Source organism: Saccoglossus kowalevskii, chromosome 22 (assembly GCF_978046115.1).
Source record: "Saccoglossus kowalevskii chromosome 22, keSacKowa6.1, whole genome shotgun sequence".
NCBI classification, from domain to species: Eukaryota; Metazoa; Hemichordata; class Enteropneusta; family Harrimaniidae; genus Saccoglossus; species Saccoglossus kowalevskii.
This window is the reverse complement of record NC_140662.1, coordinates 23,095,694-23,232,817: the sequence shown is the minus strand read 5'-3', so window position 1 is coordinate 23,232,817 and position 137,124 is coordinate 23,095,694. Positions and strand designations below refer to the sequence as shown.

Here is a 137,124-nt window from a genome sequence, read left to right as displayed (position 1 = left end):
TTACTGTCAGTGCATTATTGTTGAATTACTTCCAGAGTACTTTTTAAGATTAGAATGCATTACTGTCAGTGCATTATTGTTGAATTACATCCAGAGTACTTTTAAAGATTAGAATGCATTACTGTCAGTGCATTATTGTTGAATTACTTCCAGAGTACTTTTAAAGATTAGAGAGCATTATTGTCAGTGAACTTTTAAAGATTATAAAGCATTACTGTCAGTGCATTATTGTTGAATTACTTCCAGAGTACTTTTAAAGATTAGAATGCATTATTGTCAGTGAACTTTTAAAGATTAGAATGCATTACTGTCAGTGCATTATTGTTGAATGACTTCCAGAGTACTTTTAAAGATTAGAATGCATTACTGTCAGTGTATTATTGTTGAATTACTTCCAGAGTACTTTTTAAGATTAGAATGCATTACTGTCAGTGCATTATTGTTGAATTACATCCAGAGTACTTTTAAAGATTAGAATGCAATACTGTCAGTGCATTATTGTTGAATTACTTCCAGAGTACTTTTAAAGATTAGAGAGCATTACCGTCAGTGCATTATTGTTGAATTGCTTCCAGAGTACTTTTAAAGATTAGAATGCATTACTGTCAGTGCATTATTGTTGAATTAATTTCAGAGTACTTTTAAAGATTAGAGTGCATTACTGTCAGTGCATTATTGTTGAATTATTTCCAGAGTACTTTTAAAGATTAGAATGCATTACTGTCAGTGCATTAGCGTTAAATTAATTTCAGAGTACTTTTAAAGATTAGAATGCATTACTGTCAGTGCATTATTGTTGAATTACACCCAGAGTACTTTTAAAGATTAGAATGCATTACTGTCAGTGCATTATTGTTGAATTACTTCCAGAGTACTTTTTAAGATTAGAATGCATTACTGTCAGTGCATTATTGTTGAATTACGTCCAGAGTACTTTTAAAGATTAGAATGCATTACTGTCAGTGCATTATTGTTGAATTACTTCCAGAGTACTTTTAAAGATTAGAGAGCATTATTGTCAGTGAACTTTTAAAGATTATAAAGCATTACTGTCAGTGCATTATTGTTGAATTACTTCCAGAGTACTTTTAAAGATTAGAATGCATTACTGTCAGTGCATTATTGTTGAATGACTTCCAGAGTACTTTTAAAGATTAGAATGCATTACTGTCAGTGTATTATTGTTGAATTACTTCCAGAGTACTTTTTAAGATTAGAATGCATTACTGTCAGTGCATTATTGTTGAATTACATCCAGAGTACTTTTAAAGATTAGAATGCAATACTGTCAGTGCATTATTGTTGAATTACTTCCAGAGTACTTTTAAAGATTAGAGAGCATTACCGTCAGTGCATTATTGTTGAATTGCTTCCAGAGTACTTTTAAAGATTAGAATGCATTACTGTCAGTGCATTATTGTTGAATTAATTTCAGAGTACTTTTAAAGATTAGAGTGCATTACTGTCAGTGCATTATTGTTGAATTATTTTCAGAGTACTTGTAAAGATTAGAGTGCATTACTGTCAGTGCATTATTGTTGAATTATTTCCAGAGTACTTTTAAAGATTAGAATGCATTACTGTCAGTGCATTAGTGTTAAATTAATTTCAGAGTACTTTTTAAAGATTAGAATGCATTACTGTCAGTGCATTATTGTTGAATTACTTCCAGAGTACTTTTTAAGATTAGAATGCATTACTGTCAGTGCATTATTGTTGAATTACTTCCATAGTACTTTTAAAGATTAGAGTGCATTACCGTCAGTGCATTATTGTTGAATTGCTTCCAGAGTACTTTTAAAGATTAGAGTGCATTACCGTCAGTGCATTATTGTTGAATTACTTCCAGAGTACTTTTAAAGATTAGAGTGCATTACCGTCAATGCATTATTGTTGAATTGCTTCCAGAGTACTTTTAAAGATTAGAATGCATTACTGTCAGTGCATTATTGTTGAATTAATTTCAGAGTACTTTTAAAGATTAGAGTGCATTACTGTCAGTGCATTATTGTTGAATTATTTCCAGAGTACTTTTAAAGATTAGAATGCATTACTGTCAGTGCATTAGTGTTAAATTAATTTCAGAGTACTTTTAAAGATTAGAATGCATTACTGTCAGTGCATTATTGTTGAATTACTTCCAGAGTACTTTTTAAGATTAGAATGCATTACTGTCAGTGCATTATTGTTGAATTACATCCAGAGTACTTTTAAAGATTAGAATGCATTACTGTCAGTGCATTATTGTTGAATTACTTCCAGAGTACTTTTAAAGATTAGAGAGCATTATTGTCAGTGAACTTTTAAAGATTATAAAGCATTACTGTCAGTGCATTATTGTTGAATTACTTCCAGAGTACTTTTAAAGATTAGAATGCATTATTGTCAGTGAACTTTTAAAGATTAGAATGCATTACTGTCAGTGCATTATTGTTGAATGACTTCCAGAGTACTTTTAAAGATTAGAATGCATTACTGTCAGTGTATTATTGTTGAATTACTTCCAGAGTACTTTTTAAGATTAGAATGCATTACTGTCAGTGCATTATTGTTGAATTACATCCAGAGTACTTTTAAAGATTAGAATGCAATACTGTCAGTGCATTATTGTTGAATTACTTCCAGAGTACTTTTAAAGATTAGAGAGCATTACCGTCAGTGCATTATTGTTGAATTGCTTCCAGAGTACTTTTAAAGATTAGAATGCATTACTGTCAGTGCATTATTGTTGAATTAATTTCAGAGTACTTTTAAAGATTAGAGTGCATTACTGTCAGTGCATTATTGTTGAATTATTTCCAGAGTACTTTTAAAGATTAGAATGCATTACTGTCAGTGCATTAGCGTTAAATTAATTTCAGAGTACTTTTAAAGATTAGAATGCATTACTGTCAGTGCATTATTGTTGAATTACATCCAGAGTACTTTTAAAGATTAGAATGCATTACTGTCAGTGCATTATTGTTGAATTACTTCCAGAGTACTTTTTAAGATTAGAATGCATTACTGTCAGTGCATTATTGTTGAATTACGTCCAGAGTACTTTTAAAGATTAGAATGCATTACTGTCAGTGCATTATTGTTGAATTACTTCCAGAGTACTTTTAAAGATTAGAGAGCATTATTGTCAGTGAACTTTTAAAGATTATAAAGCATTACTGTCAGTGCATTATTGTTGAATTACTTCCAGAGTACTTTTAAAGATTAGAATGCATTACTATCAGTGCATTATTGTTGAATGACTTCCAGAGTACTTTTAAAGATTAGAATGCATTACTGTCAGTGTATTATTGTTGAATTACTTCCAGAGTACTTTTTAAGATTAGAATGCATTACTGTCAGTGCATTATTGTTGAATTACATCCAGAGTACTTTTAAAGATTAGAATGCAATACTGTCAGTGCATTATTGTTGAATTACTTCCAGAGTACTTTTAAAGATTAGAGAGCATTACCGTCAGTGCATTATTGTTGAATTGCTTCCAGAGTACTTTTAAAGATTAGAATGCATTACTGTCAGTGCATTATTGTTGAATTAATTTCAGAGTACTTTTAAAGATTAGAGTGCATTACTGTCAGTGCATTATTGTTGAATTATTTTCAGAGTACTTTTAAAGATTAGAGTGCATTACTGTCAGTGCATTATTGTTGAATTATTTCCAGAGTACTTTTAAAGATTAGAATGCATTACTGTCAGTGCATTAGTGTTAAATTAATTTCAGAGTACTTTTTAAAGATTAGAATGCATTACTGTCAGTGCATTATTGTTGAATTACTTCCAGAGTACTTTTTAAGATTAGAATGCATTACTGTCAGTGCATTATTGTTGAATTACATCCAGAGTACTTTTAAAGATTAGAATGCATTACTGTCAGTGCATTATTGTTGAATTACTTCCAGAGTACTTTTTAAGATTAGAATGCATTACTGTCAGTGCATTATTGTTGAATTACATCCAGAGTACTTTTAAAGATTAGAATGCATTACTGTCAGTGCATTATTGTTGAATTACTTCCAGAGTACTTTTAAAGATTAGAGAGCATTATTGTCAGTGAACTTTTAAAGATTATAAAGCATTACTGTCAGTGCATTATTGTTGAATTACTTCCAGAGTACTTTTAAAGATTAGAATGCATTATTGTCAGTGAACTTTTAAAGATTAGAATGCATTACTATCAGTGCATTATTGTTGAATGACTTCCAGAGTACTTTTAAAGATTAGAATGCATTACTGTCAGTGTATTATTGTTGAATTACTTCCAGAGTACTTTTTAAGATTAGAATGCATTACTGTCAGTGCATTATTGTTGAATTACATCCAGAGTACTTTTAAAGATTAGAATGCAATACTGTCAGTGCATTATTGTTGAATTATTTCCAGAGTACTTTTAAAGATTAGAATGCATTACTGTCAGTGCATTAGCGTTAAATTAATTTCAGAGTACTTTTAAAGATTAGAATGCATTACTGTCAGTGCATTATTGTTGAATTACACCCAGAGTACTTTTAAAGATTAGAATGCATTACTGTCAGTGCATTATTGTTGAATTACTTCCAGAGTACTTTTTAAGATTAGAATGCATTACTGTCAGTGCATTATTGTTGAATTACGTCCAGAGTACTTTTAAAGATTAGAATGCATTACTGTCAGTGCATTATTGTTGAATTACTTCCAGAGTACTTTTAAAGATTAGAGAGCATTATTGTCAGTGAACTTTTAAAGATTATAAAGCATTACTGTCAGTGCATTATTGTTGAATTACTTCCAGAGTACTTTTAAAGATTAGAATGCATTACTGTCAGTGCATTATTGTTGAATGACTTCCAGAGTACTTTTAAAGATTAGAATGCATTACTGTCAGTGTATTATTGTTGAATTACTTCCAGAGTACTTTTTAAGATTAGAATGCATTACTGTCAGTGCATTATTGTTGAATTACATCCAGAGTACTTTTAAAGATTAGAATGCAATACTGTCAGTGCATTATTGTTGAATTACTTCCAGAGTACTTTTAAAGATTAGAGAGCATTACCGTCAGTGCATTATTGTTGAATTGCTTCCAGAGTACTTTTAAAGATTAGAATGCATTACTGTCAGTGCATTATTGTTGAATTAATTTCAGAGTACTTTTAAAGATTAGAGTGCATTACTGTCAGTGCATTATTGTTGAATTATTTTCAGAGTACTTGTAAAGATTAGAGTGCATTACTGTCAGTGCATTATTGTTGAATTATTTCCAGAGTACTTTTAAAGATTAGAATGCATTACTGTCAGTGCATTAGTGTTAAATTAATTTCAGAGTACTTTTTAAAGATTAGAATGCATTACTGTCAGTGCATTATTGTTGAATTACTTCCAGAGTACTTTTTAAGATTAGAATGCATTACTGTCAGTGCATTATTGTTGAATTACTTCCATAGTACTTTTAAAGATTAGAGTGCATTACCGTCAGTGCATTATTGTTGAATTGCTTCCAGAGTACTTTTAAAGATTAGAGTGCATTACCGTCAGTGCATTATTGTTGAATTACTTCCAGAGTACTTTTAAAGATTAGAGTGCATTACCGTCAATGCATTATTGTTGAATTGCTTCCAGAGTACTTTTAAAGATTAGAATGCATTACTGTCAGTGCATTATTGTTGAATTAATTTCAGAGTACTTTTAAAGATTAGAGTGCATTACTGTCAGTGCATTATTGTTGAATTATTTCCAGAGTACTTTTAAAGATTAGAATGCATTACTGTCAGTGCATTAGTGTTAAATTAATTTCAGAGTACTTTTAAAGATTAGAATGCATTACTGTCAGTGCATTATTGTTGAATTACTTCCAGAGTACTTTTTAAGATTAGAATGCATTACTGTCAGTGCATTATTGTTGAATTACATCCAGAGTACTTTTAAAGATTAGAATGCATTACTGTCAGTGCATTATTGTTGAATTACTTCCAGAGTACTTTTAAAGATTAGAGAGCATTATTGTCAGTGAACTTTTAAAGATTATAAAGCATTACTGTCAGTGCATTATTGTTGAATTACTTCCAGAGTACTTTTAAAGATTAGAATGCATTATTGTCAGTGAACTTTTAAAGATTAGAATGCATTACTGTCAGTGCATTATTGTTGAATGACTTCCAGAGTACTTTTAAAGATTAGAATGCATTACTGTCAGTGTATTATTGTTGAATTACTTCCAGAGTACTTTTTAAGATTAGAATGCATTACTGTCAGTGCATTATTGTTGAATTACATCCAGAGTACTTTTAAAGATTAGAATGCAATACTGTCAGTGCATTATTGTTGAATTACTTCCAGAGTACTTTTAAAGATTAGAGAGCATTACCGTCAGTGCATTATTGTTGAATTGCTTCCAGAGTACTTTTAAAGATTAGAATGCATTACTGTCAGTGCATTATTGTTGAATTAATTTCAGAGTACTTTTAAAGATTAGAGTGCATTACTGTCAGTGCATTATTGTTGAATTATTTCCAGAGTACTTTTAAAGATTAGAATGCATTACTGTCAGTGCATTAGCGTTAAATTAATTTCAGAGTACTTTTAAAGATTAGAATGCATTACTGTCAGTGCATTATTGTTGAATTACATCCAGAGTACTTTTAAAGATTAGAATGCATTACTGTCAGTGCATTATTGTTGAATTACTTCCAGAGTACTTTTTAAGATTAGAATGCATTACTGTCAGTGCATTATTGTTGAATTACGTCCAGAGTACTTTTAAAGATTAGAATGCATTACTGTCAGTGCATTATTGTTGAATTACTTCCAGAGTACTTTTAAAGATTAGAGAGCATTATTGTCAGTGAACTTTTAAAGATTATAAAGCATTACTGTCAGTGCATTATTGTTGAATTACTTCCAGAGTACTTTTAAAGATTAGAATGCATTACTATCAGTGCATTATTGTTGAATGACTTCCAGAGTACTTTTAAAGATTAGAATGCATTACTGTCAGTGTATTATTGTTGAATTACTTCCAGAGTACTTTTTAAGATTAGAATGCATTACTGTCAGTGCATTATTGTTGAATTACATCCAGAGTACTTTTAAAGATTAGAATGCAATACTGTCAGTGCATTATTGTTGAATTACTTCCAGAGTACTTTTAAAGATTAGAGAGCATTACCGTCAGTGCATTATTGTTGAATTGCTTCCAGAGTACTTTTAAAGATTAGAATGCATTACTGTCAGTGCATTATTGTTGAATTAATTTCAGAGTACTTTTAAAGATTAGAGTGCATTACTGTCAGTGCATTATTGTTGAATTATTTTCAGAGTACTTTTAAAGATTAGAGTGCATTACTGTCAGTGCATTATTGTTGAATTATTTCCAGAGTACTTTTAAAGATTAGAATGCATTACTGTCAGTGCATTAGTGTTAAATTAATTTCAGAGTACTTTTTAAAGATTAGAATGCATTACTGTCAGTGCATTATTGTTGAATTACTTCCAGAGTACTTTTTAAGATTAGAATGCATTACTGTCAGTGCATTATTGTTGAATTACATCCAGAGTACTTTTAAAGATTAGAATGCATTACTGTCAGTGCATTATTGTTGAATTACTTCCAGAGTACTTTTTAAGATTAGAATGCATTACTGTCAGTGCATTATTGTTGAATTACATCCAGAGTACTTTTAAAGATTAGAATGCATTACTGTCAGTGCATTATTGTTGAATTACTTCCAGAGTACTTTTAAAGATTAGAGAGCATTATTGTCAGTGAACTTTTAAAGATTATAAAGCATTACTGTCAGTGCATTATTGTTGAATTACTTCCAGAGTACTTTTAAAGATTAGAATGCATTATTGTCAGTGAACTTTTAAAGATTAGAATGCATTACTATCAGTGCATTATTGTTGAATGACTTCCAGAGTACTTTTAAAGATTAGAATGCATTACTGTCAGTGTATTATTGTTGAATTACTTCCAGAGTACTTTTTAAGATTAGAATGCATTACTGTCAGTGCATTATTGTTGAATTACATCCAGAGTACTTTTAAAGATTAGAATGCAATACTGTCAGTGCATTATTGTTGAATTACTTCCAGAGTACTTTTAAAGATTAGAGAGCATTACCGTCAGTGCATTATTGTTGAATTATTTTCAGAGTACTTGTAAAGATTAGAGTGCATTACTGTCAGTGCATTATTGTTGAATTATTTCCAGAGTACTTTTAAAGATTAGAATGCATTACTGTCAGTGCATTAGTGTTAAATTAATTTCAGAGTACTTTTTAAAGATTAGAATGCATTACTGTCAGTGCATTATTGTTGAATTACTTCCAGAGTACTTTTTAAGATTAGAATGCATTACTGTCAGTGCATTATTGTTGAATTACTTCCATAGTACTTTTAAAGATTAGAGTGCATTACCGTCAGTGCATTATTGTTGAATTGCTTCCAGAGTACTTTTAAAGATTAGAGTGCATTACCGTCAGTGCATTATTGTTGAATTACTTCCAGAGTACTTTTAAAGATTAGAGTGCATTACCGTCAATGCATTATTGTTGAATTGCTTCCAGAGTACTTTTAAAGATTAGAATGCATTACTGTCAGTGCATTATTGTTGAATTAATTTCAGAGTACTTTTAAAGATTAGAGTGCATTACTGTCAGTGCATTATTGTTGAATTATTTCCAGAGTACTTTTAAAGATTAGAATGCATTACTGTCAGTGCATTAGCGTTAAATTAATTTCAGAGTACTTTTAAAGATTAGAATGCATTACTGTCAGTGCATTATTGTTGAATTACACCCAGAGTACTTTTAAAGATTAGAATGCATTACTGTCAGTGCATTATTGTTGAATTACTTCCAGAGTACTTTTTAAGATTAGAATGCATTACTGTCAGTGCATTATTGTTGAATTACGTCCAGAGTACTTTTAAAGATTAGAATGCATTACTGTCAGTGCATTATTGTTGAATTACTTCCAGAGTACTTTTAAAGATTAGAGAGCATTATTGTCAGTGAACTTTTAAAGATTATAAAGCATTACTGTCAGTGCATTATTGTTGAATTACTTCCAGAGTACTTTTAAAGATTAGAATGCATTACTGTCAGTGCATTATTGTTGAATGACTTCCAGAGTACTTTTAAAGATTAGAATGCATTACTGTCAGTGTATTATTGTTGAATTACTTCCAGAGTACTTTTTAAGATTAGAATGCATTACTGTCAGTGCATTATTGTTGAATTACATCCAGAGTACTTTTAAAGATTAGAATGCAATACTGTCAGTGCATTATTGTTGAATTACTTCCAGAGTACTTTTAAAGATTAGAGAGCATTACCGTCAGTGCATTATTGTTGAATTGCTTCCAGAGTACTTTTAAAGATTAGAATGCATTACTGTCAGTGCATTATTGTTGAATTAATTTCAGAGTACTTTTAAAGATTAGAGTGCATTACTGTCAGTGCATTATTGTTGAATTATTTTCAGAGTACTTGTAAAGATTAGAGTGCATTACTGTCAGTGCATTATTGTTGAATTATTTCCAGAGTACTTTTAAAGATTAGAATGCATTACTGTCAGTGCATTAGTGTTAAATTAATTTCAGAGTACTTTTTAAAGATTAGAATGCATTACTGTCAGTGCATTATTGTTGAATTACTTCCAGAGTACTTTTTAAGATTAGAATGCATTACTGTCAGTGCATTATTGTTGAATTACTTCCATAGTACTTTTAAAGATTAGAGTGCATTACCGTCAGTGCATTATTGTTGAATTGCTTCCAGAGTACTTTTAAAGATTAGAGTGCATTACCGTCAGTGCATTATTGTTGAATTACTTCCAGAGTACTTTTAAAGATTAGAGTGCATTACCGTCAATGCATTATTGTTGAATTGCTTCCAGAGTACTTTTAAAGATTAGAATGCATTACTGTCAGTGCATTATTGTTGAATTAATTTCAGAGTACTTTTAAAGATTAGAGTGCATTACTGTCAGTGCATTATTGTTGAATTATTTCCAGAGTACTTTTAAAGATTAGAATGCATTACTGTCAGTGCATTAGTGTTAAATTAATTTCAGAGTACTTTTAAAGATTAGAATGCATTACTGTCAGTGCATTATTGTTGAATTACTTCCAGAGTACTTTTTAAGATTAGAATGCATTACTGTCAGTGCATTATTGTTGAATTACATCCAGAGTACTTTTAAAGATTAGAATGCATTACTGTCAGTGCATTATTGTTGAATTACTTCCAGAGTACTTTTAAAGATTAGAGAGCATTATTGTCAGTGAACTTTTAAAGATTATAAAGCATTACTGTCAGTGCATTATTGTTGAATTACTTCCAGAGTACTTTTAAAGATTAGAATGCATTATTGTCAGTGAACTTTTAAAGATTAGAATGCATTACTGTCAGTGCATTATTGTTGAATGACTTCCAGAGTACTTTTAAAGATTAGAATGCATTACTGTCAGTGTATTATTGTTGAATTACTTCCAGAGTACTTTTTAAGATTAGAATGCATTACTGTCAGTGCATTATTGTTGAATTACATCCAGAGTACTTTTAAAGATTAGAATGCAATACTGTCAGTGCATTATTGTTGAATTACTTCCAGAGTACTTTTAAAGATTAGAGAGCATTACCGTCAGTGCATTATTGTTGAATTGCTTCCAGAGTACTTTTAAAGATTAGAATGCATTACTGTCAGTGCATTATTGTTGAATTAATTTCAGAGTACTTTTAAAGATTAGAGTGCATTACTGTCAGTGCATTATTGTTGAATTATTTCCAGAGTACTTTTAAAGATTAGAATGCATTACTGTCAGTGCATTAGCGTTAAATTAATTTCAGAGTACTTTTAAAGATTAGAATGCATTACTGTCAGTGCATTATTGTTGAATTACATCCAGAGTACTTTTAAAGATTAGAATGCATTACTGTCAGTGCATTATTGTTGAATTACTTCCAGAGTACTTTTTAAGATTAGAATGCATTACTGTCAGTGCATTATTGTTGAATTACGTCCAGAGTACTTTTAAAGATTAGAATGCATTACTGTCAGTGCATTATTGTTGAATTACTTCCAGAGTACTTTTAAAGATTAGAGAGCATTATTGTCAGTGAACTTTTAAAGATTATAAAGCATTACTGTCAGTGCATTATTGTTGAATTACTTCCAGAGTACTTTTAAAGATTAGTATGCATTACTATCAGTGCATTATTGTTGAATGACTTCCAGAGTACTTTTAAAGATTAGAATGCATTACTGTCAGTGTATTATTGTTGAATTACTTCCAGAGTACTTTTTAAGATTAGAATGCATTACTGTCAGTGCATTATTGTTGAATTACATCCAGAGTACTTTTAAAGATTAGAATGCAATACTGTCAGTGCATTATTGTTGAATTACTTCCAGAGTACTTTTAAAGATTAGAGAGCATTACCGTCAGTGCATTATTGTTGAATTGCTTCCAGAGTACTTTTAAAGATTAGAATGCATTACTGTCAGTGCATTATTGTTGAATTACTTCCAGAGTACTTTTTAAGATTAGAATGCATTACTGTCAGTGCATTATTGTTGAATTACTTCCATAGTACTTTTAAAGATTAGAGTGCATTACCGTCAGTGCATTATTGTTGAATTGCTTCCAGAGTACTTTTAAAGATTAGAGTGCATTACCGTCAGTGCATTATTGTTGAATTACTTCCAGAGTACTTTTAAAGATTAGAGTGCATTACCGTCAATGCATTATTGTTGAATTGCTTCCAGAGTACTTTTAAAGATTAGAATGCATTACTGTCAGTGCATTATTGTTGAATTAATTTCAGAGTACTTTTAAAGATTAGAGTGCATTACTGTCAGTGCATTATTGTTGAATTATTTCCAGAGTACTTTTAAAGATTAGAATGCATTACTGTCAGTGCATTAGCGTTAAATTAATTTCAGAGTACTTTTAAAGATTAGAATGCATTACTGTCAGTGCATTATTGTTGAATTACACCCAGAGTACTTTTAAAGATTAGAATGCATTACTGTCAGTGCATTATTGTTGAATTACTTCCAGAGTACTTTTTAAGATTAGAATGCATTACTGTCAGTGCATTATTGTTGAATTACGTCCAGAGTACTTTTAAAGATTAGAATGCATTACTGTCAGTGCATTATTGTTGAATTACTTCCAGAGTACTTTTAAAGATTAGAGAGCATTATTGTCAGTGAACTTTTAAAGATTATAAAGCATTACTGTCAGTGCATTATTGTTGAATTACTTCCAGAGTACTTTTAAAGATTAGAATGCATTACTGTCAGTGCATTATTGTTGAATGACTTCCAGAGTACTTTTAAAGATTAGAATGCATTACTGTCAGTGTATTATTGTTGAATTACTTCCAGAGTACTTTTTAAGATTAGAATGCATTACTGTCAGTGCATTATTGTTGAATTACATCCAGAGTACTTTTAAAGATTAGAATGCAATACTGTCAGTGCATTATTGTTGAATTACTTCCAGAGTACTTTTAAAGATTAGAGAGCATTACCGTCAGTGCATTATTGTTGAATTGCTTCCAGAGTACTTTTAAAGATTAGAATGCATTACTGTCAGTGCATTATTGTTGAATTAATTTCAGAGTACTTTTAAAGATTAGAGTGCATTACTGTCAGTGCATTATTGTTGAATTATTTTCAGAGTACTTGTAAAGATTAGAGTGCATTACTGTCAGTGCATTATTGTTGAATTATTTCCAGAGTACTTTTAAAGATTAGAATGCATTACTGTCAGTGCATTAGTGTTAAATTAATTTCAGAGTACTTTTTAAAGATTAGAATGCATTACTGTCAGTGCATTATTGTTGAATTACTTCCAGAGTACTTTTTAAGATTAGAATGCATTACTGTCAGTGCATTATTGTTGAATTACTTCCATAGTACTTTTAAAGATTAGAGTGCATTACCGTCAGTGCATTATTGTTGAATTGCTTCCAGAGTACTTTTAAAGATTAGAGTGCATTACCGTCAGTGCATTATTGTTGAATTACTTCCAGAGTACTTTTAAAGATTAGAGTGCATTACCGTCAATGCATTATTGTTGAATTGCTTCCAGAGTACTTTTAAAGATTAGAATGCATTACTGTCAGTGCATTATTGTTGAATTAATTTCAGAGTACTTTTAAAGATTAGAGTGCATTACTGTCAGTGCATTATTGTTGAATTATTTCCAGAGTACTTTTAAAGATTAGAATGCATTACTGTCAGTGCATTAGTGTTAAATTAATTTCAGAGTACTTTTAAAGATTAGAATGCATTACTGTCAGTGCATTATTGTTGAATTACACCCAGAGTACTTTTAAAGATTAGAATGCATTACTGTCAGTGCATTATTGTTGAATTACTTCCAGAGTACTTTTTAAGATTAGAATGCATTACTGTCAGTGCATTATTGTTGAATTACGTCCAGAGTACTTTTAAAGATTAGAATGCATTACTGTCAGTGCATTATTGTTGAATTACTTCCAGAGTACTTTTAAAGATTAGAGAGCATTATTGTCAGTGAACTTTTAAAGATTATAAAGCATTACTGTCAGTGCATTATTGTTGAATTACTTCCAGAGTACTTTTAAAGATTAGAATGCATTACTGTCAGTGCATTATTGTTGAATGACTTCCAGAGTACTTTTAAAGATTAGAATGCATTACTGTCAGTGTATTATTGTTGAATTACTTCCAGAGTACTTTTTAAGATTAGAATGCATTACTGTCAGTGCATTATTGTTGAATTACATCCAGAGTACTTTTAAAGATTAGAATGCAATACTGTCAGTGCATTATTGTTGAATTACTTCCAGAGTACTTTTAAAGATTAGAGAGCATTACCGTCAGTGCATTATTGTTGAATTGCTTCCAGAGTACTTTTAAAGATTAGAATGCATTACTGTCAGTGCATTATTGTTGAATTAATTTCAGAGTACTTTTAAAGATTAGAGTGCATTACTGTCAGTGCATTATTGTTGAATTATTTTCAGAGTACTTGTAAAGATTAGAGTGCATTACTGTCAGTGCATTATTGTTGAATTATTTCCAGAGTACTTTTAAAGATTAGAATGCATTACTGTCAGTGCATTAGTGTTAAATTAATTTCAGAGTACTTTTTAAAGATTAGAATGCATTACTGTCAGTGCATTATTGTTGAATTACTTCCAGAGTACTTTTTAAGATTAGAATGCATTACTGTCAGTGCATTATTGTTGAATTACTTCCATAGTACTTTTAAAGATTAGAGTGCATTACCGTCAGTGCATTATTGTTGAATTGCTTCCAGAGTACTTTTAAAGATTAGAGTGCATTACCGTCAGTGCATTATTGTTGAATTACTTCCAGAGTACTTTTAAAGATTAGAGTGCATTACCGTCAATGCATTATTGTTGAATTGCTTCCAGAGTACTTTTAAAGATTAGAATGCATTACTGTCAGTGCATTATTGTTGAATTAATTTCAGAGTACTTTTAAAGATTAGAGTGCATTACTGTCAGTGCATTATTGTTGAATTATTTCCAGAGTACTTTTAAAGATTAGAATGCATTACTGTCAGTGCATTAGTGTTAAATTAATTTCAGAGTACTTTTAAAGATTAGAATGCATTACTGTCAGTGCATTATTGTTGAATTACTTCCAGAGTACTTTTTAAGATTAGAATGCATTACTGTCAGTGCATTATTGTTGAATTACATCCAGAGTACTTTTAAAGATTAGAATGCATTACTGTCAGTGCATTATTGTTGAATTACTTCCAGAGTACTTTTAAAGATTAGAGAGCATTATTGTCAGTGAACTTTTAAAGATTATAAAGCATTACTGTCAGTGCATTATTGTTGAATTACTTCCAGAGTACTTTTAAAGATTAGAATGCATTATTGTCAGTGAACTTTTAAAGATTAGAATGCATTACTGTCAGTGCATTATTGTTGAATGACTTCCAGAGTACTTTTAAAGATTAGAATGCATTACTGTCAGTGTATTATTGTTGAATTACTTCCAGAGTACTTTTTAAGATTAGAATGCATTACTGTCAGTGCATTATTGTTGAATTACATCCAGAGTACTTTTAAAGATTAGAATGCAATACTGTCAGTGCATTATTGTTGAATTACTTCCAGAGTACTTTTAAAGATTAGAGAGCATTACCGTCAGTGCATTATTGTTGAATTGCTTCCAGAGTACTTTTAAAGATTAGAATGCATTACTGTCAGTGCATTATTGTTGAATTAATTTCAGAGTACTTTTAAAGATTAGAGTGCATTACTGTCAGTGCATTATTGTTGAATTATTTCCAGAGTACTTTTAAAGATTAGAATGCATTACTGTCAGTGCATTAGCGTTAAATTAATTTCAGAGTACTTTTAAAGATTAGAATGCATTACTGTCAGTGCATTATTGTTGAATTACATCCAGAGTACTTTTAAAGATTAGAATGCATTACTGTCAGTGCATTATTGTTGAATTACTTCCAGAGTACTTTTTAAGATTAGAATGCATTACTGTCAGTGCATTATTGTTGAATTACGTCCAGAGTACTTTTAAAGATTAGAATGCATTACTGTCAGTGCATTATTGTTGAATTACTTCCAGAGTACTTTTAAAGATTAGAGAGCATTATTGTCAGTGAACTTTTAAAGATTATAAAGCATTACTGTCAGTGCATTATTGTTGAATTACTTCCAGAGTACTTTTAAAGATTAGTATGCATTACTATCAGTGCATTATTGTTGAATGACTTCCAGAGTACTTTTAAAGATTAGAATGCATTACTGTCAGTGTATTATTGTTGAATTACTTCCAGAGTACTTTTTAAGATTAGAATGCATTACTGTCAGTGCATTATTGTTGAATTACATCCAGAGTACTTTTAAAGATTAGAATGCAATACTGTCAGTGCATTATTGTTGAATTACTTCCAGAGTACTTTTAAAGATTAGAGAGCATTACCGTCAGTGCATTATTGTTGAATTGCTTCCAGAGTACTTTTAAAGATTAGAATGCATTACTGTCAGTGCATTATTGTTGAATTAATTTCAGAGTACTTTTAAAGATTAGAGTGCATTACTGTCAGTGCATTATTGTTGAATTATTTTCAGAGTACTTTTAAAGATTAGAGTGCATTACTGTCAGTGCATTATTGTTGAATTAATTTCAGAGTACTTTTTAAAGATTAGAATGCATTACTGTCAGTGCATTAGTGTTAAATTAATTTCAGAGTACTTTTTAAAGATTAGAATGCATTACTGTCAGTGCATTATTGTTGAATTACTTCCAGAGTACTTTTTAAGATTAGAATGCATTACTGTCAGTGCATTATTGTTGAATTACATCCAGAGTACTTTTAAAGATTAGAATGCATTACTGTCAGTGCATTATTGTTGAATTACTTCCAGAGTACTTTTAAAGATTAGAGAGCATTATTGTCAGTGAACTTTTAAAGATTATAAAGCATTACTGTCAGTGCATTATTGTTGAATTACTTCCAGAGTACTTTTAAAGATTAGAATGCATTACTGTCAGTGCATTATTGTTGAATGACTTCCAGAGTACTTTTAAAGATTAGAATGCATTACTGTCAGTGTATTATTGTTGAATTACTTCCAGAGTACTTTTTAAGATTAGAATGCATTACTGTCAGTGCATTATTGTTGAATTACATCCAGAGTACTTTTAAAGATTAGAATGCAATACTGTCAGTGCATTATTGTTGAATTACTTCCAGAGTACTTTTAAAGATTAGAGAGCATTACCGTCAGTGCATTATTGTTGAATTGCTTCCAGAGTACTTTTAAAGATTAGAATGCATTACTGTCAGTGCATTATTGTTGAATTAATTTCAGAGTACTTTTAAAGATTAGAGTGCATTACTGTCAGTGCATTATTGTTGAATTATTTTCAGAGTACTTGTAAAGATTAGAGTGCATTACTGTCAGTGCATTATTGTTGAATTATTTCCAGAGTACTTTTAAAGATTAGAATGCATTACTGTCAGTGCATTAGTGTTAAATTAATTTCAGAGTACTTTTTAAAGATTAGAATGCATTACTGTCAGTGCATTATTGTTGAATTACTTCCAGAGTACTTTTTAAGATTAGAATGCATTACTGTCAGTGCATTATTGTTGAATTACTTCCATAGGACTTTTAAAGATTAGAGTGCATTACCGTCAGTGCATTATTGTTGAATTGCTTCCAGAGTACTTTTAAAGATTAGAGTGCATTACCGTCAGTGCATTATTGTTGAATTACTTCCAGAGTACTTTTAAAGATTAGAGTGCATTACCGTCAATGCATTATTGTTGAATTGCTTCCAGAGTACTTTTAAAGATTAGAATGCATTACTGTCAGTGCATTATTGTTGAATTAATTTCAGAGTACTTTTAAAGATTAGAGTGCATTACTGTCAGTGCATTATTGTTGAATTATTTCCAGAGTACTTTTAAAGATTAGAATGCATTACTGTCAGTGCATTAGTGTTAAATTAATTTCAGAGTACTTTTAAAGATTAGAATGCATTACTGTCAGTGCATTATTGTTGAATTACTTCCAGAGTACTTTTTAAGATTAGAATGCATTACTGTCAGTGCATTATTGTTGAATTACATCCAGAGTACTTTTAAAGATTAGAATGCATTACTGTCAGTGCATTATTGTTGAATTACTTCCAGAGTACTTTTAAAGATTAGAGAGCATTATTGTCAGTGAACTTTTAAAGATTATAAAGCATTACTGTCAGTGCATTATTGTTGAATTACTTCCAGAGTACTTTTAAAGATTAGAATGCATTATTGTCAGTGAACTTTTAAAGATTAGAATGCATTACTGTCAGTGCATTATTGTTGAATGACTTCCAGAGTACTTTTAAAGATTAGAATGCATTACTGTCAGTGTATTATTGTTGAATTACTTCCAGAGTACTTTTTAAGATTAGAATGCATTACTGTCAGTGCATTATTGTTGAATTACATCCAGAGTACTTTTAAAGATTAGAATGCAATACTGTCAGTGCATTATTGTTGAATTACTTCCAGAGTACTTTTAAAGATTAGAGAGCATTACCGTCAGTGCATTATTGTTGAATTGCTTCCAGAGTACTTTTAAAGATTAGAATGCATTACTGTCAGTGCATTATTGTTGAATTAATTTCAGAGTACTTTTAAAGATTAGAGTGCATTACTGTCAGTGCATTATTGTTGAATTATTTCCAGAGTACTTTTAAAGATTAGAATGCATTACTGTCAGTGCATTAGCGTTAAATTAATTTCAGAGTACTTTTAAAGATTAGAATGCATTACTGTCAGTGCATTATTGTTGAATTACATCCAGAGTACTTTTAAAGATTAGAATGCATTACTGTCAGTGCATTATTGTTGAATTACTTCCAGAGTACTTTTTAAGATTAGAATGCATTACTGTCAGTGCATTATTGTTGAATTACGTCCAGAGTACTTTTAAAGATTAGAATGCATTACTGTCAGTGCATTATTGTTGAATTACTTCCAGAGTACTTTTAAAGATTAGAGAGCATTATTGTCAGTGAACTTTTAAAGATTATAAAGCATTACTGTCAGTGCATTATTGTTGAATTACTTCCAGAGTACTTTTAAAGATTAGAATGCATTACTATCAGTGCATTATTGTTGAATGACTTCCAGAGTACTTTTAAAGATTAGAATGCATTACTGTCAGTGTATTATTGTTGAATTACTTCCAGAGTACTTTTTAAGATTAGAATGCATTACTGTCAGTGCATTATTGTTGAATTACATCCAGAGTACTTTTAAAGATTAGAATGCAATACTGTCAGTGCATTATTGTTGAATTACTTCCAGAGTACTTTTAAAGATTAGAGAGCATTACCGTCAGTGCATTATTGTTGAATTGCTTCCAGAGTACTTTTAAAGATTAGAATGCATTACTGTCAGTGCATTATTGTTGAATTAATTTCAGAGTACTTTTAAAGATTAGAGTGCATTACTGTCAGTGCATTATTGTTGAATTATTTTCAGAGTACTTTTAAAGATTAGAGTGCATTACTGTCAGTGCATTATTGTTGAATTATTTCCAGAGTACTTTTAAAGATTAGAATGCATTACTGTCAGTGCATTAGTGTTAAATTAATTTCAGAGTACTTTTTAAAGATTAGAATGCATTACTGTCAGTGCATTATTGTTGAATTACTTCCAGAGTACTTTTTAAGATTAGAATGCATTACTGTCAGTGCATTATTGTTGAATTACATCCAGAGTACTTTTAAAGATTAGAATGCATTACTGTCAGTGCATTATTGTTGAATTACTTCCAGAGTACTTTTTAAGATTAGAATGCATTACTGTCAGTGCATTATTGTTGAATTACATCCAGAGTACTTTTAAAGATTAGAATGCATTACTGTCAGTGCATTATTGTTGAATTACTTCCAGAGTACTTTTAAAGATTAGAGAGCATTATTGTCAGTGAACTTTTAAAGATTATAAAGCATTACTGTCAGTGCATTATTGTTGAATTACTTCCAGAGTACTTTTAAAGATTAGAATGCATTATTGTCAGTGAACTTTTAAAGATTAGAATGCATTACTATCAGTGCATTATTGTTGAATGACTTCCAGAGTACTTTTAAAGATTAGAATGCATTACTGTCAGTGTATTATTGTTGAATTACTTCCAGAGTACTTTTTAAGATTAGAATGCATTACTGTCAGTGCATTATTGTTGAATTACATCCAGAGTACTTTTAAAGATTAGAATGCAATACTGTCAGTGCATTATTGTTGAATTACTTCCAGAGTACTTTTAAAGATTAGAGAGCATTACCGTCAGTGCATTATTGTTGAATTATTTTCAGAGTACTTGTAAAGATTAGAGTGCATTACTGTCAGTGCATTATTGTTGAATTATTTCCAGAGTACTTTTAAAGATTAGAATGCATTACTGTCAGTGCATTAGTGTTAAATTAATTTCAGAGTACTTTTTAAAGATTAGAATGCATTACTGTCAGTGCATTATTGTTGAATTACTTCCAGAGTACTTTTTAAGATTAGAATGCATTACTGTCAGTGCATTATTGTTGAATTACTTCCATAGTACTTTTAAAGATTAGAGTGCATTACCGTCAGTGCATTATTGTTGAATTGCTTCCAGAGTACTTTTAAAGATTAGAGTGCATTACCGTCAGTGCATTATTGTTGAATTACTTCCAGAGTACTTTTAAAGATTAGAGTGCATTACCGTCAATGCATTATTGTTGAATTGCTTCCAGAGTACTTTTAAAGATTAGAATGCATTACTGTCAGTGCATTATTGTTGAATTAATTTCAGAGTACTTTTAAAGATTAGAGTGCATTACTGTCAGTGCATTATTGTTGAATTATTTCCAGAGTACTTTTAAAGATTAGAATGCATTACTGTCAGTGCATTAGTGTTAAATTAATTTCAGAGTACTTTTAAAGATTAGAATGCATTACTGTCAGTGCATTATTGTTGAATTACTTCCAGAGTACTTTTTAAGATTAGAATGCATTACTGTCAGTGCATTATTGTTGAATTACATCCAGAGTACTTTTAAAGATTAGAATGCATTACTGTCAGTGCATTATTGTTGAATTACTTCCAGAGTACTTTTAAAGATTAGAGAGCATTATTGTCAGTGAACTTTTAAAGATTATAAAGCATTACTGTCAGTGCATTATTGTTGAATTACTTCCAGAGTACTTTTAAAGATTAGAATGCATTATTGTCAGTGAACTTTTAAAGATTAGAATGCATTACTGTCAGTGCATTATTGTTGAATGACTTCCAGAGTACTTTTAAAGATTAGAATGCATTACTGTCAGTGTATTATTGTTGAATTACTTCCAGAGTACTTTTTAAGATTAGAATGCATTACTGTCAGTGCATTATTGTTGAATTACATCCAGAGTACTTTTAAAGATTAGAATGCAATACTGTCAGTGCATTATTGTTGAATTACTTCCAGAGTACTTTTAAAGATTAGAGAGCATTACCGTCAGTGCATTATTGTTGAATTGCTTCCAGAGTACTTTTAAAGATTAGAATGCATTACTGTCAGTGCATTTTTGTTGAATTAATTTCAGAGTACTTTTAAAGATTAGAGTGCATTACTGTCAGTGCATTATTGTTGAATTATTTCCAGAGTACTTTTAAAGATTAGAATGCATTACTGTCAGTGCATTAGCGTTAAATTAATTTCAGAGTACTTTTAAAGATTAGAATGCATTACTGTCAGTGCATTATTGTTGAATTACATCCAGAGTACTTTTAAAGATTAGAATGCATTACTGTCAGTGCATTATTGTTGAATTACTTCCAGAGTACTTTTTAAGATTAGAATGCATTACTGTCAGTGCATTATTGTTGAATTACGTCCAGAGTACTTTTAAAGATTAGAATGCATTACTGTCAGTGCATTATTGTTGAATTACTTCCAGAGTACTTTTAAAGATTAGAGAGCATTATTGTCAGTGAACTTTTAAAGATTATAAAGCATTACTGTCAGTGCATTATTGTTGAATTACTTCCAGAGTACTTTTAAAGATTAGAATGCATTACTATCAGTGCATTATTGTTGAATGACTTCCAGAGTACTTTTAAAGATTAGAATGCATTACTGTCAGTGTATTATTGTTGAATTACTTCCAGAGTACTTTTTAAGATTAGAATGCATTACTGTCAGTGCATTATTGTTGAATTACATCCAGAGTACTTTTAAAGATTAGAATGCAATACTGTCAGTGCATTATTGTTGAATTACTTCCAGAGTACTTTTAAAGATTAGAGAGCATTACCGTCAGTGCATTATTGTTGAATTGCTTCCAGAGTACTTTTAAAGATTAGAATGCATTACTGTCAGTGCATTATTGTTGAATTAATTTCAGAGTACTTTTAAAGATTAGAGTGCATTACTGTCAGTGCATTATTGTTGAATTATTTTCAGAGTACTTTTAAAGATTAGAGTGCATTACTGTCAGTGCATTATTGTTGAATTATTTCCAGAGTACTTTTAAAGATTAGAATGCATTACTGTCAGTGCATTAGTGTTAAATTAATTTCAGAGTACTTTTTAAAGATTAGAATGCATTACTGTCAGTGCATTATTGTTGAATTACTTCCAGAGTACTTTTTAAGATTAGAATGCATTACTGTCAGTGCATTATTGTTGAATTACATCCAGAGTACTTTTAAAGATTAGAATGCATTACTGTCAGTGCATTATTGTTGAATTACTTCCAGAGTACTTTTTAAGATTAGAATGCATTACTGTCAGTGCATTATTGTTGAATTACATCCAGAGTACTTTTAAAGATTAGAATGCATTACTGTCAGTGCATTATTGTTGAATTACTTCCAGAGTACTTTTAAAGATTAGAGAGCATTATTGTCAGTGAACTTTTAAAGATTATAAAGCATTACTGTCAGTGCATTATTGTTGAATTACTTCCAGAGTACTTTTAAAGATTAGAATGCATTATTGTCAGTGAACTTTTAAAGATTAGAATGCATTACTATCAGTGCATTATTGTTGAATGACTTCCAGAGTACTTTTAAAGATTAGAATGCATTACTGTCAGTGTATTATTGTTGAATTACTTCCAGAGTACTTTTTAAGATTAGAATGCATTACTGTCAGTGCATTATTGTTGAATTACATCCAGAGTACTTTTAAAGATTAGAATGCAATACTGTCAGTGCATTATTGTTGAATTACTTCCAGAGTACTTTTAAAGATTAGAGAGCATTACCGTCAGTGCATTATTGTTGAATTGCTTCCAGAGTACTTTTAAAGATTAGAATGCATTACTGTCAGTGCATTATTGTTGAATTAATTTCAGAGTACTTTTAAAGATTAGAGTGCATTACTGTCAGTGCATTATTGTTGAATTATTTCCAGAGTACTTTTAAAGATTAGAATGCATTACTGTCAGTGCATTAGCGTTAAATTAATTTCAGAGTACTTTTAAAGATTAGAATGCATTACTGTCAGTGCATTATTGTTGAATTACATCCAGAGTACTTTTAAAGATTAGAATGCATTACTGTCAGTGCATTATTGTTGAATTACTTCCAGAGTACTTTTTAAGATTAGAATGCATTACTGTCAGTGCATTATTGTTGAATTACATCCAGAGTACTTTTAAAGATTAGAATGCATTACTGTCAGTGCATTATTGTTGAATTACTTCCAGAGTACTTTTAAAGATTAGAGAGCATTATTGTCAGTGAACTTTTAAAGATTATAAAGCATTACTGTCAGTGCATTATTGTTGAATTACTTCCAGAGTACTTTTAAAGATTAGAATGCATTACTGTCAGTGCATTATTGTTGAATGACTTCCAGAGTACTTTTAAAGATTAGAATGCATTACTGTCAGTGTATTATTGTTGAATTACTTCCAGAGTACTTTTTAAGATTAGAATGCATTACTGTCAGTGCATTATTGTTGAATTACATCCAGAGTACTTTTAAAGATTAGAATGCAATACTGTCAGTGCATTATTGTTGAATTACTTCCAGAGTACTTTTAAAGATTAGAGAGCATTACCGTCAGTGCATTATTGTTGAATTGCTTCCAGAGTACTTTTAAAGATTAGAATGCATTACTGTCAGTGCATTATTGTTGAATTAATTTCAGAGTACTTTTAAAGATTAGAGTGCATTACTGTCAGTGCATTATTGTTGAATTATTTTCAGAGTACTTTTAAAGATTAGAATGCATTACTGTCAGTGCATTAGTGTTAAATTAATTTCAGAGTACTTTTAAAGATTAGAATGCATTACTGTCAGTGCATTATTGTTGAATTACTTCCAGAGTACTTTTTAAGATTAGAATGCATTACTGTCAGTGCATTATTGTTGAATTACATCCAGAGTACTTTTAAAGATTAGAATGCATTACTGTCAGTGCATTATTGTTGAATTACTTCCAGAGTACTTTTAAAGATTAGAGAGCATTATTGTCAGTGAACTTTTAAAGATTATAAAGCATTACTGTCAGTGCATTATTGTTGAATTACTTCCAGAGTACTTTTAAAGATTAGAATGCATTACTGTCAGTGCATTATTGTTGAATGACTTCCAGAGTACTTTTAAAGATTAGAATGCATTACTGTCAGTGTATTATTGTTGAATTACTTCCAGAGTACTTTTTAAGATTAGAATGCATTACTGTCAGTGCATTATTGTTGAATTACATCCATAGTACTTTTAAAGATTAGAATGCAATACTGTCAGTGCATTATTGTTGAATTACTTCCAGAGTACTTTTAAAGATTAGAGAGCATTACTGTCAGTGAACTTTTAAAGATTAGAATGCATTACTGTCAGTGCATTAGTGTTAAATTAATTTCAGAGTACTTTTAAAGATTAGAATGCATTACTGTCAGTGCATTATTGTTGAATTACTTCCAGAGTACTTTTTAAGATTAGAATGCATTACTGTCAGTGCATTATTGTTGAATTACATCTAGAGTACTTTTAAAGATTAGAATGCATTACTGTCAGTGCATTATTGTTGAATTACTTCCAGAGTACTTTTAAAGATTAGAGAGCATTACTGTCAGTGAACTTTTAAAGATTATAAAGCATTACTGTCAGTGCATTATTGTTGAATTACTTCCAGAGTACTTTTAAAGATTAGAGAGCATTACTGTCAGTGAACTTTTTAAGATAAGAATGCATTACTGTCAGTGCATTATTGTTGAATTACATCCAGAGTACTTTTAAAGATTAGAATGCAATACTGTCAGTGCATTATTGTTGAATTACTTCCAGAGTACTTTTAAAGATTAGAGAGCATTACCGTCAGTGCATTATTGTTGAATTGCTTCCAGAGTACTTTTAAAGAATGCATTACTGTCAGTGCATTATTGTTGAATTAATTTCAGAGTACTTTTAAAGATTAGAGTGCATTACTGTCAGTGCATTATTGTTGAATTATTTCCAGAGTACTTTTAAAGATTAGAATGCATTACTGTCAGTGCATTAGTGTTAAATTAATTTCAGAGTACTTTTAAAGATTAGAATGCATTACTGTCAGTGCATTATTGTTGAATTACATCCAGAGTACTTTTAAAGATTAGAATGCATTACTGTCAGTGCATTATTGTTGAATTACTTCCAGAGTACTTTTTAAGATTAGAATGCATTACTGTCCGTGCATTATTGTTGAATTACATCCAGAGTACTTTTAAAGATTAGAATGCATTACTGTCAGTGCATTATTGTTGAATTACTTCCAGAGTACTTTTAAAGATTAGAGAGCATTATTGTCAGTGAACTTTTAAAGATTATAAAGCATTACTGTCAGTGCATTATTGTTGAATTACTTCCAGAGTACTTTTAAAGATTAGAATGCATTACTGTCAGTGCATTATTGTTGAATGACTTCCAGAGTACTTTTAAAGATTAGAATGCATTACTGTCAGTGTATTATTGTTGAATTACTTCCAGAGTACTTTTTAAGATTAGAATGCATTACTGTCAGTGCATTATTGTTGAATTACATCTAGAGTACTTTTAAAGATTAGAATGCATTACTGTCAGTGCATTATTGTTGAATTACTTCCAGAGTACTTTTAAAGATTAGAGAGCATTACTGTCAGTGAACTTTTAAAGATTATAAAGCATTACTGTCAGTGCATTATTGTTGAATTACTTCCAGAGTACTTTTAAAGATTAGAGAGCATTACTGTCAGTGAACTTTTTAAGATTAGAATGCATTACTGTCAGTGCATTATTGTTGAATTACATCCAGAGTACTTTTAAAGATTAGAATGCAATACTGTCAGTGCATTATTGTTGAATTACTTCCAGAGTACTTTTAAAGATTAGAGAGCATTACCGTCAGTGCATTATTGTTGAATTGCTTCCAGAGTACTTTTAAAGATTAGAATGCATTACTGTCAGTGCATTATTGTTGAATTAATTTCAGAGTACTTTTAAAGATTAGAGTGCATTACTGTCAGTGCATTATTGTTGAATTATTTCCAGAGTACTTTTAAAGATTAGAATGCATTACTGTCAGTGCATTAGTGTTAAATTAATTTCAGAGTACTTTTAAAGATTAGAATGCATTACTGTCAGTGCATTATTGTTGAATTACATCCAGAGTACTTTTAAAGATTAGAATGCATTACTGTCAGTGCATTATTGTTGAATTACTTCCAGAGTACTTTTTAAGATTAGAATGCATTACTGTCTGTGCATTATTGTTGAATTACATCCAGAGTACTTTTAAAGATTAGAATGCATTACTGTCAGTGAACTTTTTAAGATTAGAATGCATTACTGTCAGTGCATTATTGTTGAATTACATCCAGAGTACTTTTAAAGATTAGAATGCAATACTGTCAGTGCATTATTGTTGAATTACTTCCAGAGTACTTTTAAAGATTAGAGAGCATTACCGTCAGTGCATTATTGTTGAATTGCTTCCAGAGTACTTTTAAAGATTAGAATGCATTACTGTCAGTGCATTATTGTTGAATTAATTTCAGAGTACTTTTAAAGATTAGAGAGCATTACCGTCAGTGCATTATTGTTGAATTGCTTCCAGAGTACTTTTAAAGATTAGAATGCATTACTGTCAGTGCATTATTGTTGAATTAATTTCAGAGTACTTTTAAAGATTAGAGTGCATTACTGTCAGTGCATTATTGTTGAATTATTTTCAGAGTACTTTTAAAGATTAGAATGTATTACTGTCAGTGCATTAGTGTTGAATTACTTCCAGAGTACTTTTTAAGATTAGAATGCATTACTGTCAGTGCATTATTGTTGAATTACATCCAGAGTACTTTTAAAGATTAGAATGCATTACTGTCAGTGCATTATTGTTGAATTACTTCCAGAGTACTTTTAAAGATTAGAGAGCATTATTGTCAGTGAACTTTTAAAGATTATAAAGCATTACTGTCAGTGCATTATTGTTGAATTACTTCCAGAGTACTTTTAAACATTAGAATGCATTACTGTCAGTGCATTATTGTTGAATGACTTCCAGAGTACTTTTAAAGATTAGAATGCATTACTGTCAGTGTATTATTGTTGAATTACTTCCAGAGTACTTTTTAAGATTAGAATGCATTACTGTCAGTGCATTATTGTTGAATTACATCCATAGTACTTTTAAAGATTAGAATGCAATACTGTCAGTGCATTATTGTTGAATTACTTCCAGAGTACTTTTAAAGATTAGAGAGCATTACTGTCAGTGAACTTTTAAAGATTAGAATGCATTACTGTCAGTGCATTAGTGTTAAATTAATTTCAGAGTACTTTTAAAGATTAGAATGCATTACTGTCAGTGCATTATTGTTGAATTACTTCCAGAGTACTTTTTAAGATTAGAATGCATTACTGTCAGTGCATTATTGTTGAATTACATCCAGAGTACTTTTAAAGATTAGAATGCATTACTGTCAGTGCATTATTGTTGAATTACTTCCAGAGTACTTTTAAAGATTAGAGAGCATTACTGTCAGTGAACTTTTAAAGATTATAAAGCATTACTGTCAGTGCATTATTGTTGAATTACTTCCAGAGTACTTTCAAAGATTAGAATGAATTACTGTCAGTGCATTATTGTTGAATGACTTCCAGAGTACTTTTAAAGATTAGAATGCATTACTGTCAGTGTATTATTGTTGAATTACTTCCAGAGTACTTTTTAAGATTAGAATGCATTACTGTCAGTGCATTATTGTTGAATTACATCCAGAGTACTTTTAAAGATTAGAATGCAATACTTTCAGTGCATTATTGTTGAATTACTTCCAGAGTACTTTTAAAGATTAGAGAGCATTACTGTCAGTGAACTTTTAAAGATTATAATGCATTACTGTCGGTGCATTATTGTTGAATTACTTCCAGAATACTTTTAAAGATTAGAATGCATTACCGTCAGTGCATTATTGTTGAATTACTTCCAGAGTACTTTTAAAGATTAGAGTGCATTACCGTCAGTGCATTATTGTTGAATTACTTCCAGAGTACTTTTTAAGATTAGAATGCATTACTGTCAGTGCATTATTGTTGAATTACTTCCAGAGTACTTTTAAAGATTAGAATGCATTACTTTCAGTGCATTATTGTTGAATTACTTCCAGAGTACTTTTAAAGATTAGAGTGCATTACCGTCAGTGCATTATTGTTGAATTACTTCCAGAGTACTTTTTAAGATTAGAATGCATTACTGTCAGTGCATTATTGTTGAATTACATCCAGAGTACTTTTAAAGATTAGAATGCATTACTGTCAGTGCATTATTGTTGAATTTCTTCCAGAGTACTTTTAAAGATTAGAATGCATTACTGTCAGTGCATTATTGTTGAATGACTTCCAGAGTACTTTTAAAGATTAGAATGCATTACTGTCAGTGTATTATTGTTGAATTACTTCCAGAGTACTTTTTAAGATTAGAATGCATTACTGTCAGTGCATTATTGTTGAATTACATCCATAGTACTTTTAAAGATTAGAATGCAATACTGTCAGTGCATTATTGTTGAATTACTTCCAGAGTACTTTTAAAGATTAGAGAGCATTACTGTCAGTGAACTTTTAAAGATTAGAATGCATTACTGTCAGTGCATTAGTGTTAAATTAATTTCAGAGTACTTTTAAAGATTAGAATGCATTACTGTCAGTGCATTATTGTTGAATTACTTCCAGAGTACTTTTTAAGATTAGAATGCATTACTGTCAGTGCATTATTGTTGAATTACATCCAGAGTACTTTTAAAGATTAGAATGCATTACTGTCAGTGCATTATTGTTGAATTACTTCCAGAGTACTTTTAAAGATTAGAGAGCATTACTGTCAGTGAACTTTTAAAGATTATAAAGCATTACTGTCAGTGCATTATTGTTGAATTACTTCCAGAGTACTTTCAAAGATTAGAATGAATTACTGTCAGTGCATTATTGTTGAATGACTTCCAGAGTACTTTTAAAGATTAGAATGCATTACTGTCAGTGTATTATTGTTGAATTACTTCCAGAGTACTTTTTAAGATTAGAATGCATTACTGTCAGTGCATTATTGTTGAATTACATCCAGAGTACTTTTAAAGATTAGAATGCAATACTGTCAGTGCATTATTGTTGAATTACTTCCAGAGTACTTTTAAAGATTAGAGAGCATTACTGTCAGTGAACTTTTAAAGATTATAATGCATTACTGTCGGTGCATTATTGTTGAATTACTTCCAGAATACTTTTAAAGATTAGAATGCATTACCGTCAGTGCATTATTGTTGAATTACTTCCAGAGTACTTTTAAAGATTAGAGTGCATTACCGTCAGTGCATTATTGTTGAATTACTTCCAGAGTACTTTTTAAGATTAGAATGCATTACTGTCAGTGCATTATTGTTGAATTACTTCCAGAGTACTTTTAAAGATTAGAATGCATTACTTTCAGTGCATTATTGTTGAATTACTTCCAGAGTACTTTTAAAGATTAGAGTGCATTACCGTCAGTGCATTATTGTTGAATTACTTCCAGAGTACTTTTTAAGATTAGAATGCATTACTGTCAGTGCATTATTGTTGAATTACATCCAGAGTACTTTTAAAGATTAGAATGCATTACTGTCAGTGCATTATTGTTGAATTACTTCCAGAGTACTTTTAAAGATTAGAATGCATTACTTTCAGTGCATTATTGTTGAATTACTTCCAGAGTACTTTTAAAGATTAGAGTGCATTACCGTCAGTGCATTATTGTTGAATTACTTCCAGAGTACTTTTTAAGATTAGAATGCATTACTGTCAGTGCATTATTGTTGAATTACATCCAGAGTACTTTTAAAGATTAGAATGCATTACTGTCAGTGCATTATTGTTGAATTACTTCCAGAGTACTTGTAAAGATTAGAGTGCATTACTGTCAGTGTATCACAAAAAAAACGTATGTTGCCCTCATATTCGGAAAATTGGTGATTTGGGTCGGTCGGTCGGATTTTTTTAAAAACTTATTTTAAATGTAATAGTTGATCCAGCTTTTGCTGTCATGCACACAACAAACGTGTTCGCCATGTTCGCTACCGCTGTACACATGTACGTACACACGATGACAAACCCGGAAGTGAGAATACTGACAGCGCTAAAACAACGTGCAAAAGCCGTCGTTTTGTTTGTGATGTAAGCGGATGAGAGTTTTAAGAAAAAAAGTCACGTTTTGTAAATTGAATAAAATTTTGTGTATTTTATGTATAAAAAATTATAATCACTACAACAAACGTATTGTTTTTGATTCAGAATAATATTTTTATTTATTTAAGAAAAACTTGGCGCGGCGATATTTTTATTATTGTGCACCAACTATCCGTCGAATCGCAAATATCAAAATGGCTGAAATGCAAAAGACGTGTTTGCTCTTCAGACTTCATAGTATTAGGAACATGTCAGAGAAATACAGATCAACCGGAGGCTCAAAGTCGCCATTTATCCCCCGGGGACCCTGGGGATCAAACAACGGCCCGGGATCGTTAATTTTCAGAGGAAACATTTTTTACTGCTTAAAATGGTGAGTTATTAATATTTGGGCCTATTAAAAAAACGAAAAAAAAAACACAAAAAAAAAAAAAAAAAAATGGCGTCCCGATATTTTATATTTTTCGGTCGGTCGCTGAGGGCATCAAAACAATTTGGTTTTGGCCTTATAGTTGTTGTTTCACTGTTGAGAATACTGTTATTAGGTATTGTTAGTGCATTACTATTAGTGCATTATTTTTAGAAATTATTGGTCAGAAATTGCTGTAAATTGTAATTACATCATTGTTAACATTGTTTGATTTACTAATTACTCACACTTTAATTACAATTGATAGTAATGTCATATCATAGTGTAATAGTTTATCGATACGTACCATTTATTTATCGAGGTATAACACTTAATGTTGATGATTGTAACTTAAAGGGCGGTAGTCGTCACGCCGCGCATGTGCGACATTTGTGTTGATAAACATTGATTTTCCCACAATCCAATGCGCTCTTCTAATGGAATCACAAGTATGAGATTTGACCTGGGCGCGACTTGAACTAATTACCGCCGGTGACTCCTTCGATACATTCCAATCACCTAAAATACCTAATTGAAGCTTGGCAACGTCTCAGTTAGTACTCGTTGATCTGCGCAACAGCCAAAGTCGCCATCTTTGTTTATATGAGACCCATATATCTCGCGCATGCGTGGCGCGACGACTACCGCGCTTTAAATGATTAGTTATGTAATATATGTCCTGCTGTATTTGTAACATACTCTTGTGTCTGTGTGTTTGTTGCTATTACTTGTACTGCGTAGGTAAACCACATCTGATTATTTATTACAATTTTTGTTTTTGTGTGACTATTTCGTGTCCCGCCGCATTAACTACCAAGATACGATATAAAGAAACAATAATGCCCACACATTTAACCATAACAGCAGTAATAACGGAACGAATATAACAATACAAAATATGGAAATTTAAAAACAAATAGATAGAATGAATATGATGACTAAATATAGCTATATTTAATATACTCGATAGATATCCATCTGTCTATTTCGCAAATGCTATACTAATATTTATCAAACAGATGTTTCATTCACTGGGTGGGACAGAAAAATCAATATAATAAACTTTTCATATTTCAATAAAATTGACAAATCTACAATGTCACGACATAGTGAATATTGGAATATCATTTTTGTGTGTGAACTAGACGGTATTTCTTTATATATATCTTGCATAACGACCACGATGTGTTGAAATATGCGTGGACAGATTACGATTGATCGAATATATCGTTCTACTATAAATTATATGTTACGCTATGCTTTTATTAAAACACAGCGCCCCCTAATTAGATTAGTTAGAGTAAACTGATCTAATTAACTTTGAATTGTTGGAAATTTGACAAACTTCTAAAACTTCCATATGTTCAGCGCGACTGGCGACAAAACGTCGGGCTGCACAAGAACCACAGTTAATGTTGTAGTACAGAATATGAGCGGTGACTGTAGAATACGAAAGATGTCAGAGCATTATTAAGACTTACCCGGTGCTGCAAACCAATGTTTGAATCAACTATGACAGCCCACTTCGTATGTACGTCGTTATATATTATAGGTCAAATAAAATCAATTTTGTGTTTCCCTACATACCCGATTCGCGGTAGGGGTGTCAAAGAGTGTATTTTATGCAAATGAGATAAACATCAGTTATTTATTATGCAAATTAGCTATGGACATTCCACCAATGTTGATTTTTTTTAATTTCACGTACATCTTTCCATGTAGTGAATGACTGGTACTTAGTTGTATTAATGGAATCTAGTATTTTTTAAAACCGTTACACGAAACACAAAATTTGTATAATTTGGCTATACTGAAGGAAAAAGTAGCGGGCGCTATGCATTTTTGATAATACATATTAACATGTTAGATTGTGCGTAGATAAAGTGAAATGTGATTTATCGTTTTTTAAACTCGAAAAAAAAACAGTCAAACGGAATGAAAAATAAAATCTAAAAAAGATACTAGTTTGAAGAATATTGATTGCTCTTTCAAAACCAGTCTTGTGAATGGTTCTTGACAAATTCTGAACAGGCCACGCCTCCAAATGTTCCGTGCTTTCTGTGTAACCGTTAATTGTTCGTAAATAGAGTCGATTTTTTTAGTTTTCTTGATTTATTCTAGTGATATCGGTAAAATAAAAGTAAGTCTTTGGCGAAATTTGAAAGAGCAACTAAAATTGTGCAAGCTAGTATTTTTTGGCGTGTTTAAAAAATATGGGCTCACTGGAGCCTTCATTCCTTGTCTATTTCGGGCCAAGTCTGCCGTTCTGGTGCTTATACCAGGATTTAGTTACAGCTTTATGTTCCAAGTAATCGCACGAAATTACCATTACAATATGAAAGAAAAGACTGGCACTCCTATGTTAACAAAGAGCAAGTGTACGTCCTGGGATTTCGTTAACATAGATTTTAAAGTCACTGATGTAGACAATGGGTAACTTGACATAAAGACAAGGTAGTTAGTAGTGCTGAACTAGAGAGTGAAATTGTAATTACTGATCTGTGATCTTTGGGGTGTATGGTGGGGGCGTTGCTGCATAGAATGTTGGGGTTATAGTGTATATAGTGGGTAGGGGTGGGTGTCATATCATTTGTTTATTTCAATTTCTCATGAAGTCACATACAATTTCGCTTTCAAGTTTTCAGGTATAACGTGTGGATCTAATTTTCACTTAGCTGTGCCAAGTCTCAAAATAGAGTATAGGGGAAAGGTCATTTCATTGGAATTTATTTTATGTTTTCAGTTAAAGTGCTGCATTCCACAGTACTAGAAGGGGTGTTCCAGGGTCAACTTGGGTATCAAAATTACAAATGTCACATATACAAATAATTAATGAAGAAACTAAGAGTTTTAAATGTAATATTTTATTTGCAAGTAGAAAATAAAGATTTTTTATAGTAATGATTAACACCAACAATTACTGACAACATATGGAATAAATATGACTTCAAACTGAAAGTAAGATTGAGTAAATCTTCTTATGTTAATCCAAGTGAGATACTGCACACAGTATAGTATGAAATATATTTTTTGAAAGAGGAAATGATAATTTTTTTTATAAAAGTAGGAAGACAATACCACTTAAAAGGATAACCAAGCAGATGCTAGCTGGCCGAGGGAAAGTCACACTGGGGCGTGCAGTTCGGCGATTTGATGCCGTATACTCACAATATAGTATTAGTATTACGTTTCCCGTGAGTTAGTTGCCTATAGAATTTTAATTCTAATGCCATGCGGCTAGTTGCCCTTCTCTCGTATATTCATCAGTGACAATATTGTCTGAATTGAAGCACTGGAACAGTTTAAACACGATACATACGTAAACACACTCACCATATGAAGCGTAGAAATGCGTTATCAATACGTCATAGTAAGTAAAATACATATACTGGAAACCTGACACCTGGTGTGGTTTCAAACTAATATTTAATAACAATATCTGCGTATTGTTCTGTTGAAAAGACAATCAATATAATACACCTGTTTACATTTTCACTGAAACTGAAATGCCGACCTACCCAAATCTAGGAATATGACTGGCGTGACCATGGCTAGCCAGCATTATGTCTAAATGTTTATTTGTGTAAGTATACACAATTTTTTGCAAATAATATAGAAACTTGGTCTAAAAAATAAACTTATTAATGACTGAAAGGTCTTTCATTAAATAAATAAATAAATAAATAAATCAATAAATTATTAAATAATTAATTAATTAATTAATGACATATACAGTTCATAGACATTACTGAGACCATGGGGAAGTACTAAAACGGAGCTTGGAGGGCGCCCTTTGTCTTTTTCACTCATTGCAGGCGATATTTGGGATTTTAATATGGCGTTAGCCATCTTATTAAACCTTGGCATAGCCATCAATTTGCCAAAATCGGCAATGCACTCCCCGTAAATTAATCACTTATTGCCACGCCCCCAAACATTTGTTTTCACTCACAAATCTGGGCAAACATTTCGAACGATTTACGTCATCACCATCTTACATTTTCGAGGGGATTGAATTTTGGCAGCAAAAGGAGATGCATGTGAATTATGTTTCAGTTCTAGTTTTAGTTTTAAGTTGAGCTGAGTCGGTGGTTGTTTATATATTTCATTTGGCAAGTTACGTTTTTGCTGAAATTTAAATGCTTGTTGAGTTCCTGCTCAAGTTTAAGTTGAGCTGCATGTTTGCCCATTTTTTGCTAATTTTAGCAGTTTGTTCCATTCTTGTTTTTCAAGTTTATTTTTTTCCATATTTTCTTCTCGCCGCTCACTCTGTTTCTTTTTCACATATCAGCGTATATTGACAAGGCACCCAACCCTCCAACTTCTCTCCACTTAAACAATTTGTTGCCTCTCAATTTGGAGGTCACGGTGAGTCAATATGGCTGCCTTCAAGATATGATGGATTTTCTTGTCATTTTCGTATTACAATTTTTCACTATTATAGTGGTGAGACATTTTATATTGTTGTATTGTAAACTTTGAACATTGATATATGTCTACAACTCATGTTGTTATAGTTATAGTAACGTTAACAAATTTCAGCAACGGTGGCAATGCTTTAATGGGAAAAGTCATTTCTCCCCTATTCTGTTGAAGAAGATCAGGAAGACTTCCCTTCGCAGCATGAGTCATAAATATATTTGTCAGAAAGAGAGCTTGTTTTTTCTTATTCTCACCATTATTTGAGGTACGTTCCCATCATCCTTAGCAAAATACTGTCATATTCGGAATCCATGAAATCCATGGCATCATCTAGTTGCGGCACTACTCTGAATGAAAGTTTATTGACACTTCTACTAATTTACAACTCGGTGGAAATATTTAAATCGCCGTGAGAATAATTTTCTCCGCTGTGGAAACATTTAAACCGCGGTGAGAATAATTAATAGTTCCTGCGCTGTTTAAATATTTCCAACGCGGAAAAAAATATTCTCACCGGGGTTTAAATATTTCCACCGATGTGCAAATTAAATTGAAATTGTCGGAAATTCGAAATGAAGCCGAAAAGTATAGGTAAAATTGTGAAAAATTCGAAAAACAGTGAATGGCCCTGACAAGCCACCGTATCATACATGTACACAATGCCCTGAACACGGATCTATAATTTATCTCTGGATATTATATTTGTGAACAATTAATGACGTCACGTTACCAGCTAGTTCGTTTTTTAATGCTACACCAAGCAAACACTAAACATACACTTAGATTATTTCATTTACAATGATAGTACTATATACAAACAAAACAAAGATGTTACAAACAACAAATATTAATATGAATGTATTGAATTACACTACACTTGTGTTTGTTCTAAATGTTGCTGTCATATCCATGATCAAATTATTCTTCGATAATCCTTGTTTACAGACGGTCCCTGAGACAAGAACACATACACAGTATTTGTTAACCTCACGAAAGTTAGGTACAAGATGCAGCACCGTGTTTTGGTCAACAATAAATATGCGGTGTTTTCTTTCAAGTTCGAACCCAATGTTGATCCCTAGTTTGTTTAAGAGATATAACACTTTGTATATGTGCATTTTATAATCTTTGATATTTTGGAATCTGGGTACCTTTAATGCGATTTTATTTATTAACATGCTAATTTCAGATCAACTGCTGTTTACCAAGATGTCACAATGTTTCGTCTTCATGGATGCAATCTTCAGCACGGCAAGCATAATTCTCCCAATCCAGCATACAATCAGATTAGAATATCATCTTATTGGGTATTAGTTATTTTTTTTTTATTTGAACCTTATTAATAAGTTCGTAATATGCTACTTTCGACACATATGTTTAGAGGAGAAAAGGCAGACAATTTATGAAATCTTCTAGCTATGCCGTATCATAATAACGCATTGGCTGGAATCAAAGTGCCTGAGGACTATATGTAAGTTATCGTACACAAACACACAATAAAACAGAGAGTTTGATTCATTGGTGTCGACATGTTTTTACTATTCACAAACATAATTATAATATTTTACAGATTAAAGAAAGCATAACCGTCATTAATAACATTAAATAATTTAGATTAGTCATAATACAATTCTCAAAATATAAGATAACGATATCCCTCCCTCGCATATGTGTGTGTGCACGACGTTAATAAAAACCTCGACTACTTCTCTAAAATGCCCACTGAAGAGTGTGTAGGTTACAATACAGGCTCGTCATGCGATGTAAATTGATACAAGTACCACACTCTCAACATATCAACTGAAACTACTTCATCATTGCCATTTCTGGGCATACATACGATAGGGCGAGAAACCATTCTTGACGTCGGACTGTAGCCCCCATATGGATAGTGTTCTCTTCAAATGATGAATTTATTAAATCCCAAGGATCAAGAAAAAGAACGCCAGTTCCACCGAAAATGCGTCGTTGTATTCTGTTCATATCGTAGAATATCCAGTTGTTGCTGTGTATGTTCTGTTCCTTATATAGATTATCTCGCGAATGTCCTAACTTTATTAGAACTTTCGAATTTGGACACCTTTGAAAAAGTCGTTCTACCGCCAGTTTCACTCGCACAAGACGTTCCACATATCCTCTGGTAGACCAAAACGCGTAGTGAAAACAGAAATTCAGAAGCACTATTGGCGTTTTGGATTGGCATTGTGCCTTGGTAATTTTATCCATCATATCGCTTTCGAATACAGTCTCCATAATCAGAACTCTTGGGCCGGCAAGTCTGGGGGTCATAAAATGAAAATTTTCCTCCTGCATCTCTCGTGTTTTGATAAACGCCTTAGTTAATGGTCCAAGGGTAGAGTCGCCAACACCAAGCACCTCAGTGTTAGCTATGCATTTGTCAATTTCTTCCTCTGTCCACTGTTTACTTTGACAAACAAGAGGAACGAAAGTGGTATTGTCTTCCCAGTAGCCATCTGATAGTGGTATAGGTAGATCAGGACCGCACATCGGCAGTTTCGGAAGACTTACTTCCGCATCTGAAAGAATTAGTATTAATTATTAATTAATGTGTCAATTAAAGTTTATTTATATATTTATATTTATTTATATATTTATTTATATATTTATTTATTTATACATACTTTGTATATTCAGCTTTATCGGGGTTCCTTTTAACTTCACGGTGCTATATTTCCTGTAAATGTGAGAGTATATTTTTGTAAATATATCCTGAGCTTGGATAGTTGTGATAGATCATAAATATTAATATTTAAGTATTTCTCTCTCATCCATTGAATGCGAGATGCTTTGTGTTAACAACATGAACATGAAAAGTACATTGTAACATTTCAAACAACATGAAAGTCGAAAACGAGTCAGCTCTCTTAGTGCGCTGTATTGAGTAAATTACATTACATTTAAACCGAAGCGCAAACATCATTTTTTACTTTTCTGTATATTCACTGGATATCGAGAATTATCAATTTACATATTTACATAAATTTAATTTAGTGGAAGTCGTTCATAAACAAAATTAGCGATATCAAAACTTGAGCCACGAAAACAACAAATCAATTATAGCGGCAGAGAAGTTTTGCAGAGTCCAGGTTTGAAGGAGATGAATATGCCTTAATACATAATCACTTATTATATATGTTATTTTTCGTAGAATATGCTTTGGGCATAGATGCAACACACAAAATAGCAAGTTGATCGGTAAAAACATCCATAAGACACACATGCCTCAAATTGTGGCTATTTTTGCTGAAAATCCAAGATGGCGGTCAGACCATGTGACAGATAATACGCTTTAGCTATACATGCTATAAATATAGACAATATACAGTAAATTGGTTAAAGCAGTCCTGAGAAACAAATGCCCAAAGACTACCCAGAAGGCTACTACGTGACTGATCAGAATTATTTTATTTTCCCGCAAGAGGCAAACTAATGAACCAATCACAATCAAGTATGGTGAATTGTTCGTATTATATAAATCATAAAGATATAATAACATTTTCTATCTGAACAGTGCTTGAAATATTCCAATTTCACATACATCTTTAACCATTTTCCTATCAAATAATCAACATAAAGTGTAATAATAATAATAATAATAATCTAGGGTTAGTTTATTTAATCCTGATGTTTCCGGTTACATGACTATATATGGTCATCTGATATTACAGTCACAGTTATAATTGGTGACTACTTATTGCACTAAGTTATTCCTTATAATAATATATTGCTCATCAATCAATCTTAATATTATGCAAATGAGATGCAATACTAAAAGTTTCGTTCAGTGATATAGGTTCCAATGCTGCATACAGCATTTTGTATTATATCAAAGATCTGGTCATATAACATATGGAAATGGGCTTAGGATATGCTGCCCCATATCACGAGGTCATGGTATTGGATCAAGTAATAACCCAGAACATCCTAATATTACAAATTTTTACCATCTCAATTTAGAATTACACAATTCGTGTAACAGGGATTTAAAACTTAAATATAACCTAGATTATTGATACACTTTATGTTAATTATATGGAAATGAATTGATATATAGACCATCACATAATCCGACTATCAGTAAACAGACTGGTGATCACTGTCATTTAATATGGCTGGATTTGGCAAACCTGAATAGTGGTGGAGCAATTACAATGACGTTTTTGGAATAAATGATAATACCAAGCTAGCCCTACAAATACTAGTATCCGATATTTGATATGGTCCGTGGTCATGGAGCATACTACAGTTCATGAACGTTTCCTGGCACTGCGCCCAATTGGCCACATTCTATTATATGGCCAAGAAATTTGAAATCAGGCCGTTTGATGATTCCCACCATATTTCAATATATCATGTACTTTCTTTATCATAAAAGGGGCACTGTAAGGTTTAGAATGTTTAGATGTTTGATTTGTCTGTATGTATCATCTTGAATTTTCAAGGTGAATGTTCCGGCGAAGCACTCGGAGGGAGAAATGTTCGAACGGAGCAACACCGTGCAGGCGGATGATGGTATGTATAGAGACAGTCTAATAACCAAAATAACGATTTCGTCGGATTCTTTTGTTTTAATTCAACTAAACTGTCAGAGTTCACCACAAGAACATGTGTCTTGATTTCTGGTACCACAAATAGTTCTATGCTTGTATAACCTTAACTATATCCGGTCCACTAGGCTGAACATTTGAACCATCTTGACAGCAGACAAGTAATCTGCTGACCCTCGGCCACCTCTCTCTGGCAAACCACCCATGTTTGTCATGTATGACCGGAAGTTTGACCCACAGAAAAAATGGTCGCAAAGGTGGCTCCACCCTGGGGCTTGGAGGACACAATTGAATAATTTCACATAACACCATGTGTTTCTTAGCACCATCACATTCTGACAATTAAGATGCCTTCCAACAGTGGGCAGTTTAAATTCTGCTACCTGCTTATTGAGGTAATGTTTTATCACATGTGACAAACGTGTGAAAACTCTCAGCAAGCTGAGATGGTAAATGAGTGTTGGTGGTAGTTGTATGTAGTATAATAATGTACGCCAACATAACTGTTACCCCAATCTCACTAGCAGCTGTTAATATTTTGACACTTTTCCCGAATTTGGCATGACATTCTTTTCCGGCTTATACCCAACACGTGAACATTTGCGCCATCTAACTGGGGAAAGGGTCCTTTGTCTAATTTAACTTTCTGTCTTATATAACTTGCGTTTCATCACAGATTTTGGCTATGGTAGCATGCCTCATTCCGGAGGTCGGATGGTTTCATTTGACATTGATGTTCCTTCAAAAAACACTAAAACTGCAGGGCTACACATAATACTACTATGATACTGTTCACAGAAGAACAAATTTGTCAGCACTTCCACAATTTGCAAAACACCCGCTATGGTAATACACTATGTCAGATAGTGCTCAAGTCAAACCATGAATTCTATTTTGTTCATTGCACTGGCTTTTTGCATTTTACACACCAGACAAAAGCTATATACCTCTTCTATCAACCAATATGCCTTTAGCATAATGCACTTGCCAATGCCTCAATCATGCATATCATCTACAGCCAGAACATGATAAAGCACAATTGTGTAACACAGAGATAATTAAGACTGATGGATACCAATATAGTCCAATAATCATATGCATATGTAAATATTATCAAAAATGCTTACTGTCCAACGACACATACAACGCCACATAAGATCTACGTAAAACTAAATTAAAACAAATTATTCTTGGTATGGTTCTCGGCTTCGGAAGTATCACCCACCCCTGCATCATTTCAGTCCTTAACATGGTCTTTACCATACATTGGTAAGAAATGGTAGATATTGGTAACTACACACACCACAGCAAAGTTGGTAATGATCATGCACTAATAATACTCTTCAAAAATATACATTTGTAAAATATAACGTAAATAACCTGGCCAGGAAAATTACAATTTCTATAAATTAAGAAGCATTGTAAAACAAGTCATTGTCAATAACATGGTCCCTGTTCAGTTTTTAGTTACTGTGTCAATCAAAAACAATGACAGACGGATGTAGATTATGTTGCAGGAGTATTCAGCATGTTAATGTGTTCCTCACTGAGTACAGTAAGAAAATAAAACGTGGTCCCCAGTCAGCATTTTGGATTAAATTACAATGCATACGTACATTAAAACCATCATCTGTAATATTCAACCCAAGTTTGAATAAAATCCACAATACCCCGAAAATAATCGACATGTTCAAATGTTTTTTGGGGACAAAAATTAAAAACATATGTACATGCATACTATTGCAGAACCTTGCTTTGGAATTGAGGTGGCACCCGATTTCCAAAGATAAAATTTATAAAATGGCTTTTGCAAATAGAAACAGTAAATCAAGAAAATTAATCACAAACAATGAAATAAATCAAACTTTTTCACTATATTTATCTTGACAAGTATAATTTCTTTATTCAATTAGCGATTACCTAATATTAAGTCATCTAAATGATATTCAATTCTGCAGGCTCGGCGATAAGTATCATATGTAGTTGTTGCTATGGTTATGGATACCACTTCTGGCGGGTTGTCGTACAATACAAATATTCTTCTGTAAAATAATGTATGTGATTGTAATTGTCACTAACTGCTGGTATTCAAATGATTATCACTTCTCTTAGAATTGGTTAGTTGTAGTATAGTACAGAGATACTCAAACTGTAACGTTTAATATGATAAAAATGAACGTTTTATTGCTAATGTTTAAATGTCTGGTATAGAATACCAGATTGTTTGACCGTGTGTGTTCCAGAATAAAGTTGGTGGGTGTAACCAAATGCAGCCCGGTGTTCCGGAATAACTGTTGGGAGAACAAATCTTCCACCTCCAATAATCTAGAAAGTAGAGAAAAAAGTCAATAAATAATTTAGGCATTTATCAAAAACAAAATTATTTTAATTCTAAGGAAAACACTTCAGGCAGCCGAAAAATGAGAAACGTATTATACAAATTAATATAGCAAGAATATAAATTCTAAACCATACAACAAACTGTCTGATATGCAATGCACTCATGCAATGGCCAGACACAATGGTAGTTTTCAGAATATCATTTCCAAATTACTAAAATGTGGTGAATTATTGGGAATAATATAATGCTCCATTTAATTCAATTTTGTACTGTATTTGAGATGAAAGCATCATCAACATTCGATTTGCAACCATAAAAACGAGCGAGCATGCAAGCTAATGTGTTAGATGGCGCTGTTATAAAAACAAAATGGCGACCATGTAAATTGGTGTTCCCTTCATAGAACCCATTTCGACTTATTGCAGCTATGACATACTTCAAATCGTCTTGAAATACGAATTGTATAAATAATTATCTGAATTCTGAAGAGGTGTCACGTGTTCAGAAAACGTGTTCGTTTACGGCCGGCCAAAACAAACAAACAACTTCTGATTAATGGATACGGAGCACAGGCATTTGAATCGATGAATTCGACTTTATTTTAATTTTCATATATAATTGCGTTTACAATCAAATCCATCGATTCAAGTACCGTGTTCGTTACAAGACCACACAGGTCGCTATTTAGTTTTAGAAAAAGGAACAAAATACACAAAAAATTACTGAAAGCCTTATTTTAGCTGAACTGCACATATAATTATTCACGGACCAAAACTTGAAACATTGGTTACACAAGCTAAAGTTGTACACACTTGCCAGACGCCGGTCAATCGTTATTGTTATTTACGAACGAGGTACTTTCACAAGACCAAACACAAACCCATATAATATTCACATACATAGAAGCAAATTTAAACAACATTAAAGCCACAAACTTTTTTCGAAAAGTCATTATTTCGTAAATTGCTGGACTAGGTGCGATATTATGAAAAATCAAGGAATAACCTATCACTCTGTGTGTACTATCTTCGAATAGGTTTGATAATTGAGCTATAAAAATACGAAACTAACATTAGCATCGTTCATAACACTTTACGAATATGTAGCAAAATATAGTTAATCTACTAACCGAAAATTGTTCAAATCTCCAGGCTTTCGCTGAGGTAACCAATCGCTGCTCACTTCTCTCCTTCTTCTTTCTTACAAATCTTACAAACTCCACCAAAAATCGCTAATGCGTCACAGAGTAAACAAGCAATCAGCCAATCGCTGCAGTCGTTGGCACAATCACGTGATTACCAAGGATGTGCCTCACGATTAAAGCTTTGCAAAGTCGCAACTACTAAATACAATTGATAAACAATATATTTATAAAATTTCTGTAATATATGTTTATAATGTCTCCCTAAACACATTGTAAGTTGATTCTAAACAATACTGCAACGGCTGTGTGAACCAAATGTGCGTACATGACGTCGCTATGGTAACAAAAGTTGGAATAAAATTTCATAGATTTCTATAAGATTGTTTATTCATATAAGAATCATTTAGATTTGTTTATAGAAATCTTATAAACATTTATAGGAATTATACAGTTATTCTATAAAATGTACATAGAATTATATAAACCTTAATAGAAATTATATGGTTATTTTATAAAAAGACAAATAAAAATTATTTGGCCTTGTATTATTAGTGTCATTGCAAAAATTTGCTTTAAATGAAAATAGATTTGTTTTCCGCATCTCATTTGCATGTATAGACTTTATATTATACTATGACATCATATGGTTGAATGCAGCATTGTGATTGGTCAGATTGCCAATCTGTGTGTATTTGATTACTTTTTATATTTATTGCATGCTATGCTATAAAATATTCACAGTATGCCTTGATAAAACCAGTGGGTGAATAGCGCCACCCAGGGAAATTTATTCATAGTGTCAGTAATCTATCTGACATTAAAAACAGATTGGTTGGCAGAGTGAGTCAACCATTTGTAAAGTACATATGTATGCCTAGAAGATCCATCAGTTTCCATCTGCCTTGTTTACTGAGAATTGATTGCCCAGGAAAGTCTACAAACATGGTATGTGTTAATAATTTCACAACATGGTTCAATTTTAGTGCTATTATGGTGTAAATATAGCGTACACTGTCTTCTGCGCTGTTACATTGATTTTAATTGTAAATAACTATAGACAAAACAACCAAAACTTGAGGACAGGCAAAATTGTGTTGGCCAACTTATTAATTTTATTTTATAGTTTTATGTTAGGAAACTTTGTTGGTTTCAGTAGAGCCATTGTTTGTGACATCTATTTCACAGAGCAATTGATAGATTGTACACCTGTCCATGCATACATGTGGATATTACTTGAAATAGTTATTATACTCAGATTATACAGTGTCTTTATTAAGACAATACAACATTAAATATATTATGGATTTCATTATGTATTTCAAATACTTTAACACTGTGTGCAATGGGCTTGTATATACTTTATTCCATCATTGTATATGTGTTTATATTTATTATTATTATTATTATTATTGTCATTCTGCATTTTGTATAAGTGAAATAAGAAGTCATAATCTGAACGCGAATTTTTGTTAATTGGTGAAATGATGGCATTCTGGTGTAGTTAATACACTGAGGCAAGAATATCCACGTTGTCAGGCATTAATTAGACGAAATACGTGACCCGTATAGATTGAATTTGCTTGTGCATTTCAGTGACCTATTTTGAACATCTATTATTTTGAATTTGGTCAGGCAAATGATAGTGGTATATTAGTCAATGGATAAAATAAAAAAAACAACAAGATTTATACCATTACCATATTATATACACTACTGCGATTATTTTCTTTATAGTGATTTTTAATACTTGTGTTATTATATTGGAGATGGGCTTCTATGGAGCAAATACGGTATTTAGATGAATAAAATACCATTCATCTAATTACACCTAAATACTCCATACTAAGTCATTATGTTCAGTTCTAGTGGTAAATTGGGTTGAATAATATTACATTTACATGTTACCTGTATAGACTTTATTACATTATTAAGTTCTATTAATTCTAGTCATGAAGAAATGTGTGTATGTTTTTTTTAATAACTGAAGTTATTGAGCAATTGTGGTATAGCAGTTAAATTAATCGGCAAACCTACTTTCATAGGTCAAAATTATTTACATGTGTACAAATTTGATGTTATTTAATTGCTACACATTTTAGAAATTCTCAAACATAAAAATCACCTATTAATTATTCAGCACATTTTCAATAAACACAAACAAAATTTCAACGGAAAAAAAAAACATAGTCAAATATTGTATGTAATTGCTATCACTAACTGCACGCCACTAACCATGAAAATAATATTTTAATTCAAAATAAGTGAAGTTATAGCTTTTGAAATTACAAAAAAGGATACAATATTGAAAATATGCAAATACAATATTGACAAATATGCAAAAATGATGTGTAAGCTTTAGGGTCACGTTGAATGCTTATAGAAAATGAATACTAATTTATGCAAATCTCTCACTCACACACAACATACAATTAACACCATATTTTAAAGGAGATTATACGACGCTGGATAGATTATTTCCCAAAGTACAAAGGGAAATTCAGTTGTGATCAATTGCTACAGTGGCAAAGTCACTAAAATGTTCTCTACTGTTATGTGATGTACATGATCCAAAAATTAAGTAAAATTGCATATAGGTGTGAGGTGACTGTAACACAAATGCTAGGTGCACAATTCGTAAATAATATGTGTCTACTAATAGTGTAGTGATGTATGATGGGTAAACAGAAAGTGCTACATAAAGTTCAGGATTTCTGCTTTCACTAATGACGTGCAAGTTACAGACTCCCAATAATCTAAAGATATTTATGAATGAAATCCAAATTTATCAATAGTATTTTAATCTATAAAATAATTCATTCTAAACATATTCCAAAAAGACTATAAAGAACTGTGGAAAAAATTATAGACTTTTGCAGACTTGGGATGGAGAATAATTTTTTGAATAAAGAAATACTATAGATTATACTCGTGCGAGGTGACAGTGAATTTTCAAATGAATAAATAATGATACATATACTATTTTTATAATGCTGTAAAAAATAACCAGAATGAGGATGGTTAAAATAAATTATAACCACTTTTCAAAAAGTCTACAAAAAGTATCACTATATAAACAAGCCATGAATGCACAGTCCCCGTTAGTTATTTAATTTGAGATACATAGTTTTGTTTATAGTAATATAGTTTTAACATAAACATGTCAGAGATATAGATCCAGAAGCTGATGCTTAATTATGATGCTTTTTAATTTTAAAATTATTGACATTCAGTCATCTTGTATCTGATCATCAAACGAGTACTTGTTTATAATGATATATATTGGTCGGCCATTTTGAATCGGATTGTCAAACCAATAAATATGTATACATGATCTATAATGAATATATGTAATTTGAACCTAATCAGTCAAAGCATAGCAGTAATATTGCTCTTGAAACGCATTCATTAAAACAAAATGACTGCCAGTCGGCCATTTTAAATCCGATCTGAAAAAACAAAGTGACGTTTATCAAGGACCCAAAATTTCCAATGTTTATACCAAGTTTGAACACAATCCAGTTATTTTTTCGTAGTGGCCAGGTTTTTTTCCAGTCATACATGTTATAGCTTATGTCAATCACCATGCCAATTCCATTACACGCCCTCATTTCGTTGTGATCTGCACTGCATTATATACAAAATATACGTTTTTCGTCTTTTATTGTATTTTACCCACAGAAATGTCTTTGACCAATGCAGTTAAAATTTTCTCCCACTCTGGCCACTATCTTGATTGGTACTCCGTGGCCGTCATGGCTCGGATTCGGCAACAGTCTGAAAGGACACTGATTCCCACGCATTTTCAACATCAGATGCGAATCCCCAGTAACATTATCGTCTGACATTATCGTATAGTCGCCTTCAATTGTACCATTCTGTTGCAAACATCGTATTTATCTCTACTATAACTTGGAAAATATGCAGCGATCGTAAGACATCCTTCCCACGAAAATAAAAATATGGCGGATAATAACATGCGCATGTGCAAAGTTTTGAATTGTGGGTAGATAAAACCCAAACAAGAGCTTGCGTGCCGTAAAGTCTGTTTTACGTTTTGTCGTCAGCCAGCTTTCTTTCATGACATCTGGCACCCAACATATTATGTTTAATAGCCATTTACTAAATTGAATCGCCATAGCCTGGCTACTGAAACAATCAGTAGATTATTGAACCTACGCCATTTTATTTATACACATCGACTGTACGATTGATTCAAAACTGAAATATTCTGTGTATCCTTCTCAACATGGTATTCTATGTTCGAGTCAAATGGTCACGTTAATCTCAATGAATTTACAATTAATTACCTCGAATTCTAACAAATAATTAGTTATTTCACTCGGCCGCATCGTAGATGAATTTCTATGTAAACAAAAATTTAAATGACCAAACACTTTTTAAATCTTAAAATAAATACTCACCCATCATATAAATATGCAACCTTTTTCGTTTCATCTAAAGCAACACGGTTCAGTCCAGAAACTCCTGCCCATACATTGGTAAGCTGGTCACAGCTAAACCGCTGTAGCTTTTTACAAGCAAACACTGTTTTCCCCAGAGAATTAGGATTAATATATTCACATCTATTTTCCCATACTCCTTCGTTTATGAGAGAACAACGGGTTTCCTCCGTATTTTTACCATCGCTGTAGTTGGCTGCGAATCCGAGAAGTTCCTCCTTCGTTTTCATAATATCTTTAATGTAAGTGATGGCCTCTCTTGTAAATGTCAGTGCAATGTCTATTTTTGCTTCACCGGACCAGGCCGCATAGAAATATACATCGTACGTGCCGTTGCCATGATCAAAAACACGACCAGCCGTACTCTTTCCTTGGCCAACATTCGTCATGCCAGCAGTGAAGAAGTCACCTCCTCTGTTTCGTTTACGGCCATTCTCATCGATGGTTTCGATACTAACACAAATATATGTGCCTTTGCGAATATTGTTTTTTGCAGTCTGTAATACAACCCTAAACAAGAAAAGGGGGAAAGTTGTAAACTGCTGAACAAAGATTTATTTGCATATTCATGCTGTTCATCTCACCATTTTGCAATCTTTATTTAGGATGGGAGACATTTAAAACTTACAAATTTTGTCACAATTTTATTACTTTAGTTTGTCATACACGTTCTTAACGTAATAGGCAATTTACTATCATAAATGTAACTATGTATGGCACGTGGTTTCTGAGATTTCTCTACATTCTTTGAAAATTAAAAGAAAAACATATATTCAACATTGCATCACATGCGGTGACAGCAAGAAGTTGTTTGCCTTTTTATTTTTATTTGGTTGTAGTAGATAATCTCACCAAGCTAGTTAGTCCCTACTAAAGTCACTACGGAGAATCACAAACTTGGGGCGTTGGCACTTGACAGTCACGCAGGTTTCTGACTGCTTAGCAACCGGGTGTTAGAATATTATTCGTTTCTCTCAAATTTGCTCAGTCCGGATACCTGTCAATGACGGTAATGGTTTCATTGAGGTAATTTCGCTGTCGATATCTGTGATTCAGGATTCGGCATTCCCAATCGTTTGCAATAAAATAAGCAATCAACAGACTGTATTCCATATGAAATATTTTGGTTATAGTGCGAGACAGACTCGTTTGTTATAGCGATGGTCAGGGTGGGACAATTCTGTTGTGGCGTTGCCAAAAAAACAGAAAGAGTGAAATATATGCATAATACATTATTCATGCCTGCAATGAAATATTACCCAGAACACACATAATAATTCTTGCCCGACCATGTTGTTTCGAGAACGTGCTTCCAACCTCATACTTTCATACCAGATGGCGCTGGGAGCTGTAATCAATCCCAGACGAACACACGCACTCAGATGTGCTGCCCAATGGGTAGTATATCTTTCTATTTGGCGTTTCAGAAAAAGCGCATTCTGCAGAGGGTATAATAATCACTTGTAACAATGCAATACCAATTATATTTAATGAAATATTTACACAAATGGTTATCTTAATTTCAGTGTACAAAAGTATATAAAGTAAAGTTTTGGAAAGATAAATATACTGAAATTATACATTAGAATACAGATCTAAGAAAGAAAATTCTTTTCAAAAGAAACAATGTTATCATACTAGTACCTGGTTTCATTAACAGACGTTGGTTTCAGCTCTCCACTACCATAATCGAACGGCATTTTATATACTTTCTTGTCTTCATTATAACTGTTTCTATGAATCCATTCCAACTCATCAACTACGTTTATCCATTCCATTCCAAATGGGTCATACTTTTTGTAAGGATATAAATCCACAGTGTTATTCTTCAAAGCTTTTTCTACTTCGACAATTGTTTCCACCTCTCCATTTTTTTCCATTTTAACTTGCTTTGGTGATTCGCCGGTAGGACCATTGACCTGTGTTTTACTGGTGTCACCACTACTTGTCACTGTTGTTGGCTCACTACCGTTGTTACGAGGACGGAGGGGCGTAAGGTCATCAGATATTGATGCATTAGGCTTTGTCTGTTTTAGCTTCTCTGGAACTATGACTGTATGAGATCGTATTGAAGACACATCTTTAATTGATTTTGATGACATATCTCCAAGCAGTTCCTGTGGGGGAGTATTAAATACGTTACTACATGTCAGCCACCTCGATCTGCCACTTTCTCAATTGTCACAATCTGTCGTTCCAATGCAACTTCTTAGTTGTCGATAATAATGTGTATTTTTGTATACCCTTTTTTCTCGTGACCCTTGTTGTATTTAATAAGTAAATACGTGATGATATGCGTGACAGGTATTTATGAATTTACATGTACTATGCAAATTGCCTCAACACGATTTGTGTTTGAAGGGTAAAAATCCATTTCCATGTTTAGGTGTTGTTTGTATGCGTTTAGCGTTAACATTCTACATTACATGACACTACTATGATTATTTTATCCTCATATTAATCTATAGATAAAATCAAAATTTAAAATCAATAAACAATTATTAATAAATCACACACAAATTTGATCACCGACGTGGCTATACAAATGACGGGTATATTTGATAAAGTTGCTTTCACAAAGTCAAGTCGATTATTTTTGAGAGAATAAATATTGCTCATATAAAATAACTTACCCTCTGGGAGAAGTAGTACCCAATAAATAAACCAATACAAATCAGACATACTCTTTCACCGCTAGGTCTAATCCGTGAAAACGCCATTTACAGTAAAATAAAGTGCTCGTTTATAATATATGAAATCTGAAATCGAAGTTGAAAGAACAAATAGTTATTAGTATTATTTATATGTTTTATTTTTGTTCAGTTTATGCCAAAACATAAAGCTGTTCATGTATTTTTGGGCGTCCGCATCTAGTTAGACAGCCTAGTCTGGGCGCACATAAACACATTTAACTGTTTTTGCTTAATTACTTAAAGACGTAATTCGATCATTTTACTGCAAGTTCAATCACATATAAAAATAGATATAAAACATATACCTACCTCTGCAGCACCGCAGTCTACGTGTACACTGATCAAATAATACGATTGCTCAAACTAAGGGGTTGTTCATAAATTATTACGGGGTGTTTTGAGTCAACGAATGCGTGTTTTACAGCTGACGCTTCAATAATTCGTTTCTTTACAAGTGGATCCGAACAATCCTAACTCGCCCAATCGCTGCTTATTTTTGAAAGTCAATATCCGTGTATTCAACGACCAGATTTCCATTATCCCCCTCAATGATGTTCATTCATCTTCATCATATCACAATATATGCAGTATGCACTGCAACATATATAGTTCCGATCTAAAACATGTGTTGTTAAGAGCGTGCGGGCTATCACTGGACTGTGCTTTCCAACGGTTGTCACTAGGTTTATGGATTATATATACAGAACTAATCGCATGTAATAGAACAAATATGTCTTATTTTTTGGTAAAATTAATTCGTGCTTGTATAACGGGTAATGTATATATTCGCTATTACGCATTCAGGAATCGTACTTTTTAATATGTGGAGATGCATATTGATATAGTATTTAATATTCAATTTAGAATTTGTTGACTGTCTGTTAATCCCATACGCCGCTGTAATGTAACACGGTTGCAATGATTGACAGTTTATATGATCCGATGGCCGTTCTCGTGAATATAATTTCAGTCATAAATAATTGAAATATGTTTTCCCGATACATGTACAGCAATATACCCAGCTGGAATGACCGGCGAGATGGCGTACATGTACAGTAATTTCCATAGATAAATAGATGATATCATGCAAATTAATAAATAGTTACATCCGAAAGTAATATAAAATATAGTTTCAGTTGAAAAAGATATTTACATATTGACACATGTAGCTTCGCGATCAGTGGCTTTCGTGAAGAGTGGCTTTAGCAGTGAGTAGCTTTCGTTGTCACTTGTTCTTTCATGGGAGTTGAGAATTAATGTTTTACGTGTCATTAACAGCTGGTATTAATATAGGAATACCAGAAGTCTGTGGAAACAGCTCCCAGACTTGGTCGTCCCTCTTCTGGCATTAATGAGACATCTGTCCAGCAAGTTGAGGCAGCCATTTTAGAAGATCGACGCATTACTGTTCGCCAAATAGTCCAAGATTAGTACAGGGTTTGTGGAAACTACCATTCATAACCATTTGCATATGCATAAGGTGTCTGACAGATGGATTCCCAGGTTGCTCACCCCTTTCCAGAAGCAAGAACGCGTTGAGTGCTTGAGGATGAATTTGGAGATGTGCCAAGAAGATGGGTCCATCACTATGATCCAGAGACCAAAGCCCAGTCAATGCAGTGGAAGCACCTCCAAAGAAGGCAGGGTGCAGGCCTCCGCTGGCAAGGTCATGCTCACAGTCTTCTAGGACCAGAACGGAGTAGTGATGACAGATTTCCTGGCAAAGGGCACCACAATTATAGGAGCCTATTACGCTTCACTTTTGATGAATTAAGAGAAGCTATCAAAATCAAGAGGCAGGGCAAGATCAGCAAAGGCATCCTCCTCCTGCAGGACAACTCGCATGTCGCCAGATCAGAAGCACAGGCATGTGACTCTGAAATCCCCCCATCCCAATTACTCTCCTGACCTTGCACCCTCTGACTTTCATCTCTTCCCAGCCATGAAGTTCTTTTTGAAAGGAAAGCATTTCACATATGTTGCAGCCTTGATTTCTGAAATTACGACGTGGTTGGAGGACCAAAACGGTGTCCAGAGCTGCATCAAACGATGGGAGAATGTATAGCTCTGGGTGGTTCCTAGGTAGAAAAACACTAATAACTGTGCCAAGTTTCATTAATCTCCTGCTATGGGAAATGGGTCAGGGGTATTACTTAATGAACGCCCCTTGTATATATTAGTTATTACTAATGAATTTTAATATAACAAATTAAAATAGAAAAAAATGCAATATTATGTAAGTGACACATCAGTGCTGTGAATTTTTCAATGATAGTTTCTTGAATCAGTAAATTATAAAAGATGTATATTAAAGAAGAAAATTATCACACGCAACGTAATATTACCGCAATTGGTATAGTACAGGTGTGATGGTTCAAATACCAAAATGGCAACAGTAACATAAAGACTTCTCTGGCGGAGATGATAACATACGAACACGGAGCCAACAGATGTGGTTTCAACTGGTACTGGTATTATTATACTCTGCAAACATCAAGTACAATAACGCGGTAAAACTCCACTACTCCAATAACTAGTTACTTAAACTCCAATACAATTCAACGAGATCTCCGATCTGATCTCAGTGCTGAACAACTCCCCTATATATACCCACACTGTCTATAAATAGACCATTACATCTGCATACATAATGAGTCTGGAATTTACTACAAATTTCTAGAATGTTCCATTACCTTCTATTGTCTTCTACAGTGTTCTATTACCTATTCAACCAGCTTCTAAAAATTCCACCCAGACACAGTACGGTTCTAGAACATTCTCAGTCACACGGAAGTGGTAAACAAGTCGTATGCGACATGCCTCCCCTCTCAAGAATATTATAACATATAATATTACATGACTAGCAACGACGTCAATGATACGAATACGATAACAATTTCAAATAAAACAACAATACAATATATCAAATCGAACTGAATAAAGCTTTGAGTACATAAATTCGAAAATCACATACAGTAGAATATAATAAAATATGAAATACAGTCATAAACGAATAACATTCTACTATACTGTTCAAAAGTTCCTCAGTCCATCAGTCTACTCAGGTAGTCTGCTACCACATTGTCCCGTCCAGGAATATCCTCAACACGATAATTATATCCATGCAGAGTCATCGCCCATCTCATCACTTGGTCATTTGCAAACTTGGCTTTATCCAGGTAAGACAATGGTTTATGATCGGTCTGCAAAATGAACTCCACACCGACTAAATATAGGCGAAATTTATTCACGCCCCATACAATGGCTAAACATTCCCTTTCTACAGTTGAATATTTCTTTTCTGCATCGGATAACTTGCATACGCAACTGGATGAAGCTTCTCACCATGATTCTGCATAAGTACTGCTCCAATTCCTACCTGAGACGCGTCCGTCCGCAACACAAATGGTTTCTGTGGGTCTGGCAACTTCAAAATTGGTTTGCCCAATAAGTATTCCCACAAAGTGTTATATGCTTTCTCCTGGGCCTCTCCCCATACAACTTTGTTGGGTTGTCCTTTCCTTATTAGATCACTCAGGGGTGCTGCAATAGTTGCGAATAAGGGGATGTGGTCTCTGTAGTAATTGACCAGCCCAAAGAATGATCGGACACCTTTCTTGGTCGCTGGTCTTTGCACTTCTCGAATTTTTTCCATGTTGTCGTGACTCGGACTCACCCAATTGTGTCCAATTTCATGACCCAGGAATTCTACTGATGTTGCACCCAGAACACACTTGGATGGTCTAGCTGTTATGTCCGCTGCCCGTAGTCTTCATAACAACTCAGATAATACTTGAACTTGCTCATCCCAGCAGCTTGAATAAACTATCAGGTCATCTATATAGCTTCCAACCCCCTCCATACCTGACAATAATTTCCTGATTTCCCGCACCAGAGTAGCTCCCGAATTCTTCATTCCAAATGGCATCCTTAAAAATTCATAAGTTCCATCGGGAGTAACAAATGCCGTTCTTCAGCTACTGGTATCTGCCTATAACCCTTACTTAAATCAATTTTTGACAGGAACTTACTATAATGTAGCCTCTGAAATATATCCCCTGTTGTTACCATTGGCTCAGGATCGGTTACAGTAACCTTATTTAATTTCCTATAGTCTACACATATGCGATTCGATCCATCCTTCTTCTTTACAATCACCACCGGTGACGCATAGGGTGATGTGGACTTCCTGATTACTCCCATTTTTAACATATCTTCAATATCTTGCCTAATGTTCTCCCTTATTGCATATGGTAGTGAGTATGGCTTAGATCGTATTGGTGTATCATTTGTCAGGTCAATCTTATGACTGATTATCTTGGTCTTTCCAGGCAAGTCAGTAAACACCTTATCATAACTATTGACTAAACCCACCAGTTCTTTTCTCTGGTGTTCTGTCAGGTCTGTACCAATTTGAACATCTTTACCTGACTCCTTGGGTTTACAAGTTCCTAACTCTAGAAGATCATCTTCGTCTACAGCATTCTCTTCATCTGACTCATTGCACCCCGCTGTAGCTGCGCGCACAGCATTCATCAAGTCTATGGCCGTATTTGGTGAGCAACTTGTCTCACATCCATCTGGTTGAGGTGACGTCTCCCGCTCAACAGACAACTTTAACAAATTTACATGATACGTCTTCACTTTGTCACCCACCCTCACTCCATAATCGTTTTCGCCTATTACCTGCTCCACCACATAAGGACCCTTCCACTGCATCAATAGCTTGTTGTTGTCAGTTGGCAGCAAAATTAACACCTTATCTCTTTCCTTAAGCACTCGTTTCTTCGTTTTACGATCATAGTAACACTTGTATCGGTTCTGTGCCTTTTGTAATTCCTCTCGAACAATCTCTAAAGTCAGTTCCTACCAATCTCTCAACTCAAACACATACTGGTAACTATTAACTATCTCAGGAGTATCGCTTTCTTTGGTCCATAACTCTTTAAGGATCTTCATTGGGCCTCTAACCATTCGACCATATAACAGCTCAAATAGGGAAAAACCAGTTGACTCCTGTGGTACCTCTCTATACGCAAAGAGTAAAGCACTAATATACTGATGCCATTGCCTTGGTTGTTCATGGCACAACTGCTTTAACATCTTCTTCAAAGTACCATTAAACTTTTTCACCAGTCCATTACAGATGGGTGATAGGGCGTAGACGTCAGTCTCTTAATGCTGAGCAATCTTGGTACTTGCATGCATTCTGACACAAACTGAGTCCCCATGTCACTTAGTACTTTTTCTGGAATCCCCAATCGGCTATAAAAGTCAATCAACGCCTCGGCTACAGTCTCCGTATCTATATTTTTAAGTGGAACGGCCTCTGGATACCGTGTAGCATAGTCCACCATAGTTAAGATGTATCGATGACCCCCGTCACTGACTGGTGTAATTGGTCCAACAAAATCTATAGCCACACGCTTGAATGGCATATCAATTAAAGGCATCTTACCTAATGGGGCCTTCACAACTGATCCCTTTGAAACAGTCTTCTGGCACACATCACACGACCTACAAAAACTGGTAACATCTTGATGTAGCCCAGGCCAATAAAAGCTAGTCACAATCCGGTCTTCTGTCTTCTTTATCCCCATGTGTCCATCAAATATTGAATCATGGGCAATCTCCATAACACGAGTCCTCAACAGTTTTGACACAACCACTTGACGTACCGTCTTGCCTTCTGGAACTGAACGATCCTGATACACACGATATAGCAAGTCTCCATATACCTGGAACTCGGTTGTATGGTGCCCTCTCACTTCTGGTTCTCTCTTATTATAATACTTCTTCAACGATGTGTCTGCTTGCTGCATCTCGATTAATTTGTCTTTTGTTACATGTGCTCCAGTCTTTACATCACACAATTTGAGCGGCTTCACCTTACCAGATTTCGTCGCTTGCGCTCTGGTTGTTACTGCTCCACTCACATTCCACACTAAATCCGGGTCATCTGGTGGTCTTGCTCCGGGCACATTCCCAACTAACTCATAGATTGGGTCCTGCACACATAATGCTTCAACCGTGCCTCTCAAATATGGCATATCAATTTCCACCATGGCGACTGGAACCCTTCTTACAGTACGATCAACCATCAACAAATGACCCATCTTTTTTGTATACTGGTCATCTGGTACCAAGCTCTTCTTGACTATAATGCCATTACACCCAGTGTCTCTCAACATGGTCACAACTGTGTCACCAACCTTCCCTTGACCCACAGGCAAAGTCCTGTCCTCCACAACGCCACTCCGTTCCATACATGCACCATTCACAACCTTTAGCTGCTCCCCCGATGCTAACAACAAATGCTCCTTCTCAACCATTTTAGGCACATCACCGTTAATTTGAACAGCACAGCTAGCACTGATATTAGACTCCTCTTTAACCACTGCAGCTGCACCAGTAGTAGTACTGGGTTTGACACTCTTTCTTTCTTGACCCCTGTGTTGTCCACTATGGCAGAACTTAGCCACATGTCCTATAGCACCACACTGAAGGCACTGTCCACCTTTGACATGGTTGACATCAGTAACGCAGGATGGACATTTTACTGCTCAATGACCAACACCCTGACATACATAACACCGGATACTACTACCCTGTCCCACATCAGTATTTCTAATGGCAGTCTTATTATCGTTACGCCTCACCTGGTCCTTTGTGGATAACTGTCGACCATGTGCTACTAGGTACTACCTTGCTATTACTGCCAACTCATCTAAATCTTTGGGTGCTCTTTCTTTAAGATAAACTGCAAGATCTTTTGTACAGGCACCAATAAACTGCTCCTTCACCATCAAGTCGGTAACACCATCATATGTTGCTGCAGTGCCTGACAACTCAACCCATTTAGCAAAATAATTCTTAAGTCGCACAATTAACTGGTCAGGACTCTCGGAACTTTCAGGTTTAATTTCGTATCTTGTCAACAGCGCCACCTTCACACGATCATCGTCAACTGCATCAGTGTCGGACATCCTGGAATATACTTCCAGTGCTTTACCAGTCAATAGCGCACTCAATTTTGTGGTCCATCCATTTCTATGCCAACTCGCATTCGTTGCAAACCTCACAAACCGCAATAAATAACTATCAAGTTCGTCCTTACCATCAACAAATGCAGGAAACTTTGGTGACTATGCATCACTGACCACATTTTGTTGACCGCCAAAATCAGCCTGTTGGAACCCCGGCATTGCTGCTTGCAGCTCTAATTTCCTCAACTCAAATTCTCTTTCCTTTTCTTCCGCTTCCAGTGGTAACTTTTATTTTTTTTCGTCAATCTCCATTTTCCTTACCTCTGCTTCCCTTTCCTTTTCTCGCTGTTCTGCTTCCATTCGCAATTTCTTTCTTTCACCTGCTTCCGCTTCCAGCCGTAATTTTTCCTTTCTTTCCTCAATCTCCATTTTTCTCACCTCTGCTTCTATTTCCATTTTTGCCCTTCTCTCTTCCCTCGCGGCTTGTCTGTCAGCCCTTTTGTCTTCTCCAGTCATTCCCAGTTCATCCGCCCATTCCATCAACTCTTGTTTCGACATATCTTTCATCTCGCTGGCCATGTTGTCTTCTATATGTCTTCACTGTTCCCGGACGAGCCCCCAGATGTCACACGCAACGTAATATTACCGTAATTGGTATAGTACAGGTGTGATGGTTCAAATACCAAAATGGCAACAGTAACAAAAAGACTTCCCTGGCGGCGATGATAACATACGAACACGGAGCATGAACACGAATACGAACAGATGAGGTTTCAACTGGTACTGGTATTATACTCTGCAAACATCAAGTACAATAACGCGGTAAAACTCCACTACTCCAATAACTAGATACTTAAACTCCAATAAAATTCAACGAGATCTCTGATCTGATCGCAGTGCTGAACAACTCCCCTATATATACCCACACTGTCTATGAATAGACCATTACATCAGCATACATAATGAATCTGGAATTTACTACAAATTTCTAGAATGTCCCATTACCTTCTATTGCCTTCTACAGTGTTCTATTACCTATTCAACCAGCTTCTAAAAATTCCACCCAGACACAGTACGGTTCTAGAACATTCTCAGTGACACGGAAGTGGTAAACAAGTTGTATGCGACAAAAATGTGAAATTTTCTTGATAAATTGAGAAATGGGGGAAGGCGTTCCAGTTTGATTAGAAGGTTCACAGCTGTAAAAGCTGCGGCGTAATGTAAAATTCAATAGATATGATTAAGTCTCAACATATACACATTTAGTATTTATATCAAGTTTTTGTTGAAAATAATCCCCGGTTAATGAGTGGTCAGTTCACAAATCCATATCACAACACGTGGGTTGAAATGTTAAAATGGAATGGACGACAAATTTATTAAGTTATATATGTTAATTTTTTATTTCAAATGACAAAACATGGGGTACTTGGAGGTTAATTGTAGTAAGAATGTTGCTGTAGTTTAATGCATGATAAAGTTACAAGTAGATAAGGTGAGCATGCAAATACATTGTTTATTTTTCATGAATGAGTTGCATTTAAATATTAATACATTAACATGCATGATACAAAGTATATGATATAAGTAATGAGATGTATAAATCATACCCACTAAATGAGAAATGCAAGGCGTATAAGATATTTATACGTAGCTATTAGTGAATGTCGTTATTCTGCCAGCAACCTGTGAAGATAAACACTGACAGTAAAAGCGTATGAAATAAAAACAGAAATGAGTTTATGTGTGAAGATTTTTATTTTTACTTAAAGAGATAACAATTCCAGAGTCTTTAGGATTAAATTCTATACGTAGGTAAAAACTTGTATGTGATAAAGGATGACAACTTACCTGAAATGACTTGATACTGCTCCGCAGTCGGTGTTTAAAGGAACGTAGATTTCAAAAGAGAAAATCTCTTAAGACTGTTTGCAGAAGCTTCGCTTAGAAAAAGACAGTAACTAAATAAAGAGTAATGTGACGTGCATCCATTTGATATTAATATAAGTCGAATGCAACAAAACATTACAGAAATTCGCGTTTTATCACCGTCGTAGCAAATGAGGAATCGGCATTTTCGTGTACCAATCAAAGGCAGCGATTTCAATAAAAAGTGATAGTCACACCAATGGAAACTGGTTTCTGTCACGTGATGTAAAATGTAAAGCGGACCAATGAAAATAGTAAAAAACAGACACGTGATAACCTGGCACGCAATCGTGTTTCTTAGCTGACGTACATAAATGTTTCGTAAATGTAAAGTTACAAAAAAAATTAATGCAGTTTGAAAATAGGATAGTGACACTGTTAATATTATTTGATTACAGATTCATGGGGAACTAATATTAGTGATGTAATTCATTCTGGCGAGGAAATATGCGAACAGAGACAAAAACCTTGTTACGCTAATTACGGGTTTAATGAGCAGTGGTTGAAAGAAATTTTAAGGACTCCAAACAAATGCAATTCATTGGCACGTGACTTAAAAACGCAACGTAATGCCCGTGAATATCACGACGAACATTTTAGTTATCTGAATTACCATGGCGATAGCTACGGTAATTGCGACCAACAAGCTATCGGCACGGCAGTTACGACCTCCCCAAAAAACGACATTTAAGGCAACATGTGAATGCCTTTCCGAAAAAATAAGGCCCAAGACAAAAAAAAAATCTGTGTTTAAAATTTGTCAAAATAGTTTACCAGACAACAGGGCAGTAACTTTAAAAACATACCTGCCCTGCTAAAAATTTACCAACCCCGTTTATGTTTTCAATATTTTATTTACTTTTATAGTTCATTCAATCAATTTCACTGCAGTGACTTTTATTCAAGGAAGAAGATTCTGATTCATAATCACCTGGAACTCTCACATAGTGTGAGAGTTCAAATCATGCGTAGTGAAAGAGTTTGCTAAATCACGCATTGATTATGGAGTGTTGTTTATACTTGTTTTACATGTTAACGACGTTTTCAATTGATGGACATCATCTGTTATGAGTTGCTCGCCATTAAATCACTTTATAAATGTATATATATGGATTGTATATATGCTACTTTGCACGTGTTTCAATATCATCGCGCGATTAATGTTGTTGAAGAATGATAGATTGTATTTAGTGAACCCGGGTTCAAATAAATACACACTCTGAATATTAAAATAGTAACACATGTTTGTGAAGGCAATATCACGATGGTGAATGATGGTGGTCATTACCATAATTATTGGAATGAATAGTGGCGAATTCGCTGTATATATTTGCTTCATATAAAGAATAATATATCCTAAATATCAAAACTTGTTATGATATCATGAATACATTTTGGGCAGTTCCAAGACATTCGGAAAGTTGTATTTTGTTAGTTTTCACGTTTTTATCATTCAAAACATTTAAAATAACTTTCAGCCATCTTGAATCTGGCATATCACACAATCTTTGGTAATATTTTAGTTTCATGATATCTAGTCTACACCTCATTGTGAACAACCCCAAATCACTAAGGACAGCCTCATTTGCAGTATTTCTGCAATCACCCAAAATACATTTCCCCGCTGTACGCTGCATTTTTTCTAAACTCTCAATATTTTCCCCAAGATCAGGATTTACCAAACATACTCTAAAGTTGGCTTTAATACCTGGTTCCATAGTGAAAAACCATAGTCTAATCGATTGATATTTCCATGACCACCAAGTATTGCTTTCATAACTGAAAATAAGGCATTCAATTTTCTATTAGTTTTGTACAGTGGGTATGGTCGGTTACTTGTAAACCAGTAGCCTGAATATTTGTAAATATATTGTAGTTTCTTATATTTTTGATTTTCCAATAGACCACTCTCTATGTTTGTCAACTCTTTTGTTTGTAATTTGTGTTTGTAATTTTCGTTTGTAATTAGGACACTAGCCCTCATTAACTACCATTTTCCATAATCTACAATATTTGTTTATATTGTTTAGCATTGCTATCAGCTGACTTTCAATAGGTGCAAAAGATTCATCAAGCATTTGTTTGAATTCATTAATGTAAAAGTGAAAATAATAATGGAGCCAGAACACATCTCTGTTTCAAACCCTCGTTCTGTGAACAGTAATCAGTGTCGATATCACCAAATGATATCTTACTTTCTATGTGGTAATATGTCTGTTGTATTACTCTTGACAATTTTCCGTGAATATGTCATATGCTTTTTTGAAATCCAAAAATGCGAAATAAATATTTTTATTTTTGGATTCGCTTGTTGCAGCTATTCCTTGTAGAATAAATATTTGGCCTGTGGTGCCCCTGTACTTTCTAACTCCACTCAGAATTTAACCCAGTATTGTTTTCTACCAAGGTACTCAATTCTTTTTCAAGTATTTTATTATATAATTTTCCTACAACTGAACTTAATTATATACATCTGTAGTTATTTATTTTTTTCTTATCCCTTTTTTATGCAATAGTATTATAATATCTTTCCACCAATCAACTGGTACTACTTCAAGATGAAGAAATTCATTAAACATTATCTTCAGCGACTCAATGGTAACTTGTCCCCACCCTTAATAATTTCATGTGTGATATCACCCGGACCAGCAGCTTTGTTATTGTTTAAATTAGAAATTATTTTTGAAACTTGATCATTTGTTACATTTGTTGTTGTTGCTTGGAACTTGATCATATTCAACTACAGAGTCAATTACTTTTTATTTCAAAATGGTTTCTTTCTTCATCTCGATGTAATATTTGGCTACGTTCTCCCAAGATTTCCCAATACTTGATTTATACACTTTTAACCTCATCCTTTCTTAGCACAAGATTAATTTACTGGTCAAGCACAAGCTAATGAACAATACATTTGTAAGACCATTGAGAACTGACCAATATATTATACCTTTCAATTTGGTTTTGTTTGATAATCTTTTGAACTTAATTTTTTTATCTTTTAGGTATTTATGCCATAATTGCTGGCCTTCATTATCACATTGATTATCATTTTCATTATCCTTTGTTCATGTGCACCCGCATCTCATTGCGTTATAACATCACGAAAAACATGTCTGTGTCACCAGTGCTTATTGTTTATAGGTTGTTATATGTCTCTTGTTGTCACCGCATAGCTATGTAAGCTGTGTCAATTTGAAGTTAATTCGAACACACTAAGCCTACGTTTTGTTTAGAAACCTCGTATTTAAAAAAAAAAAAACGTCGAAACGTCGAAAAGTTACGGGAATGATTGTCAAGCCTGTTCACCAACGCACCGTTCATGGTAAAAACGACAGATAAAAATACCGAAATCTATCGTCTTCAAAGTGGTAGCGTGACCTTGTGTCGGGCATATTGACATGCAAATGACTAATCCGTGAAATAAACAAGAGCGGGAAACTAACCACTGAGTGAAAAAATGTTTAAGCCTGTTTATCGACGCACCGTTATTTGGTAAAAATGACAGATAAAAATACCAAAATCGATTGTTTTCTCAAGTGGTAGTGTGACCCTGTGTTGATCATATTGATATGCAAATAACTAATCCGTGAAATATAAAACAGGAACAAAAACTAACTACTAAGTGTATGTAAACACTCAGTGCGAACATGGGCTGGTCCGGAATCTGGTTCATTAAAATATGTTAGTACTTTGCTAGGTTTAAATTATTGGCACTTGTCTTCAAATCTATGGTGTTCTTTTACAAATCAGGACAGTTGTTACGATGGTGCGATGGTATAAGGAGAATGACCATCCTAACTTGTTCACACTGATTTAACATTGTTCGTACAATGATGTCACTACTTCGGATCGTTTAGAAATGCGTAAATTCTCAAACTATTACTATACCCATCCGCAACGTTTCAAAAAAAAAAGCGTCGACCAAAAATATATATCGTTAATAGTATTATAATATATATATATATATATATATATATATATATATATATATATATATATATATATATATATATATATATATATATATATATATATATATATATATATATATATATATATATATTCAGCATTCAGCGTACAACTACATACTATTTTTATAAATATTCATGTTCAAGGGCCATAATCATGATCTTTTAGTAGATGAAAGTAAACTCTTTTTTTACAAGTTTTATCGAATTGTCAATATACTGGTATAATATAATAGCATGCGGCTCGTGCATATATGTCGTGAATTGTGCAATATCTCGTGGTATACCCGCCTTCGGCGGGGGTTATTGCTTAAATATATAATATTAATTCTGTTTCTTTTTCATGTATTGTTAATCTTTAAAAAAAATATTGTAACTCGCTTATAAAGAAAATATTACGAACTGAGACGTTGTACTCGAATATACTCGGTTATTTACGAGTAATCATTTTGAACAAAAAACAAATCAATAACTAGTCTATTTCAGTGGAATACAAATGCAAAACAGGAAATGTTCTGATGGGCATTTCGCAGGCTCTTTAACAAACTAATTTGGCATTCTATGTTATTATTTCCGTTGTTCAGCATTTTAAAGTTGATATTACACCCCATCAATTATGAAATATATTTTGAAAACGTAATTTCCACCTTAAACACACACCTTCATTTGAACAATAAATTCAATAGGATGAAACTTTCCTTGGTACTGGTGGGAATGTTTTGGTCTGTTGTTGAGACACGTCTTTTATTACAAATAAACGATACAATGACTCAATTATTCGGTGCCAGTCTGTAATGATCTGATAATAGTAATTTTTGTGCAGAAAAATTACATTCTGTTGAAGGCTACGTACGCATATCCGAAATCAACATGAAGTTTACTAATTATTTTATTTTTCTGACAATCTGCGAAATTTGTGAATAATTACTTAGGTTTAAAACAATCAAGTACCTTGATTTATAAGGTCCATGGATTAAAGTTATATATTCCAAATAATTTAACTGAACTTGGAAAACGATGAAAATACATTAAGTTGTCCCCAATATATAAAACACGACCACAGTATCTCTATCGTAGGGGGACTGTGTATAAACTAAAACCTATTTATTGCATTAGACCTGAGGACATACATTTTAGTTATTTGCCCCTCCGGTCAAAAATGTTTGGCCAATATTCGGACAAAGATTTTTATGTGGAGTGCTTGGAAACCCTGTATTAGATTTTAGACCCAGTTTTGAAAAAACAAAACAAAAAAAAGATAATTTTGACCGATACAAAAAACATGCCATAGTCCTGTGGATTTAGAGTAACTATTTGTCCTGTTATAGAAAGACAGATGCAAATCAAATCTTTTGAGTTCAATTTCAGTATTTAAATTACGAATCAAGGACCGGAATCCCAAACCAGAGAAATTATACTACCTATCAACTTGCCCGTGACCATGGTAATGTTTATAAAAATTATAAAATCAATAAAATTTTCCCAGAAAATTACATAGTCACCTAGTATTGTAACACGCTACATAATATCAAAGTATTTTGTGTATACTGTAATATAAATGACATTTAGATGATCTTTAATGAAAACAAGACTGAGCAGTATTTTTTTAGCAAGATGGTAAATTATTAACAACAGCTTTTGCATAAGATTAATCATATAGAGATCCAAAACATTTATTATGACACATTGCAAAAATACGCACCAAATGCGCAGTTGTCATATTGATTCTGGGAGAACAAATACATGTTTTGTTGCTCTGAGAAATGCACAGCACATCATTAATTGTTCATTTTGTTTGAAGAGCTATGCCCAACGATGAGCTGATATGCACTTTCACATTTGCTCAATTAGTAGCTCATGTGCTTCTGTGAATTCTTGTGGTTAATTAGGTTACATGCTGTAAGACCATTTAATTTCACTATTTTGATGTTTTAAACATAATTCCTGCGTTTTAATTTCACTAATTTGTCAAGAAAACAATTAATTAGATTTAATTTAGAAGAATTTACTTATCAGTGAAAATACCAAAATCAAGTGAATAATTATTGCATTTTCATTATTGCATTTACATATTTTGTTATTATCTGCAAACACTTTATTACATTATTACAAAAAAAAACATGTTTTTTTCAAGACAAGTGCTATAAATTTTATTAATGCAAAATTTCCAGAACTGAAATTATCAAGAAATCGCGTTTTAACAGTAGTCGTGTATTTAACAGCAATCCTACGTCAGTTTATGGGTCAACATTTTTACATTTATACATTTACATTTTAAAAATACTAAAATACGTTTATGAAAAATAAATTATAAAAATGAATTATTAACTTCACACTACTAAATATACAAATGGGAATTTAATTATATTTAAACAAAAATAAGCCATAGCCTTTTAAATTTAAACAAATCGGTTTAATAAAAATCAGTGCTGTTAAAGGACTTTATCCTTGAATATGCAATGTGTGAACTTTGGTGTCATGCTGAAGGCTTATAAAGGATAAATACATAGTTATGTACCTCCCACACAACAATGAACACCATATTTCAAATTCTTCATAGCCAAAAAATATATTTTCTTTAAAAACAAACGAGAAATGACATACCTTTGAAGTCAATAGTCATCTTTTAGGTTACCACAGTGCATAAATTAAATACAGAGTTTATAAGAATCTTATGAGACCTTTTCATAAGGGACAGTTCACTGGTGGAAATGAGTCGCTGACACTGAGTTAGGGGTTCGTACTCCTTAGTACACTGGTATTTTGCATTCATGACCAGACAAATTGAGCAGAACGACATGGTTCACGTAATTCACCTAATAAACTATGGTTCCACTTAATGCGTTGTGTTGTGTCTGTGCATATATTAATCATAATTATATGTCGATATAATTGTAGTGAGGTTTACTGGCTAAATTATCCCAGTGTTACACGAATTGTGTAATTTTATATTTCTTGAGAACCCGCATACGAGGTAGTCAACATATTGAGAATAATTAGGTCTTTTGGGTTAAAACGGAGGAGTGGTCACCTGCGCATGCGTCAGATGTCCATAGCGCGTCATTGTTTACAAACAAGCGTCTACCCATGAGCCTTTGCGTTTTTAGTGTGTGTTATCGTCGCTTGGGACTCAATTCCTGCGCATGCACAGGTGACGACCCCCCCCGCTTTAATATTTAACCCGACTCCATGACCTCGCGAAATAAGTATATTGTTATAAAATAATTAAACAAATATTAATTTGGAGAAAAGTGTTTCAATTTCAATGTAAATCAACGGTATTGCAAATAATTAACATATAATAATAATCAGAATGTTCTTATAATTCCTGACAGCCATCTTGTAAATCCATATTTCATCACCAACAACCACCTAACAACATAACCACCGAAAATCCACCGTCATCATTCCACTGAGTTCTGTTTGTGGTAAAAAGTTCAATGAAATTGTATTATATTTATTTACGGTATTCATCTACACCATTGCGATCAATCACTCTAATCACCCGTGTATTACCTAAATGACGTTTATATGTGACAGATGTTGGTATGAACGGGCACATGTGTTCCGAAGAATGGGTGTCGCGCCAATAAAAATATTGTGTAGAATTGTATAGAAGAGATTCGGGTGGATAGAGATAACGGAGGCGAGATAACAGTGGCTTGAGGAAGTAAATTATATGCGTTGTGATAGGCTGAATCTTTTGTATGCAGAATCCAAAAGTTGCATTAAGCTCGAGTGCTTATAATGATTCCCGATAAATATATTGTATTTTCATATGTATTGTTTACATTATTGTGTAATTCTTCCACTATTATTTCGTTATTTAATTGTTTGTTATTGCACTGTTTTTTACAACAAAAGCGAATTACAATATACACGATACTATTCACGTATGAATGGGATTCAAACCCTCGCATGGTGTCAGCATAATGGTATCAAGCGCCCTCTGCAGACCACCTAAATCGAAATACACTCAAGAGAGCTCGAGACGACTAAAGTTTGTTGACAATCTAAGGCCTCAGCTGTTATGCCACCGCATGTTTTTTATGTTGGATTTGTATATGTATTTATGGCAACAGAGGAGGTCACAGCCATGCTTTTTGTAAAGTTTTTTGCATTTTCTCTTTTCTCGTATTTTACGCATTCATATTTAACATTGTATTTGTATTTTAAAATTATTTTGTTGATTTCACAATAAAATCTATATCAAACTTAAAAGCTTAAGTAAAAAAAATAAAAAATCGAAATGCACTTTATACATTGTAAAATAGATTTATATTTAACAATTTATTGACCGCTGAGAAGTCAATATGCAAATATAGCGAATCTGATTGGCTGATAGGGTTATGAATAATAAACAATGTACATTATTTATCTCAGAACGATAATTGAGAACAAAGCACACATATTTTACAATCATACTATCGTGTAGTTCACAGTAACACTCGTTACTCGTAACTCACTAGGTGGATAGTCAAACTAATTTAATCCATAACATAACAGTTTTCCCGCTGAATTAACGAATTAACGAGTCTCCTTGTTATTTTCGTGTGATTCCTAATTATGCATATTATATAATATATGCAAATTTTATTATTCAGAACAGTATGAACCATTTTTGTACAAACTTCAATATTTTGACGTGAAAATATTACATCCACTGTACCATATTTAAAAAAAGAAACATATCTCAGAGAAAACAAAAAACAGATTTATTTCGAAATACTGATTCGGTAATGGACATAGCTAACGGTTTATTCAACACACTTACATTTGTTATTGTTGTACACCTGTGAATTGTGTATACTGATATCAATATAATATTATATATAACGTATGATATGGTAAACTCATTTTATTACTCTAACTCGATATTTCGTCTACTACTAAAAATAAAAACTACAAGAATAACATAATTATATGAGTATGCAATATATATACACAGTGTATGTTTTGGCTATTGAAGTAGCGTTCCTATCAAAGTCAATATGCAATACGTTTGAGTCTGAATAGACATTAAGTGATTATGGGGTTTATTATTGAACGCAAACACATATTTATAGGCAACAATCCTGCATTAGATTGCCTTCTCTGCTCTAAAATTTAATTTTAGTATTTTATATTGAAAATAACGTCACTCAAGCCCATAATGGTATAATTATACATCAAGCAGACCCATCAATAGCAAACGTATCTAGAGGCAGACTTCACAATGTCGATTTAAGGGCTTATATTTCCACAATATTTACTTAATGTATAATCAATACATTGTTCATTCTAATATATACAGGCGCCTGTTGATTGGTTATTTGATATAAGATACATATAACTACAAACACGTATCATATAAATTATTTGTTGACAAACAGTACTGTGACAAATACCAAAAATCATATATTGTATCGAAATATTACTTTAAATTACCACATCCTGCAGGCTCATGTTGAACAGAGAGGTGGATTTACCTTAGTGTGGGAAATCATAATTCATAAATATAAAGCTTTCATACATGCAAACAGACAGCCTGACAGAGGACAGACGACAACACACATACAGGTATGTGATTTTTCTGTAAATCAGAAGCTACCATCAATATATATTGACAGTAAAATTGTCAATTAGACAAACGTGTCCAGTAGTGTGCGTTAGTATTATTGAAATTAGATATTTTCGTTATATAATTACCAAAGTTTAAATACTATTTAGTTTTTATTTAAAACGCTACCAACAACAAAATTAAATAAATTAAACTGTTAAGCTACGAGCCTCAATTCAATAATAAAAAAATGAGTGGACACATACTATATGAAACAAATACAAAGAAATAACCGTATTAAGGAAATTAACGTATAACAATAACAGTTTGATTAATAATATAGTGTGAGTCAATGGAACAATTAAAATTGTTCTTAATTCTTCAATACAATAACGTCTATTTTCGAGTTTTACAATTCAATTGTATAATATAATTATTTTGCGTAGTATAACCGTTTATTTTATTTCAATTAAATGCCTGTCATGTTCGTATTGTATGACACTATTACTATTCTCAATAATTGCATTCGCCTTAATGTAACATCGTGAACATTGCATCATGACAGTCTTGCTAACACACAGTTGAATACTGTGACACTGCCTTATAACAAAAATTAGTAGTTATTGCAACTGATTTCACGCCATATCATGAGAGTTTTTGTTGAAATTGGTCATTATGCGCAACAAATTGTTGGGTTACTGAATAATCAACTTACGTAGCTATGTAACATGTTTACCACGGACTACTGCAATTCTGATGTTCAGGTCAACAAACCCAAATACTGTCATGAAATTACCGGCTACTAAAATACGTTCATTCTGCTCACAAACAGAACGAATATTAGGAATGTTTAACACTCATTATTTTGATACTTCTATACTTGTTTGCATAAGTAACATAAAATCGATAGACGCATACGTTCATGAGTTATAATGAATACTTCTGCATATTCGTTGTATGCATAAAAACAGCATAGTCCGCAAATCGATTTGTCTTTTCGTTGAGATGATTTAAGATTTATCTGCATGGTGTCCTTCTGAGTTAGTTGTGCAACCAAACGCATAGAATTAATCTATCAACTGCATTTAGATGGTCACGCATTCGGGTTCTAAACCAATGCTATTATGTCGCATGTCGACATCCGAACCAAGTTCATTAGGAAGAAAAATGGCTTGCCTCAAACACTTCAAGAAAATCGTCCCTTGACTTCCATATAGCGAGCAACATAGGCTAGAAATTTATTTTGTAACACCACCTTGTATCTATTTTACACGCATTGCTACAGTATAGACGCCCTCGTACGACAACCCTGTGTGTAAGTAAAAACAACAGATTAATGCTAACAAGCAATAGAAGGCGCAATTGTATCAAAGAGCTACGGATGATAAGTATTGAGTTTGTTCATTGCAAAACCCGTTTTCTGATAATCCTTCAAAACATGTGTTTTGATGATTGGTATCTCTAGGTTTAAGAACACTGTTAGTATATAGATTTAAGGTGATCGTATCGCTATCTATTAAAATAACATGACCTCGTCAGTATACGAGTTGCATATTCAACGTATCTTGCTATATACCATAACAAAATAAAAGCACATTTGAACTCACCCTGGGTTTAATGAGGTGCACGTGTTTCCATTGAAATCAGTGCCGTCACACTCTTCCACACCTACCTGTCTAAAACCATCTCCACAGTAGGACCTCCTGCAGGCTATAAACCACACAACTTGTCACAATAAATAACGGCCATCTTGGATTGCTTGTTGCTTGTACCGAGTTCGCAGGTGAGCAAGATTTTGTTCCATTTTGCACTGGTTAACAAAAGGTTGATATTCAAGGCTACTATTTTCATAGAAACATGTTCACATCTATTTGCCTTTAGCTGTGTTTCGCGCACGTGCACTATGACCTCTGAACTAACATGCTCATGCATATTCATAATAAAAATCAAACATGGCGGAGCGTGAATTTGAACTAAAAGCTGCAGCCGCTTTTTTTTGCCATGTGTTATGTTTGCCGCCTATATAAATGATACACACTATAAACCAGAAAAGCATGCATTACTAAAATGGAACAGAGTGCATGCATTGATCTAAGTATGTATTAAAAAGGATGTAGTTATCTTAGTCTTACGTGTTGACCTTTTCATTTTCAGACGGAAAAGCATCCCACCCACGAACTCGGGACAAGCATACAAGGGTAAAACCGGGAAGTAGAAAACATGACCAAGGAATGAGGTGGGTAATTAAATACAACGGTAGTCACTCAATTTTAAAAAAATAAAATAAATTTATCGACTAAAACAATTAGAAAATAAAACATTATCAACATAATTATTTAGCGCAACTTCATTAATTTAATAATGAACACATACAAAGACATCTCACACGAGGCAACGGATGATAACGGCAATTGAATAAGCAATGTCAGTTCACGTCTCACTGCTGTGGGAATTGCGTAAATTTCCAAAGTCTTTTCCAAAGGTAATTTTGTTGAATCTCTCATGATCGATAATTGAGCGTCATACTTATTTGCATAGTCAAAGTGCGATATATATACATATATCCCCTTCAATACTAGTATGTGAAATTGCTAAGAATAATTTACCTATACAGCTATCATTTACGTCTTCATTGCCATCATCACATTCTTCACCGTCTTCTGCAATGCCATTCCCACATATAGGCTTAGACTGCGCAAAAAAAAAACAAAAAACAAAAAAAAAACAAGAAAAATAACGGGGATCAACTTAGAAAGATTTAGTGATTGTCATTTATTCAGAAGCTACAGTGATTGTATTGTGTATGTTGTTTTCAAATAATTGTTATCTATTTGTTTCAATTCAATATTTATCAAACTGTCGTCGTTCCAGTTCATGTGCTGATGTCAAACTGGTGACATCCTGAGAGAATAAACCACAATTTTATTTTAAAATAAGAAAGCAAAGTCAGTAGAACATACTACATCGGTCCCCAACTGTATGAGCAGTAGCCAAGAACTAGACATGATTGCATCAAAAAAACACCAAGGGTCTATAATTATAGTAAATAATTTTGGACTTTTTAGCACATTTACTTATTCTCGCAAAGGAACTCATTGATACAGAATCGAGTGCCCTCGGAATACATACACCTACATGGTAGATGAGAGTAAGTAAAGCAACCACTCGTGAAAAGCGACTTGGCTATACCTCTTTACATGGCGGGCATTTGTTTCCAGGCGACTGTGTAGAGATAAGACTGGTGTCCATTTGAACAATTCTCCACATGGTGTTATCACGTAAATACAGTTGCTTGTCTTCGATGCAATAGGCTAGTTTACCTTCATCGGTGATTTTATTCATTTCCCTTTCCGTCTGAACAATTAGAAATTGCTGAAAGAATCGAAATTGCAAAAAACTCTCTTAACAATTGTCAACAGTGAAACCATTTCGTAAGTGCATTTCAACAGTTGTGGAATTGTACATTTGAGATTACTCACCCCTCCTTGCCCCGGTGGCCCCCTATCTCCTTTGACACCTTTCGGTCCCATTGGTCCTATCTGCCCTTTTATCCCCGGGAGTCCCATGTCACCTTTGAAGCCCCGATGACCTGCTGAGCAAATATTTGTTGTCATCAATCTCGGCAATTAATTTGAGGCATGCACTTATTTGTACAGCTATATATTAAATGTACCCATTTTAGTATAAATCATTTTCACCGATATTACATTGTCATGTAGACATACTCTATTTAGTTATCATTGCAGCAGTGTTATTTTAGTCAGTCACTGTATGTAGGTGTGTGTGTTTTTATTTATTATTTATTAATAATGGGCAGCGCCTTGATCTTTTTATCCTAAGTATATTCAGCGAACTAATTTAACACAATGGATAGAAATAAATTGTTGATCATTCTCTACTAATTCCTAAACGTCACATGCATGCAAAGTAATATCCGGGGTACTTAGCTGGTTGAGGGTTGACTATGTATGTAAGTGTGTTTTGACTTTGACAGCCACTGAGCAACTGTACGGGTGTTTTGGCAGTTCCAGGTCTTGTTGTTTTAATTTCATCTGAACAATGTACATCTAATGCACGGGAAACGTTCTTTCATGTCCTTTTCGCTAAAGTGAGGGTGTTTAGATTTTTCTAAAAGTCCACATTTTATTGAATAATCAGTAAAGAGTCAGTCTTTGATTTTGTAGAACAATCATATAAACCAATAAAAAGAGCTTGTCATTTATAATTACAATGCACATCCAATAAGTTATAGCAGTTGTTTCTAAAAGAATTGACAACATGTGCCACGTGTATAAATATCAATCTCTATAGCCAAACAAAAAAATGCTACAAGCAACAGATATAAGATGAGCAGTACTGTAATAGTTTGATGTTGGAAATACATAGTATATATTAAATTTAACATTGTAAATAGTTATATGATATTTAAATGCCGTCATAGTGCAAACATAATTTATTACGATTTTCATTTAGTGCCATGCAGTTGTCTTACTAGTCACTCACCTTGACCAGGTGGTCCAGCTGGCCCGCGAATACCCTGGGGTCCCTGAGGTCCTGTTGGTCCCTCGGCACCTATTTCTCCTCTGTCACCCTGGGGAAAACAGTCACGAAGATACAATACAACATGCAGCAACGTAATATGGAACGTTTTTGTCTTATTCAATTCGGTTAAATTTGTTGACATTACATGTGTTATATTTTTACGCGGAGTTGTTGAAGGTAACAGTGACACATCCCCGCATTCACCGAGTTATGCGAGTGACGTCTGTTCGTACACATACATTTTTAAAAGGCGTACATTAATTCAACAATATATTATAACAATATTATACAGCGGCCACCCGTTTTAATTATATGCATATTTGTATGCACACGTTTGTCTAAAAGTTCAATTAAATTTTGGATAGTATGACATTATATTAACCTTTCTTCCACGTCGCCCTTGTCGACCTTCAGACCCCTTGGGTCCATCTTTTCCTGGAATACCTGGACGCCCAGGAGAACCCTTCAAAAAATCAATAGGTATTTAATACGTCAGACATATGAGCATAAGATTAATGTGACTTTACGTACAGATCTTGCATTAGGTGGAATTGAATTTTACCTTTTCCCCTGCTGGTCCCATTACACCCTGTTGACCCTTTTCTCCAGGCGGGCCCTGAAATAAACACCACGCGAATTAATATTTCGTTTATTTTGTATAAAGCGCGTAAAGACAAAATGATAAAACTTGACATTGAAATCTGATTTAATTGGTATCTAATTTCGCATATTTAATTAAGAACAGAGTAAACCAGAAACCACACACACACACACGGATGCATACATATTGTCAGTTTGTGATTTAAGTTATGGTATATGTTGACACACATGTAATAATTAATCAATTATATAAATTATCAATAATACAAGTTTTATTAGACGTGACATGTTTTTGAATTGTGAGTTATAGAAACAGCAGACATGTGTTTATTGCTTTACAATTCTAAAACCATGACTGTGATACATTTTGGGTTAGTGTGGAAGAGGGAATGAGAAAAAAATAAAATTAAACAATAACCGTGCAAGTATTATTACAATGAGTAATCCATAGTTTTAGAGAGATGAGCATTGAGTAATATACTAATGAAATAATGGTATGTTATAAGATGACAGGATCTATGAGAGAAACACGGAGCAGGAACATTTAAGTTAGGCAAATACTTTGAGAGGATTCCAAAGTACCAACCCTCAATTTACTCTTCTTGCCTCGTCTGCCCTGTAATATAAACTAGATAGTTAGCATTGTACAGACATCGTGCTATGATGGCCATATATAGTCAGTGTAATTGTACATCGAGATATACGCATGCATAGAAACATATTATATTACAATAAGTGTTTATTACAATTGATGTACATGTTAATTATTTTACAACACAGTGTACACTATTGTCTTTATGTGTAAATAATATCTTGGCGATCTTTGATAATAACTAATTCATGTTTCACATTAACTTACAGGTGGTCCAGGTGGTCCAATTTCTCCCGGTGGTCCTTGTTCGCCAGCTGGTCCAGGAGGTCCGCGTGCACCTGGCGGACCAGGAGGGCATCCGCATTGATCTGTACAGTCCTAATTGAAAACAATGACAACAATTAATTACCTCCTGCACGACATGATCGGTTTGTTGTGTAGTTTCTGTAGTGTTTAGTGAATCTAACTAGGATATATTCTTTAAGCACTTCATAAAATCGAGCTCACCCAATAAGAAAAATGGCGTCAGTACGACTACATAGGAGAACTATTCGCAATTTCCATAAGTTGCGCCCTCATGCGACAGAATGTTTCATTGACTTTGTCTTTTGTCAATATGATGTACTTATATAAATGAAAGCAATTGTGTGGATGTTCGTCATTTACCATAAAGTAAAACCTTTCAAAAACATAAAATTTATTATAATGTATTCATTCCAACATTGGTCAACATTTGCGTTCTAAACGTATATGTTTGCATTCGTGGGTGAGTGAATTTAGGTGCAAACTACGTTCTTTGCGCGACTGCAGTTTGTGAGAGTGCATTGTCATTCCCACGGTTGGCAGCAGGAACAAATGGACTAGTATTCTCATCAATTAATGGTTAAAATGCAAAATAATAATGAGAATGTGGCATGCTTCAGTGAAACAAGTGTTCTAAATAATAATTGACGATTTCCGTATTTTAAATTTATTTGAAAACTTGGTGAACAAGACTGGGGTAATATTTCAGTTTACAAACGTATTTTATGATATAAGTTGCATAAGCCTACACGTATATCCACTCGTGCCCAGTTTACTCGTGTTTCGGTCTGCATACCGTACGTAAGGTATATTTTCCGGATTGTTTATCAATTGGCCAATCAGAGACAATGCTAAATGATTTGACTATTTACAAACAAGTATTTTCATCAGATATGTAAGTAGTACATTAGTTATTTAGCAAATTGTATTCTGAAAGAATTCTATGGCTTGATCATTGAAACTAATTTTGAGGAATAGAATGCAACACACCTTGGTACATGTTGGCGGAGTGGGTGGAGCCATGGTTGGAATTATCGTCGGTTCCGAGTCAATGTTCATCCTTGAAGGAGGAGGTGGAGGTATCATCGGTGGGGGCGGTAGACGTAGTATTATCCCTGTTGTTTCATCGATCGGAACGAAATCTGACAACGCAATATCGGTTGCCAGCGTTGACTTTCCATCCGACTTTTCTTTTTCTTCGGTTATGTTGGCAATGTGTATAGTGGTAGCTGTGAGTGAGTGCACGAGAGTAACGTTAATATGTTAAACAGCAATCTTTGAAATTATCACGGGACACGTGCATGATATAATGACAATCCCGCAAATCTTAAAGTATGTGATTTAACTAACCCAACGAACAAATGCCCGCGTCCTGTTTTCCATACGAATCTTTATACTGATTAATTCGAATTTAATTAGAACAGGAGGGTCATCACCTGCGCACGCGCGGCAATTGAGTCCCAGGCGATGATACACACACACGCTAAAAACGCAAAGGCTCATGGGTAGACGCTTGTTTGGAAACAATGACACGCTATAACATTTGACGCATGCGCAGGTGACGAATCCCTCGCTTTAAGAGATATCTACACGAAAATAAATTGTATATATTCTGTATTGCGTTTCGACAAAATTTATGATGAACAATACAAACAACAGAAACACATTTTAGTTGGTTTACTATACTTACTTGCACAACGGGCACAACATTCGTTCGGTCGTTTGATGGTAATATCGCAGCTCAGTTCCTGGCATATTATCGGCTTACATGTCACCTTACCTTCCTGTGAGAAGAAAACATTTATTCAGATCTTCTCATTACATTGCTGAAAACTGACGTTCTTCGGCATGTGTCCTGTGAGCAATCGTGGTAGTTGTTGTTTACTGAATCTGCACAACGACGACACGCATCAACTATGATACAATTAATTTAATTCTATGTTTTGCAATTTAATTTGAAGGGCGCCACGCATGCGCGAGATATATGGGTCTCATATTAACAAAGATGGCGACTTTGACTGTTGCGCAGATTACAGGAGTACTAACTGAGACGTTACCAAGCTTTAATTAGATGTTTTCAGGTGATTGGATGATATCGAAGGAGTCACCGGCGGTAATTAGTGCAAGTCGCGCCCAGGTCAAACCTCATACTTGTGATTTCAATTAGAAGAGCGCATTGAATGTTTATCAACACAAATGTCGCACATGCCCAGTGCGACGACTACCGCCCTTTAAGTATTCACTACTTGGGAAATGATTACGATTTTATTCAAAATCTATTCAAACCACACGTTATACTGAAATAAAAATGTGAATATACCTGGCATATACATGTTGCGCATGCGTCCTCTTCAGGCGTGAAGCGTTCATTGTTAGGAATTGTTATGTCGCCATGAAGACATCTGCCTGAAACAGAAACAAAACATATTCACGATATGAGAGTTTTTTCCGTTCATGTTTTATTCTATGACGCAAACATAAAATTGACACAACAATATTAAGACAACCATATATGCATTTAATGCTCCAGCTAATTACGATTAAAATGACAAGTACATGAAATAATAAAGAAGTTCATCGCTATCGATATAGAGACTGGTCATACTGCAATATGATATATATGCGTAATAAATACAATTCGAGTGTTTTGAAGCACGGTGCAATTTATTATCTTGTTTTAGATATACTTTGCGCTGACGAGATCGCGTGTGTTTGCGGTGCTCCAAACCCCACACACAGCAAGTTCTGGTGCCGTACGGCCGGCGAGGGCGCCACTCACGCCTACATGTCAGGCTAGATATACATGTGGCATTAATATATGTCAGATATATAATTAATACGTCATTGCATGAATATAGCGCTCGCCTAATTTACAGTACAGTTAAGTGCCCCTTGTTGTAATACGTTATATAATTGCACGCCTTCTTAATACAAACATTATTAACGATCACGGTTAAGGAAAACATAATAATTAACATCCACAGCTGGGGCACTGCTTGACTATTAATCACTGGATGTGTGTCAGATTGAAAAAGAAAAAAAACAATACTATAAGATACTGCCAAAATGACGTCGTGAAATGTACATGCAATAAGCGTGATAATCAGTGTAACCACCGATGATCCCGTTAATATAACAATAATCCACCGATCTTAAGACGACAGTGACATATGTGGCATGTTTTACCCGCAAATCTCGGTTAAGTGCCGGTTATTTCATCTCTCCAATCCTTATTACAGTTCCTGTTTTCATAGAAATAAATTGACATTCTATTTGACATGTGCGAGTCAACAAAAATATACTAAAACCAAAGAAAATTTTTTGGAAATGCCATACTTCCAACTTACTATTTGCCTCTTGAGAGATTAATACCAAAGTTACAATCTTTAGTACCACATCGTTTCGATAATTCATTAGTCAATTACGTTTTTAATTGTTTAACTTTGAATGATATGATATATTTTTGAGTGATATACTTTGTTTAATACATTCTGATGGTATGTTTTTATATTGCAATATATTTATTACGGATAAGTTACTATTAAATGTTATTTATCTCCCGTACTAAATTGATTGATCGATAATGAGAGTGAACTCAGAATGTATATCACTGACGGAAGTTTAACTGATGTTGAAAAGTTTGTGAAAATAGCGATTTTTTGTTTGATTGCGAAACAGTGTCAGTGACATTCACGAAATATTGTCACCACAATTGCCATTAAACCGGGAAAATTCTGAAGTATTTAAACAAGAAAAAATGACAGATTTATGATTGATCGACGGCCCATAAATTCAATATTTGTGACAATAATGTAATTTTATTATCACGTGACTTTATAATGTTAGAGTTTGAATTGTGGGAATTTCATTTTAAGGATTTCCGGCTCAGTGACTTCTATTCGTGCATACTTTGTGGTATTCTCGTAGTTGGGACTATTCACCGTTGACTGTATATATATTTGGTATATATCTTAATGACATCGTCTCTCATTGTGACGTCGAATATTTTTTCACGACACTTTTCACTTATTACCCACCAAAATTTCTATACGTTTCACTATGGTTTACTACACATTAAACTACTTTGTCGATCGAATGAAGCGAATTCCTAATTTTCACTTGTTTATGATAATTTATTTTATACATTATGGTTTTATTCAATGACGTTGTTTACAAAACTCACGAACGAACTTTTGGTGCAAAATGACTAAGACCACGAAAACGTCGAGCCATTTAACATTGGTTCCTAATGGGCGAAAACAAAACAAAAAATAGGGTAATAATATTATCCGAATTTATTAATACGCGAGAACAGCCTTTAACAAAATATTGTTGTAATATTATCCCACATCCGCCGATGAATGCTCGACGTTTATGGTCAGTTACTATTATAGTCACGAGACGTATTACACACTACGTCAATGAAATCTTAATGTGCATTACAATTACAAATTAAATGCTTTACATAGCAGCTCAGCTGTGGCTTGAATCATTATAGTTGTGAGATAAGCATGCGCTGTCAATTACCCCATTGGCAATTTATACAAAAACACGTAAACACAGTACTTCTTTGGCAGACCGCAATAAATAACACGTATCAGAAAACGGCATTAACTATCGGCAGTACTGGTTTTCAGTGACATGTTACCCTCTCTCTCGAATGGAACAATGGCTACACACTGCTTGACGCATTTTTTGACTAGCCACATATCCATTCTTAGACTAGTTTTGAAACAAAACGCAACGAATAACTGGCTTGTCTTCGACTTTATGTGTTTGGCCTGATTTTTAATAAACACCCACTATTAATCAAAAAAAATAATTACGCTACACATTTCATGGAATGAACACCCTACATTTGGGCAAATTGATTTTTTCTAAATAAAAAGACACGCGCTAGTCATTGGTAACCGGACTGCTGAACAAAATGGCATACGCGCCACCCAACAAGTTTGAATCATATCGGGTAATGCCCGATCGCGAGATACGAGACAATGCGGAGAGATGGGCGAAGCTATAGGTAGGAAATCTGAATTCGTTCGGATATGCTAGCTATATGCTTACAGGTTAGCTTTTCAGGCAATCCCTCTACGTATTTAAGTTATATAATTTAACGTTTTGTTTCTCATATACATAGTTCATGATAATCATTACATATATACTATATGTGAATGATTATAAAAACGATTGCAAAATAAATTCATTGCTTTTGTTTACAGATAAGTTGTGAATACTTTTACGATATTACTGAATTTAAAAATACCCTTTAACCTCGGTATTTGATGACGTCAACGAACGAAATGACGTGGGCATTCGGGTGAGCTCTCGGCATCAAAATAGTATCATAGTAAATTGATTACAATCAGCTGTGTGGAGATTATACCGATGAGTGTTTAAAATGTCAAAGGTTTATGTCCCAGCATAAAATCAAAGTGATACGGAACTAACTTTGTACTGTATACATCAGTCATATTGGATCTCACTTGCATTTTGTAACATGTAAGCATAATATTATATAGAAATACAATAGAACATGTACTTATATGTTAGTGTTGGTGCAGCTATCTATTTGTTGTACTGGTTTTATTATGGCAACACCAAGCTAACGTACCTAAATTATGTGCATTATCCAGGGATTATTTAGAAGTTCTGGATAAATGAATTTGCTACTGAATCATTTGCCTTTCATAGTCATAGGAGAGTATCTCGGTATCGCCATTGGGATGACGTGTGGCTTTTTAACATGGCCACCCTATACGGTGCATTGCATGATGGGTAAGATTTGCGTCGAATATTCAGAAAACATATACCTTTAAAAATATGAATCGTGCTATGTATTATAAGGTTTTTACGAGGATACCTCAAAGTATGCATGAAGACAGTACATCGGTAGTATTGACCGACGCGCAGCATAGGTCGATGCGACGGCGTACTGTCTGAGTGCATATTTTGAGGTATTCTCGTAATAACCTTATATTATACATCTTTTCCTTCCTAGGATACATCATGGAAACACCGAAATCAAAAAAATTTGGAACAGAATCAGCGAACTTCTCTGTGTAGAATTCGGTCAAACTCTGGTGGCAGCCATGTTTGTTTACGCGCGTAATCATTCCATATTTGGAATTCGCATACCTTATATGGTAGAATGAAAATACCCCGTTAAATATCGCAAAATTATGGCACGCTGTAACTTATAGCGTTACGGTGACAGATGTATAACAATATATATTATTAGTATTAGCTAAACACAACGCACTGAATTGGTTAATTATGTTTCCTGCATTGACCATATTGTTTCTCAGCAAAAACTTCGATGGACGTTTCGTTGATGTAGAACACGCCGATGAGTAAAACATCATGAGTAAAACATGTAATACATCGCTGTATTCAATGCTGAGAAATGCACTGAATTGATGACTTATTATTGAAGTACGTAAAGTAAAATTAGGAATAGCAGACATTAAAGCGGGAGAGTCGTCACCTGCGCATGCGGCAGACAGCCATAGCGTAACGTTGTTTACAAACACGCGTCTACCCATGAGCCTTTGTGTGTTTAGCGTGCGTTGTTATCGTCGCTTGGGACTCGAAGTGGCGTACAGTTTATGTATAATGACTAGTTTCCCGTCTTGTGTACGTAGCGAACGAGTGTCAAGTGTATAGTTCAAAGTGCTAAATTGTAACACTAGATATACTACAGTATCGGTGTCAGTTTAATATCGTTCGGTAACACTACACTTCCAAAGTCCGATGACCCGTTTCAAAGAAGTAAAGGCATGTCATGCATGAACCAATAGTCCATTTTATAAATACATTATTCCAATGGTGTGCACATGGACCTTGACAAAATCAGGCTTGGGTTGCTCTGTATTGTTTGTATTAAATCTAATAATCTACTAACGTAATAACATTGAAATCCATTCACGTAGTATGTCGTAAGTCTCAACCAGGTTAATCTGAATCATACACGTTTACGTTGGTCGTGGGTGGTCCTTGACATCCGCTACAATTTACAAAAATGAACATGATCGCTTCAAAGTTAACATCGGGAGTTAAATGTGTTTAATTATTTCGAAACAAATGCATCGCATTCAAATTATAGTCATGTAATAATATTTAATGTTAGTATGTTGTCGTAAGATATACAAATTGTTTATTTCGTAATTATAAGCACGATAAATGAATTTACAAGAATGTGATTAATAATACTCAACTATTTATTGTAATTCGTGGCCTAAACAGCAGCCGCAACCACAAAATGAAAGGAGGTTGATTATGTGGCAAAAGCACAACACAATTTTCTGGAAGAACTAAGGATAAAACTTGATCGTGAAATTCACGATCTTGTCGTGATCGTTCGAACACTATCACTGTCTAGTTTGGGTTACGGCCTGCAGCTATATCTAAAAGAAGTTTAAGCTCTATATACCATTGACTCTACGGTATGCCTGTAACTGATCCGTACCATACTCCGTTTGGTTCGACCTACATACTCAAGTGCGCTTGTGACATGGTGGCTGATTGTCCATGGTATCGAAATACGCACGTGACTGGCAAGAGGAATTACTAATCGGATGATTCGCTCTGATACAGACTGTAATAAAAAAGATATTGATTGATTGTTGCTGATTATTTAGTCTATTTTGGTTATGACTACGGCGCGGGAGTGCTGAACACCGAATATGCAAGATCGTAATTAATCTAATCTGCCAATCATCAGAACAGCGGACATGTACAAATTACAGCAGTCTGCCAACCAAGGTGCACTATCGATTTATGGCGATGTATGTTTCCATAGTTACCACTTGTCCAATTACATTCTTTTAACACACGTAAAAACTTAATAACGAAATAAATCGAACTTTAGAATGAAATAAATTTAATAATATTACAAGACAGAACATACAATTTTAGTCCGATCATTTCATTTAACTGAAACATCGCCGTGGATCTATTTTTGGAACAAGGTTATCGGCACTTTTATGAGTTATGTATGTGATATAGCGTGCATGCTTTGAAATATTGTCCGACAATTCATCCAATAAAAAAAATTGTATCATCCAATTCAGGAATGACTGTCTCGGACTATAGAAGAATTACGTAATGTGTTTATTGATATGAGTGTACCGGACAATGTACACGCGTGTGTGTGGTTTATTCGTCAATGTAACTACGTCTACACATAATTGACGCCAGAATATTTCTAAGAAAATAGAGATTAATCACTAATTTGTGCACAAGTCACAACAGCTAGTTAGTTCCGGTTTATTAAGTACTGATTGTATCTTTATATTACTAGACAGTTCTGTGCGTATTCGACATTACTATTTCTGCTATAGCCGTTATTACAGTATTTATAGCATCCATTCATTTCCTGTCATGTCCCCGTCTTTAACTAATCGTGTCTGAAATCATAACATACTAATAATTCAGTCCAGTCCCATGGGAACGGAAGAACCATTAATGGCGATACAGTAGCAATGAGCACTTTATCGAAGAAGTATTACCACACTTGTGCATACTACTGGTCAATAACCTCACAACTTTTTACAATTTACAATTTTGTTTTTGTTTTTCAGTAACTGTATATGTCTGCATTTATTTCAGTTAGGTTGTACATGTGAATGACAGATAACTTTAGCTCGAAGTTTGCGACATCCGCATCTTAACAGCATACAATTGCTTTCACGCCCGAATTGGTTATTAAATAAAATCTTCGAAGAATTTTAATCGAGTTCATCAAACACACGTTTCTTACGTGACATACTCGTAAAGTCGTTTGACCCGCATGTGTCCTCTGCACAAGTATATTATGGATATAAGCGTATACAGTAATCTGGCATGATTCTGATGTATTTTGGGTAACATACCAAACGCTAGATTAGACATTTGCAGTGTCGCGCATTATCATAACATAATTTTGATCATGTAATGTACTGGTAACCTAGAAACAATAACAATGGATGTCGCGCGTGATCTTCAGGTCTCGCATTTTTTTTAATACGAATACAAATTACAACAATTGCCAAGGTTTGTTTCCAATATAAAGATGTACAGTATTAATTCCGAAAAAAACACATGTTAAAATGGACAATTTAAAACAAACCCCGTGGGAAACAAAATCAGGTATAATAATCTCTGATATGCCATTACAACTCGTGACAGCCATTTGTGTAGAATTTTTAAACCATATATTTAGTGCGAAAAATAATTTAACAATCATACTTTTTTATTTTAGATTTTGCAAATAACAGAATGAAATAAAGATACATTGTAAAATTCAAAGACCCTAACGCAATGTGCATACACAAACACAAACACTGCCTTGCAACTCGATGAAAGAGAAATATATGAGTGTACTAAATCTGCTGGAAAATCCAATCGGAAGTAAAATGATTGGTAAGATAGTGAGCGTTCCTTACACAATCTTTTTTCTTCTGCTTGGAATGTGGAGTAAATATCGTTTTATTGAAATTGACGACGAAATCACAACAATTACCACTAATGAACGTTGTTGGTGGACACGAAATCATGTATGTAATAATAACTTTTAAATTGAAATTAATTCCTTGGTATAGTAGATCCCAATAATAATTAATAGAGTGTATTTAAAGATTAACTATGCAGTAATCACCAAGGTTAAGCATGTGACCTGCTACCTTATCTATTGCCGGTCTGCGTGGTCATCATACTAAAAGGAATGAGATAGAACCAATCAGATACGTGTCGAGCACGCAACGTCATCGACCCAGTTTTCTCTGTCTTATTTTCTAAATATTGTTTTAGACTAATTATTACTAAAAAGAGACGTCAGATTTAACATTTAGTTAGTAATATTAGTAGTTTTATACAGTGATATTCATAAATGTCTCGGGGATGCAAGAATCGGAAAGTCACGTACTCTAAACGCTGATTCTCATGCAGAGAATTTTAAATAGCGCGATCTCTTCCGTATCAGTTTGTGTAATCGCGTAACCCTCATCCCCAGTAATTGCAAATTCCATTTAATTCTGGCAATCCACTTAACCCAATTACAGCAGTCGATTAACTTCGAGATCGCTAACCGACTGAAATATTTTTTTTTAAAACGCATTTAAATTGAATGTATTGCGTGCATTGCCTCTGCAACTCCAGCAATCACCAAAAAATCACTCTCTAGGATGGAACATCTCTCCAACTTTAACGAGCCCAAAATAAAATACGATATATTCGCAATGTGTCAAGTAGTACCTGAATAGTACAGTATAGTACGTATTCTGTGTATGTTATTACTAGTTATTATACAAAAATATCACAAACAACTCCTCACTATAAAACGCAAATAAATTGTTGAGTACCTGTACATCCGGGTTTCATTTATAATGTTAAAAACATATACACCTGACATTAAATAACCCGTTTGTTTAATTATGTTTAGTGCGACTGCCGCCTGAACGATAGTTCTAAATAAACTTGGTCGATGACATTGACCTACACATTTGATTCTCTTCAACCTTTTGCTCTAAAGGTTGATTGTTTTTTTCTCTCTAAGCTAGCTCAAGCTAGAAACACACCCTCTGTTACTTGAATCACGTTGATGTATTCTTTTCTAGTACATGTATTTTGCAACATATAGACAAAATAGCTGAAGTCAATTTCTGTGGGAAACGATCAACGGTCAACAATTCCGAGCGCGTCGTAAAATGTAACTACAAACTCACTGACAACTTACCGTCAATTTCGCCGCTATCTTTTGTTCGAGATTTGTTGGTAGATGAAACAGTGGTAATATGCAATATTAATAACATCCATAGTAGCTTTCGAAGAGTCATCGCTCACTTATTTCGTCATAGCGCTGAAATAAATGAGAAAATATATGCAGATGTCAAAATAACTTTGCGGTAGCAGTTGACACTTGTGAAAATCCCTCTTCCACGAAATCGTTGTCCCCAGGGACTGATCGCGTGTCAAACAAAATAATCTGAATATTCGTGTACGCGTAGCGTGGCTGACTAACGCAACTAATTACTCTCGTTAATGTGGCCCGGAAATCTGTATACATAAACAGCCCGATGTACTATGTCATGTTGAGGGTTGTCAGTCGGGGATTATTATGTTTTCCTATTTTGACCCTCGGATATTTTTTCATGGAACGTTAAATCAAAGAGAAAAATAATTAAATAGATATCCCCACAGGGGAGATAAGAATGCGGTTGCTTGTTTCTTTTGTAATTGAATTTTTCATTGTTCAATCATTTTTTTTAAATCAGGTAAATGAAGTGGTTTGTTCAAGCCAGCATGCCATCTTTTGCATAGAAGCTTCAATCAACGGTGATTTTTCTATTGTACAACGTAATCAGACAATTATGAAATAAAAAGAACGACTTCATATGTTGATTTAAATAAAACGCATATTCACGTGGTAGACATATCAGTGTAGTTATACATCCGATGTAAATGTCTATGCGATGACGATTAAATTGCACAATATAGTGAACGCTATTCCAATTCGATTCGTGAAAACTATGCCGAATTGAATCCAATTGACGATGTACCATTATCCGTGGACTTCACTGTTGTACGCGTTAAAACTGCAGAAATTGAATTTTGAAGTAAAGATTTAACTTCGTCCTTCACATACGATTCTAAACATTATTTCACCTGGGAAATCTCAGTTACTCGATATGATTGTTTGACCCGCTCCGCCGTCAAAATTAATTGCTGACTTTTTTTTGCGAGGTTCAAAGAGTAGTTGCACATATTTGTGAATCAATTGTACATGATTGAACGGCGTAATTGTTTGCCTAGTATTACTGATGGAATCCGACTCAAATTGAATGCATTAGTCTTGACAAAACGTATCGGAAATCCCGGCTCGCTAAGTTGATTTAGTGCTTTCCACTTTGTGATAATAACTATGTAAATCAAACATCCGCACCGAGTCATCAATCGCGTCGCTAATTAATTTTAAGTGGTCCGACAGTTTTACTGATTAGAGCTTCAACGTCTGAATATTAAATAGGACTATTTTATGCAGTAAGCATGTTTTATGCTTGGAATCTGTAATTGCCAACCATAATGTCATGTCCGTCGGATAATTTGCACTCTAGCATTCAGCGTTGCGTCTTTGTTACGAATATGATATTGACCGTGACATCAGCTACTCTGTCAAATTGCAAATATATGCTGTATGAAATATATACAGAAAATCGCCTATTAAATAATTTGGACTATTCCGTTTCGTTCTAATATTCTTGAAAATTGCTAAAACGGCAGCAAATTAGACATCCAATCGTGTATGAGTGTTTACAAGGGTTGGTAAATGTTTAACTTTGCACGAGTCGTAAAATTCCCTCAACGAGACAAAAGTAATTGCTCTTTCCATGTATTCATTACGTATGCAAGTCATACATGTTCGAATTTAACCTTTGACCTGTCAAATCAATATACAATCAATATACCAGTATCGCCAACCAATCAGGGCGCCCAGTAAAATACATAGGCATCTAGGGAGGGCACTGAATACAAGATGCAATGAATAGGATATTCGTATACACGACATCGGACCTTTTTCAATATTTCTTTTGGGGTGGGGGATATAAACGTTTCTAAGTATTTAGAATGAATAGTTAATGTAGCATGTAACGGTAGATGTATTTATTGAAATCTTCAATTGGAATTTCGAAAGTTATCTATACATCTATATGTATTTATTAAATTGTCGATGGGTAATAATATATTAATTACAGATTATGAATTGAAACGAAATAAAGTTAGCTTTGTAAACAATAAACACTCCTTAATGCTTTGATTGACCCTGAAGGTCAGTTATGTTTGTCTAAGGAATAATAACCTCAAGTGTTCTAACAATAAAACGTCTGAAAGTGTAGTGGCAGGCTAGCTACTTGTAATATTTCAATTTATTGTATATGTTTTGTTTGTACTTTTTTATTCCAATATTTCAAGTGTGTATGCAACTGTAATAGGAAGGGCTTGTGGATGTATACATTGATTCACACGAAAATTAATTCAAGTTAATGTGAACCAATTCATATAACAACTCCAGCCTTGGCCTCAACCTAACGTTTGATGAACTAACTCCGATGTAACGTCACTGGAATAAGTTAATCTCCATGATTATGAACATAGAGCGACTCATGAGTTCTATTTGATCGACTATTTTTGATAAAATAACATTTGGAATGTCGGCGAGCAATCGACAGTCGATAAGATGAAAAGGTTCGGTGTAGGCCCAAGAGACCAATCTGCTGCACATGTGATCCGACCGATTGTCATGACTGATGTATCTCGTGATCACAGGTTTCCCTTCATAGAGCAATGAATTGAGTGGTCCCTACAGACGTCGTCCTAACTAAATGTATTATGTTGGAATTAAAAACAGTGTCACTGCTTTTTTTAGTTGCATATCAAGCATAAAACACCTTTTTTGTACTTATTTATTCAATTAACGATACCATTATATTTAGCAATTATTCAAATTGTATTTTTCTTATTTTGGGTTGAGTTAATTAACAATTCACTTGTAAGATAAAAGAGGAGGTGGCATTTTGCCATGTTGTTTACGTTAGAGGTCTTATGATGGGAATTATGTAAAAAAAAACATGTAGAAAATTGAAAAGTTTTTTCATTCAAATGCGCCATTTAATCAACTGGTTGTCTCGTACGTAGCCAGTCGTGCAATAACTATTAAAGCCGTCCTCCAAATATTTAATATCACACTAAAGCATGGCAGATAAATGTTTCGTTCGAAACACTGCGAAATTCTGAAAAAAAGGTACAGTTGGCTCGTTCGCAAAGGCGTTTTCCCTACGCGTCATGAAATATCTTCGAACGAGTCTACGTACACTTGCTGGCGTAATCGGACTGTGCACAACGCGCACTGAAAGCCATGCAAGCTGTGCTATGATTGTTCAGATTGTAAGTACAATCTTGTAAGTAGCTTCGAATTTACTCGGCTAGTGTGAGTGCCTTGCAGAAATCTATTCATTAGTTATATGCTGCTCAACTACCACAGTCACACATAGTTACAGTCTAAGAGGCACAAATAAGCGACATATTTATGGTCGAGGGCAATAACCCGTACAGCAGTCTGCTAATGACATCACGCATGGTGAAGTCATCGAGTGGGCATGGTATTCGATTAAAACATATCGTGATTGAAATTGGATAGTTTGAGTGACTCAGTATGAACCAGTCTTTCTATAACGTCATAAAGAACAGGTGAAAGTCATAAAACATAATATATCCTGTTCACATGAAAAACAGGAAAGCAGAGAATACGATCGAATGATATTGTGAAATGTACAGGAAATATAATATTAAGTCTGGGGCTTTTCATTAATATAAATGTTGCCCAGGGCATTAATAATACACGATGAAATGAACTCGTCGCTACAGTTGATATTGTTCATTATAAGTTATATATGCAGGTTCCTTTGCTCTTTGCATTTTTATATCTCATTTCGGCTTCATTCTGTAAACAAGTTGGAGATCCAGCACAAAGTGGGCTTATTACAATTAATGTAAAAATGTAAAATACAAAGGCATGCATGCGTGTTTAACAGTTTCCCTATCTTACGTACTCTCATATATGCATTGTCATACCATATGTACACTGATATTTACATCTGCCAGGCTGTATTTTTGAATGTGTTGAACGTTTAAACATATCGAGAGTTTAAATTGTTTAATGAGCTTGCATCAAACCGTTAAGCGCTGATGTCTGTATACAAAAGATTCCAACACACTTAGGCAGGTATAACACTAACCACTTGTACGGACATGTGTTAAATAATCACCTAGCCTTTGCAGTGCACGATGTGAAGCACGCCTAATTTATAGTAGTTATTTAAGAGCATCTGGATAACTGACTGGATTCAGGGCTGTGCCTGTAACCCACAATGTAGGCCACAATACTCGTGTTTGACCCCATGAGGTACAGTTGTTGTAACTTTGCGATGTCGGCCTCATACCAAATATATTATTGCGGCATCTGATACAATACCAGTCAGCTGCACGCATATATCAACGTTACTTGGGTATGTTGAACGTTCATACTCGATTCGTGTGGCGGTACATGCATTAATCCAGGTGAGAAGGTCAAAACCACCTCGTTTAAATCACATCGACACCATACAAACTCAGCTGTACACTTCATTTCCCGACAATTCTAAACATATACGTGTAATACTATCAACGTAAATTAAGTAATATCAGACCTCATCATCCAAATAAATATAGAATATATGGGAGCGAGTTAATTATCATGTATATATTATTTCAAGTTACATAGACGTAATGACAAACAGTTTGCGTTGTTATTCGATCATTGCGAATATATATCATGCCGTGACCAACGTAACTAATTGTACCTTCTGTGACAGATCACAAAATTTAATCAATTTAATTACGTATGTGTGCCTGGTATTTTATTGTTGGTTTAACAGCGACAACATCAATAAACTAACTACAGTTTCCATTTAAGAATTGTAATTACTGCTGAGATAGCTTTAATAAATAATGTGTCGGGGGCTTTGAATATAGCTATCACAAACTCGTTGCCTGTGTTGCCATAATGGAAGATTTTCTCAAACATTTATGTTCTTGCCAGGTATTTCAGAAGTATTCAGTGGGAGAAATATATTTTGGAAGAGACGTATGAAATACGCCAGGGTAACTTCAAAGTTCTGCGAATCAACGGAATTATGGAAATATTTATGCTCGATGTTTCGTTTTAAATATTCACAAAAAGCACAATGGTACATTACGCTTTCGTGTTATCAGCATGTTACTAATTATTTAGAATTCGCAATAAAAAATGATTTACATTAAACTAAATACTACAACATACTAAATTTAACTTATTATTGCATAGACATAGACATAGTGCCAGTTCCCGTCCCGTCTCGTTAGTTGAAACTTATACGAGTATGTTATTTTAAACGTTTCAATTAAGGTATAACTATAAACAACATCATTGTTGGCAACGCAAATGTGAAAGATAAATGGTACATGTAGCGTCAAATAAAACAAATTGTCCACAGCTGTGATACTATAGTAACGTCATCTAAGATAAAATCACTGTCTCACAACCAGCAACTTACCAATGCGAAACAATTAAGTCAAGCTTTTACGAACTTATATAATACATATAATGCAATCAACGGACATATTCAGGTTTATCTAGCATTACATTGTGTGTTTGTACAACAATTGATGATTAAATACATAATATATATGCCCATTTAATTTAAAACTAGTCAAATAGAAGTTTGATATACGCTTTCACTCATGATGTTTGTTTCCATGACAACTTTTGAAACAACGACCTAGAATTCAGAAATTAACCGAGAACCAAACGTTATTACGTATAGCAATGATAACATGTACAAATAATCACAGCGACGACTCACCGTCAACTTGTTACTCATGTCACGTCGCTGGAATACGCTACCTCTTCGGAGAAATCGGAAACAGTGGTCTTTATCACACAAGTGTGAACACGGCTAGGCATAGTAATACTCTCATCTGCTTATTCATTCGGCCGACTTCATGTCTGCCGACAATAAAAACCAACTGCCCCCCACCCCAGAAATTGGAGCACAACTTTTTAAATGGGCTGCTCAGCAATGTCTGGAAGATCAGGTATTGAATATTTGTCGACATCAAAACGAATATAAAGTTCACAGCATCGCTTCTCTTCTCAAAAGATGAACGTCCACGTCCTATCTGTCCAGAAACGTGAACATGAGGGTGATAAACATGCGTAGACTGCTGTAAGTGTCACATGATAACCAGCGCATTTATTAGTGTCATTAATGTCATAGGTTATGATACAGCTGGTATTGTACTCACAGACCACTTAGGCTATTTTACTCATGTCAACAATTTGATCTGAATTATACTTATTAGTACAAAGCGAAATTGATTCAAACTTACTAACACACCATATACATAATTTTTTTTAAATACTACTTGAAAACTTTTGATTCAATGATGTTGTACTTTCTGAATGTAGTGGTATCTTTATGTAAGTACTGTCGATGATTCCAACCTAGTCAAAGTTAGTAACAACACTTACAATTAAATTACACAGAATCGATCATTATTTAGAGTCATTAGTATTGACTGCGATTGCATACTAATTAGCGTTCTTTAACAAATGGGGTTCCAATCGAATGATTTCACGAATAAAATACAGATTTTTTTTTATCGCGGACATCGCCACGTATATATCCTGGGTGGTGTTAATTCTGTTAGCGTTTCGCAATGATAGCTATGTTACTATAGACGTCATACGGGGCACATAGTTTCGGGTATGTCGTAGTAATAGCCTCAGTCGGCTATTACTGGGAACAGTTGCACTGGTTTCAATTAGCGGAGGTCGCTACTGTTACACCAATGACGTATGTAGGGACCACACGATCTCTCACTCAAATATATTCACTCGCGAGATTTCGCTACGATTATATGGCCTTAAGTGATCGTCTACCAATATATTAACTAGATTTGCCAAAACTGATACAAATGCTACCCAGAGAAATTAGAGCGAGTCACCAATTGTCATACTTGCTTTCAGATGCAGACTTTATTGTGAGAAGTATGCCAGATGCGCCGAGATCGCTATTTAGATTTATGATTCTTCAAACACTGAAAACTAAGTTGTTATTTGTTTAGTTATTTATACTGGTGTATTTGCTTGTACGATTAAATTATTCAAAATCACAAATATGTGCTGCTTATTCAAATTTGTTTAAATTAATGATACAAGTGGAATTAAGTTACATGCATTTTTTCACAAGTTGATGAAACTTGTAATTTACAAGCGAAAGATTCTGCGACACGAATTAAAGATTTCATAAATGCAACAGCACATCTTTATATAATTTGAGCAGCGATAAAGCCATTTTGACGACATAAATCACTGATGCCATATGTTAATACACCACAGTAAAACTATCAACATAGAATTCAGGTCAACATCACAATTATATCGAAAAAAACCAACATAACTAGCACTGCAGATTTCATTTAAATCAAGCATTACCAATATCATGTATTTGAGTGTCATATATAAAGTGAGCAAGGGTGCTTCATAAAACAAACACTACAGCGCCATGCCGTATTAATTACACGACGCTTTAGACAATCACAAATGAATTATGTATAGTACATACTTTCTTATTAGAAATGGATATGAGTAGCATAAAATAATTAGTCGGACCCTGGGAGCTGATTCAATTGAATAGGCGTTTTGTTATTCAATTTCAGCAAAACCACGTTCGTGACACGATTGAATTTAGTTAAACGTGAAAGTGTTTGTTTTGTGCCATTAACCACATAATCTCGGTTTTATACGTCAAACGCAATGAGTGATTGCAACTACAGCGGATGTCAATACAGCGCATAGTTCCCACAAACAATAATATAATCTGTAGTAATTCAACTGCGAGAGTTTGTACTGTGAGGAGCAATTTATTATAGCATACGTGTATATTTCATACTTTTAAAATGCGGCATTGCAGATCTATTGCTTTCTGGTGTATTTACGTTGGTTTTCATGGCTTAGAATGAGTACATACGGGCGCCTATGATTAATAGTTCTTGAAGACGAAGGTGTTCTACCATGTATAGATTTATCATTCCATGTACTGACACTAAGCAGACATATACTACTAATTTACGAAGCTGGGGTCAGTGCTTTTCAATTTATTTCCACAGTTAAAGTGCTTTCCTGATTTTCAAAAAAAAGTACTCCAATCACAATGCTCAGACAAATGTAACGATTCTTCATACAAAAATAAACCATCTTAACGCTTAACATATCACAACGTGACCCTTTGCGAATTATACACCCGAATTGTGAGAAATCTGTCTTAAGACATGGAAGTTGTAACGTTTTTTGCTGGTCGGACGTTAGCTTTCACGAACGCTCAGCAAACTGTCTTTTCAATGCTGGAGTATATGTAACATACATATACACGACAGTGAAGCCCAGCAAAGCTCACACTACCATGATCGAATTTTTCAAAAATTTAAAAAATAGTATTTGTCGTATTTTTTGTATTGAAATGCTCAGAAAAATTGACCTATAACTAATACATAATGAAATGGGTAACGACAACAATATATATAAACAATACCAATCATTAAATGTTCATTCAAAGCGTTACTTTCAAATGAGCAAGGTAATCTTCACGCGCCGTATAGTTCCATGAGGTCAAGTCCGAACACAGTTAGATTTACACGGGTTTCGTCTTTTCGTCTCAATAAACTGTCACTTGAACAATACGAACAAGTACATCTTCATTAGGTGTCGCGCATTCCTTGTGAATGTAACTTAAATAATCTTGCTTTAAGTTTTAGGTATTGGTTAAATTCAACCAATTCACAGTAGTAAATTTAAATTTCGACGCAATTTTTTTTTTCTGATTCACGTTTTGTAACGTTATGAATTTGATTCATTAACTGTATAAGTAACACCATATGTGGTGTACATTTTTTCTCGGCAGAATACATTGTTTGGTCGAAATAACAATTGACCACTAGCAACTAACGTTAACTATTTTGTTTAAATGCAAGGAATGTACGTGTATAGAATCCAGAACTTACCTATATACATCAATTAAGCCACATAAACCGGTGTTTTTTGAATTCCGAGATGCAAGTATTGGAATAAAGTCGTCCACACCTATAGTTGAGGCATATACGTACGACCGGAACACTTAGAAATACGATATATGGCTATATACGCAGAGCTAATCAATGCAGAATGGGATGACCAAAACGTATCTAGGTAAACTAAAAGTTCGGCCATACAATGTCTTGGGTTTGTTCATATCCTGTTATCTAAAAATATGACAGTAGCTGAAATCGTTACCCTTGATCAACTTAATCAGCAATGTACGTGGCGTTCTGCAGGTGCATCTTCATAGACAGCACACAGATCTCCCTGCTGACAACATGGAACGTTCTCACGGAAATAATTTAATTGGCGCCAAATTCTGTTTCTGTTAATATCAATTTGTCATTTGAGTTTAGTTTACGGCACGGCATTTAATTTGCTTGGTAACCAATTTCACGGAAGCTGGCCTCTCTGGGGACTCCCATATTATAACTGAATTTTAACAAAATTAGTCTGTCGGACGCGGCATACATTTTTGTATCACGTTTTCTTGGAAATGGCAAACGTACCGAACAAGTCTGTTGTACAATTCAACTTAATATAATAACATGTTGCGTGGTATTGAATCAGCAACCTTTTTTTGTGTTAAACAATATCGACAAAATAGATGAAAATGCATTCCAACGTGAATTCCTACGAACTAAAAAACATCATTTAAATATTAATTAAATTGCATAACAGTATCGTGTTATAATCTTATTTATCCCTGACGATGAATATTATTCACTAATTATATAAATAACATTAATATTCATAGACAAAATCTCTTAGTGTACGCGAACAAAATTAAATTATAAATGTTACTAATTACTTTATAACAACAAATTAAAAAAAATGTAGCCGATGGTGCGAGAAGTTGAACAGGGACATAATTAATGAGTCTAATTTTCATTATCCAAATTTGAGTTGTTCTCAAGCGGCGAATGTTCGAAAAAAAATAATGAAAGATTGTTCATGTACATCTTTATCGTATAAATTCAATTTGGCTTTAGTGTCTTCGTCTAGAACATCAAAGTGGTCGTTCGGCATTCTTAAGTAATTCGTTCGCACTCAGCGAATGTGGCGAGATAACTGAAACGAACATTGGTATTATAATGAAATAGGATTATACTGACAGAATAACCTTGAATATTATATAATTTAATTTAATTAAAACAGCTATTTATTGTTGTTTATTTCTAAATTATTAGAATTTATTTTTAGATTTATTAATTTATTTTCAGTTTTATCTATATTTTCGGCAATATATTCTGCTGATTGAAAACGCGATAAAATGGTAATTCGCTGAGTACATTACTTTGCAAATCACGTAATATCATACAGCAGATTACAAACCAAAAAGCATCATCACACTGTGCCACGATAAAATAGTACACTCATTCTGATTGGATGCTTTTTGTGAAAGATGAATGAGATTATACATGTGAGTTTGCCTGACCTCGCGAAATTCCAAATTGCGACTAGGAAAACTAAATGAATCGTAGGCAAATGTATTATATAATTAAAAATAAATAATAAGTTATGAAAAATAAAATAAGATACACAATAAAGGGGGGAATGTTTTGTAAACCATATATAATTTTATAAAACTTATTCATTATAAACGTTCGTTTTACGAATAAAGTAAGACAGCAAATTTAGATGTTCGCCACATCACAATAAATAATGTTGACGGTGACTACACTATAGAGGAAATTCTAGGATATTTAATACATTTAGTATATGAAGTGATACTATAATACAGTGTACATATATTATGGACTCCTTTTAAAAAGACGCAATAATAAAACAAAAGAAAATTAATTTGCATATTAGATCCACAAAAAAAACACAATTCGACTAGAGCATGACGTATATATGACACCAGTTATATTCTATTGAATCCAGGTTTAAAAGAAGCAATTTGTACGAAACATGTTTGTTTTTTTAATATCGTTGGTTGATTGGTGTTCGTTCTATAAAACAATGAAATCCATTAATAAGCATATGCATAAATTATTTTGGTACTTTAATAACGCTTACTGCACATGCGTGAGTTTTATTTTTCATCTAACGAACTCAGCTGCAAACGCAAACATTCGTAGTTTAATGGTAAATTATAGTCCGATTTACAGGATCAAACAACAATATTAAATGCATGTTTTCTTTCATCTTGTATTTGTAAATCCTATATTCAAATGAATATAAGTGGTGCTCAATAATACGTCATCTTAAAATACTTATAATCACATAATCAAGAAAATGTTTATTACTAAATACAAACATTAATAAAATAAGTTTGTGTATAACTGTCATTCTATACGTAAACATTGCAGGAAATATTTTATATTTGAAACTAATTAAATTCTCAACTTAACAACTGTATGAGTGTTTTAATACTACAATTCAAACCTTAATTGTGAACATTGACATGATTTAGTAATAAAAATTATTATTGAAATTACTGAAATATATCGCCACGTGCACAGTACTACTGATTTTTCAATAATAATTAAGCTGTATACGCATTGCTATGGCTGCGTACCGTAGACTGTATGCACAGTATTTAGTACAAAAACATTTCATTTGTTGGGTGTTTCAGTTTAAAACAAATGTTTGTTTATTTTCTGAAGTACATTGGGAGGTAACTTGTGAAAAAATGTGTTTTATACATTAGCGCTTTGTGAAACATTTCTAGTGTTTTGGGCTGAAACATTCTAGGTGCGTGTGTTTTAAACTTAACAGTTTTGGATGTTTTAATACCACTCATAAATTATGTAGGTTTTTTGCATTTTTTTGCATTTTTTGTGTTGTAGATCAAATTCGTTCCACATTGATTAAATAGAATGACCTACCAATACTTATATTTAGGTTCATAACCAGCATTTCCTTTTTTACATTTATTACGTCATTTACAGCTATGAGATGGCTTCTATGAATAAATATTATTTCATCTACACCTAGCGGCGAGCTACATTCATATCGGCCGTTTTCTAAACGTTCCCACGCTGAGTGGACCGTACTTCCAAATTTCCTATTTTCAAGGCGATCGTATTTCAACATTGCCTATATTCAAGTCGACCATTACCTGGCATATACAAACTTTACAGTACTAACTAGATCGGGGTTTCGAATGTTTTTAGGATATATTACAGCAATAGAATTCGTAGAAGTGTAAAGTCTTACAAAGGGAACGCTACAAATGCGAATACATATGCCACCGACTTGTACCGAGATAGTAGTTTAATACGCTGAGATTCAAAGCAAAAACGTGAAATAAATCACGGCAAAAACTACTATAACTACCAATATGTATACTCACAGATCAAATAGCTGTATATACGTCAGTAATACTACCTGGCATAGACTCCACTTTAAACGTCCACATCGAGACGGGCTGACCCGGCATGTAGTCTACACTGTTCACATATATCTTACATTTCGGTGACATCGAGTGAACTGGTGTTCAAATAAGTACCCATAATTACTGAACATTTTGTATAATTGTAGAAAAGTGGTGTAATTTTCAGCAATTACCAGGCATATTTGGGTAAGTGCACAATTACTCGTACCATGTTGGTATGTTGCGAATGTCCAGTAATAGGTAAAATAACCCCTCCTTCGAATGTTGGTTAATGTCAACTATAATTGTTCTCAGTACGCAGACATTCTAACGATGTAGCGACTTGGTAATTGATACCGTACAATGCATTCACTGTACTCTATCGTCATTGCGTAGTAATGTGGTAGTGTTGACACATGTATGCTTCGGATGAAGTGGATACTATAATGTCTATGCATGTCAACGATGAAGCCAGTTCAGAGCTCATACCACTAATTGAAACCCTATGGAAGACAATGTTAACATATTGGGAGATTACTATATGAAAATGATAAACAAAATTGGAAACAAGGCTCAAAAATGGGAAATCAACATGCCAGTAATCAACCACATGAAACAAACTAACATGTTGGCCAGCTCAAGTTTTTCAAATCTCAGGTAAACAAGACACACCTACTGTATTTGGATTTCACCTAGAGAAATCACTGGAAAACACCAAGATTAGAACATACACACACAGAATAAACCCACAGGTACACAGTCGCTAAGTAATAAACAAAAGACCACATGTTAGTCTCACTGTTGACCCAGGTGATGCACGCCCTCAAACAGGACGCCCCAGAGAAAAATATATTCAAACTTTTTTTTAAATGCAGGCTGTTTGATGTAAATGTCAATAAAATAACTAGTAAGCTGTTTAGAATGCTATTGTTGTTATTGATATATATTAAAATGATAATGAGTTAAATTTAGTTCATATCGAAATAAACCGACTTTACCGTGACTTTTTATGCGAAAATGAAACGTTATTTTGAACGTAGTAATACACGTACACAAGATGCGAATTGTCACACACTCATGTCGAAGTTTGGTATCAGTTTATATTTAGTAACTCAGTAACAGCTACAATTGTGACAATCAATATAAGCTGCTTGTATGTACACTTACTTACACTTATTACTGAAACCATCGCCATCCTGTAACGTACGGCTGTGTTGCCGTTGGTGGCGCAGTGCAAGAAGATATGCCACATCATTCGGCATCATTTATGACATAACGGGAAGCATATCTCCAAGGTGTACTGACGAGTGAGTAACAAAGGGAGTAAGTTGCTATTAATATCCATGTGCTGCAATTTTCATGTCACGCGTGCTCGTATGAATGTTGATGCCCGCAATATAGAAGGAATCTTGTTAACCGGGCAACGAAACCGTTGTTGGTAATCACTAATTTGTATGTAGCCTATTTTTTCCAATGCCAACTCAATAATACAGTCACTCCATAACATCGCGATACGCTGAACAATAAAAGTTCGAACGGAAAGTATAATAACGAAGCAGACGACTGTTTTCATTTATTTCAATCGCATACTATGCAAATACGGTTGTTTCGGATAAGTTTAATCTGGTTATTCTACAAATAGATATTGTTACTCGATTTTGAATCCTACTGATTTGCATACTATGCAAATACGAGTGTTTAGGATTAGTTTAATCTGGTTATTCTACAAATAGATATTGTTACTCGATTTTGAATCCTACTGATTTGCATACTATGCAAATACGATTGTTTAGGATTAGTTTAATCTGGTTATTCTACAAATAGATATTGTTACTCGATTTAGAATCCTACTGATTCGCATACTATGCAAATACGGTTGTTTAGGATTAGTTTAATCTGGTTATTCTACAAATAGATATTGTTACTCGATTTTGAATCCTACTGATTTGCATACTATGCAAATACGATTGTTTTGGATTAGTTTAATCTGGTTATTCTACAAATAGATATTGTTACTCGATTTTGAATCCTACTGATTTGCATACTATGCAAATACGATTGTTTAGGATTAGTTTAATCTGGTTATTCTACAAATAGATATTGTTACTCGATTTTGAATCCTACTGATTTGCATACTATGCAAATACGATTGTTAAGATTAGTTTAATCTGGTTATTCTACAAATAGATATTGTTACTCGATTTAGAATCCTACTGATTCGCATACTATGCAAATACGGTTGTTTAGGATTAGTTTAATCTGGTTATTCTACAAATAGATATTGTTACTCGATTTTGAATCCTACTGATTTGCATACTATGCAAATACGGTTGTTTAGGATTAGTTTAATCTGGTTATTCTACAAATAGATATTGTTACTCGATTTAGAATCCTACTGATTCGCATACTATGCAAATACGGTTGTTTAGGATTAGTTTAATCTGGTTATTCTACAAATAGATATTGTTACTCGATTTAGAATCCTACTGATTCGCATACTATGCAAATACGGTTGTTTAGGATTAGTTTAATCTGGTTATTCTACAAATAGATATTGTTACTCGATTTAGAATCCTACTGATTCGCATACTATGCAAATACGGTTGTTTAGGATTAGTTTAATCTGGTTATTCTACAAATAGATATTGTTACTCGATTTAGAATCCTACTGATTCGCATACTATGCAAATACGGTTGTTTAGGATTAGTTTAATCTGGTTATTCTACAAATAGATATTGTTACTCGATTTAGAATCCTACTGATTTGCATACTATGCAAATACGGTTGTTTAGGATTAGTTTAATCTGGTTATTCTACAAATAGATATTGTTACTCGATTTAGAATCCTACTGATTCGCATACTATGCAAATACGTTTTTTTCGGATTAGTTTAATCTGGTTATTCTACAAATATATCTTATTACTCGATTTAGGATCCTACTGATTCGCATACTATGCAAATACGATTGTTTCGGATTAGTTTAATCTGGTTATTCTACAAATGGATCTTGTTACTCGATTTTGAATCCTACTGATTTGCAAACTATGCAAATACGGTTGTTTCGGATTAGTTTAATCTGGTTATTCTACAAATGGATCTTGTTACTAGATTTTGAATCCTACTGATTTGCATACTATGCAAATACGGTTGTTTAGGATTAGTTTAATCTGGCTATTCTACAAATGGATCTTGTTACTCGATTTAGAATCCTACTGATTCGCATACTATGCAAATACGGTTGTTTCGGATTAGTTTAATCTGGTTATTCTACAAATGGATCTTGTTACTCGATTTAGAATCCTACTGATTCGCATACTATGCAAATACGGTTGTTTCGGATTAGTTTAATCTGGTTATTCTACAAATGGATCTTGTTACTCGATTTTGAATCCTACTGATTTGCATACTATGCAAATACGGTTGTTTCGGATTAGTTTAATCTGGTTATTCTAAAAATATATCTTGTTACTCGATTTAGAATCCTACTGATTTGCATACTATGCAAATACGGTTGTTTCGGATTAGTTTAATCTGGTTATTCTAAAAATATATCTTGTTACTCGATTTAGAATCCTAGTCCATGCCGCGGGATCGTGATTTTTGCGATCGTCTCATTATTTACAATGTTAGTAGTTCTAACTCACTCCAAGTAGCAATGTACAAGGTGAATGTCTGGTTGTCATAGTTTACATTTTATCAAGATCAAGAACAATTCGACAGACGAAAATCATTTTTTTTAAAGGGCCACATTGAGTGTTGAGATAGGGAGGTTTGCGATAACAAATATTTGGCACAATAATATTTTTTTACAGATAAATGCAATATGAGGGATATGTACCAAAATGGCTGTACATGAGAAAGACAAAACACACTTGAATAATATATATATCATAAGCAATTGAACATAGAATCCCATGAATATTTAATGTGTATCGTATACTGCAATAGCTTGCCTACACGATTTATTCACGGTAAAATATCACGATTAAGTTAATGCGATAAAGAGACAAGGTAAATGACCGTGATTATTATACATCTAACACCGGCGAAAAAAAAGAATTTGATTGAATTTTTCACTACATGTATTTCCAGTATTGCATCGAACGAAGTCTGATATGTTTACTGTAAACACATTATTTTCATTTCACGATATCTTACCGTATTTTTTTTAACAAGATGAAACATCAAACATAATTATTACAGATGTATCAAAATACACACAGACATTGCCTTTATTGAATATAGATAGTGTTTATGATAAAATAGACAACTATTTGTAAGAAAACTCGATACAAATTATTTTTTAATATATTGACAAACAAACAAATTTGAATTGAAACGAACCCGATCTTGTTTGTAACTGTTGTTGCTCAATCATTCGCTTTTCGCGACGTCATTAACAAAATATACTCAACCTTACATCTTGCAATGAAAGTGACATCAATAAATGAAACAATCCAGAAACTAAAGATTAAACTAATTAATACTGGAATCAAAATTACAGCAAATATTCTTCAAACATGAATAAAAAAAATAAATCAACACTTTAATGATGAATGCATATTTGGCCGACAGCTAGCCACAGTATTTGACAATTTTGACGCCAAATGTGTATATTGTTTTTAGTTACCATTCAATGCAGTAGATAACCAAATCTAGTAATTATGCATTTATCGCCTAATGACTAATTACAGTTGCCCGTGGCCATGCGTGTAAAACTATGATACCTTGACATTGAAATCAGATTTCAAATTACTGGTTACTACAAAATCCTTTGCCTCCAGGTCATCAAAGTTTGTGCAAGATACAATCGCCGAATCTGGAACCTACAAACAAAGTGTGACAATAGTTAAAGGAATTCCGTAGGTGAAAATTATGGTTGAAGTACCCCACTCTTATCGGGGAGAGGTAATTATAGAGGTTATCATCACATTACTTATAGTTTTTAAGGTGCGCACCTTTTCAAATGTTTTGTCCGAAAACCAGTCAACTATTATATATGTTGCGTGGTCAATGGAATTATTTCATTTCATTAGGATTTTAAAAACAAGTCGTCACATTAATTTGAAAGCAATATAGCGTATAACGGTTTCCATATAATGACAAAATTATTTAAGCAAAGTAAGAACATCATTACCACAGTAAACAATAAGAAAACTCAATTAGGCGTAAGTCACTATCCGATGAATACTGCCGATCGATAACATATCGAGTGAATTCCACCGGCTAAATGAATCAGTGTAACATTTGGACACAATAGTTCGACACACTTCAATCACATATATAAGACTACAACGTACCTTTTCCAAGTAAGAATACTGTGGATCCACCGTTTTGAAGACAGGATCATTACTGGCGCGGTTATATGCAATTATAAACGCCCATCTGCGCTGTGTGCTGTGGTTCTGGGCACTGCTGTGTAGTATGTTACCTGGACAAATGTAAGATTATAGTGAATCAAACTAAAGTTAAAGGTGACCATAGATACTAATAATGCTACCACAGTCAACAAAAAAGACTTAAAGATGCAGTGGATTTATGTTAGCATAATAAAGTTGTAAACATGCATCCTTGAAATAGTAATATCCTGAAAATATCCATATTATCATATAAACCACACCGGCACCAGAAATTGCTTTTTTACACACCAATGACTTCACAAAATATTAGTTTCGTACAACAGACTTGTTTAAATCTTGTACTCACAGTGGAAATAACAAGCATCGCCAGGTTCAAGTTCCAGGTAAACTTTTTCAAAACGATCTGATTTTAAGATCAGATCCAGTCGCTCAGGGTCTACTCCAGCTTGACCTCCAGTTAGGATGTGTTCAATTCTTCCCATTTTATGCGAGCCCGATAGAATCTGAAATGACATGTTTCTGGTGAATTTCAATGTTAAACGTTATAAAATTTAAATTGGTGGACGCACCAATTATGCTAAACCACTGCGTCATCCGACCGTTTGCTTGTATTGTAAGTGACAATAAGAGACATGGTGTGTGGTCATCGCTCGTGAAGGAATAGTTTCGAATCGAAACGCCATATTTCCCTCACATTATTGGCAATTGCACAAACAAAGACAAGTTGAGTGTCGTTATTGTTTAATAATAAAGATGAAGCATGTTTCATTGAAGCTGCAAGTGCATCAATACTCAATCCCATATTTGCCGAGAATATTACAATGTAGCAAACTTACCTGAAGGCATCCATTTTCTTTGGTTGCCTTGTCAACGGCGATGAACACTGACGCCATATCCGGAAAAAGACAACCATAATGGTACCAATACCTGAAAGGTCAATTTGATAATATAGTTGAGACGAATCTGTACTGGCGTGTATCCGATTTTTAGTATACGGCATACTGAATGGGGAGGAAAAGTAATGTTGTTCAGAGCGTCAACTGTACGTATTTGATATAGACTATAGCCACTCTCTCAAAAACATTAAAATATTATCGAAGTTTTGATTGGTAAACTTTCTTTCCATTTATAAGAAGTGATACGATAATAACCAAGCAGTGGGTACAGACAAAATGAGCGATCCCTTAATATAATGTTTATGAATTCAAATTACTAGTTACTTTACCCATAATCCTGGTGCCATCTATAACTTGCTCCCACCAATGCATCTTTCATGATAACTTTAGAGTGATAATGGTATATTTCTCCTCCAAGTAACTGTCAATATGTGACATACAATATACAATGATCTTACATCATCATTACATATGATCCAATAACTGAGAGTTGGACATGAGCGTATGTTTCTATCAGAAATCAAACCAGTTTCATTTTTTACTACTGTAATAGTGTTATTTTACATTTTGCGTATGTTCTAATATATTAATATAAATGCCCATATAAATGTATTCAGTTGATGTCAACAGAACCATTCCAAGAACTTTACGCTAATTTCTATGTTATGTCTTCAAGGCCACAGGAGAGACAATACTTTAATATATTATGGACAATTGATATAATAGACTCTCTGTTTGCCGAGTTTTTCTATTGTCGCCGAAGGTGCAAACTATAGCAGTTTTAATATTGCTGTTTAGAACACAGGGCTGGATACCCGAAGTGCAGTATGAATGACAAAACATAATCCATAAAAAAACATAATACACTGTGCTATTTAGTAATTAGCTTACATATCAGAGCGTGCTGAACACATGTATCAAAGTGCTGGTATAACTATCATACAATGTAAATATCTGAAGTTTATTACAAAGGTCGAGTCCCCGGATGAACTATTTCTATCTCCATGTTTACGAATGTTACCATGTAATTGCAAATGTGATGTCGCTTTTGCATGCAGTAAATGTGCCATGTATTGTCGGAAATAAATATGGATATGCTTATTGTTTACTATTATTACTGATATTGTGTATCGTTTTATATTATTATACTGCTATATTCATCGTTTATACCGCCTAAGCGTGAATGTAACACAACGGGATACGACCTGAACACTGTGCAATGTGCGAACGTGAGAGGCAGCACCACATCATTTTTATTGACCAATCACAGTATTGTATATTTGTATCTAAGTTTCGAAGCTCAAATTCAGAATCCCCACGAGGGTATATAAGTATTCATTGTATTTTATTCGGGGCTTTTCTATGGTATGTTCACGTAGTAATAACAACTTGTGTTATACTCTGATAAGTACGTGTCTTGTCTGACTGCTGGACATCTGGTATTACAAAGAATATTACGTCCAAGTATACGACTTACCACATGTATCTTCCATGATGGGTGAAAAACAATACAATATCGGTCGCTTGTGTAGACCTAATGACTTGTGGTCAACATCAGTTTCTCGGCTTTTGCATTTTTACTCGATTACCTTTGAATCCTCCCCGCTTTTAGCAATACTGACACCTCTATGAATGTGTTTAGAACGTTTGTGAAACATATCAAGATTTGATATAAACCATGAACCTTTTTAGCACACTTTTCGGTTTGTTTATGCTTTACAACTCAAGACCACTGAACTTTGTTTATATGCGACTCATTTGTTCTGTTCCTGTGCACTTCTGGACAATGCCTTTATCAAATTCATTAGTGTTAATATAACAGGTATAATTACAGCTTGTCTAGGAACCAATCAGCTAATGGTTTGTGCCTGATACACCAGTATAACTAGTTATTGTTCTATTGTTCTACTAGTACTGTGTGTTATTTCCATCTGCTATCAAAATATATGTGTCAGGCAAATACAACTGACTATTTCGAACAGGTGCTTATAGGGAATCTAAATACTGCCATGTTTAAAAACTGGTCAACATACTCCACCATCGATTAATTAATCTTGAACTACCTGACACGATTGCTCCTGAAATTAAAGTCAAGCAAATCGTGTTTTATTTTCATCTATCAACCCCGGATATTGATCTGAATACTTGGCCCGTTTTGTGAAACAATGGTCAAAATAACTTTGGAAAAGGAAAATATTCTTCTCGTAGATTTTAATATTGATTTGCAAATTAACAATTAATAATTGCAGAGTGCAATTACAAATGTACAAATAGTTATAATGAAAGCATAACAAGTCAGCTGGTGCGACAATAGTGACCTAAGCTTTGAGGTAACATGACTATCGAGTGGGTGTTATCTGTGTAATTGGGTGTGTGTGGTTTAATCAATTGATTAATTGTTACAATATGCTAGAAAAAAGGATAACTGAATCACACACACAAATTGTTTGGCAGAAAGAAGGTACTTAAGTACAAAACTAGGCCTGAATAAAAGCTCCAAAATACCCCAGACCAAGGCGGAGCTGCCAAACAAAATGATTGTATGTAAGGACAATTTAAAATTGTGAAAATACAATGCAAACATTGACAAGAAAACAAAGAAAAATTAAAGCTGCAAGCAGCGTCACAGGGGCCCAAGCTTCAAACATATATTCCATAAATAATGAGGTCAAATGATACACATGATACACAATTGGTTAGTTTGAATTATTAGTACCATGAAGTCGAAATGCAGTTGATTCTATACATTTGTTTGAAATATAAAGGTTATGCATATTAATGAGTTCACATGACCATATATGGTCATCTGTTATTTTAATCAAATCTCTTGTTCAATGTTGTCATAATAACACAAGATTCATCTTCCTAACTCCAACAGTGTTTGAGATATGACAGTTATGCATATTAATGAGCTCACATGACCATATATGGTCATTTGTTATTTTAATCAAATCTCTTGTTCAACGTTGTCATAATAACACAGGATTAATCATCCTAACGACAACAGTGCTTGAGTTATAACAGTTATGCATATTAATGAGGTTAGAAGCCCCCACCCCATGTGTGCCCAGCCACGTGGCCTAGCAGTGTGCTATTCGGGCAAAATGATGCATCTGGTGACACAAATGCACATACAAAATTTGAAAGAAATCAGACTAATTGTCACAAGGTTCCAAAATACATATGTAATTTCAGATCATAGTAATGTAATTATTATAAAATTAATTCCACGAAGCATGCAAATTTGCAACGATAAATATAACCTGGGCAGAATAATCCCAGCAAAGAATTGTGTTGAGTGGGACGTCGATTTCCCACTCAAAGTGAAATGCACGTACGTCTGCTAATTTTAAGTGGCGTAATAAGGACGCCACCAATGTCAACGAACCAACTAATTGCTTACTGAAGAGGATCAACATGCTAATTGTCTGTTATGTTAATTCATGCATGGTATTTAATGAATGGAAAAGCTATTGTCAACGTCTTTCCTGCCACGCTGTTGCTGAGTGTGCACATCATTTGTGCGTCGGAAGGCCCGGCTCTTTTATGTCCACTTCCACTTCGACAGCGTGCACAGCAGGTCTACGCTTCCACATGAATTGTACTGTGGACATGGTATGCATAATAATTATTTCAGAATTATTTTAGAGTCGTAGTGTGTTATTTTGTTCAATGCTTTGTTGGGTTTAATACTTTTGCCAACTTTGGTATGAACGGTTCACTTGGTTGAAACACCAAATAGTTAAGACGTTTACAGTTGGAATAGATCAATACTTTTGTTAAACTCTACATATGTTTCTTACTTTTGGCTCTACATACTCCAGTCACTTGTCACTCTTGACTGGAACTTGAAGCCGTGTGTATATATCAGTTGTTCCGTATATGCCCTCTTTGTATTATTCCCCCTTTATTTATAGTTGTGTTAATACATATTGAGTTGAAAGTTAATGCATCTTCGTGTTGTCATTGCAAGCGTGTGTGTCGAATTCGTATACATTTCCAAACCTGGTCACCCCAATAATGGGTAAAGAACCCACAACACAAGGCAAGGTGTTTTGGTCCTCCTTTGGCTACCATTTTTAATTAACTGAAAACAAGCCTTGTGACACTAATACAAAACATGTAGTTGCATAATTTCTAATTTCACAAAATCCAAGATGGCGGCCAAACCATGCCATGAAGCAATATTTACATGACCAACGATTATGGTCTGACCCAACACATAAATGAACCTATAAGAATTACTCAAATATGTTATACAAAAAAGAGCGCATTTGTACCTTGATTAATGGTTGTTACCACTTCTCATATTATACGTGGCTTAATATTAACAATTTCAATTTGGCAATGATAATCAGCTCAGGCGTGTCGAGGAGTAAACTATATTCCACCTTGGAAGTAAAGAACCCCATGGAATTAACAAATAGTTCAACTCGTTTGTTAGCTTACTACCTGAGGTGCGTTATATGTTCTATTGTGGAATCTTTTAGTGATTCTATTTTATAGTTCATGCGCGTTCTTACGTTCCTATGTTTCTACCTGTATGTTTTAACATTCTCTTCTATGCTATCCATAAAGAGCCATTGCTCGAAACGTCTAGCTATTTTTAATAGTTATTTAGGACTACAATACCGAATATTATCTTCTGTCTATCAATTTAGTAATGGCTGGCAAGGTCATTAATCCTGTATCCTTTGTGAAGTTACTTTTGGTCAATATTGACAACAACCTTTATTGGTCTAACCATATTTCTTCCATTGAAAATGAAATTCATACTAAATTCTTTCCCCCCATGCTTTGTATACATGGCTTGAATGGTTATTTAAGCTATATTTAAAAAAAAAACCTATAACCCCAGATTACATAAGTAGCATATTCCATAGCTATATTCAGTCGAGTCAAAACGTATTAAAAGTATCTAAATCCAGAACTATGCATCACAAGTGTACTATGTTTATGTCTTGCTTGTCTAGATTTATTTTATTAATTAGTTAGTTAATGAAGGACCATGTATAATTCTATCTCCCTTTTATGCCTACTTAAGAATATGCCATTCTCCCTAACTTAATATCACGTATTCGTGGGATTTGAAAAAAAATGTATTCCAGTTTAGTAGTATACTTTTCTGTTACCATACCTGTTCAACAGTTCCAGCTACCTTGTTGCTTCTGGCAACCATGCCTGATACATCATCCCCTGGTTGATTCCAGACACAGGACTTTGTTTTACGACCATTACCGTCGTCTCGTCCACCTGCATTTTCCTGCACTGTTTTACTCTCCAATACGGACTTTAATTTTACAATTTCTCTATCACAAAATAAAGACCTTGAGAAACGAAAGAACTATTTTTAGATAAATTAAACATTTATTCTTTGTGAATTATAAGAAGGCGTCAATGCGTTAACAAAAATGAGAATCCTAGAAGTGTATCAAAGTTTTCGAGAAGTAAAAGCCAAATCATTTAATGATGATATAAACGTTCTTAACATAACATAGCATAGCATAACGAAAAATCTACTTGGATAGCTAAGATCTATTCATGATCAACTTGGTTGATTCGGAAGTGTTTATGGTCAACTAAGTGCTATAGATAGTATTCAATTTCAAGTTGCATAAAACAAATTTATGGTCAATTAAACTGTTCAGAAACTATTTGTGGGCAACTATGGGACTTAGGTAATTAAGTTCATGGTCAAATAATTCATGGTTATGTAAGTGTTCATGGATTATACATGATCAACCAAGTGACTTGAAGAAATTTACAGATAACTAAGTGACTTAATAAATATCAAAAGTCAATTGAGTGGCCTAGGAACTATTCTACATTGGGTCCATAACGGTGGGTGTGACGCATGTGGAGATTGTCTCCAAAAATATTAATCAATCAACCAATTAAAATATACTGTTAGTATACATTGGTGAATACTTTTATTAATTAATATATATATATATATATATATATATATGGTACTTGCCTGATAATTATGTATCCATTATCCCTCCAACTGTCGAACATACTCTTGGTGACATGTAATTCATTTCCATCATGAACGAATTCTACAAAAGTAACGGAATTGTTGATGCAAATAAACTTGCTTTGCACACAGTCGTTTTAGTACACAATACACTGTCTCGTTAGTCGAGCCCTTTAGCGACACAGAGCGTGAATAACTTTTCTTTGCTAATGTGCATGACGTGCAGGGGAAACCCTATATAGGAATCAACATGTTGACCATGCTAGTTTTAAATTTGGAATTCGAATTGATTTTGGGTAAGTATAAATAAACTAGTTTAAACTGTCAGGAAAAAGGACAGGAAAATAAAATTCGCTACGAACTGGCATTGCATTGAAATTACAATCATTGACTCGTAAATTTGAAAAGTGCCATATTACCACATTATGTATCTGTCATATAACAACATATGGACTTGTGATGACCTGTGTGAAACAGGGATACAAGGAATAAAATAAGACAACTACATATAAAAACATAATATTTGGGGAGAGAGCATGTGAACTTGTATTATTTCTAGAGTTAACATTTATTAAATAATGGTATGTCAAAATCCCAGTAAATTTATACTAACTAGAATAACCTAAATGTCACATGAGAGAAAAAGTCTGCAGTCTCAGCTTATTTAAGTATGATAGCCAATCCTCTTTTTTCTTAGAATGAAATGTACTACTATTGGACTTTTAAAATGACTAGCCCAATTTACGAAATGAGACATACAAGATACTAAAATGAGACCTAGAAGATCTTTCACTGAACTGCCAAGGACTGACCTCAATAACCGAAGCTCCCATAACAAATGAATAACAATGTTTATCGAAATGTCAGTGATTTGGCATCTTATTACGGATTAAATTATAATATTTCCAGAAATCAGTAATCTACAGTATTTCTTTTGTCCTAACTATTGACACCAAAAACATGTTTTTATTTGAAATGCATTTTCCTCTGATTTAATGATCTAAATAAGTGAATTGTATCAGTGTACTTGATCATGATCAACTTCAAGTTCAATTCTAGCAATTATGCAATATGAGGCGAAATTACAGGCAAATACAGGATGTATTCATTCAATAACAATATAACATCTGAATATCATACCCTACTGAAATCAAACAACAAACAACAACACAGTTCTGCCAGAAGAAAAGACCCAAATGGAACGGAAGATCAAGATATCATCCTTCAAAATCAGAATTCAAATTACCAATTGTACCCAATAATTAGAAAACAACAAATATCTTTACTACACATCAAACTTTACAAGTCATTCGGGCTCATTTTGACGGTAAGCTTGGATTATTTTCTGGTGCACCATGGTTTTGTATACTGTCGAAAACAAAAGCAAAAAAACAAGCCAATACAGCCGGCACTACTACTATAAACTAATATAAATAATAACGTCGCCTACAATAAAGAGGGCCCATACATATTATATATGATGACAAAAAATATGGTGTAAAGCACAGTGAAGACGATTTAATTATAATTAAAAAATGTAGAACTAACAGCGTGCACTACGCGATAATTTAACTCATATAAATGTGTGCCTTATTTTTGCTGTTCACTAGCTTGCTTGTGTTTGTGACAGTGTTTGCTTCTTTCATACAAGTCGCATCACTTCCGGTTTATTTCACCCCCCAATAAATGTATAAAACTGCAAATTTGGAGGGATTCGTGTGAGTATTTTTCAATTACATTTTCCAAATTAACTGCCAGCACATTAAAAAAATCAGTCAATTTGCTGCCCTAAACCGCAAATCTCCGTTTTAACATGTAGTTGTTTGTATCATATGGGCGTGTCTTTCCTAGCATTTTAGAAGAATCAGCACTATACATCAGCACTAACATTTTCACACCCTCACACGCGCATCGCCCTGTCCAATATTTCAGACAGCTAGCTGCCACTGGACGCCGAGTAGTACACAGTATGGACGTTGCTACTTTTAACTTCCGGGTTAACGATATTCCAAACAAGAGCCTATACATGTATCTGATGTGTTAACTTTTGTATTCAGGACTGTCGCTGTCACGTGATGGTGTCATCAATAAGAGTCCTTGCAATATTGATGAGTTTATTTAAATGTAACTGATGTCATGATGACCAAGTCAGGGTCGAAGCATTGCCACGATGCGCGAAACAAGAGTTGCGATGTATACACTAATGTTGTCGTTTTCGAATCAGTTCAAATATATGCATATGCAAGCATATGTAGCCCACATATATATATATATATATATATACATAAACTACGACTAACCTGTAAATCACGTGGAATAACAGCCAAGTAAGCAAGCGCTCTTTGAAATTGACAATTGACTCCACTACACACTGCACACTACACACAAGTTGAAGTGAGCCGTCAAGTACTAGCTAAGAAACTAAAGCTAGCGGCCATTAATATCCGCCAAAACAATTCAGTTTAGAATTTATGTACGTTGTTCCTTTCATGTAGCTAATATACCAATGCAAATCTGTCAGTTAAAATATACAGTTTAATATATTATATTACGATTTCTCGTTGTTTTGATTGCTTGAAGTAGGAATAGTAGTTCATAATGTAAACATTTAAATATAATTATTGGTACTCGGTTTCTATAGTTCACATTTATTGATTTTAATTTCAATTTAATCACAGTTTTAATACATTTTGAGGTGACTGGCAACAAATTAAATTCGACAATTTTTGCTTACTTTTTTGATCCTGTATGAAATGTATGAGCTTTGTCAAAAGAGTAGCCTGGGTATTAACATATATTAAATACTGGCTAATCAAATTCTTCATAGGTATGTCTCTAACGCATGCTTTTGGGTTTATTTAGTTGGTTCATTTAGTGTACTTTTTCGACTCAGCAGCCTTCAAAACCTAATATAACATGTAATAACATAACTAATCCAGCAGGTTCTTAAGGTTTCCTCGTAAAGGTTTAAAGTAGGGTGCAAACGATTCTAGCTTGTATCATACTATGCTTAACCTACACCTCGAATTCCTCGTAATAAACACTGCATTGTTTTTATTATTTTTCTAACATGTCGTTGCTTTATTACAACCTATATAGGTATCGTATGTGGTATAATATATACAGTATTTGTTTTAGCAAATCTTCATTTAACTATGCAGTATGCTACTTGAAGTACAATGCAAATGTATACATTAAGAAATGCTTCCTTACAACTATTTATTTCGTTTTTCATAACAATAAGTTATGGATATCACTTATTATTTGGCTATTATCATATATACTGTTTTCGACAAAAAGACCATTTTTGAATTCATAATACTATTTAAAAGTACTTGGCTTGATGAATGGCAACCAATCAAATACAGCTTTCCCATTTTTTTTTTAAATAACTTTCATTCCTTCATCCTCGTAAACTTTAATTCTCAATATGCAAATTTTATTCCTGTGTGTGCAACCCTGGTTAATTTTGTATTTGTTCTCGCTGGTTCCACTTTTCAAAATGTAATCGCGAACAGCTAAAACTTATTGGGAAAAACTGTTGGGAATAACCGGTTATATCGTTTTGTTGAGTGAACACTATATTGTCAGACCACTCGATTGTACGCACTTCGGGAAACATTTCCATTAGAATAATATATCTTAGCTTAACGTCAAATCTAGAGTTTTAAAATCAGTCTACCTTGTCAGTCCCGAAGAAATCAACAAAAACCATAACAAATCATAACATTTGTGCGCGACATTCTGCAATTAGTTTAATTAGTTTAAAATATTAGTTTGCAAATACAGTCTGTATGAGTGTGTATATATTTCGCGAGATTGTATAAAAAGGTAGCTGTCACAGGGTTCGTCAAAAAATCTATCACAATTGGTCTGTTCTGTTTATCTATACATGTCCTGCCTCTAGACAATGTGTTTAATACAGCCAGGTAGGAAAATTTTTGTGCATACGTACACTTTGCGGTCAGGACGTCACGATGCCACCTAGGCATGCTCCTGGCAGAACATTGTAGTTTATAGACGCGTGTTTATGGAAAACAGCGTATTTGTAAAAACGTGAAAATTAATTACTACCGAACAGTATCACTGACTTGGCTGAAGGACATTGTGAATCATTGCCAAATTGTATAGGAAACTAACTTGACTGAATTACTGCCAGATTGGAGACATGAGGTCACTGACCTGACTACTAGAACAAAAGGATAGAAATAACCTTTGTCCCCACTCCTGCACTCCTCCTGGAGAAACCCCAGTGGAATTGGGAGCACATGTGGAGGCAGTCTTCCCTTGGTGACCGAGGTGTGAGCAGGTTGTGGTCGTGGTCTCTCCCTGCAAGTTGTCAAGAGATTCGGGCTATGCTGCAGGAAGACTGACCAAAGAGCTCTACTAGGCCGATAATGGAAGCCACTAATAGTGATGAGAACATACCAAGCCACTGAATATCATACTGACTGAAGACAAGGGAATCATCGATTTGATACCACCACGGATTGACTACAAAGACCATGGCATTTGTTACTGGTAAACCCATACACACACTCACATTAGTATAGGGAATTCCAGAGGCTGTAGTATTGATTGTTATTATTATTGATTGTATTGTTTGGAGACACTTATTTATTGTACATGCTATTGCATAAGTGTATTAAATCTATTGATTTTTACCAATATTGTTTTCATTACATAAGAGTGACGTTATACCCTGCAATTACTATCTTACGATTCCAATCTGGTTATTTATCGAGAGGTCCCATGTGGCTCTATTTGTTATGGGTAAAATAAAAGAACCCACAATCACGGGTATTGGGTGGTACCCTTCACGGACAGGATTGTTTGTGCCGAATATCATTCAACCTCGTGACAGTAGCACCATGTTTGCGGTTTTATAAAGGGTACGGATCCGGAGTTACCCAAACTCTCTCAGTGGAAGAAACAGCTCACCAACGTTCTACTTATTCATTTGCGGAAGCCTCTTGTGTATGGGGTTGTTAATAACACATTGAAAATTTATTAAAATAAAAGTAGTATTTAATCAAGGACATATAATTTGTAACATATAAGCTTTCATTTCTGATTACTGGTTAAAATTATTGGTTGAGTCATCGTAAATTAATTAGTAGGCATGTAGATTTCTTCCTAGTTCTATTTCAGCAGTATGCAGATAGTCAAACTATAGTTTCGATAACTCAGACTGGTGAACCACAAGCGATGAGTTTATGTCATTGACCGTTGCACATCCTGTAAAATGTAATTCACAATATTATTAATAGTGTAACCAATAACGCAAATAAAGAATCCAGGAAAACAACTATACTGGTACATTTCAAGAATGATAATAAAATGGAAATCAAAATATTTCTTCGTTAGATTGCTTTATAGATGCAATCAGAAGACTGTTATGTGTCAGGCATACAGTCTTATTGTTGTTAATTTGCGTTGAATATATTCATTTTCTCGGTTTGGTAGGTATCAAATAACAACATACACGTCTTTCTATTAATCCAATTAATCGAAACTTAGAGAAAGTTTCTGATAAATAGGACATCATGGATTTGTGTCTTTGTTCATTCAAATTGCAGAGCAGTCCCTGAAACATGTTAACCAGGTTAAGAGCAATTTATTTGTCTGATTTTCGGCATTATAATCCCATTTTTAAAATTTCTTCATTATCAAATAATAGACATGTTTTACAACATACAATTGTGAATCATGATTTGGGGATGAAAGCGTTTCGTCATCCATGAACAAATGCCAAAACACTGCATCAAATGGTTGACTCGGGAGAGTGTGCATTACTGGATGGACGCCTTATATACTCATGCAGCAATCAGCCACTATTTTATAATTTCAAAGAAATGATTTCAGTTGCCCACATCATAAGAAAATGATTTCATTAACCTTAGTGATGAAAATGTGCACTATTCATTAATGCGAGAAACATTGCGTCAACAAATGTTGCAAGAGTGGGAAATATGTAATTATTTTTCAAAAAACCATCTACGTTGAGTTGCTATCTGCATTTCTTGTTCTTGATTCTAAAAAGTAACTACACTTCAGAAAAATACGTTTTTGTATTTAATAGTTCCCTTATATTAGCATGACGTATGCCATACCAGTTTTTGTTAGTTCCTTATACTTGATACCTGCACAGCAATGCAATGTATTGCTATTTTACTTAGATGATTGTATGTTGATACTTCAATGTTAATAATCGTGACATCATATTTGCTGTAGTTCGTAGCACTAGGAATGGTTCGTAGGTTTTAGGAATGAATACAAATTGTGGTAGCAAACACTATCGTGCATAATATTTTTTTATAGACACATAAAATCGACCTTTAGTACTTTGCCATTAAGGACAATCATTATACAAGAATAACTAGTAATTTAAATGTCAAAATCTCAAACGTGAGAAAACCGTTATGAGAACTACCTTGAGTTTTGATAAGTATAATAATTTTCATAACTATCCACGTGAACTGGCATGACATTTTGTGTACAATTATCATATAGTCATGTATTCCCCAAAAGGTTTAATTCAATATTTATGGCATCTCCACCAGCCATTGGGACAAATGTTTTATAATTAGATCGATTACAGAGATGTTTTTTTATATTAATTAATACCAGAGAATAATTAGGTCTGTAATTGTATATGTGGATTTTCGCTTACAAAATTCCACAACAGCCTTCATGCATTGGTCAAACATGTTTAATACTGAAATAGAACACGATTAACAAGTTTGTCAACATACCTGATAATGCCATTGCTAAGCTGAACTCGTCCTTTAAAATTTGAAGAACCTGGGTAGCTCCTTCTTTGGCCTTTGTGAAAAATAATGAAAACAAATATTGAAATAAATACAATGAATCAATTGATCATAATCAAGTCACTATACATGGTAATTTGGTTTCATTTCTGTATTTGTAATCTTACCGCATATACCAGACCATATATGATTGGTCTTCCAACAAACACAGCCCTGGCGCCCAATGCTATTGCCTTTAGCACATCAGTACCATTACGTACACCGCCATCTAAATACACTTCTAGTTTCCCATTCACGGCTTTCACTATTTGCGGCAACATTTCAATCTGAATAGAAAGACAGTCGGATAGTTGTACGCATTTGAATTTGACTATCAGATCTAAATAATATAAATAAATTTAGTAAACAACCGTTCAACACAATGTAATAAATGCATTAACAATTCAGCAAAACATTTGATAACGTTTCCTTACATAGAATAAAAAGCAATTCATATATACTATTAAAGTGGTAATATGTCATTCATACCGTTGCTGGCACTGTATCTAATTGTCGCCCACCATGGTTTGATACTATGATACCATCTACTTTGTGTTCCACAGCTAGCAATGCATCTTCTGGGCTTAGAATACCTTTAAGTACTATTGGTAGTTTGGTGACCGATCGCATCCATGCGATGCATTCCCAAGTCAATGTCGTGTCTAATAGGTTTTTTGGCCCACCGTAATCTTGGTCAGCATCTGATGATGTTATCTATAGAACAAATTAAAACTATTGACTTAAACTAATAATACATTTTCTATGATTCACCACACCGTGTGCAATCACTCTACTCCACTTCACTTCACTGGACCGGACCATTTTCCACTGAACTTCACTAAACCTCGCTCCACTGAACTCCACTATTCTGAATTCCACTTAACATCACTCCACTCCACTCTATTCTATTGACCTTCACTGAGCTGCACTACACCCATTCCACTCCACTCCACTCCACTCAACTACATTGAACTCCACTCCACTGTAATGCACTACACTCCACTACACTCCACTCCACTCCACTACACTCCACTCCACTACACTCCACTATACTAAACACCACTGAACTCCACTTCGCTTCACTCCACTATACTAAACACTACTGAACTCCACTAAACTACATTGAACTCCACTTCACTGTAATGCACTCCACTCCACTCCACTCCACTCCACTCCACTCCACTCCACTCCACTCCACTTCACTTCACTTCCACTCCATTCTATTGCCTTCCACGCCATTTCACTGGTTCAGACTTCCATTCCACTATACTGAGCTCCCATCCACGCTATTCACTACAACCCACTTCACTGAACTACACAACAACTTTTGGTGCAATACACCAGTCAAACAGACGTTTGTTTTTTTTCCTCACTCTATATCGTTCTGGAAGATGCACCAATTCTAAGTGTGGTGGAAGTGTAAACCCTCCAGAATAAATATCGATCCTTCTTTTTCCTGTTGCTGGGGTATCTACTGTTAGCACCAATGCTTTGAACCCAGTCGTTTCAGCTCTTTTTATCAAATTAACAGACACCTCCCGCGGATTCCAGATATACAACTGGAACCATTTCAACACCCCAGATCCAGCAGCTGCCACGTCTTCCAGCGGCGTAGTTGAGTATGTGCTGAGCATTATGCACGTGTTCATCGCTTTCGCAGCTGTAAAAAAAATGATGCAGGTTCGTGGGCATTTTGGGAGTGGAATTTTTTTTTCTTTTTATTATCCAAACAGTCTTGGCTATAGACTGTTAAAATTTTGTGGAATTGTGAATAGTGCAACATACTCAAAAAACGATTTTAAAATATAGATAACAGGTGCGAACATTATCTCTTTTGAATGCTCAGCAAGATTTAGCAAGGCTGTACATAAATAATAAAAAAGAAACATGGTGAAAAAAAGAAATGACGGGATCTCCATATATTTTAACAAAACGATAATACATTTAAATTTGGAACTGTTACAGCCATTTTACTTATGAGCATTAGCAAACTTCTTACTGAGTGAATTTTTATGCAATTAGCAATTATCTCAGATTCTTTTTAGCTTCTAGACGCTTTGACCTTTTGTTTTGAAATTTTCACAAATGATTGATAATGTTTTTATCTCCACAAACGCCGTCAGGGCATTGTTTTTAGTTGAACAGTGTTACAACAATCATACAGACTAGCCTGGTTAATTTATGCATAAACTTGAAGTAGTGAAATTTGAGCTGCTGCCCTGCAAAATTGACAACTGGTAGACAGTTTTCAAGAGGGCACTTTCTTCATATTAAACAGATGTACCCATAAACCAATTTTGACAGAAAACAGAAGCATGGTTTAGAAGCAATTTTTTAAAATTACTTTTGACCAAAAAAGCACATTTTTGTGCATATTTCAAACTACAATGTCCATAAAAAAATACTAACAAAATTTTAAAATTCATATAATAAGCTTTCCGAAAATATATAGTTTTGTGGACAAGGTAGGTCATCTTGGTTTCCTAATTAACTAATTAAAATACCTGTCAAGTAAACTGCATCTCTACCTTAATGCTATCACTAGAATGCTTTCAACTAATATATATATATATATATCTTCAAATGTTAATTTTTGTCTACAGAGAGAAAATTCGTTTTATTTCGAAATTTTTTGATAAAGAATGTTCTTTACCTTTTGCTGTGCTTGCCTCACCATCTGAACAGGCAAGCCGGTGAAATGCACTTGACGCGATGCACACTGGGAATTGTATAGGATTGCCAACAATTGTTGTCGACAAATCTCTCTTGGAAACATCTCTTAACACCCTTGGCAATAGCTTTAACCTTGATAAAAAAAAACGGCGGTAGCAACAAAGTAATATCATATGATTTTATTAAGTGGAATGGCCTCCGGCCAATGGTTCAATAAATCAAAAATAGAAAAATACAGGGAGTCATTCAAATATCCATTGTATCTACAAGTCACAACTGGTTTTCTCCACATTTAGAAGCGTAGAATACAAATTTCAAAATTTGAAGTACAGATAAGTTGTCAGACTGCGTTAAAAGAAACAAATTTCACCAGAGTACCTGCCAAGGTGACAATATCAAGGGAAAATGTGTCCATGTCTCCGTGAGGCAATCACATAACATTTTCCTAGATAAGAAAGGAAATCAGGGTTTGACCATTTTGATCGAGCATTATTGACATTCCAGCATGTACAATTAATATCATTGTATTCAAATGATTAATTAAAGTTATTACTAGTTATATAGTTCGTCTTAAATATAGTATTTTTAGAGGTCTGATGTGGTAATCATTCTATATGGGCGCTTTCCTTCTTCCAGTGCGCTCTGCGTACTAGGCGATAACTTAAGTCTTTTTTTCTCTCACCAAATCCGAGAAATCTTCACCAACACGCATTCCAGCATCCAAAGAACTTCTATTTATTCTCGCATTCTATCGCACGTTTGAACGGTCTTTAAAATGACTGAATTGGGCGATAATGGGTTGTGATTTAACACGTCACATTCGGTGAAATCTTTTGAATTCTATATGTGTCTGCTGTGTTAATTTATCCTTAATATAATGTTTAACTTTTTCTTCATATTCATCCCTCGTATTGCTTGATGCCGTGGAATATTAAGTTGTCACGTTTTAGTTGGCCCGTTTGCGTGTCTAGTTTATTTTCTAATAGGTTGATTTTCTCATTGAATTGTTTATTTCCAGACTCGAGACATTCTGCCGTTAGTTACTTCAGCTTCACTTCTTAGTTTCTATACTTCACCATTGAAATTATTAATTTTCGTATTTATGTTTCTAGTGAAATTATTCATTTTGCCATTTAGTTGCCCACTTATCTATATTCGCACCACTGGTTTTATTTTCACTTCGTAATTTCATAGTTTGCGGAATTTCCGTAGAGATCATACCATCCTCTGTCAATGTTGATTTTTTAGGTCCGGGGTTGGATTCTACGTCATCCCACATACAGGTAATATTTGGCCAATGACTGAACAACAGGTGGTATGTGTAACCAATGTGACCAGTTCTTTCTTTCGGCTTAGGATGCTGGAAACAACCAACTTTACTTCTATAAGTTAATACATTGCAATGAAATAGTTACCTGTGTACATTGAAGCTATTTCTAAACTTGTTCCTAACATCCGCGTCGAAAGTTCTACTCGAATTACAGCCATTTAGATGATATAAAAGGTATTCAGAATCTAAAATACACCTTTTGTTTTTCATTTTTGATCACAACATTTTTGATAATTAGACAATATGTTTCTTGCGACTACCATTTATCTGTTATGAAATACCGCCCAGGAAGTGAGTTTTGTGAGTGTTTGGTATGCGCATTTACGGCGATTTAATCTTTTTCAAATTTATTTATATTTTCATTTAAATATGCGCATTGATGGCGATTTAATCATTTTCAAATTTATTTATATTTTTACTTAAATATGCGCATTTATGGTGGCGATTTAATCTTTTTTAAAATTTATTCATATTTTAATTTAAATATGCGCATTTATGGCGATTTAATTTATGTATAATTTATTTATATTTTTTATTTAAATATGCGCGTTTATTAAAAAACGTACGCTACTCGTTTACTAATATAATACTGCTTCACTTGCACTTGACATTGTTTAATCTTTACGAAATTGCAATCATTAAACTTCTCATAAATACTCAACTTATGACCTTGCTATTGCTGGAGTGAAATTTATCTTCACACGTGGTCTCAGCTACGCTCAACAAGACAGTATACCCGAATTTGCGTCATTTGCAACACAATTATAAACTACCAGCTGTTCAAAACATCGAGAGTGTACCCAAAGTATTGCAAAGTACCTTTTGAAACACATTAGGATCTTTCTAAATTCTTAACTAGCAGCTACCAAAACAAAATCAGCATCGAGAATCCGTGACTAATGTTGATCGCCACCATAAGAGTGAAAAAATGTAAGAGGTGAAATACTAATACATGTGCATTTCTTACGAGTACAAATAGCCTTTCTATATATATATCTGATATAAACTGATCATTATTGAAGCATTAATGAAGTACGTAAAGGGATGTACTAGTCACAATCAATCTTTTTCTCAGATTTTTATTTTTAATAAAACATTTCATTAGTATCAATTTGTAACGGCCTTCGTCAAAATGGTAATACTTAAAGCATAGCATGTATGCTATATACCGACGTAACGTCGTATTAAAAGATGGCCACAGGCCTAGGGGTGTTTCTCGGTCTCCAGAGGCCGCCACCTATGGAAATTCAGTTTTGCTAAGCCGACCTCAGGAATAACAGTACAAGATGACAACTTACCGGGGGTCCCGGGCGAAATAATGTCAAATACGTCGCTATCTTAAGAAGCGAAGACCCTCCTGACGGCGTCTCACTAATGATTTTATACGTCATTTTCAATATTAACGTGCGTCATAATAATGTCCATGCAATGGTGTCGAAAAAGATTATTTTTATAAAATTTGGTCACATCTATTTGGGTATAAAAAGTGCTCAGAATTACAGCTGATGTCGCTTTGAGATTTGTGGTGTATAGAGTATATAAACATACCATAAAGTAAAATTACACGATATATTCTATGGACAATTTAATACAGATTATTACAATAAGTAATAATAATAAAGACGATTCTCATATTAACAATAGAAGAATAAACCATCTTACTCACATTAGAACGTGATGAATTCATATTTGCAAGCATTTTTTGAATCCTGATTTGGATTCCTAGATTCATGAATGTATTTGTTCAATCGTCAACTATTTGGTTTGTTTGTTTGTTCTATACTTTGAGTCACACACGTGACTAATATGGCAGCCATTGTTTGTATAATGATCACAAACTGCGATTATAACTATAAAATGATACACAATAAAAGTAGTGGTTTGAAGAAGCTTTAGAGGGCGCTACATATTGCTAACTTGAGCCGACAAATAACGAATATGTTAAAGGACGGTGGTCGTTGCGCAGCGCGTGTTTCAATTTCATGTAAATAATCAATGTATTTTACACGCGTTGTATACGTCGCTACCACCGCCCTTTAACATATTTGTAATTTTACCTTGAAAATGCCTTTCTATTTTCATCACGACTAATTTCTTCGTCAGCGCCAGATTTGAAGAATCCTAGAGTGACTTGATCTAAATGAGTTGATGCATAGTCTTCGTAGTCATCAAGACATACTAGTGGTGATTTATCCGCCATATTTGCTCCTAGAGGGGAATATGGTAGTGTATTAGAAATAAACCACATTTTGTAAAAATATACAAGCACAACTGTTTAGTATCAACATGACCGTAATCAACCACATGAAAAAAACCAACTTGTTGGCCAGCTCAAACTCTTACAAATCTCAGGTAAACAAGACACGCCTACTTTTTGCACCTAGAAAAATTCCCTGGAAAAACACCAAGATTAGAACATCCAAAAACACACAGAATAAACGCACAAGTACACAGCCGCTAAGTTGTAAACAAAAGACCACATATTAGTCTCACCTTTGACCCAGGCGATCACGCCCTCAAACAGGGAGCAAAATATTTAAAAAATGTCATTGGTTCTTGCAAGGCATTCAAATTGAGCAGCCATTGGTTGATTAGTGGCTTAAGACCTAAACACACATAGTGGCACTGGGACCATTTTACACTTTTAACTTCCACCACTACTGCATTACACGTATAGACACAGCGCACAACATGATGTAGTCTGACAAGTTGGCGTGAGTGGCGCCCTGGACTGTTGCGATCGCCAGCGCCAACTTGTCAGGCTAAACATGATGCAGTGCTTGATCTTAGCGGCGCTTATAATTCGTTATAAGGCTTCGAGAGAGAGAGCTACGAAAATGTCACACAATTTTGTATTTACATGCAGAAACTTCCATATTTCTTTTCATAAAAATGTTAATTTGTTTTTATAAATGGAAGTATTGAATGAGTGACCCAGAGTTGGCAGGACCAGCGCAATATAAACATGACCTTTTCTAGAGTGTTCAAATATGCTAGCTGACATTTTTGACTAACGTTATGTAATTGAAACACGACACGAAAGTATTAGATGGATTACAAAGGGGGCTATAGTTAATATGAGCAAATGATTTCCTGGAGCCATTGCTAAATTTATGGCATTGATTTTTCTATGACAATGTATGAACAATTATGTGAATATGGTGTTGTGTGTTATAGAAAGTAGGTGATGTCTAAATTTGTTGGTTATGTCATTCGAATAAAGAGGGGGAGGTTAAAGTACTTAATTGGAAAGAATGGTTATATTTGTTCTTTGGAAGTGAATGGCTTATTTGTACTTGACTGTGACCCACCCACCACTCGATAGTAATTTGGCCAGTTGCTATTAGACATCACTAGCATGACTAGTTGGAAGACAACCATGTAAAGATAGTGTGAATAGAATAAACGTCTGTAATGAATAAGGAAATAAAAAAGTTTTTATTTTATCTTATATTTATCTTAACCAATAATAAACAAGTTTACAAAAAAAACACATTCAAATAAGAATAAAGTAACAATAATTGTAAAGTTTAACCAGCAGAAGATACAGGTAATGGTTGAATTATCTCGCCTGGAAGAAAATAAAAAAAGCAAGTGAGTGGTAAGGATTATATAAAGGTAATGAATGATTTGAGTAAGGTGTTGAGTAGAGGAATGTTCAATAGGAAGAACATTGTTGAAATAGATAATGCTTTGGAAATGATTGGACTTTCCATTATTAAGCCTTGAGGCACATTGTAAATAACTGGCGAGAGGATGATGGAAGCACTACCGTGCAATCAAGCAATTTTGGTGTAGAAAAGTCGCGTTTAATTAACTTCCACCATTATAAGTTGTTAAATTGTGAAAATAAATGTGTGGACAAATATTTGAGGCTTATTTTGGTGTAGAGAACTCTCGTTTAATGATTTTACACCATTACAAGTTGTTAAATTGAGAGAATAAATGTATGGACTAATATTTGAGACTAATTTTGGTGTAGACATGTGTTTAATTAATTTCCACAATTACAAGTTGTTTAATTGAGAGAATAAATGTCTCAACAAATATTTAATACTTATTTTGGTGTAAACAAGTCAAGTTTAATTAACTTCCACCATTACAAGTTGTTAAATTGTGAAAATAAATGTGTGGACAAATATTTGAGACATATTTTGGTGTAGACAACTCTCGTTTAATGATTTTACACCATTACAAGTTGTTAAATTGAGAGAATAAATGTATGGACTAATATTTGAGACTTGTGAGACTCGAACCCACTGTCTTTTCAAGCTAATTTTCAAGCTAATCTTGATGGCAGACTTGTGTACCACGCCACGACGTTGGTCGTTGAGTGCTGTTCATTTTTCTAACTAGTCCAATGTTCCGACGAGTTGAACCGGAAAGTCAAAACGATTGCTGGTTTCTGATTGCTTCGGTTCTGGTGAGTGTATTTAGTGGAAATCGAACCCATGGCATTTGTGTTGTGCGGTTTTTTACTTCCCATGTTGGCTACGCCGTAATATGCAACCACTTCCCGTTTTATTTTGTGAGTGTTTAATGATGTCTTCCTCACACGTCACGCCATGACCCAGTTTCAACCATACGGCCATTTTGCAACGAAGTGCGTGACCCTTGGCGTGACCCGACTGACTATATCATCGTTCTGTTCAACTGTTAAGCTAGGATTTATTACCGTCATTATCATTATATTGTCACGTGATTTGTTTTACCTGTGTAATGTCTTAAGTATCTTTATTGTAATTTGTATATACCAATTCGTATATATCGAGGAAACGACCCCGATTGAATCTTGTATTTTGTGACGTCGGCAATTCGTGTGTAGGTACGGCTTCTAGAACCGTGACCATGAATTTTATCGCATGACAATGTGCCATCTGACATATAACGGGAGTGAATTGACCATGTGTAAAGACACGGAGACAGCATTGTTGGTTTGCATAAGATAACCCACACACACGCTATAGAAAGTAAAAACCTGGTATCACCAATGGCACGGCTGTAAATGAGTCAACATCAAACCAGAAACATAGAATGTAAATGCATGGACCTGTTTGTACAGAATCTCAGTTCATCCCTCAATATTTATGTGGACCATGTTAAAAAGATCTCAAACCATTATGAGGCCAAATACTGGGTAGTTTGGCAGGGATTTTTTCCCCCCAACATGTTCAGTCTACATCAAATACAATCATTTTAAACAATTGTTTTTTGACATGATGATATTAATATCGACTTTTGTTCATTTTAGAAAAAGGTAACTCATTTCCATAAAAATAAAATTTGGCCTTAATAACAAATGGCAACACATTGAATTTCAGGTTGAGGTGAGTGACAAGAACTGTGGCACCATTTCAAAAATCAGCCTAAATGACAAGAAAATTGTAGTGGGCCAAAAAATCAATGGCGTGGTCCCAGTGATCATGGAGATTAATCATGATCGTATACTTCATAGACACTATAACTTTACATTAATGGGCAAAAACTATAAATCATAACCATGCCCTAGACATGGCTACATCCGAGGTCATCATTTTACCAATGCCATTCTTGCGATGAAGTCGTTTAGTTCAAAGCACTGAAAAATCATTACATGGTGTGCAGAGTTTTAGAGGTAAAGCAATTGTTAAGAATATATTTAAATTTGTGGAAAAGGGCAAGAGCTCTTACCTATAGTACAATGTATGTACGGCGTCCTCGGCTGGCTGGCAAAATAATATACGTCATCGAAAGGTGTATGTACGTGTCTTGTTGAACATTTCTATGACGCTGCATTGCATGCGTGAAATCGACGTCACGATTTTTGCGTGTAAATTTATCTCCACTTTTTTTAACAAATAATTCACTTTTTTTTAACTTTGTCTTGACAGTGCAAATTATACCTAAATAACCGTCTTTAGTTGAACGAGAGGAACGGAAGTGAGGGCGCCACCAGTGTTTGGAGTGTGGAGCCGGACATCCGAGCATTTTCCCCGCATGGCATCCAACACGGTGAAAACAAAGGCCGAAAACTCTCAGAAAACGGCACTTTATTAGGGGATGATTGTTGAGACTCCCCTGAACAGTACTAGTGTAACAAGATTAACCCTGCGTATGTAAGGCATATCAATTTGATTGTTCAGGGTTACTTCAAAGTTGAGTTCCTGTTGTTTTTTCGATTTTTCACAGGCTCTCCGCCCGGCGTTCCGCGTTCCTCAGCAGCGCGCAGAGCCCGTAAAAATACGTGGAGCGTCTTGTGACGTAGCTCCGCCCCGAGGATTGATCACACGCATGTCCAGCTGTTTTACTGACAACACCCAACATCATATTCGTGATTTGTGTGCGCTTCAGTGCTGTGGTCGTCGTTCAAATTTCGGTCATTGTATTAGGTGTGAATTGGCCTCCTTCCCTGACAAAGACGCATTGAGGGAATGGGCAAAGCATTGTCACGTGATCAGTACGCAGCCGGCACTATTTTTGACATCGTCAGTGTTATGTATTTTTTTTACAATTTAATTGTTTATTCCAGAATTCGTGCTTTTTTACATAATTTTTTAATCAAGATATCTGCATAAGGTCATATTTTAGCCGGCGAGTAGTTCTTTAATTTATCTAAATTTGTATACCTTTACCCAATTATTTGTCGTTTTTGATTTTGGGGTGATTGAAATGAACTCTATTTTATTTACCATACTTCTCGGCGCGAAACCAATATTTGTCTTCGATTTTGACATTTTATGATCGAAACATATCATTAAAAATTGGTGGGCTGACTTGTTATTTGTCATACCGCATTTTATTAATGTTAAATTGAGCGACTTTTATGGATGCTTTTCAGATTGTAAATGCGACGTTTTGAAATGACAATGTACTCAATTATGTGCTAAAAAAATCATTTATATACAAACATTGAAGCATTATTATATACATTTGCATAGAATTAAGTCATTAGTTGTTGTATAGTTGACTTGAACTGTTATGAACCCCCCAAGAATCAGAAATATCACAGATTCGTCGATCGACTACGTTAACATGAACGACGCCATTTTGACAAGATTTGCTTAGCGATGTCAGCATGTTGGCACGCGAAGTTTTTTTCCCTATTAAAACGAGAAAATGAACATAATTCCCGAACTGGATGTTTATAAGTTGGTAGGCTGGTTGTGATGCGTATCAGGATTCAAAAAACCCAAATTTCAAAGTGATAATTTTGTTTACATGTTTGTTTACGTTGTGGTTGCCCGAATTTGAAGTCAAAGTGAAGTCATACAATGAAGTATCGCTTTGCATGACGGTAAATTTTCCGAGTTTAATGAATATTTTGACGGTATTGTAATCTGTCTGACTCCCTCGACCCGGGTGTGAACGGTTTGTTTACTCGCACGGCGATTCGAGACAAAAGAAGGCTAGTCGTTTCCAGACCGGGGATAGAGGGACTGTCCTGTAACCATGACAGAGAGACAACAGGCTTGAGGCACAGTTTCTCTACAGAGGGATAGAGGGACTGTCCTGTAACCATGACAGAGAGACAACAGGCTTGAGGCACAGTCCCTCTATAGAGTGATAGAGGGACTGTCCTGTAACCATGACAGAGAGACAACAGGCTTGAGGCACAGTCCCTCTATAGAGGGATAGAGGGACTGTCCTGTAACCATGACAGAGACAACAGGCTTGAGGCACAGTCCCTCTATAGAGGGATAGAGGGACTGTCCTGTAACCATGACAGAGAGATAACAGGCTTGAGGCACAGTCCCTCTATAGAGGGATAGAGGGACTGTCCTGTAACCATGACAGAGACAACAGGCTTGAGGCACAGTCCCTCTATAGAGGGATAGAGGGACTGTCCTGTAACCATGACAGAGAGACAACAGGCTTGAGGCACAGTCCCTCTATAGAGGGATAGAGGGACTGTCCTGTAACCATGACAGAGAGACAACAGGCTTGAGGCACAGTCCCTCGATAGAGGGACTGTCTTGTAACCATGACAGAGAGACAACAGGCTTGAGGCACAGTCCCTCTATAGAGGGATAGAGGGACTGTGCTTGAGGTATTAAAATAAACTGTACTATAGATTCAGCATTGTATGTGCAGCCATGTTTGTTTAAACAAATGTCGGCCGTACATACGACGCCTTGCGACAATACACGTACCGCTAATACAAATGGGGAACATTGTACCTAAAGCGATAAACTGCTATAGCATTGATACAGTACAAGTAGCTGCTGCCCTGTCCGTTATAAGTGCGCGTAATTGCCAGTCTAGTACGATACGCATGTTGGCCTCATGTATACAGTTGGTTAGCGTGTTCACCCAGCATCGTGGAGATTTGTAATGGGTTATATTGCCTGTTGATTTGCGTTAAAATGAAAATGGGAGTCCTCCCACCAGTACTAACCTTTTCTTAGTTGACGACACAACACAGAGTGAATAAATGACCTTTCGATGACCGAAGGGTCATTCTATGGACGTGACATTTCCGGACGGTCACCTATAGGCTAACGCACTTTGTCGTCATATGTTTATATTTTGCAAACCTGCATGCATGCATTGTGTGCTAAACAAAGGTCGCCTTTTGATTCCAGTCAATCCATCTTTTTTTTATTAGAGAAACCCCTTCTATTTTCATCACTGTCCTTTATATATTCTATAAACAAGCTGATTATTTTGTTTCAAATAAGTGTACAAATATTTATTTTTAGTTTCTTTTACTCTATATTATTGTAATTAATTATTAATTAGCTAGCAGTTTTGGTAATCGCAAACGCCCACAAAAATCTGACTCAATGCCTTTATAAATCACGTTAAAATCTAACATTAGCTACAGCCGATCACAACTAGCTTCCGACTTGGGATATGCACGAAAATTATCCAACTGAAAACTGTGTATCATGTTTTTATGTTCGAACAAAATACAATTCGTTCCTTGTTTATTTTAATATTCGCTGCAAAATTAAGTAAATACAAATACGAATCAGTTGCGGTATTTTGTCAGTCACTTGACAACCTATTTTTTAACTTAAAATATTCCACCATTTTACCAACAATATATTTAAATTGTCCAATCGTTTTAATGGTAGACGCGAACGATACATTAATACGTGATTTAAACAAGTGAACTGGCTGTTTCTAAAATAACCATATGTTAGAAATGCGAGTGTGCTATTTGACAGAAAACGAAACGCGAACTAGAATTTTAAAAAAATCGGAAATAAATAACTTACATGTTTATTCTACCTTTCTGCTGTATAGTAACTCCATATATTCATACTACCATTCCGTCGTTGCGGTGTGAAATTTAGTGAACTCAACAATTACTACGGCGGACTTTTCTGCCCCAACGTTATAGAACAGTTTCGATCAAACTATGTTTATAATATGAAAGCTCATTGAGGACATTTTGTAAACGAAAAAAAAAAGTCGAGATCTCGATATAGTAAGTCGAGATCTCGAGATAGTAAGTCGAGATAATAAGCCGAGGTCTCGGGTTAATAAGTCGAGATCTCGAGATATAATCTCCGATTAGACTGGACAAGTAAAACAACAAGTTGCGTGCCTATTTTTGAATCGGATGATTGTGTATTTTTGGTAAGTATATGCGCATTTAAGCTAATAACAACACTATTTAAACACTATTAAGCAGCTACTGCAAGTATATCACACCTCTGCTTTCCATGTATATTAGTAAGGTGACGAATACACTACACTAAAATGAAATGTGCTGAACATGTATGGAGCGCCATATGTCAGTATCCTACTCATTTTCACAACGTGATAGACATTCACCACAACTTGATAAACATTCACCACAACGTGATAGTCATTCAACACAACGTGATAGGCATTCATCACAACGTGATAGGCATTCGCCGCAACGTGATAGGCATTCGCCACAACGTGATAGTCATTTTACCACAACGTGATAGTCATTTTACCACAACGTGATAGTCATTTTACCACAACGTGATAGGCATTCACCACAACGTGATAGGCATTCACTATAACATAGTAGGCATTACCAAAACGTGATAGGCATTTACCACAACGTGATAGGCATTCACCATTACATAATAGGCATTCACCATAACACGGTAGGCATTCACCATAACACGGTAGGCATTCACCATAACACGATAGGCATTCACGATAATATGATAGGCATTCACTAAAATTTGACAGGCAATCAGCATTACATGATAAGCATTCGCCATTTAATGGTAGGCATTATTCATGTGATAGGCATTTACCACAACGTGATAGGCATTCACCACAACGTGATAGGCATTCACCACAACGTGATAGGCATTCACCACAACGTGATAGGCATTACCAAAACGTGATAGGCATTTACCACAACGTGATAGGCATTCACCACAACGTGATAGGCATTACCAAAACGTGATAGGCATTTACAACAACGTGATAGGCATTCACCATTACATAATAGGCATTCACCATAACACGGTAGGCATTCACCATAACACGGTAGGCATTCACCATAACACGATAGGCATTCACGATAATATGATAGGCATTCACTAAAATTTGACAGGCAATCAGCATTACATGATAAGCATTCGCCATTTAATGGTAGGCATTATTCATGTGATAGGCATTTACCACAACGTGATAGGCATTCACCACAACGTGATAGGCATTACCACAACGTGATAGGCATTTACCACAACGTGATAGGCATTCACCACAACGTGATAGGCATTACCAAAACGTGATAGGCATTACCAAAACGTGATAGGCATTTACCACAACGTGATAGGCATTCACCATTACATAATAGGCATTCACCATAACACGGTAGGCATTCACCATAACACGGTAGGCATTCACCATAACACGGTAGGCATTCACCATAACACGATAGGCATTCACCATTACATGATAGGCATTCACCATAACACGGTAGGCATTCACCATTACGTGGTGGGCATTCATCATTACGTGATGGGCATTTACCATAACGTGATAGGCATTCGCCACAACGTGATAGGCATTCGCCACAACGTGATAGGCATTCGCCACAACGTGATGGGCATTCACGGCAACATGATAGGCATTCACGGCAACATGATAGGCATTCACTATAACATGGTAGGCATTTACCGTTACACTATAGGCATCCAAGATAATATGATAGGCATTCACTACAAAGTGACAGGCAATCAACATTACATGATAAACATTTGCCATCTAATAATAGGCATTATTCATGTGATAGGCATTTACCACAACGTAATAGGCATTCGCTACAACGTGATAGGCATTCACGGCAACATGATGGGCATTCACCACAACATGATAGGCATTCACTATAACATGGTAGGCATTTACCGTTACACTATAGGCATCCAAGATAATATGATAGGCATTCAGTACAAAGTGACAGGCAATCAACATTACATGATAAACATTCGCCATCTAATAATAGGCATTATTCATGTGATAGGCATTTACGGCAACGTGGTAGGCATTCATCACAACGTGATAGGCATTCACTATAACATGGTAGGCATATACCATTACACGATAGGCATTCACGATAACATGGTAGGCATTTACCGTTACACTATAGGCATCCAAGATAATATGAAAAACATGCACTACACAGTGACAGGCAATCAACATTACATGATAAACATTCGCCATCTAATGATAGGCATTATTCATGTGATAGGCATTTACCACAACGTGATAGGCATTCATCATTACATGATAGGCATTCACCATTACATGGTAGGCATTCACCATTACGCGATGGGCATTTACACAACGTGATAGACATTCGCCATTAAATGGTAGGCATTCACCATAACATGATGGGCATTCACGGCAACATGATGGGCATTCGCGGCAACATGATGGGCATTCACCGCAACATGATAGGCATTCACTATAACATGGTAGGCATTTACCATTACACTATAGGCATTCACGATAATATGATAGGCATTCACTACAAAGTGACAGGCAATCAACATTACATGATAAACATTCGCCATCTAATGATAGGCATTATTCATGTGATAGGCATTTACCACAGCGTGGTAGGCATTCACCATTACATGATAGGCATTTACCACAACTTGATAGGCATTCGCCATTACATGATAGGCATTCACCATAACATTATGGGCATTCACCATTACACGATGGGCATTCACCGCAACATGATAGGCATTCACTATAACATGGTAGGCATTTACGATTACACGATAGGCATTCACGATAATTTGATAGGCATTCACCACAGCATGACAGGCAATCAACATTACATGATAAGCATTCGCCATTTAATGATATGCATTATTCATGTGATGGGCATTTACCACAACTTGATAGGCATTCGCCATTACATGATAGGCATTCACCATAACATGGTAGGCATTCACCATTACCTGATGGGCATTCACCATTACATGGTAGGATTTCACCATTACCTGATAGCCATTCACCATACCATGGTAGACATTCACCATTACCTGATAGCCATTCACCATAACATGATGGGCATGCACCATGACATTATGGACATTCACCATTGCATGATGGGCATTCGCCATTACATGATAGACATTCACCTGTACATGATAGGCATTCGCCATTACTCGATAGGCATTCGCCATAGCATGCTAGCCATTCGCCATTAAATGATGGGCATTCACTATAACATGGTAGGCATTCACCATCACATGATAGGCATTTAACATTATGTGATAGGCATTCACCATAACATGGTAGGCATTCATCATAGTATAATAGAAATTCATCATTACATGATAGGCAAATGTATCATAGTGGTTAGCTCATTTAAATATTTCCCATGAGTCCACTTCCTGTATATGTTCAATTGACCATACTGGAATATTACTGTTTTCATCATGGCATCCATGGCATCAATGGAATATCCAATTGGAATATTTGGTTGATATATTCGAAAACGAAAATTACACCTCATCTAGTTTGCAAATTGTCTAGTCTGTGTCTGATATGGAATATCTGGGAGTTGGTAGTCGTACAGACATGATGCTTTTGCGGACAGCATGTTCAACCCTCGGCATTTAATTCAGATTCTCTGACAAATATAAAAAAACGCAGTTTTTGAATACAAATGTTCAAGGCAAATATCCAACAAATTCTGCGCCTCACGAGAACAGCAAAAACAATATTGGTGAATACGTACGAACATCCCGAAACAACATGATTGAAAAAACAAAACCACCACAGAACGAAGAAGCGGCACTAACAAAATCAGTGAAAGTGTTTTCCTGAATCAAATCAGGTATTTTGTACTAGACGTTTGATGCAAAAAATGCTCGGAGGTATTTATCGCGCAAAGTGGGTGCTAATATGAAAACACAGAAGAAAGACTTAGTGTTGAGTGATATATTTGGCAAAAATGGATTGACATCATGCGACAAAGAACAGGAATTTGAACTCAGAGTAATTGAACTTACGGACCAATATATATGAATTATGAACTTGCACTTTGGATGTCAAAGTTTAAAGTTAAACACGTACTATATTGGAGCCAAACTGAAGTGGATAAAGAAACATTATACAGGAAATTCATGAAAGGCAGTCAACCAACCGAAAAGAATATAGTCTCGACAGATGGTCGTCTTGTGGTACCAAGAACTCCCAAAACTGCCAGAAAACATGGGCAGAGAAAAAGAACAAATTCTACAAAAACAACAACTAGGTCATGACAACCAGTTATTCAACAACTTTTCTCATAACCATTACCTGTACAAAAAAGAACAATATTTTAAAATTGTGTTAAGCTACTATAAAAATGCAAACTTTCTCTTAATGCATGATGCAATAATTACAGATTTAAATAAAATAAAATGCCGTGTATAAATTGTTAAATTTTGTTGTATGTTTCATAAATAGAACTCATGCCCAATATCATCTGCTATAACAACTCTTAGACCCCCCCACACAATAAATGGTCACGCCAGGGAAACTGTCACACACAACGTAATATTACCGTAATTGGTATAGTACAGGTGTGATGGTTCAAATACCAAAATGGCAACAATAACAGAAAGACTTCCCTGGCGGTGATGATAAAATACGAACACGGAGCCAACAGATGAGGTTTCAACTGGTACTGGTATTATTATACTCTGCAAACATCAAGTACAATAACGCGGTAAAACTCCACTACTCCAATAACTAGATACTTAAACTCCAATATAATTCAACGAGATCTCCGATCTGATCTCAGTGCTGAACAACTACCCTATATATACCCACACTGTCTATAAATAGACCATTACATCAGCATACATAATGAGTCTGGAATTTACTATAAATTTCTAGAATGTTCCATTACCTTCTATTGCCTTCTACAGTGTTCTATTACCTATTCAACCAGCTTCTAAAAATTCCACCCAGACACAGTACGGTTCTAGAACATTCTCAGTGACACGGAAGTGGTAAATAAGTCGTATGTGACAGAAACCAAATAAAGAGACAAGTTTAGAAACAGTTTTCTACAAATCAGGGAGAAAACCGTTTCCAGTTATTATGATTGTGTGCATGAGAGCTTTGCCCCATACACAATAAGACAGGATGATATGTACGGATATGTGTGAGTATGTTTCATGGATTAATAGGCCACTCCTTTGCTTCAATTCCAACTATATCTCTGGAAATATCACTTGCTGTTTATCATTCATATTTCGATATCTCACAATGTGTCCATTGCGTGCCTGGTAATTCTAACTAACTACTATTTCGCAAAATTCGACCAGCCCTGCTTCTACCATTCATTTAAGTCAACTCCCATATTGTCCTTCACAGTGAAAGTTAATTCAGATATATTACTCAGAGGTAACACTACAATGCACTTCCCTTTACATTCCCTTGTACTGTAAAGGGGGTAATTATTCACTGGGTTTTAATTTAGCTTATTTCGCTGACTGGAAAAATGCGCTAAATTAAAACACAGTGAATATGTAAAATTTAGCATAGAACACATTATCTAAATGATAAAATCGTGAATTTAAAACCCACTGAATATGCCTGAAATGGTAAATCAGTGAAATTTAAACCCAGTGAAAATTAGTCATTTTACAGTATTACACAACAGGCTTTGTGCTGAGGCAGTGATGGTTCACAACCATCACCAGTTCTCTTGTCTACTATTATTTTTGTTAGTGACATTCACGGTCCTTGCTATTTTAATATACCTTTATAACAGTGTATACGTGGGTATCTTCGCCTCGGGCAGTCCCATTTCGCTCCGAGCAGTCTCGGGCAGTCTCGGGCAGTAATTAGTAGGACCCATCGTCGCGGATTAAAAAGAAATTCGCGTTCATGCCGAATTCTATTTTCACCAGCGGGAGCACTGACCCGTGAAGAACTAGTACCAATATAAATAGAAGTTGAAGAACTGTTAACGTTGCTCTTGCTTTCGACATATCGAAGACAGGATTCTTTCAAACGAATAAGACCACCGAGCCGAGACACACCAAGTCGCATTAAGGATGTAGTAGACTTTCGTGGTGATTTTTTCTTCATTTTTTTTTTCTTTTATTAAATGGTGACTTATACCTATAGGCAGCCATACGACCTTGTTTTTCTATTAAATCACGTTTTTATTTCAAGAAAAAACGGCTTTTTAAAAAAATAAAAAATAATTTACAATTAACGGAAACCCCGGGAATGTGGACTTCGGCTAAGCCCCTCTGAGCCAAAACAATAACATTTGTAATTAGCTTAATCCCGCAAATAAACATCGCGTGTACGCGTCCGGTCAAATGACCGGATACACTCACTCGTTGCTGATAGTTCATCGCATCGCTTTTCTCTACTATATATTACTGTTCATTTATTTTGTTTTGACCAAGTTTATTTTGAAAAATGGCACAGGGAAAAAATTGGAAAAAGGGTGTTCCAATGACAGGCGAAACCTGCAAGTTTCTGAATAGCAGAAACCGTATTTTTTACTACGAAACACAGTCCCTCTACGAAACAAAGTCGGACGAGTCGACAACAGACAAGTCGAGTGAAAACCCAAGTGACATCTGCTCCACCGCACTGGAGACTGAACACACCACAGTAACTACCTCGAATGCTGACGATGAGGACACCACTATACTGTCACTGGAGGCTGACGACACAACATCAACATATGATGTCGAAACGAAAAATATCGCCAGCGAAGTCTGCAGTATCTGGTAACGCTTGCGGTGAAGCGAATAACACGAGGCTCGTCGACCTGGATATATTGATTTCGAATCTGGCTGACCACTGTAAATGTTCTCGGTGTAAAAAGGGAAAAATAAATATCCATGAAGAATCTCGTTATGGCTGGGAATCTCACTTTAGTCTCCGGTGCACATGCGGCCTTTCGAACATAGCACATGCACGCGGATTGGCTAAGAATAC

General features: G+C 34.3%; 4 protein-coding genes across 8 annotated transcripts; all 4 read right to left on the bottom strand.

Moving 5' to 3' along the window:
* Positions 1–36,523: 36,523 nt before the first annotated feature.
* LOC102801333 (NXPE family member 3-like) lies at positions 36,524–50,880 on the bottom strand. Its single transcript, XM_078012475.1, has 6 exons — positions 50,530–50,880; positions 50,161–50,286; positions 49,172–49,644; positions 47,489–48,037; positions 37,657–37,709; positions 36,524–37,551 (listed from the first exon to the last, which is right to left on the bottom strand). The coding sequence occupies exons 2-6, from the start codon at positions 50,245–50,247 to the stop codon at positions 36,821–36,823; spliced, it is 1,893 nt and encodes a 630-aa protein (XP_077868601.1). The 5' UTR covers positions 50,248–50,286; positions 50,530–50,880; the 3' UTR covers positions 36,524–36,820.
* A 16,763-nt stretch (positions 50,881–67,643) lies between these two features.
* LOC102800853 (uncharacterized) lies at positions 67,644–97,783 on the bottom strand. Of its 5 annotated transcripts, none has more exons than XM_085496172.1 (15): positions 97,665–97,783; positions 85,391–85,513; positions 77,000–77,085; positions 76,370–76,463; positions 75,670–75,908; positions 74,644–74,754; positions 74,371–74,400; positions 73,747–73,800; positions 73,567–73,647; positions 73,146–73,233; positions 72,122–72,234; positions 71,832–72,014; positions 71,249–71,333; positions 70,250–70,352; positions 67,644–69,951 (listed from the first exon to the last, which is right to left on the bottom strand). In XM_085496172.1, the coding sequence occupies exons 2-15, from the start codon at positions 85,488–85,490 to the stop codon at positions 69,873–69,875; spliced, it is 1,446 nt and encodes a 481-aa protein (XP_085352298.1). In that variant the 5' UTR covers positions 85,491–85,513; positions 97,665–97,783; the 3' UTR covers positions 67,644–69,872. The 5 variants fall into 5 exon arrangements, with proteins under 5 accessions (XP_085352298.1, XP_085352296.1, XP_085352299.1 ...); XM_085496170.1 differs by lacking the exon at positions 97,665–97,783 and adding an exon at positions 94,291–94,423; XM_085496173.1 differs by lacking the exon at positions 97,665–97,783 and adding an exon at positions 94,291–94,423 and having other exon boundaries at positions 70,315–70,352.
* Positions 97,784–101,358: 3,575 nt separating this feature from the next.
* On the bottom strand, positions 101,359–109,990 carry LOC144359230 (uncharacterized). The gene is made up of 7 exons (XM_085495831.1): positions 109,964–109,990; positions 109,081–109,287; positions 104,273–104,364; positions 103,884–103,974; positions 103,394–103,550; positions 102,988–103,118; positions 101,359–102,513 (listed from the first exon to the last, which is right to left on the bottom strand). Exons 1-7 carry the CDS (start codon positions 109,988–109,990, stop codon positions 102,406–102,408), a joined length of 813 nt encoding a protein of 270 aa, XP_085351957.1. The 3' UTR covers positions 101,359–102,405.
* Positions 109,991–114,893: 4,903 nt separating this feature from the next.
* Positions 114,894–122,932, bottom strand: LOC100377536 (2-Hydroxyacid oxidase 2-like). Its single transcript, XM_078012473.2, has 7 exons — positions 122,790–122,932; positions 119,383–119,534; positions 118,103–118,389; positions 117,219–117,443; positions 116,858–117,016; positions 116,676–116,745; positions 114,894–115,158 (listed from the first exon to the last, which is right to left on the bottom strand). Exons 1-7 carry the CDS (start codon positions 122,930–122,932, stop codon positions 115,091–115,093), a joined length of 1,104 nt encoding a protein of 367 aa, XP_077868599.2. The 3' UTR covers positions 114,894–115,090.
* Between the last annotated feature and the right edge of the window lie 14,192 nt (positions 122,933–137,124).

What these genes read in the sequence shown, in the direction of transcription:
- LOC102801333 (XM_078012475.1), bottom strand. Translation starts at nt 50,247, where the DNA reads ATGGCGTTTTCACGGATTAGACCTAGCGGTGAAAGAGTATGTCTGATT. An exon ending in ACGTCTGTTAATGAAACCAG is followed by an intron (nt 48,038 to 49,171) that starts GTACTAGTATGA and finishes TTTCTTGTTTAG; the next exon opens with GGTTGTATTACAGACTGCAA. An exon ending in GTTGCATATTTATATGATGG is followed by an intron (nt 37,710 to 47,488) that starts GTGAGTATTTAT and finishes TCACATTTACAG; the next exon opens with GAAATATAGCACCGTGAAGT.
- LOC102800853 (XM_085496172.1), bottom strand. Translation starts at nt 85,490, where the DNA reads ATGACTCTTCGAAAGCTACTATGGATGTTATTAATATTGCATATTACC. An exon ending in AGATAGCGGCGAAATTGACG is followed by an intron (nt 77,086 to 85,390) that starts GTAAGTTGTCAG and finishes TTTCTGTTTCAG; the next exon opens with GCAGATGTCTTCATGGCGAC. An exon ending in GCAAGAAGAGTAAATTGAGG is followed by an intron (nt 73,801 to 74,370) that starts GTTGGTACTTTG and finishes TGTTTATTTCAG; the next exon opens with GGCCCGCCTGGAGAAAAGGG.
- LOC144359230 (XM_085495831.1), bottom strand. Translation starts at nt 109,990, where the DNA reads ATGGAAATGAATTACATGTCACCAAGA. An exon ending in TGAATTACATGTCACCAAGA is followed by an intron (nt 109,288 to 109,963) that starts GTATGTTCGACA and finishes ATCTAAAAATAG; the next exon opens with TTCTTTCGTTTCTCAAGGTC. An exon ending in CGATGCTTGTTATTTCCACT is followed by an intron (nt 103,119 to 103,393) that starts GTGAGTACAAGA and finishes ACATTTGTCCAG; the next exon opens with GTAACATACTACACAGCAGT.
- LOC100377536 (XM_078012473.2), bottom strand. Translation starts at nt 122,932, where the DNA reads ATGGCGGATAAATCACCACTAGTATGTCTTGATGACTACGAAGACTAT. An exon ending in TGAGGCAAGCACAGCAAAAG is followed by an intron (nt 118,390 to 119,382) that starts GTAAAGAACATT and finishes TTTTTTTTACAG; the next exon opens with CTGCGAAAGCGATGAACACG. An exon ending in ATCTTCCAGAACGATATAGA is followed by an intron (nt 117,444 to 118,102) that starts GTGAGGAAAAAA and finishes TTTGTTCTATAG; the next exon opens with ATAACATCATCAGATGCTGA.